Genomic DNA, 143,228 nt, shown 5'->3' on the forward strand with positions numbered 1-143,228 from the left:
CACACTCTCATGCACAAGAAAATGCCCTGAATTATGAATGTCTGCCATTTTACAATAACTATTCCTTGCTTTTAAAATGCAATCAGTTTCCTTGAAAATGCAATCAGTTAAATTTTTTTTAACCTTTTTTTTTTTTTTTTTAACGGTGAGAAAATCCCCATTTTTAGTTGGTGGAAATTATTTGACTACATCAATGATTAATAGGTTTAATGTAATAGCTGCAATGGAAATTTAGAAAGCAAACAAGCCAAACAGAGCTGAATGGATTTGGTATAATGATTTCATTAGGGATTTTTAAAAGTTTGCTTTATACTTGCAGTTTGTTGTCAGAAAGAATTGGCTGAATTCAGTCAAAATGGTTTGTTCTTTGTCTGTCCGTGGTCACCATAGCTACCATTTCAATCTGTTAACATATGTGGTATTATTTTGTTCCTTTCTCTTAAACTCTGTTCACAGATGCTGTCAAGATTTCCCTTTGTACATATCTGATCAGTTCATGCCAGCTTTGGCTCCGTGCCTTTCCAGGGGAGAGCCTCCACCAGCAGGACAAGGTGGTTCAGCCCTCGGCGCAGCAGTGGAGACAGGATTAGAAGCTGGGCTGGGGATGGCTCCCACTCTACAAGGCATGGGATCTGTGAGAAATACATTGGGAAGGCATTGTCAGAGGTGTGCCTTTTTCTGGAGAGGTGGGTATTGCCTGGATGTGCTCCTTGGCTGCCATAAATCAGTATAAATGCATTCATTTTAGTGGAGGTGTCGTGTCTGCCGGAGTCAGGCCCTGTGATGTTGCTCATTACACAGGTTTTGGGTAAGGAGCCAAGAGATGAAGGGAGGCACGGCTACAACATTTTAAATAAATAAGTAATAAGACTGTACAGCCTCTGTTCTTTTGCTTTTCCCAGTCTTAGAAAAGGTTCAAGTTGCCACTGAGGATAGAGGTATATCCACTCTGTGCTATGGAGGGGATTGGAATATTTAGTGGAGATCAGATTATCCACATTTTGCATTTTAATTGGCATTGAGTGAGGAAAAAAAATCAGGTTTCTCTATTGCTGAATGTGAAGGTGATTGAGATGGCTTCATTTTCTTTCCAGCTGTGAAGCAGACAGGTAAATATATTGATGTATGGATGCAGTACAGTTTACAGTGAAGCTGTAAGAGAAATCAGTCTGGAAAATACACAATTTCCTTTCCACAAAGCACTCACAGTAGAGAGTAAAGTTAAGGTGAGTCTGTATATTTACATTTTTAAGAGCATAAAAGCATTTGTTTAAAGCTCTGTGGCTCTGATTTTTCAGAGCCACTGAGCACCCTGCTCTCTGGTTTCTTTTAACTGGAGATGTAGGTTTTCAGCATTTCTGGCAGCCAGGCCCCCCTTACTAATGCCTGCAGAGAGTAGCTGGAGAAAGTGTGAGAAACATTATTGTAATGAGGGGCTAATTCTGCCTCTCCTTCCTGCCTCAGTGCAGATGAAAGAGTGCCTCCAAGTCGTGTTATGTGCACAGGAAAAGGGAATTCTGATTACTGGCTCTGGCTCCCCAGGGGCAGGGATGATCTCCTAGCACAACTCACAGTAAGTCACATCTGCATTTCCAGTATAAGGCCCCTTTTTAAGGACTCCTAGTTTAGCTATAAAAATTCACTTAGCATGCATGAATAGAAACCAAATTGACAAGATAGACCATAACTGCTCTGAAAGGGCCATTAGTTCCTGTCATATGAAAAATCCACATTTTTAAAAAGCAAGTATTATTCACATTTGCACAACAGGCTGTAACTGTTCCTTCTAAGTCATTACAGACTGTATAGAAATAATAATTTTCAAAATCACTATTGATACCACAGGCACAGAAACAGCGGGAGACAGATGCCTTTGCTTGATATTAATCCAGAGTCTTCCAGTGCCACTGAACAGGTTAGGATCAGTTTAAACCTTTGATTTGCACCCATGTAACTGAGAAGAGGAAGACCACAGAATAAAGATTTGGACTGATATCTGAGTTTGGTGCAACATTTCTGGTGTCATCAGAGGAATCCCAGAGGGGCAGTGGCTGTAAGAGGGTACCAATGAAAAACCATCCATCTCCTGTGCTCAATGCTGCTGGGCAGGGGAAATGAATCTGTATTTGGTGTGTTCCATGCTTAATAAGGGGAAAGCCTGGGGCAGATAGGAATGTAGCTTTTATTTGGTTTTTTTAAATTGTGATTTTAAGAGGTACTAGGTCATGGTTTTTAGAAAATTGTTTCTTTTGGTTCATGAATAGTGCCTCACTTGACATCAAACAGAGAGGTTCCACTGATTTTTTAAAATTTCTTTTCTGGGTTTTCATGTGTTGAGGGTTTTCTTTATACAAATACCAGTAAGGAACTAACCTGTATTTCTCTCTCCTTCCTCTGAGATCACTAGCATTTGACATTTCCAGATTATATTTAGGTTGAATGAAGAGAGAGTGTACAATCAAAAGCTGGCACTAGAGTCCTGTTGAGCTGTGCTGCCTTAGGGATGTGTTCACAGAAGCTGGGCCTGATCCTTCTGCTGGTTTCACAACAAAGGGAATTTTCAGAGACTTCAGCAGAGCAATGAATAAGATGATTTTCTTCACTTTCATATGCATGTATGGACATACCAACCTGTACATTTTTACTCTGTTACAACAGCTTGCTTGGACCTATGAAAACTATGAGTTCTGAAGGGAGTTTCAGATTAATTCTAATAGTTCTCTTTCCCCTGGGAATGCCAGTGCTCAGAGGCCCGGTAGGACAGCCCTGACTGCATTTCCCTAAAATCCCCTGTGTCATGGGAAGAGATTGGCTGAGTGGTGCAGTAAAGGGGGCTGTGTTGGCAGAAAGCCAATGCAGGGATTTTTTGGTATAGTTTCAGGAGTAAGCAGCTGCCTCTCAGCTGGACTTCTCGTCCCCATTGCTGGGATTACCAGGATAGCAGCAGGACACATGGAGGACTCCCAGGGAGGCAGGAGACCACCTGGCTGAGGGACTTTGCTATGCTCAGAGCCCTGGACACCAGCACCTCCATGGGAGGGTGCAGGGGGGGCTGCCTGACATGGGGCAAAGGGGGGACACCTCTCTCTGGGACACCTCTGTCTAGGACACCTCTCTGTGGGACACCTCTCTCTGGGCAGTCTTTTCTGCTCCCACCCTGGACTGCAATGACATGGAAAGCCACTGGAAAGCTGCCACCATGGAGGGGCTGGCATAGAGGAGTTTTCCTGCTGGATCCATGTGGTGTTTCTCATAGTTTGTTATCCTTAGCATAGCAGAGTCCTTCAAAGGTAACTCGTGCACAGTACTGCACGAGCTCCTGGGGAGAACTTCTTCCCTCACTCAATTAAAAAAAAAAAGAAAAAAAAAGGTTGATTTAAACCCTGAAATGCAAGGGATTGTATTCCTTGCAAAGCTCTTACAATGGCTATCTGCTGTTAAACCTCAATCCTTGTCCCACTAGGTCTTGAAACAGAGAGGTCTCCGAAGGGATTGTGTGCATTTCTTGTTCAAAATCTCCTGTGAGAAGAACTATGTTATTTGACTCTCAGACACCCTAAAAATGATGGCAGCTGTCCCCTGCAATTCCATCTCCCTTCACAGACTAGCACTGCTCACTGGCTGCCCCAGAGACAAGTGAAATGGAAGTCTATAAAAAGAGTGGCATATTCCCAGGTTAAGTGCTGTGTTAACTGCAATCATCCCTACGATTAAGTGGCTCCCTAAAAGGAAATTTTTTCCCCCATATGTTTTTTTAAGGAGTGATGAATCTCTTCACACAGTGTGTTTCTCATCAGATATGGAGATTAACTTAAGCACAGAACTGAGTGAAGCAAACTCATCAGCTGTCTGAAGCTTTCTACTCTGATTTTGCTGCATGCCTCATCCTCAGGGAGGGGAAGATGCCTGTCCCATCTCACTCAAGGTTTGTTTTTTGGGAGAAGGCTCCAGCTATGGAGGTGTTAATACCACCAGGGCCTGTCTCACCTCCCCTCACTGCTGTGATTTCCCATTTTCCTCCTGAGCTCTTCCCCAGGGCTGATGGGAGGTGCAGGATGGGGGACAGAGAGGGGCTGCCCGCTCTGGGTGCTGCCAGCCCAGGGTGCCCAGCCCTGGAGCACTGCTGGCTGAGCAGCTGAGGGGCAGCAGGGCTCCTCAACAGCTTCAGGTTTAATTCACTGAGAGGAGCTCCCAGGAGGAAAGGGAAGAAATTGAGTCAAGGAAACAGGGTGGCAGGGAAAGCTGTATGCCCCTGCCAAAAAGGAGCCAAAACTCTGCAAAGGGGGTGGTCACGGTAGCATGTACACATGGGTGACTCCTGTTCCCATCAGCTTCACAAGCTGTGAAATATCTCCTAGCACAAATGCTGAAAAACCCACTGGGCGCTGCGTGCATGCTTTGCTGGGGACAGACAGGGAGTTCTCTGCAGCTCTGCCCAGAAGTTGTCCTGTGCTCTCATCCCACCGCTCTCCTAGCATTGCCAGCCCCTGCCTGTGCAGGATTTCAGTCTCATCCTCTCCTTCCTCCCAGGTCATCCCTTAGTGACTCCCCTCTGGCCTGCTCCAGGCCAAGACAGTGTTTCCTCCTCAGCTGCAGTGGCTCCCCTGCTCCTGCCATGCTCGCCCTGCAGCTGCCAGCAGCCCTTTCCTGCCTCCCACTGCTGATCCAGCCCCAGCTCTGCACCCTCTCACTCCCACCACAGTTTCCCCCCTCGATTTTTTCCGCTGGCCTCCCACTCACTACAGGATATGAGCCATTCTCTCCAATGGGAAATAAAAGTTAGGATTAAAATTTACTGTATAATTCCTTCTCTAAAAGCAACTTTTAGGCTGAAAGGCTCCAAGGACAAACTTCCAAAGGCCCACAAGAGATTTCGGGAGAGATTTTAAAAGTCTTTTAGTCACATTAAAATGAAATTAGATTCCCCTTGGGTTTTTTTTTTCAGCAAAAGGAGGTGCTTTTGAAACTTGCATATCATGCCTGTTTATGTCTTTTAGGCATATAAATGCTTCCAGAGATTTGAGGGTTGAACACCCAAGTCCCCTTGAAACCTAAGAGAACCTGGCATCATCTCATGTGCATTCCTTCCAAATTCCAGCCAAAATTGTAGTCAAACTTGGAGCATCAAGTTCTAAACCAAGAGATAATAAACCCGATTTCCTCTCTGCATTTGCAGGCAGCTTAGCACCAGGGGAAAGAAAACAGCCCATAGTGTTGACTGTATAAACATCTTGTTCAAAGGGTAACATTTTCCTGATTAATAGCCTCTGAGTATTAAAAACAGTCAGTCTAGAGCATGATTAATTGTCCTTTTACTACTGGTAACCAGCTACATGTATATACATACATACATATATACTTGTGTAAACACACAGGAACATTCTCACTGGGGTAAGCATTTTTAGTGCATCTGTTTTCAAGGAAAATACATTGGGAAGGAGGTGAGAGAGCTGCTGCCTACAACTCCAGCCAATGGGAAGGGTTTTAACTCTCCTAACCCTTTGTTGCAAGAGCTAGCAGCCCCAAGGACACTCTTAAGCATTGCTGTCCTGGGAAAAGGCTTGAAACACTCACCTGGCCAGGAAGGAGGCCAAAAAAGAGGCAGAAGACACTCTTCTTTTCATCCAGGGAATAAAAGTTGCTCAGTTGTTGGGCATCCTGGCTGCATTTCTACTTCCATCTGTATTTTATTTCTGGGACTCACAGGGTTAATGACAATAAGAAAAGTTTTCCTTTAAAAATTGGCAAAGAGAGGCGCTTTCCCCTTAACAAAGAGAAACAAATTTCAAGAAATTTTTTAATATGACAGTCCTGGCTGGTCCAACCTGTTAGGCCACAGTATATGCATAACAGTGACACTGTCTTCATAAGGAAGAGACTTTTTTTTTCCACTCTTTTTCCTCTGTTAAACAGGTGAGCAGGTTAACCACTACATTACAGTATTGTCCAGAAGTTGCAGCCAAGCTCAGGTGCAAGGAAGATACAATCCCTGCTTTACATAACTGAGTCTGCTGCAGATCATACACGAAATTCCTCTTGAGGAGCCTGAGCAGGACATACAGGTGTGTGCAGTTATGTGTGGGATCCTGGCCTGATATGTCTAAATGAAGTTTTGATCCAGGTAAACAAGACCCTGTACCTGCCAGAGGCTCTCTTAGTGTTCAAAGGGTTTCCTCCTCATCTGTCTCACTTTGCAGAACTTAAAAATAATGAAGTGTTAACACAGGTTTTCTCCAGAGCAAGTGCTGTGAGACAGAGGATGATTTGTTGCTCTTTTGGCATTAGAGGCTGCATAAAGTGTATTCACTGTTGCTGCTAAAAAAACCCCCACAGTTCTGTACTTTGTGTACAGTGTCTGTGTACACATTGCCTACACTCTTCAGAGTTTTCTTTATGGCCAGGAAACAATTTTTCAAAGTTTCCTTCAAGAACAACACCAAAATCTGTTGTGCTGTTTTGGGACACTCCCAAAAATTCAGGCTTTTAGCTTAAGCATAAAGAAACCCAACACCACTGTTCAGAAAGCAGAAACAAACAGGAAGAATTTTCTCAATGGTTAGAAACAAAAAGCTCCATCAGTATCAGAGATGTTATATTCAGGGCTCATGAATTTCTGCAGAAAGGCTGGAAAATGAAGAGCAGCCCTGCTGTGGATGAAGAGGGTGTTGTTGGCCTGGGACAACAGCTGTGACAGGTGCAGACGGGCTGTGACGGTGACAACGCAGAGACTTCCTGCTCTGGGGACACACAGGGCACACACACACACACACAGGGCACACACACACATGCACAGGGCACACACACTCGCACAGGGCACACACACACAGGGCACACACACACACACAGGGCACACACACACATGCACAGGGCACACACACTTGCACAGGGCACACACACTTGCACAGGGCACAGACACACAGGGCACACACACACACACGCAGGGCACACACACACATGCACAGGGCACACACACTTGCACAGGGCACAGACACGCACAGGGCACAGACACACAGGGCACACACACAGAGCACACATACACACGACACACACAGGGCACACACACACACAGGGCACACACACACACACTTATGGCACACACACATGCACAGGGCACAGACAGGGCACACACACAAGTGCATGGGGCACATGCACACGGCACACACACAGGGCACACACATGCACAGGGCACACACACACACATGGCACACACACATGTACAGGGCACACACATGCACACGCACACACACACACACAGGGCAGACACACATGCACAGGGCACACACACACATGCCAGGGCACACACACTTGCACAGGGCACAGACACGCACAGGGCACAGACACACAGGGCACACACACAGAGCACACATACACACGACACACACAGGGCACACACAGAGGGCACACACACACACACACACACAGGGCACACACACACACTTATGGCACACACACATGCACAGGGCACAGACAGGGCACACACACAAGTGCATGGGGCACATGCACATGGCACACACACAGGGCACACACATGCACAGGGTACACACATGCATGCGCACACATGCACAGGGCACACACATGTACAGGGCACGCACACACATGGCACACACACATGCATGCACACACACACACATGGCACACACACATGCATGCACACACACACAGGGCACACACACACTTATGGCACACACACATGCACAGGGCACACACACACATAGGGCACACACACATGCACAGGGCACACACATGCCCACACACACACACACACACACACAAGGCACACACACACGCACGTGGCACACACACACACACACACATCCACGCACAGGGCACACACGCAGCCCTTGTCAGCCAGGGAGAGGCACGGAGCTGCTGCTGCTCCTGGGCAGCCGCTTATCGCCGGCTGGGGCCAAGGAGCAGCCTGGCAGGAGGGCAGGGGGGGGCAGAGCGTGCCCGGCTGGCCTGGGGCACGGCTCGGGCAGGGCTGGCATCCCCCAGGAGCTGGGGAGCAGGGAATGTGCTGCTCTCCCAGCCCGTGGGGCAGGATGGAGCTGCTGAGCCCGCTGCGGGAGGGCTGCGGCAGGCTCGGGACAGGCTCGGGACAGGCACACCGCGGAGAAGGGCCCGCAGTCTCAACAGTTCAAGTGAGGGAAATTGTGTTGTAAATAATTGAGATGACTGACTTAAGGTTTTAATCCTGGGGCCTAAGTGGGTAATGGCCACGAAGAGAGGAGGAGGGAGGGAGGAAGAGGAAGTGAAGGAAGACCAAAATTAGGCCCAGATTTGCAAAACTGTGCACACGTGTGTCTCAGCCTAAGCTGTACACAAGTTTCCAAATGTCATCTGTGGTCTCAGGTTCAAGTTCAAGTTCAGGTTCAGGTATGTTTCAGCTTAAGTCTTTGGTGAACTTCTTTTTTTCCCCCTTCAGTACTGGGACATTCAAAGCTCATTTTAAAATGAAAGATCAGATGTTCCCTTCCTGCCCTTGCATTTCTGGAGTAGAAATCCTCAAATACAGAGGAGAAGGATAATGAACACTCAGCCATGTTTGCATTCCTGTCTATCATGACAATGTATTCTCTACTACAGAACTAATACACTTTGCAGTGGGAAATATTGTGGCTGCCAGTGCTGGGGTTTAAGAGCATCACTAATTACTCCCCTAATTTAGAACTGGTATTTTCAAAGAATGTGGGATCTACAGCCAGCGTAATAAATTTTAGTTTTGTGAGCTAGAAAAAGTTCTTTTTATATACGTAGTTATTTTTATGTAGTGAAAATAAGCTTATTTTTTCAGTGGTAAATAACTGGGGTGAATAAATACTCACAGGTACAGCAAGTGTAAACAAAGGAAACTGACTGCATATCAGTATGTATACACAACACACATACCGAGAGAAGATGGGAAAGGAGATACTGTAAAGACCACAGTATGCTGAAGCAAACTACCACACACCTCAACAAGGTATTTCTTTTATTTTAATGGAGAAAAATAGTGCGTGAATACTAAGGACCCTTTCCATACTATTCCCTGGAAGTGAAATAATTTTGATAATCTTAAACACAAGATAGAGAAGGAATGGTAAGGCCAGGCTGGAGACGATGGCTCTCCCCCGGCAGCTTTTCCCCCCTCCCCCTGTGCAAATTCTCTTGGATTAAAATGGCAGAGGGAGGCAGGGAGTGGCTGGGGACAGTTTGGCTGATACGAGATAACCGCTGCTAGTCAAATGGCACTTTTAATTGCTCGGGCCAATAAAAAAAAAACTTGCTACAGAAGTTAATTTGAATGAAAATAGCAGACACACCCCACAAGCTGCTTTCCATGACCGTGCATTGTGCTGCCTCAGCCTGATGTACAGTTCGAGTCGCAAATAACAGCGTGCGGTCTGGACACCCTTCGGTTGCCCATTGTGGCCACGGCGGGGCCGGACGCCCCCTTTCCCCCCAGCAGTTCTCCCCCGCGCCGTGCGGGTTTTCCCGGCAGGAGCCTCGTGTGCCGAGGGACGGGAACGCGGCGCCGCCGCCGCTTTTGTTCCGCAGCTCGGCCCGCAGCCGGGTCACGGCGGGGAAGGCACGGAGCGTGGGACGCAGCCGCCCCCCGGGAGGGCTCGGGGCCGGCTCCGCCCCGGGGCCGCGTGGGGAGCGGGATCCGCTGGGAATGCGGGGCGCGGGACTCGCCGGGAACGGGGGAGCGGATCCGGCTCGGCACAAGGGGCCGAGGGGGAGCCACGGAGTTACTTGGGCGGACCCGGGGCGGCGCCCGGGGCGAGGGCGAAGGCGGTTCGTTGAGCACCGTGCGGTGCCCCCGGCGGGCGGCTCTGCCCCAGGGGCGGCTGGCAGCGCCCTGCTGACGGGGCAGCGCCGCGGACCCGTCCGTGCGGTGCCGCTCCCCGGCTGGCTGCCGCCGGTGCGCCAGCTCTCTCCGACCCCGGCGCTGTCCCGCACTCTCGGCGCCGCTTCGGTCGGGCTGCGCCCCTGCTCTCCTCAAAGCACTGCTGGCCGCCGGGCCCCCCGTCCCCTCGGGGGACTCTGGCCGCTGCTGCCGGCGGGAGCCGTCCCGGGCAGAGCAAGCACAGATCCCAACCCTGCCGGGCTCAGCTCCCCGCGGGCAACTGAGCTTTGTATGGAATCTCATTCAAACTACGCCGTAACCTTCCGCCACGGGGGAGGCGAGTGGGGGGGGGCAAAGTAGTCCCTCGCCACGCTCCTCCCGGGTCCGAGTTCCCGGCGGGGCGGCGGAACCGGGGCCGAGCAGGTGGAGCAGCCGGGGAGGGGCTCCCCGGCGGGGGGTGCGGCCCCGCCTCCCGCTCCGCTCCGCTCGCAGCCGAGGAGCGCGGAGCAGAGGTATCGCTGGGCGGAGAGATCGCGGAGAGATCGCGGATCCCGCACACACACGGCCCGCGATCCGCCTCCACCGCGCCCAGCGAACGGAAGCGCCGGGCCGCCGCGATGGACAGGCGGCGCCGGCCAATGGGCGGGCGGGATGGCCTCCCAAAATGTAGGTTTGGCCAATGGGAAGGGGCAGGAGCGGGGGGAGGCGGGGCTGGCCGCGGGCAGCAGCGCAGGTTGAGCGGAGTCCCAGCGCAGGGCTGGGATGAGCCTCAAAGTTCGGGGCGATCGCGGTGGGGGATGTAGCAGCGCCGCCACCGCCGCGCACCGGCCCGGCCCGCCCCGGCTCCCGCCCGCCCTTGGCGCCTCCCACAGCCCCCCCCCCCGCAGTTTTTAAACTCTGATCTTCTCCCCCCTCCCTTCCCTTCTTCTCCACACCCCCCCTCCCCTTCCTCCCCTAAATGCCAGCCATGATCGAGAAGGGCCCGGAGGTCTCGGGGAAACGGCGGGGCAGGAACCAGAACGCCGCCGGGGCGAATAATAACAACAACGGCGGCAGCAAAAGTTTATCCGCCGCCCCCAACGGCAACAGCAGCGTGAACTCCTGGGAGGAGGGGAGCTCGGGCTCGTCCAGCGATGAGGAGCACGGTGAGGAGCGGGTGCGGGGTGCGTTTTTTGGGGGGGGGCAGGTTCTAGGGGCCGCTCGGGCCCACGCGGGTAACGCTTCTCCCTCTGCCTCCCTCAGCTGGCGGCGGAATGAGGGTCGGGCCGCAGTACCAGGCGGTGGTCCCTGATTTCGACCCCGGTAAGTCTTTATTATCTTTTAAGGGGGGCAACTCCTCCCCCTCATCCAGCGCTTTGGACCCTCCGCCCCCCGATGAGTGGGGTACGACCCCCCCCAACCCCCTCCGCCCGGGTTCCGCTCATCGGGTCCAAAAATAATCTGCCCCTGATTGCACTCTGAAACAGCCAGAGCAAGAACAAGGACCCCCCTTCCTCCCCCCTTCCCAGCGCACACGGCTGATAAAAGAAGTCTCGATGCTTTCCAGAGGGCGCTTTGCAGGCAGGGAGGAACAGGGAAGCTGGCAGGGCTGGAGGAGGCAGGAGATGGCAGTTGGGTGGGTTTTTTTTTCTTCTTCTTCTTTCTTTCTTTTTCCATTTTTTCCCTTTTGTTCGGGTTTTTTTTGTTTGTTTTTCTTTCTTTCTTTTTTTTGTTCCGTCCTCTCATGAACTCGTGTTTCTGTGGTTTCAGTGATAGGGGTGGAACTAAAAGACATCAAGTTATAATTATAATTTTTTTCGAAGGTATTTAGAAGTGACTTAAGTCTGTGTTTTAATTTTCTCTCTCCCTAAGAAGCTGTTTGCCTCTGTCTTCCAAAAAAAAAATTGTTTCACGTTCCAGCTATTCTGCTTCGGTTCTTTGTAAGCTAATTTAAAGTGGTATGGAAGCAAATTTTGAGCAAACAAAGGAATTGGAGCTGTGCTGAAAGGCAGGTGCTGGAAGCACGGTGGTACTGATGTATCTCCGTGTATTGAAAGACAGGCTGTTGACCTCTTTAGTTTGAAATCCAAGCTTTTTTTCTTTTTTGGTATTGTTCCTTTGTAAGTGGAGGTTGTAGCTAGTGAAAGCCCTCCTTCTGTATGGAGATCCTAGCGTTTGGAGTTGTCCCTTTGCCCAGCCCAAACTTAATTGAATCCTCCGCACCTCTCACACTGAAACAAAAAGAATGGTGCGGAAAGCCACAGTGTCTCCTTATCGAATAATCCTGAGAGTTACTGTTGTGTGGACTCAGGAAAAAGATTTATCGTGGGTCATCCTCAGACTGTGCACTAATGCTGGATGCCTTTTTATTATTAAATATAAATGTCCGCTCCTAACTGTTAAGATCTCGGGTTGGGGGGGGAGGGCAAAGAGGATTTTTTTTTCATAAGTTCACTATCACTTCTATTCATTTACAGAATAATTTTTCCCCACTCCTTCTCCCCTTCGTTTTCCTGCCAAAATAAGATACAAGGGAGGTCCATTTCTTGGTTGATCAGGAGGAAAAAGGGGGCGGACAGGGGGGAGGAGGAGGAGGGAGGGGGAGGAAGGGGGAGCTGTGAGCTAGGCAGCAGTTGACACTGGTGTTCAGTCTGTAGGTCAAACGCAGCGTTTCTGTAGCACACAACGTGCATCACACCGACTTATCAGCCACCTATCACAACAGTACTTGGGCTTTATGGTCACCCTGGTGAATTATGCTCTTTTGAGCAATTCATTTATTGAACATAATAGGTGGAGGGGGAAAAATATTGTGAGCTGCTTCCTCTGTGTCGTGTACTTAGATGTACATTGTTCTGGTTTAAACTTACAGACATACAGTGACCTATGCAAAGGTTATTGCTTTCTGTGCTGTGTGGAGTGGAAGGGAGGGGGAAGAGTGTGATCTGAAGAAACAATTTTTTTTTTTCTGAGTAATCTGTACCTTAAGATGGGATCAGCAGGTGATTTTGTTTGAGTTCACAGTGTACAGCAAGCCCATAGTAGGCTCACCCAAAGTAAATGATCTGTCTTCTGATGACCTGAATGGACATCAGATCCTCCTTTAATGGCCTCTGGGTGGTTTTTTTCTGTTTCTGAAAAGTAAATCTTTTAGTTATGAAGTTTGGAGTGAACTTTTATCTGCTTGTATATGGAAGAGTTTGTTTCCTGTGTTGTGGAATAACCCAGGAATCATTTTGCAATGCCACGTTGTTGCCTGATTTTTGTCATCTCTTCTTGGTCCTAAAGGCTAAAAGCTACATAAAGTTCATTTGTTATGTTTCTTTTGTTTCCCTCTTTAAGAAAGAAAACCCTAAATAAGCCAAAAATGCTGCACTTATACCTTTTGAATAAAACTGTTAAATTGTCCTGTCTCGCTGGTAATGTCAGAAGTTAAATCTATGGAATAGTGTTATCAGAGTGCACAGACGCTGTGTCTGTTTCTCACTAAAAGTTTTAGTGATTGGCTGACCAAAAGATCCTAAAGCTTGAAAGTTATTTATTGTTGAGTTGTGGAGATTTTTTACCTTCTAGCTGGCTGGCAAAATGTGGGGTGCTGGTGTTGCTGTGTGTCTGAGGGGAAAATCACACAGACCAGGCCTTGTGTGTATTTCTTTTTTTAAACTTAATGTTCAGTTATACCTTTGGTTGAGGTATATCTGTAACTGCTTATTCTTACATCAGCATTTTACGTGGGAGTTCCTCTGTCCCCATGCAGAGGGGCAGAGAAAGCATTTCATTTTGTTTCACTTCTCAGCCACATGGGAGCTGCTGCAAAGAGCAGTGAAATTAGGAAAGCTTTGAAAGATCTGAAATCCTTTTCTGTGCAGCTGCAGGAGAAAAGAGAGCTAGAACAAGGCAGTGGTGGGATGTTAATCTCAGTATCATGAGTTAAATAGTCAGAGAAGAGCAAAAAACTATTGCATGGTGTGGTCTGTAAGTGAAGAGAGTGTTCTCAGTGGTTGCCTAAGTTTAGAAAGGGAAGGGACTTCATCATCTTCTCGTTGGCATGGGGAAGGATAGAAAGTTCTTGTCTCTCCCTTGCTTTACCAGAGTATGAGGAAAAGGGTTAACAAAGCTGCTGCTTTGCTTTTCCTTCATCCTTGAAAGAAAATGACAGTTTCAGAAACCAGAAAATGACAAGTTCACATTCTGAATTGAAATACCTTGGTGTAAGTGTAAGTTTAAAATATTCCTTGTGGCTAAAACTTGCTGTGGCGGTGGCCAAGGAAGGCCTGATGTGATTCTTTGACTGTAAAAATGCTTGTGGCTGGAATCCTCTGTAGGAGGTGGTTCTTACTCACAGTTCCTTTAGAAAGTCTCTTTACAGTGGCAAGGCCTATTCCATCAGCTGGCACAGCCTGTAGGTGCTTTGCCAAAGTTTATGTTGCCATCCTTTTGACCTATCCCAATCTTCCCATGTTCTGGGAAAGTATGTTGTCACTACATTGATCCTGCTTCTTTTATTATCTCAAAAACTTACAGCTTTATTATTGTTGGATAATAATCCAGTACTTACACCTTTATTGTTATTTGTATAATAAGAGTAGCTGTGCAGTAAAGGCATGGCTTTTGCAGAGGCAATGTGTGTATTAAACAAGCCAATTCAGCTTGGGAAAAGAATAGGTGAAACTTCTTGGGCTGAAAATCCCGTGCCAGAGCTCACTGGACTCAGTAAAACTTGCACTTCACCTGTGTTTCACTGTTCAGCCTTGAGTTCACAGGTGTGATGTGAAAAATTGCACAATTGCTATTGTGCCTGCTGTTTCTTCTCTTATTAGAGCTCAGAATCAATTATTTGCCAGCCCAAATTTCTGTGTGTTAAACAAAGGCTGATATTAGTAGGTCAGCGTTTCTTGTGAGTTCTGAAACAGACACGGAAGATTTTGAAGAGGCAAACTATTATGGTTCTTTTAATCCATACAAATGAAACCCACATGTCCTGTTAATGGAAAATCTCAGTGGAAGGAAACATTGCATATCCTAAAGCTAAATAAAAATCTTTCATATGGGGAAGCACTGATATTGTACTTGACTGTTTTATTTGTTGCTTATTAATTTATGCTATTGGAACACTGAAAATAGGAGGAAGAAAACATTAGTGAGCAGTTTAATGCAGCCAGTGAATTTCACTAATGATTAAAGCTTCCATCATTTTGAGGAGGGTTTAATAACTCCCTGAAGAGAACAGTTACTCCCAAATTTTGACTGGTATTGAAGGCAGATGAACTTTTTTTTTTGTCCTGTGTAGCATTACAACTTTACATTTCCTTATTTGTTGCAATGGCAGTAAAAATACAAGCCACATCTTGTATCTTTGGACATTAGTTGTGCTGGTCATCTTTGGAAAGCCGCTTTTGGGGCTCTTTCCAGTAGAAACAGATGAGGAAAAGCAGGTTTTACTCAACAGCACCTTGTGGAAATGCAAGTGTGGGATGTATGTCAGCTGTGAGACTTCAGTCCCTGGCTTGCAGTGTTGCTGTCTTCCCAGTTTTTTGGTTTTGTACTGTAACAGTGAAAATAGTGGAAGGAAATGCACCTGTAGTGCTTCCATCCCTCAGTTCAGAAAAGCCTGCTGGAAGGTGCTCAGTGCCAGAGTGTCAGTAATCCTTGAGGAGCCTGTTCTCTGGTCCACACTGTAGCTGCACCCTGTGCGCTCCTGCACCAACACTTGGTATTCCCAGAGTGACCAAGACTCTGTTGTTTCAGCACTGCCAAGAAATGAAGGGAAAAAAAGAAAGGAGCCAGCAACTTCTTTCACTATAGTGAGAAACCTTGTCAGTGTAGTTGTGTCTAAGAAGAATTAAAAAAAAACAACAAACAACCAAGATAGCCACTGCTGTCATATATCTGGAGTGCCTGATCACTGTGTGGAAGTGGTGGCATGGCCATGTCCTAGGGGAGGAAGCTAACACATCCATCCAACTCTGGCTGTTCAAATGTGCCTGCTCTCTGCCTATTTAGGTTCAAAGATTGAAAGTGTAATATTGGGACAGCCCCTGGGTGTCTGATTCCCCTAGAACTGTTGTATTTCTCTGATGGCTGTAAAGGCCATGTTTTATTAGGTTGTATCATCAGCTACTTCATGGGGTTCTGGGCAGAGGCACCTATTGACCTCCACAGCCAGGACTGTAACCTTTTAACAAGAGGTTATTATTATAAGCCCCTTATGACTTACACTTGACAAACTCAGCTCCCAGCCTACTTTTTCTGGTTCCTTCTTTGTAGCTAGTCCTGTGCCTTGCAGTCTTAGTAGTTTGCAAGTAGTGTGAGTACCCAGTGGGTGTGGAAAAAATGGTGTTTTGCTGAATGGACTCATCAGAAAAGGGATGAGAAAAAAAGATTTCTTTTTAGGTGAGACCTTGGGAGCTCCATCTAAGCAAGTGGAAAATTCAAAACCAAACTCCTGAAACTGGAAAGACTGGTATGCTGGAGAGCTATCTCATCTCTTGAAATGACTGTGCCTTAAACTCAGCAGGCAGGAACTCAGCACAACAGTCCCTTTGGAAAAGAAGGAAGAATTAAGAGGGTGTTTGATCTGATCAGAAATGCCAAACCATAATGTTCCAATGCCCAGGGTGTTTGGACTGACAGAGGCTGCCTGGTGTCTTGGTAAACCACACACACCTTGGGTCCTTCACTGTTGTTTGAGGAGATGTGCATCATGCCCAACAAGAGTGTGTTTTCAGAATTAGGTGGTGGAAAATTCAGGTACTGGAAAATTTAAACGCTGGTGGGAGAAGAGGAGCTTTTCCCCCTAGCTGTAGTGTGCTCAGTGCCATACTTCCTCATGGGCTATATTTGTCTTGCCCTCCTTCTCAGAGGTCACAGCCTCTGTGAATGTGCTGTAGTGCAGAGCAGATGAAAACGTCCTCAACCTCGAGCTGCTCCACCAGAAACTGTTGCCAAACTCTTGGGTTTTTATTTCAGCACTGCAGGAATTTAGGTACAGTCAGAGGGTCAGGGTGGTGTCCAGCTGCCCTGAGGAAGGGGGAAGGTGACTCCTGCAGTCTCCTTACTGGGCTGACAATTCTGCTGGTGTGTGGGAGATTCTGTCTCATCTTTTTCTGTCTGTGGTACATACTGCTGGTCCAATCTCCAGGGCAGGAAAGGCTGCAGTCCTGCTGCTACAGAGTGAAGCTGACTTGTAGATGCTGACACTTCAGCTTATCCTCTGTTTTTAAAACCCATCCTGGGGAAAAAGGTGAGTAGTGCTCAAGTTGGAAACTTTTTTATCCATACCTCTGGTACCTCAGCAGGAGTACAGCTGTTGATTTGGTGCCATATCTTTTCTACCTGTGGGCTGCTTGCTTGAGGGGAGGCTGTTTTTGAGTCTACATTGCCCAGAATCACCTTTCACCCAGCCTGTTCACTTGTCCTGTGGAGGGGTGCAGAGGCTCTAGAGGTGAGCACAGTTCCCACTCAGACATGTTTCAAGGCACGGCTTTGGAGCTTTCTCATTATTCAAGCAGCACTGAGAACATCCTTCTCAAACCTTAATGCCGTTGTAAACAAACAAATCTCGGTGTAGCCAAAGCCTGTGGCTTCCTTCCCTGCCTGGCACATGCAGTGTTTGCATGTGGAGGTAATAGCTGTCTCATGTACTGACAAATGTATTAATGGCTGCACTGGAATTAATACTAGATAGAGTGACTGCTTTGTTCTTCATAGCTGGTTCCTGCTGCTTAATGAGGTGCTCTTAAAACTCTTGTTTTCAGTCCTAGTTAGGTCTGTGACTTGGCCAAGTGAAGGCTTAGAGCTCCCTGTGATTAGTCATTATAATTAGCTCGGAAATCTTTGCCTCTGTGATCAAGGCACACTCTGTAATGCGGCTTACAGTGGGCTCTAGCCCTGTCACATACCTGCACAGGAGTGGGGATGACAGTGCTCTGCTGGACTTATGGATGTATTTAACTGTGTTGCAACTTCAGTATGCAATTCCTAAGATGTGCCAGGAAGGTAAATCTGAGGTAACTGCCTCCTCAGAAACTTGTGGTTAGTGCTAGTACCTGCTTCCCTCGGACAGGGCAATTTCTGGTTGTGATTCTGGTTCTGCTTGCCTTGCCCATGCCAAGTGTAAGGTAGGACTGAGACATGGTGACTAGCAGCTGAGTGTAGAGAGTAAATAAAACACAAGAACTTAGGGCTAGCTAGAGTATGCCCCTTTCCTTGGAAGTCTGTACCTCCTTCTGCCCTGGGTGACCTTGTCTTTTGAGCCTTAGGCTTGGCAGTGTAACAAGATGAGCAATTCCACATTAGGTGTTTAAACTTGAAAGAGCAGTTTGAAGTTCAGTTCTTGAAATACAAAGTTGATTTGTAAGCTAAACTTGATCTTAAAAAGCATTTTTTAAGGAATGCTTGATTAGGTGTCTGTTTCTTTAAAATTTCAAGGCTTTAATTTTTGTTCCATATGTGAGTTTTGATGACTTTGTGCTTTCTGAAAGTGCAAGAGGATGTGTTCAGCCTTAGTGAAGGCAGTGGAAGTTTCTCCAGCATACTGGAGAATTGGGATGCTTTTGTGCTCCTCACATTGTTTTGAAATGTAACTGATTGTGATGAGCAGTGGCTTTAAGTATTGTAGGTGTCAAACTCAGTAAATTTTCTGTATTCTCATGTAAGATTTTGGGATTAAACCAGACAGTTTTACCTACCTTTCCAAGTATCTTCAAAAATTCAGCTTTGTGCAGCAGCTTGCTCTTTTAACTTCGTAAAGGAAGTATTGGTAAATGTTGCCTCTCTGGGGGGAGGAGGCTGCAGTAGTGTGATAAAATTGCAAAAATCCCCTTTTGTGAAGCAATTCTGGTCTGTTCTCTCCCCCTCAGCCCTGTCCCTCTATTGTGCAGGTATGTTTAGGGGACATCAGTAGGGTCTCATAGGTACTCTGTGGTGTGACTAGGTGTGGCTCTGAAAAAATATCCCTGCCCTTTTAGGGGCAGGAGTTTAAGGTTGTGAGTTTTTGTCCTTGAAGTTATTTAACCTTTCTTGCTCCGTCCCCTAACTCTGTGCTCTGCACCTGGATGGATTTCACAAATAGTGACCTGAGAAGCTTGCTTTTGCAGTGCAGTGTCTAATTAGGGGAGTAGCCCCGTGGCTGTCTATTGCAGCTTTTCAGTTCTGCTCTCTGTAGGTGTCTGGGATAACCAGGGATAGCTGGTATCTGGTAGGTATCTGGGATAGCTCGTGCATATACTTTTAGATGACTGGATGTTTTATCAGGTTGGTTTATCAGGTTTTAGTTAATAGACAGACTTTGATTTGAAAGTTTGGTATTGACAATAATTACTAGTGTGCATGACCTTGAATTGGTGTCCTTCTAGACTTTGTAACCCTGATGTGAGAGCACAACATAACAAATGTGTAATTGCAGTTGTGGCTTCTGGGTTCAGAAATCTCTAAGGAGTTTGGATAAACAAGGCTTGCATGCAGAGGTACAGTGCCTGTTGGTCCCTGGAGAGGGTACAGAGAGATTCCAGTTCTACACAGGGCTTGGGGATGGATAAAGACTAAGAAAAACCTCCCTTGAGTAGGAAATCACCTTCTGTCTGGCAGAACTGAGTTGACAGGACTGGGAAGATTTGGTCTATGCAACAGGATTTTTTTTGTACCAGTTCTTTACATGCAGCTTGCATTGAAATGCAAGGAGTTTTCTTCTTTTTCCTCTGACTTCCCACCTTCTTTGGGTGTCTCACTCGTCCTCTGTTCTCATCAGTAACCCTGGTTTGAGTTTTGGCCCCATGTAAATGTGATGGGGGGATTTTTCTCCTCCCACCCTGTGCTGAGAGCCCACTGCCCCATGCAGCAGGTGCTGTTAGCTAGAGTTGTGCACAGTTCTGCATTTAGGCTGCTAACAGCTGTGTGAGAAGCTAAAAGTGTCACATCTGTAACTCAAGCTCTTTTGTTCTAAAGAATGTAAAATGTTCAGTGATAGCAGTGTGTGTGCATCTATTCCTTTGGCTGATGTCCCTCCATCCTTAGGAGGGAGCTGGTGTAGGTGCTTCTGGGAGGAGTAAAGGACTCTGAAGGCAGGCAGGCATACCAGGTGTAGCATTTGTACTTTCTCAGTATTGTTTTCTGTCTGGGAATCTTAAAGATGTCCCTCCTGGGACCCTTGTGCTGATTTGTGCAGCTGCTACCACACTGTTCATGACAGTAGCCATGGGAACACAAGTAGGATGATACAAGTTTAAAACTCTAACTTGTTGCTAGGCAGACCCTGCTCAATGTGTGGATTAAGTAGTCTTAAAAACAACAAAAAAAACCCACTCCAGATATTCTGCCACTTCTGTGGGGGAACATAACTGGGCTCACCCCTAACTTTGGGTCTTTGTTTAGGCTGGCAGAATGAAGCCAGTCCCAGAAGAGTCCCCTGACACCAGCCAGCCTTGGGGGAAACCCCTCTTTCACATCTGAATCATGAGTAGGTGGTGGCTGGGGGGGTGGCAGTTTCAGCAGGTAGGTTTTGACACAACCTTTTGTGAGAAAGCAAGTGCTGTGAAGTAAAGCCATGTGCCTCCCAATGCAAAACCTTTGTGCCACTCAGTCTAAAAGTTTTAGCCTGCATTAAAATAGGTACTGCTACAAGTGACATACACTCTAAACAAAGGTCATGGGCTTAAAATATCACAAGATCACTTTTAAACTCTGGCTGTAAAAATTAAAATTATGACTAAAGCAAGGTAAACACTTTCAAAAATTGAACTGCTTTTGCACACTGTTAGCATAGGTGCTCTGTGTGCTACATGATCAGATGTAGACCTTTTAACTTGTTAAGTTGTTCTGTCCCAAGCTTGTGTTTTGGCATTTTATGCTCAAGAAACAAGGACAGCCTGTTTCCTCAAGTTATTTTCGTTGTCAACGTGTGACAAAGGATGTGTGGCTCATTATGGGGCCCAGGGGGAACTGGAGACCCAAACTTTCAGAGGGGGATAGCCCCTGTATGCTACTTGAGGGCTGAGCTCCAGCATGTCTTTGTCCCTGCAGCTGTTGGCTTCCTGTATCACAGCAGTAATTAGTTAGGCTCTGGCCACTGGTTTAAATGGATCTTTTTTATTTTATAAGCATTTGCTCTGCAGTAACTGTCATTCCTGTTGGAATAAGGCCATTTATAGAGATGCTCCCAATTACCACCTGCTCTTTTTCTTTCTTTGCAAAATACACTCTTACCTAATTTAACCTCCCACAGCAATTGCTTTGAAGTTGTTTTCTCATTGCATCTTGGCTCACTGCTACACCTTTTCTTACTGACCACCCTAACAAACTGCAGTTGTCCTTGTTTGTCCTTCCATAAATTACCTGCTTCTGGGGAGGAAGCCTACCTGCTTAATTTGCCCCAAACACTTCTGTAGTCAACTCCTACAAGAAAAGATTTCTTTCCTTTAGTATGTCTCAGCCCTTTTTTTGTTTCCTGAGTGCTGTTTGTGGTGCTCCAACTTTCATTGGAGTTTTACTACAGTTTACAGATTCTCTCCACCTGCTTACTAACCCAGCCCTGCTTAGATTTCTGTGCTCTTCTCTGTGCTCCTGAGTCCTCTTTCTTGGTACTTTGTTCATCCAGGAGAGACAGCCGGGTCTGATCTTCATTGTAGTTGTGTTGTTCCCTCAGGCTGGAAGAAAGTGGCCATGATTTTTACTTTATTATCATTTTGCTCTGTAAGAGAGGAAAATATGTCAGAAATCTGTCCCTTAACCTCCTTTATAACTTGCATGCCTCTCTGGACATATTATCTGCCTGCTTTTCAAGCATTTGTGTAGCAGTGATGTTTCTGCCTTTTCAGGCTCCTTAAGGCTTTTGTTTCATCACTGAAGAATTTCTGCCTCAGCTTCTCCTGTGGAAGCCACTTGTTCTTGTAGGAGCAAATGTTCCCCCCCACTTTAGCTGGTGAAATGTTGTTCACTTTGGCCAATCGTGTCACTCTTCTGAACTGTTGGTGCTGTGAGCAGACAGGTGTGTGAGAAAGGTGAGAGAGCTGATCTTCCCTTCAGCCAGGGCTGCCCTGGGGCTGGCTCAGTGCTTGTCTGGAGCCTTGAGCTGGCCCTGCCTGCTGGGCACTGAGGCTGAGTTGCTGAGAGTAGCTCTGAAGTCTGAATTTGGAGGGAATTTGCCTGTTCTGTGAATAAAGCAAACCCTGGTGTTGCTGGCTGACTCCAATCTGCAGGCAGTGAGGACATGCAGGAATTTTCTCTTGGCTGTAGTGTCAGCCCCGGGCTCATCGCTGTGTGTGCTGAGGGGAGGCTCGGAGGGTACAGCTGGATCTCATCTGAACTTCTCAGCACCTCTCTTCTCCTGCTCAGCTTCATGCAAGTATCAGATAACTTGGGAGAGAAGCTTGCTGGTGGGAATGTGGTGGTGGAAGGATGATTTTTCAGAGCTGTCCTCTGGATTTCAGCCCAAGAGCTGAGTTGCTTGGCAGATCATTTCTTCCTGTGTGTACTGGCTCTGAGAAGTGGGTCTGCTCTCTGGGAAACTGCTGCATTGTGCTCTAGCTCTTCCTATATTTTGGATGGGTTTTTAGTCCTCTTGGTTTGGTTTTTAAGATGATTCTCCCCCAAGATTTGCCTGGGTTGTGAGTGCATGGGATCAGTTTCCTTTCTTGGGTAGTTTCAGGTGAAACAGCAAGCTGTCCTCCATACACAACTCAGGTGCAGTCCTTGTGGTGCAAACAGGGCAGGCACAAATCCAGCCATTCTGCCAGCAGGCTGAAAATTTGGCAAGGGTTTAGGAGTGTATTTGTAGATTTGGGTGAAAAATTACTTTTTCTACTGGAGCAGATGCAAAGATTATGGGAGTTGGGAGATCTTGCAGTTTTGGAGATCTGGTGCAGCTAGTGACTGGGGAACATCAGTGTACTGGTGCAGAGTGGAGATGGCAATCTGAAACTGACCACTGCTGGTTTGAAAGGATGGATGGAGATTGGGAAAACATTTATAAGTGCTAAAGCTGTTTAAAGTGTGTGTGTGAGTAGTTATGCTAGGCAGATTCATGTTGTTTATTGTACTCCTCTTGCTTAAGTTATTTTGAAGAATGGAGGAAAAATAAAGCCAGAACTTCTTGAACCCCTAATAATATTTTTAGAGATCATAAAAGCAAATAAATGAACTTTTGGAGAGCTAGACTTAGATGCAGTCCTTGTTGCTCAGACACTTGCTGGGCAGGGGAGTGTTTGATGCCCTTTTACCTGAGCTCTTGTCAAAGAGACTCTGGGAGCCCACACTGGGCTCCTCTTGGAGCAGCCACCTCCAGCTCAGTTTGGTGGACTGCTGTCCTGTCTGATTATCACTCACTCCACTGTGCTGCCCACAGCAATACCTCTGTAGCAGCAGCTGGAGAGGAGGAAACCACTGGGTGCAGGAGTGGTGCTTGTGCAATGATTTCAGTGTCTGCTGGGTGAGGGGGTATGAGGAGATGTGATGGGGTAGGAGACGTTGTTTGTGTATTAATATAGTGGATTTATTTCATGCAGCCAGGAGTGGGACAAAGCTTGGAGCAGGTGCACACCCAGAGCTTGCTTAAGTTGGATAGATGCCTGCTGAAATGTTTGTCAAACATGAGAATAAAAGGAAAAAAGTTGTATTTAACCTTTTTTTGTTGATGCATTTTTAGAATAGCTTATGTTTCTAAAGTCAGCAGCAGTTACAAGCAGGGTTTGAAAAATGGACTTGGCACTTGCAAGGCACAGTGGGAAGCACCTGTGCTGCAATATGCCCTGCAGCAGGAAGGGCTGCCAGGGTCGGGTGCTGCTGCTTACCCTGGTGCTTGTTGGCTCTTGCAGCAGGGCCCTCCTTGTGTGCCAGGATTGTCTTTGCACTCTTACTGCTGCTCTGCTCTTATTCATCAGTAGACATAATTTGGCTTGATATCTGTATTTCACTGCTGTAAAAGTGATTCTCAGCCTCTGGAGTAGAGAAGAATGAATCTAGTTGCTCTTAGCTCAGTTTTACCCCAGTAAAACTCTGGTATGCAGTTGAGGCACTGAAGCTGCATCCAAACCAAGGAAGACACTACTGCACTAATGTGCTAATTTTATACTCTTACTTGGCAGGTTGCCTTTGTAATCAAAGGGCTGGAAATTTTTCAGTTTGAACAAAATGTTCTAAGTAGCTGTGCTCTAGGTGGAAACAGATTTGATATGGGATACTGCCTTCAAAAGAAATCCATCTTTCCATATCTTTCTGGGCATATTCATTCTAACTAAAATTCACTTCTGTGACGAAGTGAAGCTGTAGCCAAGATCTGAGTAGGGCTTACCTCTGGAGTTTCCTTTGCAGAGGTGTATTTCATCAATCTCTGCATCTCATGGGAATGGAGGGAAAGGGATGTTTTCAGGAAGTACCTGGAAACTTTAGGAATGACAGTTGTAGTGAATTTCAGCAAAGCAATTCTACTGCATGTCACATTCTCCCTGTTTGATTAATAACTGTTGTATGGGCTTGGTGGAGAACTTAGTCAAAAACATTTTTAAACAAGTTTGAAGCAGAACATCCTGGTGAGTAGTATAGTCCCTGACACATGGAGATTATGCAGTAGGGAGTAAATACTTGATTCTCATCAATAATGTAAAACTAATTGAAAGCATATTTTGATGCCCTTGGGTTTTTTGCCCTTTGTTTTAGGGAATCAGCGACCACTGACTAGAGAACATATGTATCCAGGTTTACTTTATCCAGCAAAATGTCCACAAGAATAGAGCAATCACAGAGCAGTCACATATTTCTAAAGTGGTTTGAAATGTAATGCTAACTCAAAGGCCATGTTTATGTTACTGGAAAGCTTAAAACAAATGGCAGAATTGCTTTCAGGCTGTATGAAACGTGTCTTTCTGTTGCCTTTGATTTTTTTTTTTAAAGTTACGTCCAGTGTTCATGATTTTCATACAGAAATTTCAATACACTGTTTTATAATGAGCCTAAAATTTCTCCTCCTGCAATACTGTAATGAGAGCTGACTGCTAAACTTCATTGCTTTGAGTTTGAGATGAAACGAAACTCTGTGTGCCATATGTTAAAAGGACAAGCTGCCTTGACAACAACAGTGTGTTTTATCTTCTGCATTTTGGCAAGATTTTGTAGTCCTGGAGGGCAACTGTAGGGAGAGAGAAATGGTGAAGATTCAAGAATGATGTGAGAAGGACTTGTGAGGTCAGCAGAGCTGGAAATTTAAGTGTCTAAGATGGGAGGTGGGTAATAGAAAGAAGGAAGAAAACCAAGATCAGCTGGAAAGTGACACTGGGCAAAATATAAATTAAAAAATATCTCATGTTTTTAGTGTCCTCTTCTGAAGATACTTGGCTATTCTTTCTGTTGTTTTGTGATTTGATAGATTAAACACAGTTTTCAGTTCGGGTGAGTGCATATCCACTTTCCTGAACTTTGGAGAAGGTGGTCTTATTGAATTTCTGACATCAGAAGACAGCCCGGGCTAGTGGGGTGGTGCTAGAAGGGAAGCTACACTCATGGCAGTCTTGAACTAGCCAAAGGCTGCTGTCTGATGGCCTGAAACCTCCACATTGAGCTGAGCTTCTGCTTCTGCCTGCAGCAGCTCTTGTCTGTGTTAGAGGCTTACATACGTGGCTGGGAACTGCTCTGGCACCCTGAGCAAACAGGCAGGGATTGCCTGGTGATGGGAGAGCCAGGCCTGTCCTTGCTGTCTCTCCTCCCAGGCAAGGAGACCTGTGGCGTTCTCTGCTCACCTGCCCTCTGCCAGACCCGCAGCTGCTCTGCCCATTCAGCTTGTCTGCTATGACTTTGGTTTTACCCTTTCCAGAAGCAGTGTACTTAGAAGTTGAGGGCTTAAGTAGTGGGGTACATGTTGTGTTTGGCAGCTGCTGTTGTTGCTGTCACTTGTGATTTCCCGTGACCATCAGCAAAGTGGGATGTCCTCCACAGCGCTGTTTATGTGGCCCTGCTGTGCTGGGCTTGGTCACCATGGAGCTCATGACTTGCTTGCCACAGCCTGTGCAAAGGTGTGGGGGGGATTGCAGCTGTATGTTTCTGCTGTCCTGCCAGTGTATTTTACCCTCCTCCTGGTTGTCCTGCCTGTCCTTTGAAGCCAGGCAGTGTCCCTCTGTACTGCTGTCAGGGCACAGGGTCTGTGTGTGATTCCCTGGATTGTGGCAGGCTGCTGGAAGTGTGAGTGAGCCAAACGAACTGCTGGCTCCAGGGAATGTGCCCGAGCCAGGTGCAGGAAGAGCCAAACCCTGTAAGTCACCATGCAGGCCAGCCCTTGGCACAGCATTCAGCTGAGTAAAGTTGCAAGACATGTGCTTTGCAGGCTCTTGAGTGTGGGTTCAGCTCTGAGTGCATTTTCTAAAGTCTTGTTACTTCTGTTCAGGCTTGAGTTTTACAATAGAGGTCCTTTTCTTCCATCTCTGTGTTTACTCCATGTAAGTTCTTGGCTAAATATTTGTTTGGGTTAAGGAGCCCTTGCAGCTTTCTCTCTTTCCACCTCTAACCTCCCTTCTTTATAGATACAATGCTTTGTGGTGCTCAGGGATGAAGCAAGGTATCTTTTTTGGAGATACATTGGAAATATTTGGTGGAAATACTGTTTTCATCCTTATTTCTGGACCTCTAAGTGGCTGGGACAGGCCTTGTCTAACTCAGATTTTGTGAGTAATGTCAGTTCCTTCCGGAAAACAAGCAGTCAGTCACTTGTGCCCTGTCCCCATGGCACATGTTCAGACCAGGACCCTCCTTTGCCATTGGGGTGTCCTTTATGCAGCAGGTGGTCACTCTGGTGTGAATTTCATCAAGTGTTCTTCAATAAGAACAGGCACTTAGTGCCATTGCTATACGGGCATGAGACCCTGTTGTACTTGGATTTTGGTACAGTTACACCCTGTTGTTTCACAGATGCACTGGTGTCACACAGCTGTAGGATGACAAAGCTTTTCTTGTCAAAACAGATGTTTAAGTGGCTATTTAACATTGTAGTGAGCTACCTCCGTGCAACTACAGCTGAGTGGAGTAGGAGCATGGGCTAGCACTGAGGGAAGCAGTGGGAGTAATGCCTCCAAATGGCTATAAATAAATAGTCTTTGGTTGTGGCCAGGCACAGCTAGAGTGTTAGTGAAGCAAGGGAGAGGATGAAGTAATGATCCTGGACAGAGCCTGGGATGAGCTGGACAGGGGAAGCTGTCAGCACACCAAAAATGGCCCTTCTGTACAGATGTCTGACTAATTGGCAGTGATGGGGGAAAGCACACGTAGGATGCTGGGATGTGACACAAGCCTCTGGAGGGCTCTCGGGCACATCTGACCACTGCCAGTGACTTGACTGATGAGTGAAGCTGACTGATAGGTTCCTTCCAGGGTTTAGATGTGTAGGAACAAGAGGTGGGCAGTGGCAAGGGAAGAAAAATAACCTGTTCCCCTCTTTCAGTCATTTGGATTGTCAGAGTATGAGCTTGTGCTGGGATTGGGGAAGATAAATGCTCTTGCCTGCAGCATTTATGGCTCTTGGTGCTTCAGTCCACATACAGGAGCTTGGGACATTTGTGTGCCACAGGAGAAGTAGAAACTGTTCCTATTTCAGAGTACAGTTAATCTGCGTGGTAAGATGAGTAATTAGCACCTCTACTCTGCATGTATGTTCTCCACAGCTAAGCATTTATCAGGTTCTTAAGTTTTGCATTCTCTTAGCCCCCAGCTGGGTCATTGCTCTTTATACAATAGGAGGCTGGACTTGAATGAATAGGAAATCAGTTGGGAGGTGAGCCAGTGTGGTATACAGATAATGGTGGGATGGTGTTTCTTCCCCTTCCTCCTTTTGGCTCAGTGGTTTAAAACCTTGTTCTGAAAAAATATCCTCCAGTTGATTTTTCAGATGGGACAACAGACAAATCTTCCCTTAATAAGAGAAGGTAAACTTTGTTTAGAGTACTCTGCCCTGCAGCAAAGAACAGTGACATCTGAAAGTAAGTAAGAGGTGGTGGCAGGGAGAGCACTCCAAGAAGAGCTTGGTTTCATTAAGCAAAGTCACCTGAAATCCTGACACGTGAGAATCATTGCCACTTGGTGGAAATGATGACAGGTGTTTCACCATAGGAAACTCATTGCTTGACTTCCAGTGTGACCTTGGGCAGAAAGCTGAACCTTTTAGCTCTCTCCATTTTATGTTAAAACTACCTGTGTTGTTCAGTATGGGGATGAGAGTGGAATGGATAAATGTGTGTGAATGTAGAAACATCAGAGAAGAAAACAGCAGCCTGGGAAGGGTTTGTACCTTATGAGGCAGGGCTGGAATTCCCCATGTGATTTGGTGACAAGTAAGATGGGAAGAGGAGATGTCAGTGTTTGTGGTCTGTCATAGGAGCAGAACTGATGCATCTGAGATCTGGTCCGACCACAACAGACTAATTCACCTTCTGGAGGTAGAACAGGAAGAAATGTTCCTTTGTAATCCGTCTTCCAAAAGTCAGAAGTGTTTCTGGCTGCAGGCTAACTGAGGTGCACTAGCTAATTCCACTGTGAATTCCTCATGGAGACAGTGAGCTCCGTCTGCCTTTATTGCTAAGCAAAGCAGGTGCAGCAGTGCTTGGCTTGCCTGGCCACCTCTGGGAGGAGCCTGCATTTGTGCACTGGGCGAGAGGGAGAGATGTCTCTACCAGGGAAAGCAGAGGCTAAATTTACACATTTCCCCTTCAGGCTGCTTGGAAGGAAGAGAAATACATAAGCAGTTAATGTGTGTTGGGTTTAGCCTCTCTTGTGCCAGACCTGTTTTGTGCCTTATGAGAAGCCTTGACACGTCTCAAAAAGTTTAACTCCTTCCCTCTACCTGTAATGGAGTGATGAGGGACCAGGCTCCCTGCACTGTCCAGTGCTGCTCATGTATGGGCACATTTTTCTGGGTTAGCTTAACTTTGTAGTTCATGGTGCTGCCTCTCTTGCTTGCTCATGAGAGGAAAACTGCTCCCAGGGACCACTGAAGCTGGGGGAGTTCTCTGGTCTGACTGCTTTGGTGTTGTCCCTCTTTCTGAATGTCACTTCTGTGGGTGCAGCCTGGCATCGTAGAGCAGCCACAGCCCTGGAGCCAGGGGGTTTCACCAATTCAGGAGAAACCCTCTTACCCCTTACTTACACAAAGGTTTTGGAGGGTGTTTCTTGACAATTTATGTTCTATGCTTCTTGTTTGTGAAATAGTCACAGAAAAGGGTTTCTGAATACAAGGGACCAGAGAAGGCAGGGAAACTCTTCAGCTAAGTGTTCTGGCAGACTGGATTAAAGCAAGTGCCTAAAGCCCAGAATTTCCTGCACTCAAAGGCCTGATTTACTGCAAAGACTGAAGAAGGGAATGCCAAGTGATGCTAATAGAAGCATGTTCAGTTCTTCCAGATTTCTCTCTAGCTGCCTGCCTAAATAAACACCCTCTGCATCAGTCACACCGTTCATTGTCTCATGTCTCTGAGCTATGCTGATTTTCCCCATGATGTTGTAAAACAGGAAATGAATTCAGAACCTTCACTGAGTGACAGCTACAGAACTATCCCCTAGGAAGTGATGAGGGGACAGCTGGTCTACAGAGACACCGCAGCATTTGTCACTCGGCCATGTGCAAGGTAGCCAGAGCGTGCTGGGTGCCTGCCACGTTCATCAGGAGTCCTTGGTAGCGCATCTCAGGTTTGTTCAGCCCACTCTGTGCAAGGTGTGTCTGCACAGCACGCCTGTTATTTGCAAACTTCAACAGAACTCGTGTTCAGTTGGCTCTGGGAAGGGAGAGATTAAAAGCAGGTCCTGAATGTGTCTGCTGTGGTCCGTGAAAACCGCGGTCTATTGGATAGTGAAATTATCTTCCTGGGTTCAGTTATAATGGAGCCTTAGGGCATCCTGAGGGGAATAAGCTCTTGTTACTCTGATGCTGAAGCATAATTTAAGGAGGCCCCTCTCAGGGTTCAAGGCCTCCTGGTGACCTACTTTACCATGAAGAGATGCTGTCGTGACATGGACAAGCAGGAGCTGCTCCAAGGCTATGACCAATTACATCAGGCTGGAGTTTGACGTGTGTCCTGACAGATGGGCACACAGGTGAGCCAAGAAGAGGGCAAGAGGTCAGAGTAGCTAGAACAGCTTCTCCTAGATCCTGCAGCCAAGCAGACATTGTCCTAATCAGTACCTTGTGAGAATGGCTTGCAGAGAGAAGAATGAAACAAGCTCTGGCTCATCAACCTGCTTGCTAGTCTGCACCCAAGGGTTCTGGCAATTGTATTTCTGTAAGGTGCATTCCTAGCTATGCAGGGCATTTAGTATCAGACAGATTGGTCTGTAGCTGTTCCTTGGTTATCAGAGGACTTTTTGCAGGGTGTGTTTAGCATGGTAACAAAAAGTTATCCGTCCATCTAGTGACAAAAATCCCTGCCACTTATTCCTGGAAACTTGCTTTTGAGTTGTCAGAGTGTGAACACTGGTGGGCTGAGCAGCAAGTCTGAAGTGTGTTGTGCTGGCTTGGTCCCTGCTTGGCACAGGGTGTGCAGAGGATCCCGGATGGAGCCTCCGGGTGCAGGAGCAGTTGCTGGAAGTCTGGCTGCCTGCTGCTTGTGTCTTCTCAGCTCTGTGAAATTTTATGCTTTTAAGTGAATGATCTTTCTCAGTAATTGGTCTAGGGCCTTGGAAGAGAGAGGTGTGCAGCACCACGTTCTGCTGTAGAGATACTTGCAGGGAAGCAGGGAGCAATGTTGCTGGTATTTTGAGAGCAGTCCTTGAGGCACATCATTCTTAAGTGACACTGTGACTGATCCTGTCACCATGCAAAGGTCTTTCCTCATAGCTTTATCAATTACAGCTTTAAAAATTTTTGGAGTTACTGGCTGTGTGCAGGCTTGTGATGATGGGATACACTGTTAGTTTATATTGAGGTAGAGGTATGTGTCATCTGCTGGCAATCAGAAATCCCCCATGTAGGTGCTGTGTGACCAGCAAACCACACCCTTGTGCAGCAGAACTTGCTGGGAGGTGATTCACTCCAACTGTACAGAGCACAGCTCTGCCAGTAGAGCAGGGTACATAGTGGGAACGCTCCGGGGATGCTTTTGTACTTAACTGCTATGGAGTGAATCCATGAACTTCAGAGTGTAAATGCCATAACCCAGAGCCCAGCTAGGTCAGTGGAACAAGTCCCTGTGGGTTGGAGGACTGCAGGCTGGGCCTTGTATTGCCATTTATCCTCTTTCCAATTAATGATGTGAAAGAATTGTGGGTTTTTTCCCCTGTCTTACCACTTTCATGTAGCTAGTTTTAGTCCACGGTATTGTCTTATCCTATCACCTGTGATTCTCCGCAATCCTAAGTTGGCAGGAGATTTGATTGAAGCTTAGTGATATGTTAAAATGTTTTTTAGTAGTCTAAGAGCTTTTGTTATAAGAAGAAAAAGATTGCTAGAACTTAAATGTCATGTTTTCATTGCTTCAGTTTTTTGCTTCAATAGCAGATCTTTTTCAGGCAGTTCACCTGGTGTGCAGGTAAGACCGTTCTGAACTTTTCAGAATCACTTCTGCCCACTTGTCTCCCAAAGGTGTTCTGTACTTGGAACCACAGAGTGGCAGTGCCTGGTTGGAATAAACTGATGTTTATTCAGGCACATACAGAAGGATGGACCGGGGAAGCAGGGGAGGAGAGCTGTATCTGAAACTCCAAAGGCAGAGAGAGTCTCCTTTGTTATGACTGGTACCTAGTTCATTACTTTCTTACTTCTTTATAACTACTTTTGCCTGTGCATTAGGTTTTGAAATAGTGCTAGAAAAGCAGAGGCATAGATGCAGTTTCCTCTATTTTGAAGTCTTAACAGAGATAGATCATTAGCTTCTCTGTAACTAACTTATCACCCTGAACTACTGCTCTTTGTTCCTGGGTTTTCCAGAAGATCTTGCTGACTTGCATCAAAACAGGAAGTCTGCAATGCTGTAAATAACTGGGTGGCTCAGTCTGATTTTTTTCCATCCAACACTTTACCAGACAGAGTTAAATTCCTTTTCCATCAGTCATCCTGAGCTAGGGCTAGACTTTCTCTTGGCATATAATAATTTATCAAGTTTCATTATGGAGAAATACGGGATTTGAGGGAGGATGGGATGGGTCCTGCCTTGTCCTTCTGTTGTATTTTGGCAATATTCCCTCCAAAGATACCATATGTAAAGACATGGCAGAATGGCAGAGCATCTTTGGACTCAGCCTGCAGGTTGCTGTCTGTTTTAACCTGACTGTGGGAAAGGAAGGTTTAGTTCAGCAGCCTCTGAGGAGCACACCCAAAGGACACAGAGGATTTTCGCTTCCTGGTGAAGTTGTGCTGCTGAATTGATACAATCAAGCCAGTATAACCATGGAGCAATCTCCCTGCAGTGCTAGAGTGGGCATAATGTGGTGAGGCTCCTTTTCAAAATAACTGCTCAGTTTAACTTGCTCTCATCCCTGTGTGTGTACAGAGATTTGAGTTATGTCATAACTGTCCTAGCTTGGCTTAGAGCTGCAGGTAAGTTAAATGTACTCTGCAGTGAGACTCCTGGGTGTAAGAAAGAACTTCATGCACTCCTGTTGGTAGCTCAGGCATATGGGTATCACTGTCGTGCTGTATTCTTGTAGTAGTTCAAGTAAAGCTGTAGCTGTGTAGCACATCTCTGGCTGCAAATCTGCATGTGCTTCTAACTCTTGGACTATACTAGAAATCTTCTCCTGTGAGAGCTGAACTAGGCTGTGAATTTAATCTGTGGTAGCTAAGGCTCTATAACCCTTACAGAGGAAGTCCAGTCACTTTGGAATAGCTTGCTTTTGTCTTCCTTTTCCTTTCCTTATGGGGCCTCTTATGTAGAAGGGACTTTTGTGAAACCTTAAGTAATATTTGGGTAGCTGTGGACTTTGCTAGGTAGTCAAGGCTTCTTATTTCCTACTAGACTCCTTTCTGAGGCTGTGAGGCCAAAGACACCTTTCTTTTGTCTGGCTGGAGTAATGGTTTTTGGTTTTGTTCTACCCTCTCTGGCCAGGAGCCATTTTATGATATGTGGGTCCCTAGAAAGGCCTTTGTCTGAAGCAGAAGGGAGAAGGGACAAAGCTTCCAGGAGACTTGCCCAGTTAACTGGCCTGACCATGGTGTCTGCTCTCATTAGCATTGGAACCAGATATGCAACTGCTGGTGATGTCTGTACTGGAAAAATTAGACATAACTGGGGATGTGACCTCAAAGTGCAATAGCACTCCTGCAGGACTCTACCTTTTTGTTTGTTTTTCCTTTCACCTCAGACAAGACATTTTTGTACTTGAGTTTACTGTGGAAGTTGTTCTTCAGCAGGCACACTGATCTGCCTGTGTTGGTGAGCTGTTAACAGTGGGTGATTCATCCTTTGGGTGTGATGGATGCTGTGGCCACCAGGAGGTAACTGGGATTGACTTTCTGTGGTCTTCTCACTTTGAACTGCATCGTGAGAAATCCCCCCAGGATCGGTCCTTGCCTGGCTGTGGAAGTGCAGGAATTCTTTTTGCCCTGGAGTGTGGAATGTCCTGATCATGGCCCTTAGGCTTTCTAGCCCTCTGCAAAGTGCTGAGTATCATCAGTGTTGAAGGCAGGAGCAAATTGAGGCACTGAGGTAAAATGACTTACTTCTGCTCCAGGGAACAAAACATGGTTTTCCAATAGCATCCTAGTCCCATGCTCAGTCACTTCCTATGGTAGTCAGAAATAAATACATTTTTATACAGCTTTTTCTTCAGAACTGCACTGCATAAGCATTCTAGCAGGTGATCTAAGCTTTTGTTGTAGTGCTGCTTCAGAGGAGAAAACATGGGGCTTCTGGCCACAAAGCGACTTAGCAGGGTAGGTCTTCATGAATCAGTAATGAAATGCAGAGAGTCCCATTCCAAGGATCAGATCTTTTAGGCCTAGGAGAAGAAAATAATAATACCCTTGGGTTCAATGTTTGTTTTAATAAATGAATAAAATGGTTTTATGGGTGTCTTACAAACTCTGGGCTCAAAGTCAGAAGGTCAGACTAACACATATCCTTATAACTGGAAGTAAAAGACACCTAGGGCTGATTAATGGATGATGGCATTGTGTTTCATGAAGGCCAGATACTTCTCTGGGCAAGATTCAGTACATGAAATACCTCTTAATCTCAATGGAAAAGTCATGGATGTTATGTACTTGATGTGAGGACTCGACAGGGAAGGAGAGTAATTTATAAGCTCTGAGTCCACTTCCCTCTCACCATGCCAATTGTGGAAAAATCAGAAGAGATACTCTTGAGATATATTTAAGATTAAAAGTGAAAAGCTTTAAATGGAAATGACTGTTGAAATTAAGTTATTCAGAATGGTTTCTGTCACTAATGAATTTGAAGGTATGTATCATTTAAAAAAAATTGGTACATATGAATTTAATTAGTGATAACATGGGATCAGATTTACTTTTTGTCCTTGATGTTTTTATGTCACAATGAAGGATGCTTCCATGCAGACGGGGATGTTGTGCTTGTTTCTTTATGTTTGCATTATGACACTAGGTCTTTATTTATGTACCATTTCAGAGCCCCCAGGATATTTAACCTTCTGTTTGAGTTAACAATATTGATACTTCCTATTTCTGACACTTTTCGTCCCTCCTTTGTCTCATTTTAGAGATTCACCAACTGGCAACAAATACATTTATTACTGCAGTGTGCTGTGATGTTCTGGTCTCACCTTTGAACAGTGACAAATGTACCCTGTATTAAAGAGCTTTATTTGAAAGCATACCTGGTGGAAATTTGTAAGCTAACTCAAATAAGCATGACATGTTTCTCATTCCTAAACGAGACAGTGAAGTTCCAACTTCTTACAGCTGACTCCTTTGAAAACTTCTGGGAAAGGTAGAAAGAAAAAAGTAGTTTTCACTCCCTGTGTTTCCAAACTTCCAGAAATAATTAGAAATAATTACACCTCTGGAAGACACATGAGGGGAACAAGACTGATTGTCTTTACATGATGACGTAAGGAGACAGCACATGCCCAAACCATTCCTTCTATCCTCTAGGTGTGTACATTGTTCTGCCAGAATTTTCGTGGCTGGGGAAGTTCCCCTTTCAGATCACAAATGCTACTTTTAGTGGCAGTGCTGAGAATGACGCTGAAATCACCCAAATGAAGGAAATGGGAGGAACAAGGGAACCTCATAAGGTTTTTTAATAACAGCAGAAGTGGTAGGAATGTGCTGTAGTTTCAAGACTTTTATGCAGGAGAGCCAAGAAGCCTGGACGATTGTTAGGATAGCTAACTGGCAAAACTAGGGAGGATAATTGCTGCTTCTATTAAAAAAAAAAAAAAAAGGTAGTTCATCCCCTTGTGGCAAGGTTTTAGTGGCCAAAATTGATGGTTTTGTAGGAACAGCAGAGGAATTGCTTCTGAAAGCACAAAAATCTGCTTTCCTAGTGGTATTGGTAGCACGCCCTTGGCTGATACAATTAACTGAGTTCTCTGTTTTGGAAGGTGCCAGCATCACAGGGCGCAGTTGGACATGACAGATCATAAACTTGATGAGGGAGCAACAACTGCCCACCCAACACGTGTGCACTGGGCAGTATTTTGTGGGGAGATGGCCGTAAGAGACAAATTTTTACATTTTGTCCCTACACACCGTGCCTGGTGTGTTTCCTGTGCCTTTTGTCTGTGCCCTGCTCCTGCAGGGGAAATGTTCCCTTGCAGGGGGATGAGCAAAGGCACGGTGCCCTTGCCTTGCACAGAGCCTGAGCTGCAGGGCACTCGCTGAGCTGCTGCCACATGACCTCCAGTTTAGGGATTGAGAAGCAGAGGAGAACCTTTGTGAAAGCTTTAAATTTTCAGTACCATCAAGTGAGCAAAGTGGGGCTTGGTGAAAAAATGTGTAGTTCCTGTGTTCCTGCAGACATTGGGACTTGAGCAGGGCTCTCTCTGCTCGTGGTTAGGCTGCAAGGGAGGGGAGGCTGCATCGTGAGTCAGTGTCAGACGGAAACAAGTTTTCAACCTTGCCGACTCTGCACAGAAAGAACTGTTCAAGGGCAGTAAGCCAGGGATGTGGAAACTGTGCTCTGGTGTCATCTTTCCTAGAAATTGCTGCAGAGTTCTCTGGTGGAGATAGCACTGATATTTAAACAAACTGTGTAAAAGGGAGTGTAGTGTTCTTGGTGTACTGCTCTAGTCAAGGGAGGAAGGGCTCTCAAACGGAGTCCAGGAATCTTACAAGACATTGCTTAATTATCACTCCTTTTTCTTGTGCAGGAATAACTTAAAACCTGCTCTCCCAGGCTCTGTGCTAGTCTCATGTGACTCTTCTGCATACTGACGGGGTAGTTGCATAAGGAGCTGCTGAGGTTGTCAGGGGACATGCCAGGGCTCTGGGACTTGTTAAACTGTTCTTGCACTGATCATGTCTTTTGATGAACCTGTTCGTGCACGTAGTCAAACTGTTGTGTCTAGGGGAGGGGGAGTGAGGATGGGGGAAGAAGGAGAAACAGAAGATTTTCGGAGGGGACTGCAGATTTAGACCAAACTCAGCAGCAACAAACATCTAAACTCTCCTGCGTGTAAGCTGATGCCTCTGGTTCAGGACAGCATCAGATGCAGTGGGATTGTCCTGTTCTGCAAGTCTGGAACAGCTGGCAGTGGACCTGGAACACTGCTATGAGAAAGTGGTTTTTTATGGAGTGTTGTAAGCAGCTTTCTTCTGTCTTTCTCTGTGGGGGCAGGGAAACAGGCAAGGCCCAGCTGTCAGCAGTTTGGCAGTCTGAGGTACTGTGCCGAAGGTGGTTACAGCTCTCAGACTGTTGTTGTTGGGACTGTTTTTCTGGAGGCCATGTGAATTGATCAAGCATGTGCCTTACCAGCCTGGATACCTGTTCAGGGACCTGTGATAATCATGACCTGGAGGAAAAGAATATCCTGTATTTCTGGGAATTGTCAGGGGTTTTTCTGTCTCCCTGCCTTATGCCAATGATCTTGCAAGCATTACTGGTGTTCAGGCCTTGCTGGAGCAGAAATGCTTGTGTTTGAGTCTTATGTAATATAGAGAGTGTGTGTGTGTATATACATATATACATATATCTATAAAACACACATATATATGGTGTTTGAGTCTTATGTAATATATTTCTAATATACCAGAAAAAATATCTGGGTGCAAAGATCTAGCATTCAGCTGCTGAGAAAACTTAGACCATGTTCCTACTGAATGATGATGATGATGGTATATGTCTTGGGCTTCAAGGAATCCCATTTCCCTGCTCCTTCTGTGTCTTGCACAGAGCACCTGTGGTATCTTCTCCTGCAGGAAGCTTCCACAGCTGTTGCAGGATAGTGGAGAGCTGTCTGTGGGGGTGTGGGAGGGTGATCATGTCAGTGTTGCAGCTGGATGCCCTCATGCAGCAGTGGAGGTGTAGGAAGTGTTAACAAGGGCATGTTTGGAGTCTTGCATTTGGGGCCAGTACAGCCAGGCAGTGCCTTCTGTGGGCATCATTTGGGTGGGATCTTTGGAACAAGCAGAGGAAGATGTTCTTGTTGTTCTGCTCAGTAAAAGCATGCTGCAGAAATCTGGCACAGGATAAGAGCTTTAGTTGTTTTGTTTGGTGAAGCTGGTTTACTCTCGAGTATTTTTTACAGGCTATGGGCTCTTCCACCTTTGCTGTTGTATATTCAGGCTAGGTATTAGTAATTATACCAAGAATCACTGCCAGTATCATAAATATCTGACTACAAATAGCTTTGTTGTTAGAAAGTCAGACCAATCGGAGTCTTTAGGGAGCTGAGGCTCTCAGCAGGGTCCCTGGCCATGCTAACAAGTGTTGGTGTAATGTGTGCAAAGCTTTTGCTGAGGGGTTGTGCATGTGCAAGGGGGGAGGTGGGGCTGAAGGATTTTCTGAGGTAGAAGGAAGAGTAGAAGTATGTGGAACCAAGGTACCCTGAATTATTTTGACACTTATTCTTGCCTTTCAACATAGATATAACTGGACTTGTAGCAATTTGTATGTGAGTGGTGGCACAGAGCAGAAGACTAAAGACTTTCAAATGCACAGGGTTGCAACAGTACCTGCAGCTCCTGGTCACAGATCAGAGCTCAGCTGAACTAAGAATAGAGGTTGCTACAACCTGTTTCATGGTACCTGTTCCTGTAGTCTGTTCTTTAAAGTATTTTATTGAAAGAGCAGCCTGTGAAAATCCAGATGTCAGGGAAAATGGTCATCTTTCAGTAAAAGCAATAAATAGTGTGGGAAAGTTACAGAGAAAATGCAGGCCAGGACAGAAGTGAAGAGGACACAGCTCTTCTGCTGTGGAGTATAGAGGTGTCTCAGAATGCTTGGCAGAGCCCCTTGCTACAGGTAAATGATATGTATTCACTGGCCTGTCTTGTCTTGTAGTTTTGACAGTCTGCTTTCTTCTCTGGTGCCAGCGTGTCTCAGCTTTTCTGTGCTCCAGCCTGCATATGCACCTGTACGGTTGTTGTGTTCTCAAAGATGCTCTGCAGACTTTTTCCCCCTTTGAAGACCCAGCAATCTTAGCATGGTTTAGCTTCTCAGTCTCTAGTAACTCTAAATACTGGCCCTCCCCTGAGGCTCTCTGTCCTCTTTATGTCCCTGCGTGTTTTGTTTCCCTTGCTGCCTTGTTCTTGTTGCTGCGCTTTTTTTTTTAACTTCTGCATTCATGTGTACAAGCCCCATTAAGCACTTCTGTACAAGCTGGGGGGAGCTGAGGTTGCGATTTGAAGCAAACTGGTGGCAGAACAAGGAAGTGCTTTGGGTCACTGATGCTCAGAAGGTGTTAATACAGAGTCTGTTCCAGGGACCAGGGTGGTAGCACTGAAGGTGGGAGGACAGGGACAATTGCTTAAAGAGTCTTTAGGTGTCTAGAGCTCAATATGGTGCAGTATGGAGAGTCACTGCTTGCTTTTGTGGAGTTATCCAGTATTCACTGGGTGAAGCAAATGACCTGGGAAGCCACACTGAGTTTATTGAGAGCAGTGTGGGGCAGCATAACTGATGTGCAGGGAGGCACATCTGTATTCCTGTCAAACAGCTGCTAGGGGATGGCCACTACTTTTTTGCTGCTGTTGCTTTTTCCATTCTCTAATTTGTGGAAAGGGAAAATAAGACCTCCGGGCTCTTAACATATGCAGTGACGATCTGGTTGCTTTCACGATGATGATGGTTTTTGGAAGAAAAAGAGAGAGGGGTTATTTTGGCCTAGAGGGGTTATTTTGGCCTGAACATACATTATGCCTAAAAGATATTCCAAATTGGGGAAAACAAGAATTTTCAGCCTCAATAGAGAAGCCTTTATGTGCTGAATAGGATCTCACTCCTCTGATCGGAAAGACTAATGGCCCCGAACACAGTAAAATTAAGTTAATTTTGTAGCTGTGTGTGCTGTGCTGCAGCGTGCGAGCGACGTGCTCTGGCTCAGGTGAGTGCTGTGCAAACCCTTCCTCTGCCTCCAGTGCCAAGCCGGGTTCCTCCCTCAGCTCTCCACCAAACCACACTCGGCTCCTTCCAGCACCGTCCTGGCTCCTCAGTTTATCTGCACTGCCAGCCTGGCATTCCGCGGGCTTCTCCTTATCTGCCTGGCCTCGCTGTTCCCTTTGTGCTCGCTTCCTGCTGGCCGTGGCTGGGGAAGGAGCCTGCCTCTCCCCTTCCCCCGTCCGCCTCCTGGCTGCCGAGGCTTTCCCAGCCCTCTCCCCCGTCTCCTGCTGCTTCTGGGCTCTTTGTGTGCGCTCTGCTCCTGATGCTCGCTCACCACGTGGTGGCTGCGTTTGAGAGCCTGTAGGGCCCTGCGCCTGAAACTTGTGTGCTCTTTGTTAGGCAGGGTGGGGAAGGGGATCCCGTGTTATTTCACTGCCGGTTTGCCTTTCCCTGGAGCGACTGAGCAGAAAGCCACGAGCTTTTCTGCAGGCTGCCCCGAGTGCTGCGGGCCTCTTCTCCGTGTTCACCTCCGGGCTTGTGTCCCGATTGATTTCTTTGTAAATATGCTGTGGTATGCAAATGCTGGCGCTGCAGAAGGAGCGTTTGTAATCCTAAAGCACAGGCAGCTCAGGGAAATCCAGTAGAGCTCTGACCCTGTCTTTGCAGAGCTCTGCCCCTGTTTTGTTCCTCTGGGCTGTGAATGTACTTGCTGCTGCTTAATGCCCAGAGCCTGTATCTTCCAGGGCTTGGCTCACTGTTACTTGGCACCTTTTAGGATCAGCTAGGTTCAGCACGAAGTGGGAAACCTGCAGAGTGAGTGCAAGGCAGTGCTTGGTGTGCAGCTGTGATGGATTGCTTAGCCTCTCCTGTTATCACACGGCGTTCTTGCTCTGATTATTAATGTAGATGCAGGACAAACTAGTTCTGAGATTCTTTGAAGGCAGGAGAAGGAGAGAAACCAGATAAGTTGTTTTGGATAGTCTTTTAGTAAAAGTTGAATGTTAAAACCAGGATGCCATGGTTGTTAGCTATGTTTTAATTATAGTCAGTACTGCGCCTCTGAGTTTGGCAGAAATGGGGAAAAAACAAACTAACTTGTGAAATCTGTTGGAAAATTGTGATCTGGGAGCCGCCTGCATTTCAAGGGCATGTTAAATCTGACTTCGTGTTTTTGGGTGTGAATATTATCCTTACAGCACCCTGTGGAGGTGGGCCCCGTGCAGACAAAAGGAGAGGGACTGTCTGTACCTTGGGGAGCTTGTGGGCTAATGAATGCACCAGTCATCTCTGAGGAGAGCTGGAAGCAGACTGAGTTTTCAAGATCTGGTTTGAAATATCACAAATGTGTTATCTGTGGGTCCCTATTTGATTTCAGCATTTCTGAGAGTGGGGTGATGAGGGAGGATGAGCCACAGTTAGGGCTCTTTATGGGGTTGGGGAAACCTCGCTCAGCCTCTGCAAGCCCGGCAGTCAGCTTTGCGTGTGTGTGTGTTGATAAAAGCTCTCATCTGCTGTAGGGGTGCTGTGAGGATAAGGACCTGGAAGAGTGTCATGGATGGGGGTGAGAGGAGGATATGCAACTGTCACAGACGTTTAGAAGTCGGATTTGTGTGGGTTAAACTGGGCATGCTCGCAGCCTCTTGATTGCAGTTGCACACCACACCGTGCATGACTCAGTGCTGGGTGGGATTTGATGTATAAGCTTCTTGTGTGCTGGCGTTGGCCCGAGGACAGGTATCTGTTTCTGGAGGTGGCTGTGTTGGGAGAGGACACGGTGTCCCCTTTTCAGAGGCTGCTGTCTCCACAGCTCTGCCAGCCAGGCCGCCTCTATCAAACCAGCTTTGGGTAGAAATGGGATAGTTTAGGTGGCTTCAGCACAGAGGTGAGGCCTCTCCTGGGCAGGCTGGCAGGGCCTGGTTCTGCTGCTCTTGGAGGGCACTGCCTCCATCAGGGAGGTGGTGGTGGTGCCTTCCTTGGTGGATTTCCAGCCTACTCAGAGCCCTCAGCTGAGTCTGGAAGATGTGTTTGCTGCTGTTGTGTGATGGGTTTTCCTGCTTGTGGCCTTGAGAAATGTTGGTGTTTGACCCAGGTTTTAAAGAATAATAATGTGACAAACCTTTACTGTCTTGGAGAGCTGACTGTGCTTGATTGGTTGATTGGACTGTGTAAAAATATTTGGTATTGTAAGAGCAGAGTAACATGGAATTTCTCTCTCAGTTGTCCTTTTGGGTTGACTCTAGTCTGGATGCAGACATGAGTATGTCCTGTCTGCTTGTCCTTCACTGTACTTCTTGCCAAGCAGTAGCATGTGTGCCCAGCAACCTTATTTTGTAAGCCATTGAGAATAGCTGGTCATTAGCTTTTTAAACGTATTCTGATCTCCTGAGGTGTGGGGTGAGGAGGAGAGGTGCCCACATCCCATACTCTTTGGAGACTAGGTTCTAGTTAGTCAGATCTGTTCCTGACTGTCATCCTGGCAAGGTTTTTGGAAGTGGAAAAAAAACAAAAACCAGTCACTCTGTTCACCAAGAATCTACATTTTATGTCATTGGTGCTTCCTAGCCACTTGTTGCTTCCACTAATCAGTTTAAGCTATCTGAAAAGAAGGCTGTTGTGAACTTTTGATGGGTGGGAAGGGGTGTTGCTAAAAATACGAAAAAGTACTTTGTGCTTAGTGAGCACTTGAGACTTTTTTAGTTTCTTCTTGCATAGGGCAATAGAAATAGGCCAGCTGGTTCTTAACGTGTGGGAAAGATGAGTAAAATGCAGCCTGTGTGTCTTGCCATGGAATGGAAAAGGGTGGCCTGAGCTGAGGAATGGGGACTACTTGAATGGGTGGTCTAGGCAGCATTGCTGTTTAGCAGGAAAGGGAAGAGGGGGAGATGCAAGGTCTGAGAAACTTTTCTCTTGTCTTCTTGCTCCTTGTGTCACTTTTCCTGGGGAAAGAAGCCTTGGGAAGCCAAGGGTGTCCTGTGCCTGAGGGTGGAGGGGAGTCGCTCTTGCACTTGTCACTCTCCAAATAAAGTAACACTTGTGTATTCCTCATTTCAAATTATGTATCTTGTTATTTCTGTTTCCCACCTTATTTTTACTACTAGCAGCTGGATTGTCCTCTTGTCAGAAAACAGTGTGTGAATGGGAGGAGGGGGCAGCAGGGGGGAGGGAGTGTGGGCATCTGCTGAATGGAGGGAATGGGCGCCGTGTTCAGTCCTGTGACAGGTGGCACTTGTTATGTGCTAACTAATATTGAGGGGGAGGGTAGGGTGGAACAGCCCTTAACTGTGTGTGTACAGTAGTGATCTCTAAACTGCCCTTAACTGTTTGTACAGCAGTGGTCTTCAAATCTGGTATTGCCTTTCCAGATAAAGATCTTGGTAGACAGTGTTTTTTTTCATCAACTCAATGGTAATAATGGAAAAGCAAGTATATTGTTAAAAGCTGTTGAGAAAGCATCTGAGAACAAAATAACACCTCATTATGGCATGTTTTATAAATCCTGTGTTGTACCTTCTCTTTGAACACTGTGTACAGTTCTGGTTGTGTCCCATTCCCATCCCTCCCCCATGTGTACATGCTGCTGAGAGCTGTAAGATAACTAAAGTACAGGAATTGTTCTTGTTTCCCATCTCCATACGAGGGAGAAGCAGAAAAGCCTGGACTGCCTCTCTTGGAAAGCAGACGACTGAGAATGTGTAGTAGGAGATCTGTAAAACAGCAAGAGGCACGAATGAGGTGAACAGGGTGCAGTTATTCTCTGCTTCTCATAAGGCAGGAAATGGGGCCACCAAATGAAATGACTGGGTAGCAGCTTTAGAGTAGAGAAGGGAGTGTGTGCATGGGCTTTCTTTGTTCTCCTTCAGACAACAAACATATAATTAAATTGAAGCACTCTGCCACAGGATGTTGTAGATGCCAAAATTATAAATGGGTTCAAAAAGGATTAGTCTATTTGATGGACTTTTTTTTTTTTTTTTTTTTTTTTTTTCTCCCTCCTTCCATGAAGGGCCATTAAATCCAGTGATGCAGATACAGTACCAGCTCAGGAAGTCTCTCTGCTGGTCCTGGTCTTGTTATTCCTAAGTGCTGCCTGTGAATAATGGGCAGGACTGCCCCAAGCAGCTGCTCTTGTTCTTAAGGGAACACAACAGAGGACCCTGTTCAGTGGGTGGGAAGAGCTGAGGGCTAGCTTAGTAAAGAATTGGGAGGCTGTATGAATGTGGAGCTGTGCATGTAGGAGTTGCTGATTGTCAAAGATCAGGGGAGGCAGCAGAATCAAGATCTGTGATGGAGAGAGAGGGTTTGTTTGCCTTATCTTTGCTTCCTCATGAGTAGATTCTTTGGCTTCAAATAGATTCAGCAGTGTCTCTGTTTGCCAGCAGCACAGGACCTAGCACTTGAGGAAACTGCTGTGTTATTGTTGTTCCTTTTCTGTGTATTAAATTCAGTATGTGGATCTTAACTTGTGTGCATGTAGGCATTCCTGTGTAACTTTTTGGTCACCTGAATGAGACTGGGAGGGGAATAGTGTGGAAGGGAAAAAAGGAAGGAAAGAAAGAAAGAAAGAAGTGTCATCTTGTTGGGTCAGTGTTGGGGAGAACAGAAGCTGTGGAGCAGGGAGAAGTGTGCATGGGAGGGCAGGTGAGCCTCATCAGCTCAGTGTCACACGAGTGCTGCAGGCTTTGGCTTTGTTCTGGTTGCTGCTTTCTGGCTGTGCATTCAGGATTGCTGTGGTATAGTTAGCAGCTGTCCTCCTTAAAAAAAAAAAGTGGATGGTGTTTTTAAAAGGCTTGCAAGAGATGTCTGATAAAATCTTGGTCAAATGTGCATTTTCTGTCCTCTTAATTTTATACTTTCTCTTTAAAAAAACCCTAACCCTTTCAGGTTTCAGTACAAAAGCCCAGCCATGTCTAGACAAAAGCCCGTTGTGATTAGCAGAGGTGTGCTGCTCAATGCTAAGCATGTGCAGGGCTATATTCATGCTCCTGGTGGGGTAATGTGCTTCCTGCTCGTGTGTGGATTGCAGGGCTTACGTTTGCAGAACTCACTGAAGAGCTCAGGTTGGAATTGTATGGGTGTAGAAAATGTTGCACACTTAAAGTGCATATTGAAAGGCTGTTTGCTTGTATAGTTATTCAGACCTCATCTATGGCTGCACATTGGTGCCACCTGCTTGCAGGAGAGAATGAGCAGACTCGTGTTATTCAAGAAGAAAATACAAGGCAAGGCCTCAACATCTGTTCTGGCTTTATTGTTCGGTCTGGCCTGGGCTGTGGGCAGAATGTAGGGCACAGCTTTTGTGTTACAGCTGGGTGTTAAACTGGAAAGGCATCTTGGGTCAGATGTGTTCTTAAAAGGTTTAAAAATAATAATATAAAGATGCAGAGTTTAAACTTAGAATGGGTTGAACTTGATTACTTTAGAGAAAAGGCAACTATTGCCATCTATGCTTTTTCTCATTTTCTCTTTCAGTTCTTCTAATGGTAATAATTTTTATCACTGCAAAGTGACCTTTGTAATCATTGCTGGGTGATTAATCTTTAACTGGGTAATTTTTAAAGCAATATTTTGCTCACAGTTGTAACATGATACTGTGGAGTTTTGTAGCACAGCACCTACAGTCATTTTGAGGCAGTAATGCTCTTCACTCCATGTTTCCAGTGCTGCTGCTCTGTATAGAAACCCAAATAGTTGCTTTTGTTTCCCTAGGCAGATACAAAAATGCCCTCAGAACTTTATTTGCATATAGATTATAGTGCCAGCCGGGTGTAGTCATGTATAGGAAGAGCTAACTGCTGCTTCATTTATAGCTTTTTAATTAAAAAATGTTTCTCAGTTTGCAGGATTCCAGTTCTGTTTCATTTAATGCTGCTATAGTCTGTTCAGTGATGGTATTTCTATGAAGTACCAGCTGCTATGACTAGGCAGTCCTTGGAAAACAGGAATGAAAGGGGATCACAAGCATTATCTGCTGACTCAGGGAGAAGTCACATGCAGGAGGAAGTGGAGATGAGCAGCAAAGTTCTTCAAATGTCTTTGAGTTGCTGCTTGGGACACCAGTGCCAGTAGTGGGGAAGGAAGGTGGAAAAAGCTTTTCCTCTGACTCTGAATTTTGTTTGAATTCTCTTGTGTCACATAGGTGTTGTGCTGTTGTACCACAGCTGTGCATTTACAATTACACCGTAAGCTTGAGTAATACCAGTGAACCCATAAGAGAATTTTTTTTGTTCTGGGAGCCTGTGCCTCCCTTGTCTTATTTTGTTTAACAGCCATCATGGGTACTGTAAACAGGGAATTTTACACTATGCAATAAATTTAAGTTCTGCATTGATAAAGAAAATGCAGAGTTGGGAATGGAAGCACTTGTTTAATCTCACTTCACTAGAAGTAAATACATTAGACTTGATCCAAAACTGCTTTAAGAAGCATTCAGCAGCTAAGTTATTGTATGGCAGCTCCAGCTCTTCCAAACAATAAAAGCATCTATTCACCTTTGGATATTACACAATGCATGTTTTATATATAATGCTCAGGGTTGCATATTAAAAGGAAGAGGTATTTCTTACACTTTCTTTTAAGATCTGCACTGTGTGATTTAAAAACGAGTTAGTATCAGCTGGGGGAGATCAGTAAGTGCTGTTAGTAAAGGAATAGCTTTTTTAGGTGGGAATCTTGCCATCCTTCACCTTGAGTATTTCAGTTGTTGTATAATCTTTATTAACTTCATGAAAGACGTTGTTCAGATCTGGAAGTATATTCTTACCTGTTGTTTTGCAAAAGATCAGTGCCTGAAGAATTGCCTGTAGTTTTATGGCAAGTGCTTTTAAACTTTGGTTTAAGGCTCCTGTTTGCTTCCCAGAGAAGGTACAGGAAGATGTGTTTGTATCCAGCACCTGACTGTGGACCTACTCTTCTGAGTTACCTTATTCTAAATAACAGAAGCAGCTGACTAGAGCAGGGTCGCACTCTCCATGGTGTGTGTTGTAGTGCCCTCACACAGTCATGTGTTACTGTGCTTTGCTTTGAAATCCAGAGGGTTTCAATAGCTCTGAAATGCCTTGTGCAAACAGCAACAGCAAAAACATCAGAGATTACTGAGAGGGTTATGGAGAAGGAAAAATGCTGGAGGCATCCTGCCCAAGCCTCACTTCGACTTGGGCAGGATGCAACTAGGAGCAAAATGTGTCTTGTCATCTGCAGGAGGGGAGTATCCTTTCTCCAGGGTGTCAGTCCAGGTGTCCAGAGGAAATGTAAAGCTCCTGAATGGCTCACAGCTGTGCCTGGATCATGCAGCATCCTTGGGGAGAGCTGTGAGACGGAGCAGGTCCCTCAAGTGCAGGAACTCGAGTGGGAGCTGGCACTGCTGCCTTGCTCAGAAGCAAAATAACAGATGACAGAGTGCTTGGTGGCTCTTTGAGAGGCCTCTGCTCCTACTGAGTTTATTCTGGCATGTTTCTTCTCTAACTTGGGGAAGAAAAATAAAATGTGATGTGTCAGGCTGGAGCTGGTCAGTGCTGGGCTCCTGCTTTCAGGCAGTGTTTTGCCTTCATGCACTCTCCTTGTGAATGGTGTCCATTCCACCCGTGGGCCTAAGGTGGTTTTAAGCTGGTGCTGTGGGTGAGGGAGGTATCCTGACTGTCTCTGCTTCCTTACTCTTCTTCTTGTCTCTAAATATATGTGGTAGAAATCCAGGAACTGGTATGGAGTTGAAGCTAATAGCTTTTTTTGTTGGATTACTTTTATATTTTTAAAGCTCAGGTATATGCCCTGCTTTGGTTTGTCAAGTAGATGGTGGAAGGGGAAACAATACTCTTTTGCAGTGGTGCTCTTGAACCTTCTGATTATTTCCTTCTGATTCCACTTTTTCCATGGCTAACTTGAAATTTGGGAGGGGTCAGAAGGACAGGGGAGGATACTCTCTGACCTGTAGGGGGGACTTGATGGATGTACATTGCTACAGTGACTTCTGGTAGTTCCTTTGGTAGTTTGGAGAAATCCCCGTTTTCCTTTTCCTAGCAGATGTCCTGGCTTGACAGCTCATGGGTAGAGGTGAGGAGAGCCTTAGCTGCTGTGGATCAGGGTTCCAAATCTTGCAGTGTGCTGCTCTTGCATGCCCAGGTGCATTATTAGCTCAGGGAGCCCCCAGGGATGGAGAGCCTCAGTCTTTGGGTAGAAGTGATGGGAAATAAAGGGGCTGTGTCATCTCTCTCCTGTGCAAATCAAGGTATTTTTGCACACTGGTTTTGAGATGTGCCCTCACAGCTCCGGGGGAGGGGAACTCCAAACCCCCTCCACAACATTTTAGAATAATAGTGATATATATGTCTTCTGCTCTGCTTCATTTCCTCCCTTCCACAGTAGAACTTTTTGGGCTTGTGCAGTAAACCACATCTGTAAAATGGGACAAACTTTTAAAATACCATTTTCTTCTCAAAGTGAATTTTAGGCTGGATTGGTTCTCTCCTGAGTTTTAGTGTATAGTCTGTAGAGTAGGGTTATATTCTAGTGGTAAGAAAAGAGAGAGATATGGTAACTGCTGTGGAAAAAGCAACATGATACTGTGCCTGGTTGGGGCTGCATTCTCTGCCTGGGTAAAGGCATTGGAAGTTTGCATTCCCTGTGAATTCTGATAGTGGAACAAAATTTAGGGGGTGCTGGTTGTAGTAGGAGGTTTTCCTCTTGGAGGAAGCAACCATGATTCCTGACAGGCTTGGGACAAATGGGAAAGCCAACAGTGGGAAAGTGATTACAGAGTTTTGGCTCCCACAGCCACTGACATGGAGCTAATGGCTGTGGCAGAGACTTTACAAATACCTGGTGGGTAGCTAGATGAAAGTGTAGGATGACCTGAAATGTCAGATCTTCTTGTCTGCCACTATACAGCTTCTCTAAGCACAGGTTGCACTGGTTCAACTGCGGTTGCTTAAACAAGCAAACCTCATTGATCTCAAATTGATCTGTTCTCCTAAAAAAAGAATAACCCTTGCCCTTCTTACGTGGCTATTTTTACATGAAATATGCAACAGATTAAATTGAATTACCTTTACAGCTTTATCACTGAAGTGCAGAGTGTCAGAATTCATCCTGATAGTCCTTGTTCAGAAGCATGGGACAGTGTTGGTGAGCATTGCAGCTGTGCTTGGAATGGTGCTATAAAGGGATGGAACAGCCACTCTGCTCTCAGGCCCCTCTTCTGCTCTCGTGGCTGATGCTCTGAAGCAGTCATTTTGTTTCAATGTGATTCCAAATTCTGAGCAAGCTCTTAAGCTTTTTGTTGGTACATCATGCAGTAAGAGTACTTATGCTGTGTATATTTGTGGTGGGGTCAGCATTGTTCTGGAAGAAAGCCTGTCATGTCTGCCTTGCATATAAGGCACAGTAAATGTGGGGCTGTGGGCTTGAGAAGGGGTGCTGGGGAGGATGTGGTGCCAGAAGGTGAAGGACCTGGCAAGCATCTTGGAATGTAGGGAGGGAGAATCAGCCTTTATGGATGCTTGAGGAGCACCCCACTCCCATCTTTCTATGTGTGTTAGCCTTTAGGTGCTTCTGTCCTTTGCAGAAAAGCGTGAGTTTCAGCATAACCTTACTGTGTGCCTTGGACTGTCAAGGAATGAGGCCCGAGGGTGGATAGGTGTGGGCTTGGGTGGAGAGGTGGAGCAGGGGACAAGTTGCAGGAACACTGGAGGTGCGGCTCCACACCCTTTGATGAGCCCAGTGTAACTTGGCTGGTTGGTGCTACAGAGGGGCAGGAGAGAGGAACTGACACTGGGCTGTGGGAATTGGGCAAATGGGGATCCTGAGGGTGGCATGAAGCCCAGCCTCTGCAGGCACCTCTGTGTGTGGTGCCCAGGGAGGGAATGCCTGGCTGGAAGGAGGTAGCTCCTTAACCCAAGGCAGAGGGGGTTCCTGTTGCAGAGCTGTGGAGCAGCATGAGGAGCGTGTTTGGCCACGCTGCTTTTGGGTGCCATGAGGTCCTGCAGCACCTCCCTGCACTGGATATCACCTGGAAGGGCTGTGGGGCTCCCTCTGTAATGTCCCAAAGCCGAACCTGGGGTTTTAACCATGGGAGGTAAAACTTCACCCAACCCACTGTGGCTGAGCTGAGCTAATGGAGCGCTGCTCCTGACAGGGCAGCTGGGCTGGGATGTGCACCTCATGTGTCCCAGGGCAGAAGAGGTTCAGACTGCTAAACTGGGAGAAAACTTTCCTTTTCCTGGCTGAGGTGGGTTCTCTGCTAAAAGCATGCTGCCACTGCCTGGTGTCACTCCTCACTTGGCAGTGTTTGGGCATCAGGCTCCTGAGCTGCAGTGGGTACTGGGGGTGTGTTGGGATTGGGATGGAAGTGTTTAAATTCATGGACGCCTGACTGATGATTGCTGTCTTTGAGTATTTTTATGGGATAAGAGTGTGCTTTTCAGTGTAAGTTAAAGTAAGGAGAGAGACTTTTTACTCTTCTGTTCTATGGAACCCCATGTTAGACTTAGTAGAACAGGCTGTCCTGGAAAAGGAGACTGAAGAGAAAAATTTGATAAAGGGGAGGCTTAGGGTTGACTCTTTCTTTGCATTCCAGCCTAGACTTGAAATGAGGAAGAAGGTAAAATTTAATGCCAAATGTTTCAAGACTTGTAATTTTAATTTCAGACACTCTTTGTGTTCTGTGTCTGGTCTTCACCTCCCATCTCTTGCCAACAGAGGATGTTGTCTCTTCTCACTCCTTTTTATTTTTGCCTAGTTAGAAAGTAATGAACATGCAGAGCGTGCAAAATACCTTGTATGTGCAGTTGCTAACCACCCTAAAACAACGTGAAACCTTCCCAAACCTTCCCAAAAACCTGAAAGATAATCATGGTGTCTGTTGTGAAAGAAACCTGGTAGTTCAGTGTAGATATGTTGCTGACAGGTGGTTATTTTTAATACGTGCTATTTGTACTTTAAATTTAATGTTAAAATATTTTTGTCATCTGAATCCTGACTGTTCTTAGCTGAGCAGATTTCAGGTTAAAAACAGTGGTGAAACCATGAGTGTTCACAGTACTGTAACTTTGTGTTACTAGATCTTTTCTGACCTGTTTGAATGCATCATGCAGTGGTGGTTATATGTCTAATTGCACAGCACAGAGAAAATAGCATTGTGTTGAAATATTGCATAAAACTTGAGCGTTATGTGGCATTTTGTAGTGGAAATAGCACTGCAGGTACTCATTTATAACAAGATTTGCAAGTTTCTCTCTGCCAGGGCGGGTGGTTGGGCTGGCTGTGTGTGTGCTGACTCAAAGGAGGGAGTTGCTTTTTTTCCTCTTCTCATCCTCTTCCTCCTCCTCCTCTTTTGACTGCTTGTGACCGAACATCATCCGAATTGACAAGAGCTTGCCCTTGAAATATACCTTAGTCTGAAGTTGCTTTTACAAACTGTGTGCAGCTGTAGATCTTGCCTTGAGACTTTCAGAGCTCTCCTGCCAGCCAGGTGTTAAGCTGGTTAAAACCAGACTTGTCTGAGTGTGGGTTTGTGTCTCAGTGTGGGTGTGGATGCATTTGGATTTCTCTGGAGCAGCTGAGACTGGGACCTGCTTGTGACCTGAGGGACCCAGTGTCACCTGGGTGGGCATTCCTGATTGTATAGGGCATGGAGGCACAGGGGGGCTGCTGGGACAGTGCAGGAGGTGCTCAGAAGTGTGGTGTGGGAGGTTTTATGCATGTGCCTACCCTGAAGGGTTAATCTGTCTGCACTCTGCAGTCTCATGATGTCCAGAGCTTGGAGCCTGCTGCCTGAGCCTAGCTCCTCCCTTTTTCATTTAATGATGGCTGGAAGAAAAATAATCAAGTGTGCTGGAAGAGAAACATTAATTAACTTTTAATTTAGATCTAACGCATGCTGCTTAGTGTGCTGCATGAGAGTGTGCAATATCTGTCATGTTATATAGAGGCTGATGCATTGAAGAAACAAGGAAAAGCCTCAGGTCTGAATGGGAAGATGGGGTTTTAACTCTGTGGATGGGTTTTATATCTTGATTAAAAGTTGCAGATGTGTGATAAGTCGTTTTTGTATCCATTTTGCATCTGAAATTACTTTCTCTGTAACTTGGTTTGTGTCTGTTTTCTCTTAAGCCAAACTTGCAAGGCGAAGTCAGGAGAGAGAGAATCTCGGCATGCTGGTCTGGTCACCTAACCAGAATCTGTCTGAAGCAAAATGTAAGTCTCTTCTACTACTTTTATTCCCTTCTTTCCTTACATGTATCACTTGAAGAATGCAAAGTTGCCACTTTTGGTAGAGAGCTTATGTCTGTGACCTTTCCATTATGAATTAAAATTAATTTGAAAAAAGGAAAGCCTACAAAGCAATCCCCAGATGATCTTTGTTCTCCACTGGGCAGTTGCTCAGTGTCAAATCCACGGGGACAGGGAAAGCAAGAGAAATGTGACAAACATTATTCCATGGCATGAATTTTTTAAGCTACTCATCTGCAGACCTACACAATTTTTATATATATATATATATATATATATATATATATATATATTTTTTTTTTTTTTTTTTTTTTTTTTTTTTTTTTTTGCTGTTGGTGCTGTAGAAGACCACAAAAATAAAGGGGGAGAGCAAAATGAAAAGTGCTTGGGGCTGGGGGGTCCGGGAAATATTTGATAATTAGTAGTACCTTTTCCTCCACAAAGACAAATCCACATCTGGAGCCCATGGAGGTTTTACATTCCAGAACAATTGCAGTGCCTTGCAGGTCCACGTGAGGGCAATTACCAGCGCTCTGTGTGTGTCTGGGAACAAGTCTCAGTGCTGCTGCCAGATGGCAGAGCCAGTGTTTGAAAGGCTTGTCTAGCTACAGTTCTCCTCATGAATAAGTAGGGCTCCTTGATTAAAGGGCTGCTGTTTGAATGCAGTAACTAAACCTAAGCGCTTTGGGGGGAGGGAGCTGAAAAGAGCTTATTTTGACTTTGTGCTTATACCTTGGGTTTTTTTTGGTTTTTTTATCCTTTCTGATTTTGGGGGCCAGGAATGAGAATCATGCATTCCTGTTCCTCTGCAGTTCTTGTGGTGGCACTATTAAAATCAGGTGGATACCTGATTTTCCTGTAGACCCAAGGCCTGGGATGCATGCTAAGGCACATGTGAAGATGTAGTGGCATTTGCAAATTAAGGCAGCAGAAACTCTGCAGCAACTGGCTCTGTCATGAAGGGCCTGTGCTCTGCCCTGGGGCGTTTGTTCACTGAGCAAGTTACCCCTTAAGTTACAGAACGACGATGGTGTTGATCTGCAGATAAAAAAGGCTTTGCAAGGATCATGTTTGCCTTCTCTCCTTGTCTGCTCCCTGCTGGCTATTGGATGCTGAAATAAATAAGACTGATGAGGAGAGGAATGTATTTGACAGTTATTAGAAACCTCTTAAGAGGTATAACAGCTAGAAATAGTTGCCACCACCCAGAAGAGTGACTGTTCATGGGCTGTCTGACACAGGATTCCTGTAGCTGCCTTCTCAAGTCTGAATGTCTTTTGAATCTCAGCTCAGCTTTGGAACCTTTAACTCCTGCCTGATAGGAAACTGATTTCTTGAAGAGGGAAAATAGAGTGGAGGAAGAAAAGGAGGAATTGAGTAAAATAATTCTCAACTGAGTGTTCTGCGGTAATTGGCACAGAAATATACTCAGAGAGCCTAGAGGGGATATAGTATCTGCTAAGAAGATGTCATTAACATAAAGGGTAATTTAAAAAGTAGTTTGACATTGATCAATAAAAACTAGGTGGCAGTTATCTTTTAGTACAGTGAAAGAGTTGGGGAAAACAATGTGAATATAAGATGGGGGCTAGAATGAGTTTCTCAAAATTTTGAATATTTTAGTAAGAGTGTAAGACTCACTAGTGAGTTCACCTTCCAAAAGAGATACAGCAAAAAAATAGTAATACTCATTTGGAGTTTGGGGAAGTGAAGTATGAGGTTAGTGCACCATACATGGCACAAAAAATACCTCCCAGGTGCCTATTTGATACAGAGGGATGGAGTTAGGAAATTAGGTATCTAGTAATAGTAAAAATCCAAAGGAGCATTGTGAGAGTGGCTGAGGGGACCTTGGGGTGGCAGATGGGAAGAGGGCAGCTGTGCAGGGAATGAGAGAACAGGGTGGGGGCTGGTTGGTCATAGCTTTGTTTTGTGTCAATCTGAGCTGATCCTTTTGAAAGGAATCAGGTATTCCTGTCTCTACCTGGCACTTGTTAAAAATGAGCTGTGAAAAACAAACGCTGCTGAAGGTAGGAGCTTTTGTTTTTTTGAAACTAAAAATGGATTGATTGGTAGAAATAAGTTTATTGCTCTAATGTATTCAAGAGAGCTGTTAGGCACTGATTGCATGAGAGCCTGATTCCCTTCCTTGCAAAGGATGGGAACTTCCTCCAAAACACCAGTACTCTGCAATGGCTGTAGAGCACTTACTAAATGTGTCACAAGCAGAGTTCTCTAATCTGCTTTTTGGTTTATGGTGAAATAACATCAGGAGCCAGGAGGTCTCTCCAGTGTCCCTCAAGTTCACTGACAAGTCTTGGCATCGTTATAGTGAATCCGAATTAAATGTCATCCAGGGGGATGTGTGAGAGGACTGATGATGATCAGCATTTCCATCAGTGATGTGGGAATTGATATGGAATTGTGGATGAGCCTGTAGACTGACAGGATGGTAAATAAAATTAATGCTACTGACAGTCTTGTGGAGTGCTTTGGGTCTTTTCCTCACTTGGCCTGCTGCCAGTGCAATGGGCTCTTAATGACCAACTGCAGGGTTGTGAATCTCAGTACTGAAATCTCTGGCTTTCTACATCCAGCCTGGGGGTTGGAAGGAAATGGCTTAGAGAGCAGTCTTGGGGAAACAGTGGGCAGGTAATTCAGCAAAGCTTCCCAGTGTCCTGCTTGACCCAGAAGATGGTGTGGGTGTGATGAGTGAGGTAGTCACTGAACAGTTAGCTGCCTCTCCACCCAGCAGCATTCAGGGGAATGAACCTTGCCTTTAGTGTTTAAAAACTGAGAAAAGGGTGGAGACAGGAGCTGCTGGAACAATTTGGAAACAGAAGCTGAAGCAAACTCCATCTGTTTAGCTTACTGAAAAGAGATTGAAAGGGGACTATTGTCAATTATTCTCTCAAAGAGAAATTTTGACATAATACGAGACACACATAATACAAATAGATGGCTGCAAAATAAGCCCACACAGTCTGAAATGAAATGTCCAAGTGTGTGGAGGTTTTTTTTGGAGATTGACTACTGGAAGTTATCCAGGGAAGTGATGAATTCTTGTATTTCTTGATGCCTTTTTAAACCATGGATTTTTGTGATGCATTATCTTTGGTGGGGGAGATCATTCATTGGCAATGTGAAATTGCAAGTGGAAGGAGTTCTCCTGTGGTCTCCAGGAGGTTGGTGTAGCCCCTTGGGCTGTACATTGGTGAGTGCCAGCTAACACATCCATTTCAATGCTGCTTCTCAGGCTGAAGTGTGGGTGAACAAATCCTTCCAATCAGCACCCATTGGTACCTGTGGTTTCTTTTGTTTGTACTCCAAAGCCTTGAATCCATCCTGTGCCTGAGAATCACAGAGCTCTTCTCTGTTCCTGTGGCTGAGGCTCTGCAAGAAGATGGAAGCAGCACAATCAGCTCTTTCTCAGAGTGAGCTGTAGCTCTTGTGAGCAGGAGAGTTCTGTGCAATCAGTGGAACTTGTGCAACCCACCCTTGTTAAAGGGGAATCTGTGCTAAAAAACACTGAGCAGATCTGTGACAGTGCTCAGAGCAGTGCACCTGATGGGTTTGGCAGTGGGCTGGCTAAACTGTTGGAGGTTGTGGGAGGGTCTCCTGTAAGCTGCTGAAATGAATCCCAGCAAGACCAGTGTATCAGCCAAGACCTGGTGGATGTCTGCACACCTGATGCTCCAGGCTCTCACAATTAGTTAAAAGCTTGTTGGGGAAGCTCCCTGTGTGCTGGAGAAATGTTTTCATTACACTGGAGAAACCTTTTGCCTGGATGTCATGAAATGATGGATGTATTAAGAGAACATGAAAGCAAAAGTATGTGTTGGTATATTGCTGATTTTTTTTTTAATCCTCTGCCTTGCTAACCATTAATCCTGGGTACAAACCACTTACTGCCTTGCCCATATTAGTACCAAAGTTGAATGCTGCCAACATGGTCCATATCTGCTGCCAGACCTGTGCCTTTGAGGGGTCACTTGCATAGCAGTGCCACCATAGTAGTCACAAAGGTAGCCCAAAACTAGAAGTTTGTCCTTTCTCTTTTGAAGATAAAAGAAAGAAATGTCACTACACAGGAACTGAACATTTGGACTTAAAATAACTGCTCCCCTTCTAGTTCTGCTCCAAATACCCTGTGCTGTGGCTGGGTCACACCTCTCACAAAGAGCTTGCTGTCCAAGTGAGACTCCCAAGAGGCTCTGTGGCCTTGGTGCCATGGAGGGCAGCTGTTCTGGCTGTGCTGGGACTCTGTCACAGAGGGTGGGGAAGGACACAGCAGGAAGAATGATGCCTTGAGCAAGGTGACATTGAGGAGCAGGAACAGCTAGGTGGAAGACAGGCATCTGCTCTCTTGGAGTGGCACGTGGTGAAGGAGGAGGGGAGATAGTGAAAAATGCATTGTAATGATGCTGTGGAAACCCTGCACAGGATCGAGCTGGGCCAGCATGAAGCTATTAATAAAACAGCAGTGTCTCTCTCTGTGCCAAGCACACCAGTGAGTGGAACCAAATAAATGACTTTGGGTTGGTTTAGAAGTGAGCAAGTGTTGGCATGCAGCAGCTGCCCAGGAGTGAGGCATGGAAACCAGGAGAGAGGCTAGGATGTGATTATTGCTTTTATGCATCTGCAGTTCAGAGGTGCACACAAGAAAAGAAGATGTATTGTTTTGCTAGTGATAAGCTCTGCTTTGAAACTAATTTTTTGTCTCTCTTCTTGACAGAATGAATGTGCTGCTAGATGGGAGTTTTGTTTTCTCACTGATATCTTGGTGGATATCTCCAGTGGATTTACAGTTTATGGGGTGTCATGAGCAGGCAAGCACTGTTCCTAATACCTGTGGGACACTGGGTCATGGATGGCAGCTGGATCTTCTGGTCTTGCAGTGCTGCTTCCATTTAACCTGATGGCTGATTGGCATTGCCAACTTCAGCATTCACCAGTCCCTTCCTCTGTTATCCTGTGGCATCTCCTCTTTTGAGGCTGCAGCTGGCTCCCTGCTTTACATTATGCCTGCCTTGATGCACCTTGGGGGAATTCACACATCGCCCTTCCCTCTGTGGGGGGGAAATAGAACCACCAGGGGACACGGGGACAGAGAAATGCCAGAATTAGGTGAAACAGCTGAGTGCTCCGATGTCCTCCCAATGTGCCTGGCCACACCCTGTGGCTGGGGGGAAAGGGAGCAGTCCCTAAATGTGCTGCAAAACCTGATGCTGGGAAGGCAGTAATGTGCCAGCTGAGGCTCTGATGGAGGAAGAAGTGCTGGTTGCTATGGTTACTAAAGATATTAACCCTGTGGTGTTTGGATGGGCAAGGTTTAGTTAGCTGTGCCACAGGCTGGGTAACTGTTTGGGAGTGTGTGGTGCTCCACCCTAAGAAGTTACAAGTTGGTATTCAGGATCTGAAAAGCCCATGTCCCAGCAACATTTTTAAGTGTGTCCTGGTCCTTAGTGTGTCAGTAGCCTTCTTAGGGTGCAAGTGAATTTTGGTAGCATTTCTCTGTTGTGATGGTGAACGTCAGAATTTCTGGAGGCAGGTTGCAGGTTTAAGTGGCCAGAGTCTGTCTCTAGCTTTAGTTCAAGGATTAATCTTTGCATAAAATGGGCTCTGGATAACTAGTTTTTCTTCCAAAGAGAATGTTGAGCAAGCTTTGGGAATCTGTTTTGTCTATTCTCTAATTTAAAAAGACTTATCAGAATAAAGAACATGAAAATGTCTTCTACGGTTTACTGCATGTGTCTGGTCATGATTTGTGTAGCTGGTCTCTGTTTTCAGTGTGTATCTGGCCATAGCTGTTTTAGGAAGAGCTAATGTTTGGACATAGCCTTTCCCCTTGGCTTACTTATTTTGCCCTGTGAGTTCTGTGAACATGTGACTCTGTCACATCGTCATTATCTCTCATTTTCCATGGGGTGTAGAGTGCAATAAATAAATATGAGCAGAAAACCACAAATGGGAGAGTGTAGACTGGGGAAAGTGCTGATCTTAAAATCTCCCTTTTAGAAAATAAAGCCCCTATTTACAGGATGTATTTAAAATGGAAGGGAATATTGCTTCAGGGATATTTGAGAGCCACATCCTCCCCAGCACACAGGCGCCCTTCCTCAGGCAGCAGCAGTGAGGCAGAGGATATGTCTTGTATCAGAAAAGCTGTTCTTAAATCCCTCCTCTCCATCATTCCCTAATCAAGGTCCTTGAAACAGTTGAAATTGTTGTTTTATTTTGAATCCACTCTCCGATCTGTCCTCTGTCGTGACCTGGTTTGTGACTCCACAAAAGGTTGTGTTGGTGCTCAGTGAAAGTGCAGCTACCTTGGCCAGGGATGGGAGAGTAGGAGCTGCTTGGGCTGTGCAACCAGAGAGAAAAAAGTGTTGTTGAACTCTCAGCTGAGGCTATAGTTGGGGTTTTTTTTGCAGTTGGCTGAGGGCTGTGGGAGGTTGTGGAGGAAGATGTATGTGTATTGTGCTTCTGTTTTGGGATTTTTCTGCTTGTTTGTGTCCAAGCTTTTACTTATTGAGGTGTTGATTTCCTTGTTTTTTTGGTAGTAGTATGTATGAGTACTGAAAAAAGAGCTGCTAGGTCTCTAAGGGGTAGACTTCAGGAGCTGTGATTGTCTCCTGAAGGTACATGCTGACCTTTTGTTGCTCAAGTAAAGATGGCAAAAAAATCCAAACTTAGGTTTGTGCTGTTTGTGTGTGCTCCTTACCTAGAAATATCAGTTTGTTGTCTGTCCCAGTGGCAGCAAAAAGGATTAATGTAGAAGCAGAATTGGGTTTATGTTTATCCCTAATCCAAATTTCATATCATGCACTGAACCTGGCAGCTGTGAAGCTTGGATGTAAATACAGTAGCTGAAGAATGCATTTCCATGAATTCAGAAATGAAAGAATTAGTGTTTAATTTAAGGTTCGGCTTGAATTTAGCTGTAGAAATAATAAAAATGAATAATATAAAATAGAAATACAGTAGAAATAGTATAAATGTCATGACCACTCTTCCCAGCAGCTGCAGTCACTGCACTTCAGAAAATGCTCAAAAGACAAAGGTGAAGGAATGCAATTTTTAGTTTTAACTAAGGCAACTTTTTATGCTTATAGTAGCATATTATGAATAGCAAAAAGATGATAACCAGCATTCAAAGGCTGTGAGTGTATCCCTGAAATGGCTGAGTTGCCTCTAACTTAGCTGCAGTTTCCCCTTTGTTTGTCATCTGCTGTGCTAGCTGCTGTTGCAGCTCTGTGTGGAAATCTCAGAGCAGTTCTTTCATCATTATTGCTGCAGGTTGATGTATCTGCATCCTGAATGCATATTTAAATTAAGATGAATGTTTAACCCTTTCACAGTAGTGGAGTCAGGAAAGCAATTTAGTTTGAGAGAACTAGGATGCTTATTTGGATGGATTGCAACAAAGGTACAGTGGATTATGTTGTTGTGGTTTGTTTTGTTGTTTGGTTTGGTTTTTGGTTTTTTTTTTTCCCAAAGCCCACAAACAAAAAAAAAGCCTGAAGAAGAGAATATGTTGGAGACTATCCAAGAAAAGGATGTCTTATCTAAGGTAGCTGTGTTTTCCTGGAGGAATTGTTGCTGCTGTGCTGGGAGGGGGAGGCAGTCACCAGTTTCTTCATGTGCCTTGTTCTCTCCTGCCACCTGTTAGTGCCTCCTTTTCCCTGCAGTGTGATCCAGGCCTGCTCTGATCGTGTCAGGCTGACCCAGTTTGAAATGCTGCTGCTGCTGCTGCGGGATCGAGCCAGTGCTGGGCTCCGGGGAAGCTTTTCCTGAGAGAAGTTTAGAGGACAGGATGGCGTGGATGTAATGGAGTGATGATGGCTGTGTTCAGAGTTAGCTGGCAGTGAGCCTTGATCTGAAATTCGTTTGGGAGCAGCCTTAGCCAGCCTGATGGGCGCTGTGTGAGTTGTAGGACCAGTATGACGAGAAGGAGGAGCTGCAGCTGCTTCACCCTGCCTGGCCCTGCCCTGGGACGGGCTGAGTGTGCCCCAGTCCTGCTGGGAATGGCAGGCTTGGGGCATTGCAGAGGACTGGGTTGTTTTGTCTGGTCTCTTACAGTAGCCGTGAGCAAAAATTAGAAAGAGTCAGAAAACTGAGGGTAACTTTCTATGTTTTTTTTTTTTTAATTTTTTTCCTTAGAGCAAAGTTAGTCAGTGAATGCGTGTTCATAGGTATGTGATGGAAGCTGTGCACAGGCAGGGAGGAGCTCTTGTGGGAAATGTCTTCATGGAGGAATGCTTGAGGAGGTCATAGCCCTAACAGCTTGCTGTGATGAGTTCATGTGCTGCCAAGTGTGACCTTTACAGACCTGCTAGTGCAGGAGGCAAAGCAGCTTGGCTTTCTCCAGGACATGTGCCAGAGCTTCCCTCATCGTTATGTGTTTGCTGTGGCATCATTTGCTCTAATTAGGAACCACTCCTACTACTTAATTTTCCTGTACTCTTACTTTTGCACTCTACCTTAAATTACTTCCCTGTTCATGTGCTTCTTGTGCAGGTTCAAATTGTGGTAGGGTTGTAGTGAATTTTCTAGCATTGCAAGCATTAGTGGTAATATAAATACATACTAACTTCTCAGTAAGGACTGGGTTTCTAACTCCTGACTAAAACCGTGGTAACCCACCACTCGTATTCCAGGGTCTATTTAGTAACATTGATTTATCATAGGCTTTTCCACAGAGTGTCTTAGGGTCAGCCTTGAGGGCTGAGAGCCTGCATGTAATCCAAGTTTCAGCATGTGCTCCATGAATCTGTAACTCAATTTTTTCTAAAACAACTTAATTTGGCAGTATTTTATTACCTTAATATCCCTCAGCATAACACTACTGCTTTGGTTTAGAGGCTACTGTAAAGATTATGTCATTCAAGGTCTGGCTGTGGAACTTTGCTGTCTTTCTGCATGGACTTCTCAGAGAGGTCAGACACAGCTTTACACCTCTTCTGCTTCTAAGCCTATAGGAAGTAGATAAATGCAAGAAGGGATGCACTGAATGTTAGTGTCTCCCAAAGGCTGACCTGTCTGTGCTGGGGTGATGCACATCTGCTGAGGGCAGCAACTGTGTGACTCAGACTTGTCTCCTTCCTCTTGCTGACTGCTGGCTTGCCTGATGCTTCCTTTCTGCCCAAGTGGCATCCCTCAAGGAGGTAGCCATGGGACAAATTGATCATTTCTTTTGCTTTTGTGTCCAATATAAAGGGAGGCAGCGTGGCTTCTTCCTTTCTTGTCACAGGCCTTATTATCAGTAACAATAATAATGAGCTGTAATTTAACCTGATGGCTGTTCTGCTCCTGCATGCCCCTTGTGCATGTTCCCTCATGCTGCACAAAGACCCTGTGTTGTGGGGAAGTGGAGTTACACATGCTCTTTAGGAAGCCTGGCTCTGATACAGGGCTTTCATTAGTCTGCATTCCTCCAACAGAGAATATAACAGTTCTCGTTTTTAGGAGCTTTCAAAATCTCTTTGAGGTTGGAAAATTGACCTTGTGGAAGGTTTCACTCTCTTTAGAGTGTTTTCAGTCTGGATATTCCTTGGTGGCTTCTGAAGCTGGTTGGCAGCAGGTTGCTCAATGAAGTTTTATAGTATTCCTGCTGACTGTTTTGCAAACCAGGAATTTCAATGTATAAAGCATGACGTGGATGAAGAGCTGAGAATGTTCCTAGGCAGGGTTCTGAAACCTTGTATGGAATTGCTAGTAACCTGACTCTGTGGCCTCCCATACTGATTGTGTCATTAGTGTGTGTCAGACTGGTGTGGTGTTTGTTGGGGTGTTTGTTTGTTTTCAAATTAGCAAATATGGCTTTTGGAAAGCATTCACTGGATCAGGCATTCTCAAGGAGTGAACATGATAATTTCTATGCAAAAATCTGTGCAAAGGAGTTACTTCTAACCCACGTTAGAATCCCCTGCACTGAACAATGATTATTTTTTATTTAATAATCTACCTCTTGCCACAACTGTATTGATAATTCTCAAGTTGCTACTTGAGTTGCTTGGGTGTGTTGCTGCCTGTAGTTGAAGTGTATAATCCTAGCTGTGACCTCCCAGTGGAGTGAACTCAAGCCAAAGTTTGACAGCAGAATAAATCTGGCTTTAGAGCTTCTCAGACTGAATTGAGAGCACTGTACTGAATAATGCAAAGAGCTATTCTGCCATAAACTCACTTTGTTGTTTCAGTGTTTTCTGTATGCATTTATCCTGTCTGTGACTTCTCATACATGGGAATGAATGTTTGCTCCCTGCCAGAAGCTCATGTGTTCTGTTTTTCACATGGGCTTTAAACCCAATACCAATTGCTCTGATAATTACATTTAATACAGTCCAGTGTCTGTGTCTGATTTAGGATCAGGCTTGCAGTGCTAAATGATAGCCATGTTCAGGTTTTGTATGGTCACAGTTTAGGTCCCATGGTTATCTCATTTGGCTCTTCCTGTTCTGTGCTAGGTCCCAAAGACAATATTTCCTCTTTGTTACTGCCCTGTCAGATCTCTCTCATCCTTTTCTGTAGCACATCTGGCAACATCTGGGTTCATGGTACCCAGGGCTCTGTAGATATTTAAACCTGTGTCATCCCTCCAGTAAAGTGGTGTTGATTTGCTATGACAAACTATGCTAAAGCTAAGTCATTTGCTATGGCAGACTATGCTAAAGCTAACTCATTTGCTATAGCAGAGCAAAGTTCTGGCTGTAGGTTGAATGTGATGGATGTGTAAGAAGCAGTCTTTTTCCCCAGAGGATCCTCTGTGCATGTCCTTACCGTGGGATCCACGTGGCCCTTCTGAAGGAGAGAGCAGCAGCAGAGAGCATCACCCATCTGGCTTTCCTTCTGGCAATCCTCATTAACACACTGCCCTGTGTGCATGCTGTCTTTAGAGACTTTTCATGGTGTGATGGTGTCAGCAGAGGGTGCAGCTTCAGGAAGGAACATCCATTGGTAAAGGCTTTAAAAGTTACGTGTGTACTAACAAAAGGCCTTCCTTGGTAAAGAGTTTAAATAGTTTTGGCAGGCCACAAAAATGATGCTAATTAGTCAGTTCATAGTGTCTGTAGTACAGCTTTCTAGCTGGTGTAGCAAAATCTAAAGGCAGATGAGTGGTGTCTTAAACATCATTGAGGTTTCAGCTTTGAACTTGTCTTTAGGTGCAGGCCATGCAAAGAGCAGTATTAAAAATAATAAAAAAGGAGATAGGAAATACAGTGTTTCTTTTTATTTATTAGTGAGCACTGCTTGGGGACTGATTGCCTTTGTGTGACAAAGGAAAATCTCGGTAGGTATTAGGGTTTAAAGTGATAAATCTCCCAGCAGTGGGGCACTCTATTTTATTCCTTTATTTATTCCTTTATTTCAGGCTGCAGTTTCTATGCTCCAGGTGTGGTTCTGTGAACAGATTTTTCCTCACCAGTGCAAGTTTATGTCGACCTGTTCCTACCTGCCTGATTATCCCTGCCGCTGTACTGTGCTGGGGCAAGGAATGAGTCTCACTTTTGGCTTGAGTCAGTCTCGTTCCTTGCTGAAACTAGGAGGGCTCATCATTTCTCAGGCTTGTGCAACCTCCCAATAAAAGAGATTTTTATATGCTACACAGCCATATAAAACTTCTATGAGTAGCTTTCAGCTTTGGTGGTGGTCAGTGCCTTGAGTGGCTGCAGAGCTGGCACAGGACAAAGGGGCAGCCTGTGTGGGTAGGGCTGGTGACAGGACAGTCCAGGACTGCTCCTCCTGGGAGGTCAGAGCATCTCCATACTGCCAGCCACCACTCAGTGCTTGTATGCCTTTAACTGCATGCTTGGGGAGGAAACTGATGTGCTGGGAAAGAGCTTTTGGGTGGCACAGTGTGCCAGTGTGGGTCCCTGGGATTCCAGGCCTGTGCTCACAAGTGGAAGGAGGTGGATGGAAGATGGGACTGCTTAGTCTGGTCCTACGGCCCTAGGAGACTTCTAATGCACTGGTACCCTGTGACCCTTGGTACAGAAGTAAAATCTGAGCAACAGGGGGTGGGTGGTTGATAGATTCTGTGGAGTCCCATGACTCAAGTCACCATGTCCTGCTCCAGCATATTTTCTCTTGGGCCTATCCAAGTAAGCTTCTCCAGGTAAGGGGTAACCTTTCCTTTGCCTTGCAGTTGCATCCAGACTTTATCTTCATCTGCTGCAGATGCAGTGGAGTTGAAGCCCAAATCCTCTTGTGCCTTCAGTTGTGTGAAGAGGTTTTTAAGTAGCCTTTGTGTCTGTGTAACTAGCACTCTCTGTTCCTAGAAAAGGTGTTAAAGGAGGCTGTGTGCCTGCCCAGGTGGGTCAGCACAGGACACAAAACACCTCTGTGCTCTGTCTCCCTCTCTTCTCCTGCCTGTTACATCACATCTTACCAAGAAGAGAAAGTAGCTTTTCCGAGGCATAAGAACCTTTTGAATAGAAGCTCAGAATAATTAAGGTTAGAACGACCTCTGAGATCAGGTGGAGTTTAGTTTCATTTAAGTGATTTTGTTCGGGATTTTCGCCTGCCTCCCCCGTTTCCAGTTGCAGCTAACTTAAGGGAGCAGGTGGAGCAGGCTGCTGTGCTTTTGGCAGCGTTCTGTGCCGAGCTGGGACCACGAGGTGGCAGGAGCGTTCCACGGGTGCCATTGCCGGGGCAATGCAGCTGCTCGCGTTCATCGGCGAGGCGAAAACTGCTCCGTTGTTTGCGTACCGTCATAATTGTGTTTTGGAATTTGGAAAAGTTTCACGTGTGTACATGTTCTTATTTTCTTTATATAGTATAGATTTATTTTGGGTCTTGACTATCTCTTTTTTTTTTTCTTTTATTTCATTTTTTCCCCTATTCTCAGGGGAGATGGAGGGGAGGGAAAGATGTATGGCAACATCCAGAATTCCTTGCAGGTTCCAGCATTGATCAAACCCTGTGAAGCACATTACTGAGGCTGCAAAGGATGCTGCTTTTGTCCTCATTTCACCCTCTTCTGCCAGGGTATTGCATCACGTAATATGCAAAGTGTGCAGAGCTCCTGCAGTACCCTAGTAATAGGGGTGAACTGAGGTTGCAGCAACAGCTCTACCTCTGCATTCCTGTTGCTTTCTATAGGCTTTAGCACACTCACTCGTGCTGCAAACCTGCCTTGGAGTCATTGCCTCTGCTGAACACAATGTGATTCTTGTGGGGTCATTGACAAGCAGTTTGGGTGGGGGGAGAAATTCTCCAGAAGGACTCACTCAGAGATTGAAATGTGATCAAATGGTGATAAGGGGAGTCATTCTTTTCAGGCATTTCTCTTTTCACAGTTCTCCCACCCTCCTGAAACGTCTCAATTCACTGTTCCAGGATATTGGACTGAAAATCAGCAATGCAGTTGTTTGCTCTTTTTCCTCCTTCCCTGTGTCAGCCAAGAGGTTCCTCTTTCTTTTGCCTCTGGTGAGGAATTTTTGCAGGGAGGTGAGTTAGCAAAAGGCAAATCTTTTTGACAAAGCTGGCTGGGAGCAAGAAAACAATTCAGGGAGTTAAGGGCACCATTTTGGTCAAACTCCCCTCTCTAGAGGGCAGGAAACATCTTTCTGTGCTTCCTTTGCCACTCCCTTCCATTTCCCTTACCTCTTTGGCTGTCTTAGTGCTACACCCAGGGTCCTTCAGTTACCTCTTATCTGGGAGATGTCTTTTAGCATCTGAGCACTCTGTGCCCCTCTTTGCTGGTGACAGTGTGTATGTGAGGCTCTGTTCCCTTTGCGTCCCTGCCTTTTGTGCTACTCCTGCTTTCCTGAGCATGACTGGCTGTAGGAAGGGGCTCTTTGGGCCAATGCTCACTCCATTTTGGGTGTGGGGTGGACAGAGGGATCCTGCTCACCCCAACACAGCTAAAATGCACATAAGAGAAGAAATGTAGCCAAGTAGGTGAAGAAATACATTTTATGGTTCTCTTCTCTGTCCGTCCCCCCATCTGGTTTCTAGTAGCAACAAGAGCATTCAGAGGAGCAATGCATCTCCTGTCACACAACTGTCTCTATTCAAGTTTCATTGTGTTTTTGGCCTGGTCTGTGTTGAAATATCTTTCTGGTGTAAGGAAATGAGTTGGATGGGAGGTGAGGATGCTCTTACCTGCCCTGTTCAGGAAAAAGTTATGCTGGTAAGAAGAGTGCTTGGTGGTGTATTTTATGCTGGGGGAAATGGGCTGGGATTGCTCTGCTGCTCTTGCTTGTTCTCTTCTGGAAAGCAGCTCAGAGCTGTGCTGGCAAGCTGTCTCTGTGGTGTAAGCAGGGCTCTGCCCCAGGCTCCTGTGATGTCTAATCAGATTGCTGGGTTACACACCGAGCGTGACTGAATGAATGCCACTGAAACACAGCGAGCACAATTCCACTTGCCCGCTGCCCTGTGCTTACTGGAGGTGCAGAGGGAAGGCAGGGATGGAACAGGACACTTCTTTATCTGGTGTGGCATGTGAAGCATTGAGCTTGTGGCAATTCCAGGCTTTACTGGTATGGGAGACTAAAGGGATCCTGTGACTCAGCTGGTGCCGTGCTCTTCCTTGCCTACTTCATATGGAGGGGGAAGGTAAAGAAAGAGCGATCGGAAGGATTGCTCAAGGGACTGTCATTCCTCTGGTGCCAGCATCAGAGCGAGTGAGCTCACAATTAGCCAAGAAATGACGAGCAGGAGGGGCAGTAAGCAGGCAGGAAACAAGCCAAGATGACAGCGTGGTGGTGTACTCCTTGTCTGTCCTTCGCCCACAGATGCTCTTTTAGTGTTTAGCAGTACTACTGCTGTGTGCTCACGGTCAGTTTACTGCCTTATTGCCTTTTTCTTATTCTTCTTTTCTCTTTCTCCACTGTAACAATGAGATATAATACTGTGGTGTTACAGAGCCTACCATGACTGTAAAAGCATCTTTTCCTGAAAGCTTACTTTCATATTGTCTAGTCACTCACAATCTACTGTTTGACTCAGTGGTGTATTGCCTTGTTGGAAGGGAAATTATATTGATATGTGGGGACCTTGCTAATATTGTTGCTTAGTTAGGAGAGAAAAGGCTGTAATGATTTTTTGGGGAGCAAGTGTGTTTTCGTTACTTAACATCAGGCATAAGAAGGATAATATGCTGGAAAGGAGAACTGACCTCATCTCTTCTCTGTATGTATTAAAGGATCAGATGCTGAAGTCAAATGAGGAGCTGTAGATCTTTGCACAGTGAAAGCAGGGTAGTTAATGCAGTAGTACTTAGCATTCAGGAGCTTAATTCAGCCTTGGACTTGAGAGAATTCAGCTCCTTTCCCTCCTCCTTCCTTCATGTCCTCCTTAAACAAAATATATAACACTGCATGTGCAATACTTACTTTTTAAGGAAGCAGAGAGCATTTAGCTGAACTACAGGGAAATGCTGCATGTAGGGTTTCCTGGCAGCCTTTGCTCTTGATGTGGTTTTGTAACTCTGGAGGCACCTGAAGTTGCTGTTCTGTCCCCCATCCTGCTGAGGTTCCCTGCCCCACTGGGCACGTGGAGGGAAGGGATGGTGTGTATATGAGGCAATTCCCTTCTCTGTCCCTGTTTACCCTGTATGTCTCTTCTGGATCATGTTCTCTGCTTGTGATGTGGTTTTGCAAGTTGGTTTTTTTTTTTTCTGTGGTGAAGCTGATTTTCAGGGTTTGTACTGGGCATTGGTAGCCCTCAGGATGTTCTATTAGACAATGCAGCAGATTCAGCCTAGGAAGTTGGTCATTGTCCCAAGCACCTCCACTGCCTTTGCAACTATTTTATTATGTTTCCCTTGTGCAAGAAAAGGTTGTTTGCAAGAATGGATGATTTTCATCCCAGTTCAACGTGGTTCTTAGAAATAATTTGTTGACTTAGAGAAACAGATGTGTTTGTGTTGTAGTAATGCAAATGAATGGTTGTGGCTAGACCTTTTTCCAACAGGCTAATAAAAAAAACATTTACTGAGTGGATCTAAAACATGGAGCAATGTACAGGTTTGTCAGCAACTCCTGTAGGGAGTTGCCATGGTGTGCAGGTGGGAGCCTGGAAGGACAAGAACCTCATGGAATGTCCTTGCTAATGTGGAGCAGTGCCTGTGTTTATAGCATGCTCTTCTCCTGGCACAACATGTGGCTGTATTAATATTCTCATGGACTTTTGTAGGGCACGTAACAAGTCCCTCTTTTCCAACATATTTTTGTAAAAAGTAATGCAAAGTTTTTGTACTTTTCATGTGAAGGTCTGTGATTTCTATCCCATGTCATATTGGCTAGTCTAAACATGGGATGTCTATTTTAAGTACCTAGATCTAAATTCTTATTATTAATGACAAGTTGAAAATAAGAGGCTGCTGCTCTCCTGCTGTGTGTTTTCTGATTTATCCTTTCTGTTTTCCCAGTACCTTTTGAGCTTATAGCTTACTTAATAAGCTGAAGGAATAGTTGAGGACTGTCCCAGCTTGATGGAAAAGCTTTAAAGAATACTATGTTCTTCTATAAAAGTGTTCATAAAGATAGAAAATAGGCAAGAAGCACATTTGAGGTCCAGACTGTGGGAAATGTGGCTTCCTTAGCTGCAGAGTGCACAGAACCATTTCCTTGCTGTGTATGCTCTCCGTGAGTCTGGTGCTCAGCACTGTAACTTGCTTTCATCCTTCCCTGGGTATCTGTAGAAAAAGAAGGGGGAATGATTTTTGAGTTCATTGCTATATGACTCATTGTGAAGTCTAATTTTTGTATAAGGATGAAAACTTTGGCTGTGTGTATCAGTTTTAGGTGAGGGTACTACTAGCATCTTGTTGGGGACTGTACAGGCAACCAGGATGCTTCTGGCATCTTCCACTCCTCTAGGTGAAGCAGGAGTCTCATCTTTTAGATGAAGTTTTTATTTTCAAGGGTGTTACTATCATTACAATGTGATTAATAATGATCAGACACAAGGGCACAGACTTCACAACACCACCACTGCTACTAACTTTGATCCATTCCTCTCAAATAGGTGCTGTTGGACATAATGTGGGCTCAGTCACTCTGAGTGAAGCCATTGGTTTAGTCCCATCTAAACACAATATAACTTCCCAGTGCACATTCACATTGTAAAGAATAAAAGCTCATGGGGCATAATGATACAAGAGTGTGGGGTTTGGTCTGAGATAAAAATTGCTGAGAGTTAAGAAATGAAAAATTTACCAAGATATCTGCAGTGGTTGTGCAACACTAGGATTCAGGCCGTATTGGAAGGTATGGATTGTGTCTGGGGATGTTTTTCCTTAAGAAAACAACTAATTTGGGTCTATTAAAAAAATCACCACCAACCAACCAATAAAAAACCCACCACAAAATGAACACTCACCCCAAAAAGCAGCTGACACAGTCATGTCTACAGTTTTGATGAACAAGTTCTGAAATACTATAGGCTGTGTTCCAGAAGTACTGGGACTGGATTGGATATCATGGATCATTTAGGCTTAAGGAGAATACATAGTTTGTCTGGTGGCTTGTTTTTCTTACATTTTCTTCTGTTCCTGAATTGTTGGAAACAGTAGCTGTTCATGAGAGTTCTCTGTGGAGGGCTGAAGTCAGAGCTGCAGATCTGGGTTTTAGATTGGGAAAGAAAAGGGGAGATGAGATCATTATATGAAATGCACTTACACCTTCTCTTTGTTTTTCAGTGGATGAATATATTGCCATTGCTAAAGAGAAGCATGGATACAATATGGAGCAGGTAATAACCCTTTGAGTACTTTATTTTAAAATATTGTTCAGCAAGTATTCAAACATGACTTCAAGCAACTGCCTAGAAGTGCTTCTTTCTTTCTGTATCTTCTGTTTTCTCCTCTACTACTTGTACTACTTCTCTACTACTACTACTCCCAAAACTGACTGTCCCTAACAGTAGCCTGTACTCTGTGGATACAGAGTTTACCCCTAGTTTTACATCAAGAGTCAAAAGAAGAAAAACAAAACCATTATCATTTCTAATGGAGTCTGGCCATGAGTATTATGCTTCCTCTGGTGACTGCTTCTTGAGCACTTTCAGACCCCCTAAACAATGTTAAAAAGATTGGCTTATCTTTGGACAGCTGCCTGATTGCACTGCAGTTTCCAGCTGACTGCTCTGTCTCTGCTTCATGGATGTCTTGCCAGTTATTAATGAGCTATTGAACCATCATGTGCTTTTCTGAGGCAAACTGATACCCACAGTTATTTACCTTAAAACTGTGCTGCAAATCATTTTGCATTTCACAGATGAGCACCTTGCGTGTCAGTGAAGTAAACAGGGGATGACTTTGCCAGTGGCCACTGCCTTAGCCATGACCTGTAACCTAGGGCTGGAAATCCTGGTGTGAGGAGCAGACCTCTCCTTTGTTCCCTGTGGTCTAGGATTGTGTACTAATCTTTCCTGTGTTAACTGACAATGATTTCAAAACTTGCTGGGGAGATGAGTAGATTTGTGCCTGGGAAACTTTTCTGAATTCTGTGGAGTTTCCTCATGCACTCATGCTTGCTCGGAAAGGGAAGGCAGGGAATCTCACAACTCAGTGTATTGGCAAATCACATACTGTCTCTACAAGTACAAAAACCTGAAAGTTTATGAAATTGTTCAGGCGGAGGCTGTGAGCATAGAAACAAATACTTGGGATGGGAAAGGGCTTCTATGTAAATGATTCTGCTGTCATCCTTGAGTCAGACTTTCAGTGGCTGATATTCATGCTCAGAAATACTTCTTGCTGAACAAGAACACTGAAGTTGAGATAGCCAGCAAAATTTCTGGCAAAACCAGGAATCATCAAGCTTGATAATTGTAGTTTCTGAGAGCAGAAAACAGCAATCAAGTGAACGTGAAGACATCAAAAGGCTGTGAACTTAAAATGAAAATAAATATGGTAACTCCCTTCAGCTGATATTGGTATACCCTAGTATTGGTTATTGTGGATAACATTTGCCAAGAGAGATGGTCTTGGAATAGTAAAAATGGGTTTCATTATTTTAATGGAGAGTGTTGTTTGGAAAGGAAAGACTGATACAGAAGACTGATGAAAATGAAGCTTGTGATTAAAAAAAAAAAAACCCACCGAATTCTTGTGGTTTGAAAAACTTAAATTTAGCTAACAGAGATTTGCATTAATTTTAATGTTGAAAATACAGACCTCCCACTCATTCCTTTGAGTCTTTTTCTCCATTTTTCTCTCCCCCTCTGTGTACAGAAGTTGCATGACTTGCCACATCAGAGCGTAAAGTGACTGAGCAGCTTGTGAAAGTGTCCCTGCTCCTAAAAATTTTCTCATTCCTTCTGTAGCACTCTCACATAATACTCTGGAGTTAAACATGTTTGCCATGTCCTTTGGGATTTCCTAGAGAGCTGTGCTAGGCATTTTCAGGAAATAACTGGAGAGGATCTAGGTTTTGTTGCTCTGGAAGGCGCACATTCATTTTGTACTACAGGGACAAGTGTCAAGGCTTTCAAATCAGGATGATTATTTGTGTCACCAAGGGAAATCCTGCCTTCAGCAGGTATCATCAGCGTTGCTGTTGGCTGAGTAACTGGACAAGCTGATACAGACTCCCTGGAAGCCAGTAAAAGCTCACTTTAGCAATTGGCCACTGTCTGTGGGCTCTGCTGGCCAAGGCAGCCCTGTCCCACACGTGCATTCCCTGACAGCCAGTCGCTTTGCTCCTCTATCCAGGGGGCTTGGCTGACAGTCATCTACAGAGATTGCCTTTTTTCCACCTGTGCCCACTGCCCAAAACATCTCTTTAAAGGCTGAGATGTGCCAGTGTGCTGCAGGGGGTGGGAGCTGCTGGCAGGGTGCTGGGGTGTGTGCTGGCTGGTGCTGCTCTGCCCAGCAGGTTCCTGTCCAGCTGCCCGATCTGTGCCAGCCCAGCTCCCATCCCTGTCCTTTCACTCCCCTTGCCCATGGCTCAGTGCCCTGCTCTTGGCTCTGCTGCTGGTGGATCATGGCTGGAGGCTCAGGGCTGTGCTGCTGGGAGTCCCTGCAGCCTGGCCAGGCAAAGGGCAGGCTCCCCACAGGCCAGTGAGCTCTGGCAGGGCAGGAACTACAGCTGTGGGTTGTTGTGCTGTGCTGTAGTAGTGTCAGACTTCTAGAAGCCCCACAGTAAGTCTGGCTGTGACCTGGCCTTCCCTGCCAGCCTTTGTCAGACACCCTGGGACAAAGGAGCCTGGGAAGGCCCTGTGCTCACCTGTCTAAGAGTGCAGAGTTCTTCCAGGGCAGCACAGGTGGGAGATGAATACTGATCTCCTCTTAAACAAGCCTATAAGGAAAATCTTCTTGTTTACCTCTTGCTTTATATAAGCAGCTCTTCCCTCAGTCCTCACTAACACCTCAGTGCTATTTAATGCTACCCTGCCCTCCCAAAATGTCTAACTCCTTGTTTATCCCTTGTTTCCTCATAGGGGTGTCGGGTAGATCTCATATTTGAAGGTGAATGAAGTTGTCAGGGGAGAGGAAACTCAGTCCTTCAATAACTACTTGTTCTGCATGGTGGCAGAAGGGAGGAGAGGGTGTCTGGGCGGCACTGAGAGTCCAGTAGGATCTGGACAAGATCTTGGATAACACTAACATTTATATGCATGCTCTCTGCAGTATCTCAGGGGTGTGAGATCCCATAAAGGAACTACTTTTTTGCATAGCAAAGTAATGGGGAAACCCCGATTTTGGAGGGATTTTGTAACGCTGGGCAGCCAGGGTGAAACTACTAGCTAAGGGTAACTATGGCTGTGAAACCTGAGCTGAGTTTGCATATGATGAGAGGGTTACTCTTACGTTTTACTCAGCATGTTAGGGGTTGTTTTCACTTCACAGCAATTGTGAAAGGCTGGTTTTTAGCTCTGCAGAGTCAGGCCTTCCCAAAATGACTTGCAGTGTTTGCCGGCATGCCAGAGGTAGTGTTGTGTCATAACACACAGGGGCTCTGGAGCCCTAGGAGAGGGGGGCTGTGCACGAGTGTCTCAGAGACAGCAGAAGGGGAAGGGTTGGCAGGTGGTGAAGCACAGCACAGGCACTTTGGAACTGAGAAGCAGAGACTGCAACAGCAAAATGAGGTCTCTCATTTTGGTCTCTCATTTTGTTCCCTTGTTCTCACAAGGGAACAAAAGAGCAGCCCCCAGAATGTGTGAGATTTATTCCTCCTTTGGGCTAGGGACTTCTTAGCAGCAAGTCAAGGTGATGCATGTTCTCTGCCTTTCCTTCTTCCAGTTCTTGTTTCATTCTCTTCTCTTTTCCTGTTCCTCCTCAGAAAGAACTCCATAAATAATTATAAAAAACCCCTGTCAAAGAAACCATCTTTCTAATTGCCAGGAAATGGAGTCCAGCACTGGAAAGAAGCTGCCTCCAGTCTTTTTTAGGTAGACTTCCCAAGCCTTTGCTCTTATCTGTGCATACCATGATCAGTAAAGTTGAAGTAATTGCTTAAGTTTTTTCTCCCACCTTTCTGTTGCTAATCTTTTATTACATGATGATCTATGTGGTTTTGATAAACTTTGGTCTGGTCTTCACAGCCTAGGACTCCAGGTTTCTTGCACTCAGAAATTATGTCTAATGTGTTGCCGGAGAAAAATGTCATAGCTCTCCCTTTCCATTTTCCAGTAGTGTTTCTTTTGATTACAATTGTCACCTTGGTGTCTGTGTTATTTCTAGGCTCTCGGGATGCTGTTTTGGCACAAGCACAACATTGAGAAGTCTTTGGCAGATCTGCCAAACTTTACTCCATTCCCAGATGAATGGACAGTGGAAGACAAGGTCTTGTTTGAACAGGCCTTCAGTTTCCATGGGAAAACCTTTCACAGGATCCAGCAGATGGTAAGTGGTGTTGCAGGAGTGGGAAAGCAGAACAGACTGTTGTCTTCAGTGTTGTTTGTGGTGAATGTGTGTCTGATGCTCTTGAGAGAGAGCAGGCCAAAGGGGATGAGAGGGAGAATGCTACCATGAATAGAAAGAAACATTATTATTCCCGGAGTCCCTGTAGAAGTGTTTTCCTGAAGTGCTTTACTGGTTCAGGATAAACTATGACTGTGATTTTTTTTTTTTTTTTTGTTGTTGTTGGAAATTACAGTTTTCAGCCCCCTTGTGTGCTCTGGTAGTGTTTGTCTCAGCTGGAGATCAGGCATGGTCTGTAGACATGCCCACACATATGCAGTAAAGATCATCTCTGTGCAAAGTTGATTTCCTTTCTTATAGCCTGATTTTTAGGAATTAATTTTATTGAGTGATGAAGTCTGTGCTTAATGTGATTTGGGACTGTCAGCAGATGCTGTGATGGAGGTTTATACATCCTTGCAAGCTTCAGTCCTTTGCTTTAGGTTGGTAATGATGCTGTTTTAAATGTATGATTGAAAACTTCAGGGATAGATTTCTGCCTGAAAGGGAGGGACTAGGGAATGTGCAGTTTTCTTTTGAAAGAGGGAGAGGATGGGTTGTAAAAATTTTTATTAATTGTATCTTGAGAGTGTCTTCAAGTGGTTCATCACCTGGGTGGGAACTAGACTTTGTTCTTTGCTCTCCTTCAGTAAAGTAGCCTCTTGAGTGTTCCAGCAGGACCCAGTTCCACTGTCTGTGACCCTTTGAAGTGAGCCTAGGCTGTTGCAGAGTGTTGAGCCTCTTTAAAGTACATGTGACACAGGTCTGTATTGCTGATCCTGCTGAAAAGCAAAAGGTGACTTGCCTTCCAAGGTTGAAGGTCCCTTTTCAAAAGGATGGCAGAAAGAGGCTTGTTTTCATCATGTCTTCCTTCATGTTCCTTGTCATTCACTGACATTCATTTCCAAATGTTCTTGGAGTCCTAGGGTCTCCCATTCCCTTGGGTCAGGTGGTGGAACTGTTGAAGAGTGGAGCTGCTTTAATCCTGAGTTCTTCTGTAGGAGGGAAAATAGGGCAGGGGAATGTCCTGGGGGAAAAGGGAACATAAAGCCCACCCTGTTGGTTGGTTAACTGCCAAAGCAAGAAATTCTCAATTTGGTTTATGTGCAGAAGCATGGCTCTGTCCCTGAGTGAAGTGCATTCCAATGCAGGGATGCCAAGCTCCTGCACTGTTCCCTAGGTAATGATATTTTTTTACTGTTACTCCCAGGAAAGTGATTCTGCATGAAAGGAATTAAATGGCATGAAGCTTTGTGTTTAGCAGGGGACAGGAATCAATGGCTCAGGAGCATGTTAGTTGTTAGTTTATAGATGCTGCCCCATCAGCACCCCTACAGATTGGAACTGAGGGGAGAAATCTCCAAAGCCAGAGAATGAAAGGCAACTTACATTATTTATCAGAGCTGGTTCTGATATTTTGGCACTCTTAGTACAGGTTTATAGCCAAGTGGATGTTTGTCATGGACAGCCTTGTCCCTGATTTGGTTCTGTGGAACTCTTTAATTTCAGAACACCAGCCTGTTGCATGGCTGTTGGCAACACAGTATTGACTTAGCACCTGTGCTTTGCCAGGTGGATTTCTGCCTGTGTGCAGCTGTGAGCCAGAGTGGGAGTGCTGGTGTGATCTGTTATTAGAACCTAAAGTCAGTCTGCAGTTTGAGAACCAGGCTTGTCTCAGGTGAAGTCTTAAACTGCAGTGTTTGAGTGAAAGAGATCTGGCTCTTGCTCAGAGTTTTGTTTCCCTCCTCACCTGCTCTGCCCTTCAAACTGAATCAGATACTTAAGTAAAACATGTTTTATTCATCAGAAAAGACTGGACTTTCACCTTTCAAAAGTCCTGTGTAAGAGCATCCCTGTAAAGTGCCTCAAAAGTAGAGAATTTGTCTTAATGTAGTTCTGTGCTTTTTGGAGGCAGACTTTTCATTCTTAGTTACAAGGTAATGGCATTTGTGTAAGAGGACAAAAAAAAATTTCCATTTTCCTGTGCTCTCAGTTCACCATACAGTAGCATTTCACCTTTTGAAAATATCCTTTGTTGAGACGTTTGAATAGACTTTGTCATGTGAGTGGTGTGAATAAACCTATTTAACCAAACATCAAAGATATGCTTGAGATGTTTGCAATTCAGCAGTTTCTGTGATTGTTTACATGTGTCTGTGTTGGCTTTAAAACTGTCTGTTTTAGGTCTGTTCTGGCTTTAAAACTGTTACCTCACTTCTGAGGCCTCATTTCAGATTTGCTCTTGCTGTGTTCTCCTGTTCTGGAGGGAACCAGTTGCTTGACTGGAGAGTGGAAGCTTGCTGAGATACTCTTTGGAGACCTTGATATCCTAAACAGTAGGCACTAACCTGAAATGTTCCCCATAGATCATTTTTGGAAAGGCTGCAGAACTGCCTTGCTTGAGCCTTTGAGAGAATCCAATATCAAGAGGTCAGATGTTCCTTGGAAAAACAGACCAATTGTATGTGAACTTCTGGGGATACTTTACATACAAACATATAAAAGAATGCATGTTTAATTTACAGCTTCCTGACAAATCAATAGCCAGCCTGGTGAAATTTTACTACTCCTGGAAGAAGACAAGGACTAAAACCAGTGTGATGGACCGTCATGCTCGTAAGCAGAAAAGGGAACGTGAGGAAAGGTAGGTTTGCAAGCAGAAAGGTCATGTATGTATTGCACACACTGATTTCTTTAGTCTGTCCCAGAAATTCCTGCTAGCTTGCAAGAAACCAGATACAGGATTTTCCCCAAAATGTTTCCTGGTACCACACCTTTCTCCACCCCTCTTCCCTGCTATGTTTTGCTTTGCTTAAAGCCAGAAGGCACTTGGCAGTAAGCTGTGTTCCCTTTCTGACACTGCAATTCCTGATTGCCCTCCAGTGCACTGGTTACAGTCCCACCATTCTAGAACTTTTTCTGTGATACTGCTTGAGGGTTGGGAAATTGAGATTAAATCTGTTTACAATCTGATTGGCACTGTTGTCAGCAGAACCAGAAAAGCTGATAAGCTGATAAGCAGGACAGTAAAAGGAATTAATGAAAGAGCTGAAATCTGCCTTTATTTCCTCCACGTGATGCTCAGCAGAGTGAGAACGTGCACCTGCTACAGGAAACAGGCTCCAGTGCAGGAGCCCTCTGAGCCTGTGCCTGTACACACACAGACCCTTCCTCTCCTGCATCTTAGAAAACTGACCAAGAAAAGACTGCCAGGCCAAGCTCTGTTTCCTGAGAAGGATGAAGTTAAGGCTCTGATTTTGAGTGACTGAGAAGAGGGTAGCACAGGGGAGCTTAGGATGAGCTCTCTGGCTGAGCTGTTCCAGGGAGTGGTGCTGGGTGCTTTGGCTTTTGGGTGAGGCTGGTGGTGTTCAGGAGGTCATTAGACACTGAAATTTAGCAAATGAGCTTGAGTCATGCCTTTTCTGCAAGCTCACTCTCCTGGATACCCAGGCAAGCCCTTGAAGGTAGGTCAGCAGTGTAAGTATCTGTACAGTTACTGTCACTTGGTGACTTCACCTAGTTCTGGAGCTGAAAGAGCCTCAGAAATGCAGAGGTTTCAGGTGACTGTGGCAAAAACAACCACTCTGAACAGCAGCAACTCCAGCTTCTTGATGCAGGTACCTTCTCAACCTGCTCTAAAATGCAGTGAATGTATTTGCAAACCAGACTTGAAGTGTGCCTGCCTTTGGAAGACTTCTGACATAATGGGGCAAAATTCTGCAAACACCTTTCCCCTCAGAGGAGTTGCATTTCCCAGCTGGCTGTTTGCTGGCTCCACTGCATGTGAGCAACTCTTGTTTGGGAAGGGGGAAGAAATGTGTTTCTAGGGTTGAGCTGTGCTGCACCAATGACTCACTCAACCTCTCCCATCTCTCCTTTAGGTCAGCAATACTTGCTTAGCAGGCATGGCCAGGAGAATACTGACAGCCAACTTGTCCAGTATTTGGTTGGCTTTCTTTGACCTGAGTCTCTTTTTCCATTATTTTCTCTTCTCTGCACAGACTGTCTATTTTTCTGCTCCCCATCCTGGTTGTTGGGGCTTTTTGTTTGTTTAGTTTTTCAGCTTTCTCACTAAGTTATTGATTGGGGGGGATTTTTTGTATGGAGTATGTGTTTGTCTTGCAGTTTAAGGTCTTTTGATACTCATCTCTCTTTTTGTTCTGTGCTCACAAATGAAATTACTGGAATTTAGAAATATACCTCTCGGTACCTATGGCTGTTTGCTAGGAAAAGTAGCACCTCAGGCCATCTGGTGAATGGGAAAGAACTGTATGGGCTGCCATGTGCTGTAATTTTGTAACCTTTGAGGAAGGCAGCTGGATTGGGAATGCTTAACTTGGTTTACATCTGCAGGAAGCTAAGCACCAAGCTTAGCTTGATGTTTGATTTCTGTTCTTCCCCTCCATTATGTAAAATAGTCAAACCCCTGCACCCTCAAAGGATTTGTCAGTGCAGCCATGCAGGGTGTGGGATCCACTCTGGGTGAGTTTAGGGTGCCTGGATTTTCAGGTTGCACTGTGCCATTTGGTGTTGGCAGAACTTCAAAAGTGTTCTTTGGTTATGGCAAATTCTGTGTCTGCAGAAATGAGGAGGTGGGCTTCAATTCAGCTCATGGCTAGGGGACTTGCTAGAATACAAGAACAAACTATCAGCACAGCAAAGACTTGTGAAAAGGCTGAAATCTGAACCTAGCTGAGAACACAGGAAGTTATTTTAGAGATGGGGTTAGGAGAAGAGGCAGTCTGAGGTACCTCACTCCAATACCTCTATATCCCTTTTGTGGCTAGGCAGGGAAATTCCCCAACCCCCTCAGATTGCCACTAACACAGCTCTCAGTGCATTTGGGACCAAGTATTCAGCACCTGTTCCCATACAAATGTGATGGACTTTGTGTGTGCGGCTCTGGGAGGGGCTGCTTGGGAGTGGATTCCCTGGAATCATCATTACCCAAACTAAATTGTGAATCAGCTGCTGAGCCAGGTGGCTTGGGAGAGCAGGAGTGGTTTGTACAAGTGCCTGCTCTTGTGGAGAAGGATGGCAGCCCATTCCCCCTTGGGATGTGGCTGCAGCAGGGACGTGTCCAGGTGAGAGCTGATGCCACAGCCAAGCTCAGCAGCACGTGCTGTGCCTGCTGCTCCCTGCGAGCACAGCCCTGCCCTGCCCTGGAGCTGGGACATATCTGCACCAGCTGATGCTCCTCAGCACAGACTGTGAAGTTTGATATGACAAAATAGGCTTTTTTTTTTTGATTAATAAAGATGCTTTGATTACATCAGCTTATTTCTTCTGTTTCTGGGCATCATTTCAAATGGACAATGCAATTTACTTTGGTTGTGTACAGTAGAAAAATTCTAAATCATGAAAACACATTTGATTTGATGTCTGATTAAAATTCCACCTAAAGCAGACTGGACAGGGGTGCCAAGGTTGCTTTCAATATGGCCTCAATTTCATGCCTATTATTACTCTGTAACTGATAACATCTTTTTCTTTTCCGGGGAGAATAAAATGTGAGGCTGTCACTGAAAAAAAAAAAAGAAAAGAAAAACCAAGCATTTTTTATGCTTGTTCTTGAGGGAGTTCATCTTCTGCATCTCTGTTTTGCTAAATATTAAGGAATTGTATGGAATCTGTGTTTTAGCTACTTGCTGTATTTTTAAGTCTTTCTTTCTGTCTCAGTTTGCCTAAAGTAAAAATGCTTGGTGTCCCATGTTCTTTCAAAGATAACTTGTGGAATTAATTTCATGTCTCTTGCCTTCATTTGCGTAGATTTATTTTGCCTAAGTACACTGCTGAGAAGTGTCCCTGTATGCACTATCCTCAGAATTAAGAATTTATTGACTTGAACTGATACCAAATAAAATCAACACCAACTCCCCAAAAACCCCACATCCTGGGAAGAAAACTAGGAAAGGCTTTTGGGCTTGCTGTGGCATTCATGCTTTTGTTTTAGAATGCTGTTTATAGAAAAAGAGAGCCTCACAAACTAATACAGTACTGTCTGCTTTTGTCTTCCAGTGAGGATGAAATGGAAGAAGCAAATGGAAATAACCCTATTGACATTGAAGTTGAACAAAACAAGGAGAGCAAAAAGGAGGTATAATTCTGTTTCTTACTCCTGTACAAATGAAAGTGTTTATTTACTAGCTACTTCGTGACAGTATCTAATTTTCTTCAGTACTTTGTCTAGTTGTCATACAAGAAAAGAATTGTCTTCAGAATTATTCTTAGATCAAGATAAGTATAGATAAAGAAGTTGTTATGGATAGAGCTGGGAAAATTTAACACTTCACCATCCCATGCTAATGTACTATGTGATTGTTTCCAGTCCCTTTTATCTTCTCTCTGTGTTAGCTTAAACCACCCTCAGTGGTTTAAATCAACCTAACTGCATGGAGATGGAGTAGAAGCACATCCTCCTATGGAGATGGCTTGGTGGAGGGGGGATCCATCCTTTTGTTCTAGGTAGACCAACAGAAGAATGTTTATATACATGTTAGACTCTAAGGTACATTCCTGATGTATTGAAATCCCCAGCAATCCTTGTCACTTCACCAGCACCAGGATTGCAGCTGTATTGGTGAAAAGTAAAGGAGAAAGCTTTTGTGCCTAGTTAATTTTGTCTGGCAGGGTGACCTTAACCTGTTGTCACATCAGCTCAAAATGTAGTACTTGTGTTTCACTTCAAGTACTTCATTTTCTGTGGGCATAGAGTTCTGGATGAAAATAGCTACACAAATACAACAGTTATAAAAACCCAGCCTGTGATGCCCTGCAGGAGATCATATACTTCATCTCCATGTGCCTAACCTGCAGGTTACCTGTTACTAAATAAAAACACCTTGTTCAGCAGCAGTGTGGGTTGAATGTATGAGTTACAGGAAGATGATTAAGACTTTCTTTCCTTGAAGTTAGCTCCCTTTCCTGGTTTCTTCTAGCCTGATTTCTCTCCCAGTCTTGCTCTCCTGGTCATTCTATTTCTTAATTTTTTTAAAGGTTATATTTAGGGAAAACCCTCTCGATGTATTTATAAAGACATGATCCCACACAGTCAACAAAAGGTTCCAGAGTAATGGTTTTGTCAGTCACTCTCAGTGAGATTAATTCCTCCAACAAATAATTTTGCATGGAAATAACTGAAAAATCACCACATTCCCATCTGCTCTTCACCCACGTGAGAGTGCTCTCTAGACTTTCCAGGAAAGTTTTGCTGTTGTTTCCACTGATGGAACCAGCATGTTCCTGATGTCTTCCTGGAGGCAGAGTGGATGTGAAGCCATTTGTATTAATCCTTACAAGAAACTGAGTTCTCAGAAGCCTCAGCAACACTCAGGAAGGGTTCTCACTTGGCTGAGTTCCAGCAGTGTACTGTAACTCTATAGTGTTTTGTAAATAATGCTATTGTCTCATTTCCCATTATTTTAATGAATTTACAGTTAAGATTTTTCCGTAAGCTCTTCAAAAGCTTTCATCTGTAAAAGAACTCTGTTCAACCCCCTTTATTATTTCCCAACCAATGCTGACATGTCCTGAACTTGCTGCAGAAGAGAGAAGGATAGTTCTTCTCCTGCTTGGCTGCATGTAAGGCCAAAACAGATCAGATGTCTGGTTTGGACAGCTACCATCAAGATATTTTTGCAGAAAATGTTAGTGTGGGAGGAGGCTTTGTGCCCTCCTTGTAACACTGGTACAGGCCATGGCACTCAAACCAATCTGAAACTCATGCAGTGCATTGAGTCTGGCTGTGTGTGCCATGGCAGCCTTGTGGGGACTCTTCAGGACAGGGATTGTCCTGAAAATGGAGCTGACAGCCTTCATAGCCTGTTCAGAGTTCAGCTGTGCTTGTTCAGTCTGGAGAGGAAGAGTCTCAGAGGTGACCTCTATCACTCTCTGCAGCTGCCTGGAAGGAGGCTGTAGCAAGGTGGAGGTTGGTCTCTTCTCCCAGGCATCCAGGGGCACAATGAGAGAAAATGTCCTCAGGGGGATTCAGGTTGGACATTAGGAAGAATTTTTTTCACTGAAAGGGTTGTCAAGCACTGGAATGGGCTGCCTGGGAACATGGCAGAGTCACCATCCCTGGAGGTGTTCAAGAAATGACTGGACATGGCACTTAGTGCTGTGGTTTGGTTGACAAGTGTTCAGTCAAAGGTTGGACTCCATGATCTTGGAGATCTTCTCCAACTTAAGGATTCAGTGATTCTGATCCTACAGTACCTGAATTTAGGGCTTATTGAAATGCCTTGAGAGACAGAGCAGGTAACCAGGAGGGGACAAGTTTGTCCTTGGTCATTAGGTTTCTTTAGTGATGTGGTCAGACATGCAGGGGCTGTGGTGTGCCAGCAGCCCAGGACTCTTACTGTAAGGAACCTCCCTGTCCCAGATCTGCAGAGATGGTTTTTTCAGCTCTGAGACCTGTTGGTTGCTATCTGACTTACCCAGTAATACTGGGATTTCTCAGAGTATCTGAAATCTTTCATCTGTTTCGTCTTTTGAGGATCATTGGAAGAAGAATGTTCTTTTTTTAAATTTAATTGTTAGTGCAACTGTTTGGATTTCCTTGCATAGTGACTGTAATACTGAGGTCATGACCTAGACCTGCTTCCTTTGTATCTTCCTTGTTCCTGGAAGTGCCTCCTCCTTCATGCTCTGTTTTTATGCAGTTTAAGATACCTTTATCTTCTTTTTACACAGTGAAATCTGAGGAAGGGAACATTGTATTAAGGAGTTTGTAAGACTGAAGTGCACTGGATAGCAGTGGCAATATCTAAATAAACAAGAGTACTGCTAAATCCCTTCTAAATCCCTGCATTTTAATTCTCTCTGGTTTTCAAAAATTGGTTTAATTCTCAAGAGAAATGTGTATGGCCAGGAATGAAGAGTTTCCAGGACAGACTAGATGTTCCAATTTTTGCTGGGGCCTAGAGGCATTTGGAGCTGTCAAAAATTGTTCTGCTGGAGCTCTGGTTCTTGTCTGCAACACAAAAGAGCTTTGTATTTTTTGAACTGTGTAAAACAGTAATTTGAAACTGCTTTCATTTTTCTTTAATGTTGAAGGTTCTGGGATGTTTGCACTGCAGGCATTGCCTGTTGGTCAGCAGACAGGCTGAACCTGCAGTGAGGCATTGCTGTGTAGTCCTGGGAAGCAGTGTATGTAGATGAAATATGAGTGGATCTGAAATGTCTATCCGTGCTGAATAATTTACCTGGCTCAGTTATCAAAGTGCTCCCTTCTGAAGCAGAGGGCAGAGCTTACTTCACTTGTTCATAGCCAAGCCAGTCTGGTTTCTCCTGTTCACCACCTGCCTTCCTGTCTGCAGAGAGACATAGGGGTATCCCTCCTGCAATGGCCAGAGTTACCTCTTGCCTCTGGGCTTGCCCTAGGCATTAGATCTCATGGAATACTGTGCACCAATGGATGGAAGAAAAAGGTTGAGAGCAGGCAACTGTCCACACTGCTGCTGCTGCTGCTGCTGTGGGGCTCTGGCCATTGTGCCCATGAGGAGGGTGAAAGATTTTATTCATGGCAGCTGTGCTGGAGTCCTTTGGGAGTCAGAACTTCATACTTGGGTTTGGTGCTCAGCTTCATGTGGTTTCAAAGGCAAGCATTCACTGCTAATGGGCAAATGCCACAAACTGTGTAGAAACTGCATGTAGCTGCAAATTAGGAGGAAAACAATAGCACCAAGTGAAGCCAATGCGTTTAAAGCTTGCAGTGATCAAGCAGAGGATTCACATGTAATGCCTCCCCTCTGCTTTTTCTCTCCTTGCCACCCCTCTGTTCTGTGTTCTTGGCCAGGCTCCAGTCACTGGGTAAAAAATCTTAGGTATGACTTGATTGTTGGGTGTAACTTCAGGAAGAAATGTTTTTGCTGTCTTAGAATCAGCTTTGCTCTTGAAGGATCTGTAGTAAGTGTCCTGGCTAATCTACCTGTCTTTGCTTTAGATATAAAGGATAAAAATAGGAAGTGCTTTGTGAAATACTCCTTTTTCAAAAAAAGACTTAACATTTATTTTAGGTAAAACTGCACCATTTTGATGGAACAGTTGATATTCAAGTGCTATGCAAGAAGACCTGGCTTCCAAGAAATGGTGTAACAGTCTAAGAATTAGACTGTTGTCACCTCACTCCTTTATCCTTTGCCTTTAAATAAATTTGATTTATTCCTTCCTGTCTCTGTCAGGTAATAAAACAACTCTCAGTAAAGTGTTTTAGTTATGTTCTTTCTGTTTCCACACTTCACTTTGTTTCCTTCTTGGTGGTGTGTCCAGATCTGATGATGAAAACAAGAAGAAGGGTTTTGGAGGTTTGAGAATAACCAGAACATTTAATAAATGCAAAATTGGGCATCTATCTCCAGAAATGAGAATGGGCAGAGAAGGCAACCACAGTATCTCTGTAAACACTGAAAGCTGCTAAAGGAAAGGAGAAATTTGTATAAGACTGTTTGTATGACATGCCACTGAAAGCAAAAATGTCCTCCTGTCTGCATACTGACATTGTTGTTCTCCAGCCTTTGATGTGGCTAAAAATCAGTCACAGAATGGTTCGAGCTGGAAGGCATCTCTAAAGATACTTGGTTTTGTAAAATGACTGACTGCTGTTTGCCAGGTGCCACCTGCTGAAACTGTCCCTCAGGTGAAGAAGGAGAAGCACAGTACACAGGCCAAGAACAGGGCAAAGAGGAAACCTCCCAAAGGAATGTTCCTTTCCCAGGAAGATGTGGAGGCTGTTTCTGCCAATGCCACAGCTGCTACCACTGTACTCAGACAACTGGACATGGAGTTGGTCTCAATCAAGCGGCAGGTACGAGTGGGATGGCACAGGAGTCACTGCTGGGTTTGCTGGCACTGCCTGGTGCAGCATGCAAAGCTGGCAGAAACTTGGAGCTTGGCAGTGATGATGCACAATGCTACATGCCTTAATTGACAAGCTACTGTCCTTGTGCTCTGAATGCAGCTCTGGGTTTTACATCTCTTAGGTTTTAGTTCCGTGGGCAAGCCTACTTTTGACCTGAAGTAAAACAAGGGAAAGTTCATAGCAGGGACTCAAAGGAACATTTGTTGGCCCCTAGATTTTCTTGCAGTTCAGAATTCCTTTACAGTTTTAATTGTGACTTTCCTCAGGTGGCATTGGTTTCAGCAGTATGCAATTTCCAACTGCAGCAGCTCTTTTCTTTGCCTTTTCACGTGGTACTTTCAGAAGCTGCAGATTTGTTTGGCTTAGTCTTTCCTAGACAGGTATCATACAGATTGCTTATGTACCTTTTGCTTCCCTGATGGATCTGCCTTTTAAACAAATGTTTTTCAAATATCTGTGAGTAAATACAGGTTTGCTACATGAGTTTATTGCCTAGATCTGAGTATTTTGCTGTTTCTAAAGCAGAGATCTGTCTCAAGCTCTTTATTGAAGTTAATAGAATTGGTATTTTGGCCTGAAGCCTTTTTCCTGGCACTCTGGGAGAAGCTGAACTCTTTAGCAGTCTTTGATTCATTACTTGCTGCAGATGGGTTTGGTCTTCTTATGCTGGGCTTTATACAGACTTGGAAGTTGGGACAGTTCTTGCTCCAAATAACTTGTAGACAGCAGAGAATAAATTAAATGGGATCTCCTGATTTGCCAGCTGCTCCTGCTGTACATTATTCCAATATAGCAAACTTTCTTTTTGGAAAGGACAGGCTGTGACAAAAACTGGAAGGCTGAGCTTTTGAGGTTCCTGCCAAGGCTGCTGGAAAAGGGCTTGTCCAAAGATTTTTTTTTTTAATTCTTCTTAAAGGGATGAAACTTTCTTTTCAGATTCAGAATATCAAACAGACAAACAGCGCGCTCAAAGAAAAGCTTGAAGGTGGTATAGAACAATACAGACTTCCAGAGGTGAGATAATTTTCTGACCTTTGTTAATTGTGAAGATAAATGCTAACGATATACTTTGACTAACAGTGAATTCCTTGTTGCACTTTTGAGAGGTTTTTATGAGCTCAGATACAAGTGAAAGTATATAAATGAAGTTACCTAATTTTTGTTGCTGTTCGTGTCTAGGTCGTCCAGAAATTTAATGCACGTTGGACCACAGATGAGCAGCTTCTTGCTGTACAAGGTATGGCACTGCAAGTTTATTTGTACTTCAGTTGTTGGTAGTCAAAACCCTGGTTCATTTCAGAGCTGAGTTTCTCTTCAGAAGGTAAGGAGGGATGGACACTGCCATGTACTAATGCCCAAAGAATGTATTTGAACAGGGATACAATATTCCTCCTTCCCCTCCCTGAGCAACATAAATGGCATCATGTGAATGTTGGGACATAGTGTCTGCCTGTCCAAGCTTTCAGAAAGTGAAACTCAGCTGGAGTCACTGCTGTCATCTTTGTCTGTGTAACTTTTCAAGCAGTACAGGCAGATTTAAACAGGCCTTGTACATTTGATTCCACCCATCTTTTACTACACCTCTGTTCTCTTCTCCAGCACTGGTTTTAACTGTGTCTCTTTCCCAGTTTAGACTTTTTTTTTATTCTGCATTAATCTGAAGAAGGTTTGAAATGTTGACAGAACTTCAGCTTTGGATCTTTATGCTGTGACTTGAGCCTGATTTGTGGTCTTTATGGAAATAACACACTTCTTTTGTTTTTCTGTTTGTTGCTTTTAGCAATCAGGAAATACGGCCGAGACTTTCAGGCAATCTCTGATGTGATTGGAAACAAATCTGTGGTGCAAGTGAAAAACTTTTTTGTAAATTATCGACGTCGTTTCAACATAGATGAAGTCCTACAGGAGTGGGAGGCAGAGCATGGCAAAGAGGAGACAAATGGAACCAATAGCCAGAAGCCTGTAAAATCTCCTGATAATTCCACTAAGATGTCTGAAGAGGAAGATGAGGTAAATCCAATTTAAAAGTCACATCAAATTCCCAATCTGAGCTCAGTTCAGATAGATGTGTGTGTGTGTGTATTTATATATGTAGTTTTTGCAAAAGTCATTTTTGTCAATTTTCAGTCAGTGCATATTTTACTTCATCTGGGTATACAATTCCAGTACTGATTTGGGGGATTGGGAGATCCAGGCTTGTATGAAAGTGGAAGGAGAATGTTAAGTTTGCAGCCCTCTGACAGTATGTGTATCTCATCAGAACATAGATGTTTTAATACCTCTTTCTGCTGAAACCCCATGCATCTTTATTTTGGATTTTTTCCCTGCACTCAGTTCTCCCAGCTCTTCTAGGTTTGGCTAGGTTTGATCATAGAATCTTCTGAGCCAAAGCTTGCTCTTTAATTTTTGGTGAGTGGTTTCACTCAAATGAAAGGAAGAAAGCGATAAGCAATGTGAGTGCATGGAACTTCACTCTGGAGTTGCCTAAAGGCAAAGTTTCCTTAAGTTTACAGCTGTTTCTGTAAAGGCAGATTTTAGGAACAGCCTGTTCTTGATGGAGGTTCAGAGTTAACACTTTTCCAAAGGCCATGTAAGTTTGAAATTAACAAAGAGGCTGTAGGATGTTTAAGTATGGAAGTTAGTTACAAAAATTCAGTATTAACAACAAAGGTTAATGCTTAGTCTTGTAGAAGAAAACCATGGTAGAGGTTTGTGTGTTAAAAAGTCTGATCAAGGACTTCCTTTGGCCTAATTTAAAAGACAAGTTGGTGACAAAACTGTGCATTGTAAATGCAAGCACAGTCAACAGCATAAGGCAAATTTTGGTTGAGCATGGGGTAAAGACTTCTCAGTGTGCTGTATATTTTTGTTGTTCTGATTAGGGCTGCATCACTTGGACATTCATTGTCCTTCAGACATTTAAAAAGCAGAACTTCACTGCTTCACAAAACCTAATAACATGCAATTCAAAGTTGCTTATATTTGGGAACTAAGTCCAAAGGTATGACAAATGGACAAAACCAAACTCAGAACATTTCACTGGTGTGTGTGAGTGAAACTGTTCCATTCTTCCAGAATTGAGAGATGGAGCAAACCAGCATTGGTGCTAGTACATAGTCACCAATTTGAAAGATACGTGGCTCTTGCTACTGTCTTTTCCTGTGTCCTGTAGAATTATATGTTGATAATGCAGAGCTTTTCTTCTCTGGGCCCTCTGGGATTCTTCCTAGCTTCAGATACATCCTTGCTTCTGAAAGCTGAGGTCAAAAAAGGGGAATCTCACTTGACATAGGGAAGCAAGGGCTTCAGCAGGAGCTGGAGTGGGCTGATGTGGCCAGGTGGGTGGATACTGGAGCAATGAGGATCCCAGATGAGTTGGGAGAGTGGAGGCATGACAGCAAGGTCTGGTAAAATGACTACTAAAGCAACAGTTGTGATCCTCAGATTGGTGATGGAAGGTGCCCACTCTGGAGCAGACCAGGTGCTGAGTGGTGGGAACCAGATCAAAAGAAGCTGTGACTTTGGAGCTGCTGCTTTCAGAGGTGGCAAAGCAAAGTGCTGACTGGGTGTCTGGCTCAGTGGTTCTGGGGCCAAGGTGAAACATCACCGGGGTTGGGACACAAGTGACCTGCATGGGCTGGGAGAGGATTCCTGGTCCCTCCTTGTGCAGTGCTGCATGGCTGGTGCCTGCTCTTGAGGGCACTGGGACAGGCAGTGTCTGGTCAAGTCAGGTGGATTCAGCAGTAGCCAGAAGGCTCTGCTGGCCTAACACTGAAATCCCTTGGGTGATTTCTTCCCTGGCATGCCTTGGCTGTCTGGCCAACAGCCTCCTGAAAGGTTCATCAGACTTGTGAGGGCTTTGGGCTTTGCCATAGCAAGCAGCCATAGTTCCTTTTATTTGCAAGGGGGGAGGTGAGGCTGCTGGTTTTAAAGCAGCCTCAACTCTAGTCTTAATTTGTATGTGTTCAGATTCCCAACAACAAATCCCAGTGAAAGCTGTTGGAATTCCCCCCACGTGGCAGGGTTGTATGTTTTGTCACTGTCAGTACCATAGATTTGGGCTGAAATTTGCAGATGCTAGAAAGCCTATGTGTATTCATTTTAAACTAAATGTCTGCTTTTTCTCTCCCCTTCCCTCCAGGCTACTTCTGTTCTTGATGTCAGATATGCATCTGCTTCGTGAGAAGGTGCTGTAGCCTAGAACAATTTGTGTTGACTACTGTGTTATCCAGGATATCAGGTATTAGCAAACCTCAGACAGCCATCTGCATCATATCTGTGGACAAGCAGCTATTACCAAAAAAAGGCAAACGCTTCCAGTCCTGTGCTACATCTGCCTTAATCTCCCCTCATTCCTCCATACTGCCTCCACTTTCTTTCAAAAGCACCCAGGTAGCTCAGCTCTCCATTTCACCAACGTCATGCTTAAGCATGGGGACTTCTAAAACCAGTAACACCTGTCTATAAATTTTGACCAACCTGCAAAACAAGGAGCTCCTTAGCAGCCCCACAGTAACTCTACACGTTAGGAGTTCTTATAACACTTGGTCCTTAGGGTATAAGTATGTATTGCTGCATGGCCTCGTGGTCTCCGCTTCCTGTGTATTCTTACGATGACACTATGATTAGTGAGCTTTCTATAAAGGAGGGGCCTGTGCACACGCCAGCCGTGGCAGGTTTGTTCTGCAGTGACAGGACATGTTAGCAAGCAATCATGCATAATGCAAAGTGATAGGAAACGTTATCTCTAAGGTTTGGTCAGTCCAAGGTTGTAGATGTAACTCATTACACTTCTGGTTTGTGCAATTTTTTCCACTGTATTTGTGTGTTCTTGCTTCATAGAAAGCTCCCTAATTGAGCATTTTATTCCTGTATATTTTAATGGCTTTTATTTAGTGCAAAAGGGAATACTTAACCTGAAACTGTTTGATACGCTATTTAACCCCTGGCATTCAGCATTTGCATTGTAACTTGTTAAGTGAGTGCTACACAACTTTCTTTTTCCTGATCCTCTGTGGGATTAAGTCAAAACAACTTTCTCTGGTGCCTCTCCTTTTGGGGAATATGTGCCTTTTTGCATTTGGCTACCATAGATCACTTTCTGTCCCAGTGTCTCATTCCTCTTCAGAGCGCTGTTTGCCAAAGACATCAAACTGCTTCTCCCACTGGAAGTCTGGATGAGGGTTGGAGCACAAAATTCAACCTTCAGGAGTTTTTGGATTCTTGCAAGTGTAATGGAGAAGAACTGGGTTAATTTTCATTGGCCATTTTAACCCTTCTGAAGCACACATCGCTTTCATGTTCTGAACCAAAATATGCAATTTAAAATCTAAGAGGTGCTTTTCCAAATACTTGGTGCATGCAGCTTTCAAATCCCAGCCCTCTGCTCGGATGGCCCATGCTGTGGCCTGTCTAGCTGGCTTGAACTGGAGCTATTCTTGCAAGTCCCATGGGAGGACTTTGCACCTTGAACAGGGTGGTTGCTGACTGCTGAGCAGACAGTGTCCAGGGAAGCTAGAAGCAGCAGTATTACTTCTTATCCAGTGGAAAGCTGCAAAATAACACTAGTCACAAAGCATTTAAAAATGGTTAATTTAATGATGTTGGAAGAAACCACCAGGTGTCTTTGCAGGTGGAGAAAAGGACCTTCCTTGCCTCTCTTCCTCTACAGAGGATTGAAGCCAAGATGGCACACAGTGATGTACAGCACCATTCTTACACAACTTGAAATGAGCTAGCCTGTGGCCTGGCCTGCAGCTGAGGTTGATGGAGCTCAGGGCCAGGCCCTGGACTTGGTGCTGAGGTTTGGCTGCTGGGCTGTGCTGTGTGCTGTGATGGCTCTTCCCTCTGTACCTGAGCAGGGCAGGCTGATGCCAGCTGGGCAGCAGAGCTGGCTCTGGCACCTCGTGCGGTGTGGTCACAGCCCCAGGAAAGGCAGGGGAGGTGGCCTGTTGTGGCACTGAGGTTGGTCTTAGCCTTGGAGGAAAGTTCCATGTCAGAAACTGGGCAGCAACACACAGGCACAGTGCAGGTAGGGATTTCCTAGGGCAGGTTAGAGTGTGGAGCCCCAAAAGGGCCCTTTGAGCCGCTTGGCAGCTGTTTCTGAGCAGTTCCATTCTAGTAGCTCCAGAGAGATCCTCTGAGGTGATGGGAGGCTGGAAGGGAGCTATTCCCTATCCTCTGTATTGCCTAGCTGCTGCTGTGAACTGGCAGCTCTGGTGGCTCAAATGTTCCTTCAGACCTGTGCCAGTTGGAGCTGGGAGTCTTGTGGGAAGGAATGCTAGGAGTTAGCCAGTGTGAATTAGGAATAAAGACCGGGCAAATAGCACTGTGAATCCAGTTACAGTTGTGGTGTAAAGCAATGCTGCTCTTTAGAAACACTCTAGTATTGAATATTGAACCTCCTGCTGGTACCAATGTGTGCAGACAGGTCCTCACCGGTGTGGGAGCTTGCATCCCAGCTTGGGGAGCTCATCAGGACAGGCTTCTGCTGGAGACTTAGGTACCTGTGAGGACTCTTATTGGTTTTTTGCCCTCAAATCTGTCCATCTTATCAGAAAAGTTGTGTTTTGGCTTCATCCCCATGGGGTAGGGGGAAACATGTATCATTTGTGATATTAGGAAGAAAAAAGTTGTTTAATTATTTTTCAGTTTACTGCTATCTTATTGTAGTTGATACATGCAATATAATAGCACTGTATTTTAAACGTTTAGTTTTTTACATTCTCTTGAACTATGTTTTTAAATGCGATAAAATCATTTTAGCTTTTGAAATGGTTTGACCTTGTTTAGGTGAAGACCCTCTTTTTCTTTTGTTAAATGGGTCAAGCATTAGATACATCAACTGGTTGCATTCTGACTAGAAGGGTCCACAAAGATAACTGCATAAAATAAGAATATTCACTTAAATTTTGTTTCTTAAACTATCGATGTGAATGTCATAATTATATATATTTTGTGGAAAATGGGAAATTATTTCTCCTAAGTATAAGTTATTGTGCAAAATATGGTATCGTTAAAGAAAATGATAGTTTAAGTTTTAGTTTTAGAAATCTTAAAGATATAAAAGTGTATTGCATATGCATAAACAAATTTCATTTGTTCTATTTAATTTTTATGTAGTTGTGTAAAGTGCTAGGTAACTTCTTTTTTCACTTATCCATTAAAACAACCTTGTTACTTGAATATTCGTGTTTAACTGGTTTGAAACAGTGATCAATTTTTGTAATATAATCTTATAACCAAGGGAAAAAAATACATGCCTCAGTTGTGCTTAACAGTAAAGCAACAATGTACAATCAGATGCTTAAGACCGTAGTAGCCATACCTGGTAGTGCAACCACAATGGTTGTGTCTCAATATATTTAATACCTGTGGGGATAATGGTTTCTTAATATATTTTTACAAGTTTGCAACCAGGAAGACCCCATAAATATCCACTAGAACACTTTTTTAATAGTTAAAATAAGAGTGAAACTCTTACTCTCTTAAAGCAATGTCCTGACAAACATTTTTCTTTCCTGTACAAATACATCAGAAACATTATGTATTAAAATATGCTCATTGTCACTTTAAATTTCAGTTTTTAGTCTATGAATTCGCTAATATGCTGTTGGTATTCTTGCACACCAAATATGAGCCAAACAGTGCATTACACTAACTTGATCACTGGATTTGTGAACAAAAATCTCCAAGTCAATGAAATGCAAAAATATCATAGGAGATTTTTTTTGATAATGCATTTATTTTTCAAATTGGTATGAATTTGTACATAGCCCATTCAGCGACGAGTGGGCTGATATTTTCCAAAAAAAAAGGAGAAAAAATATTTTATTAGCTCCAGCTTGTCTTCAGTAAGTCAAAATCTAGTGATCTTGTGCAATGCCCCTAAAGCAAACACTTTCTGCCACTCCCTGGATTAATGCAGCTTTTCCTGTTGATAGTAAAGCACAATTGCAGTGAAAGTTACAGTTCAGAAGATGGAAGGTCAGTATAGTCTATGCATGTTGTATAATAATGAGTGTTTACATTCATATTCTCCTAAAATAAAATTTATACTGGAGTGTATAGTATTCCATTATGTAGATTTTATCAATTTTGTTAACTGCTTATAGATTGCTTAAAAGAAGTTTTTTCAAGATTTTAAAAGATGTATAAGGTTAAGTTTGCAAATATAATGGAAATGCTGTATAGCTTTTGAAGTGATGAAATACTTGTTGGGATTTTAAAGAAAGTATGTTGTAATAATGCTGTTGTAAGTAATATTTTAAATGTCTTTTTTGCCTGTTTTCTATTATTCAGCACACTTACTGTGATGAATGTTCATAGCATTATAAAATTGCTTAGCCACTGAAAAGTAACATTTGGTTTTGGATTATTTTACTGTATGAGGAATTATAGTGGGGTAAATTCCTTTGTGAAATTCTACATAATTCATTTTTCTATGATTTCCAATGTTTGCTGACATCAAATAAAATTTTTTCAAGCCATTGATGTAATAAAATATGTAGTAAAATGTTATTGATGTAAAATGTGGTTCTGATGTGTAACTGACCCCCTACCTTTCAGATTTTGGTCAGGAGATACAAAAGGGGTTTTTCCTTTCCTGCCTGTGTCATCGCTCAGATAAGGAGAACCTGAAGAATAAACTGCTGCCTCTTTGCTTCTGTACAAAGCACTTGGCTGTACAAGTTAACAAGATTGTCATCTTTCCCATGAAATACACACATTTCAATACATAGAAAAAGCAACACTTGCCCTCAAAGCTCAGCGGTGTGCAATGTTGCTATTGAAGATGCTCAGAAGGGTAGGAAATTTTGCACCTTGGAATTTTCATAAGACCATGTGTTTTGACTTCACATGCTGGAGTGCTGCTGAGCACACTAAACACAGCAGCACAGAGAGGATTTGAAAGTGCTTTGAGCAGATTTCCCAGCAGTGCTCTGGGAGCCCAGGGTTAGCCCAGGACAGGAGACACGAAGTTCTGTGCTTTGCTCATGTGTGTTACAGACAGCAGAACTCCTGCAGCAGGACACTGATGGTTTCCAGCTCTGCAGCCTATGGAGGGCAGAAATTAGTCATGCATTTCTATATTGTAAAGCAAAGTGGTAGGGATGGAGACTGATTTGGGGTTTTGGAAGCACAAGCAGCATTTTTGAGAGCTGAGGGTGTTTCCTTACTGGAAAGCATTCCTTGTAATTTTCCTGCTGGTAGAGAATATGGTACCAATGTTGTAAGGTAGCAATTTGCTTTCTTAGGGGAGTTACTTAACTCCAAGCACTTAAATCTTCAATACAAACCAGCCTTTCTTCCCCATGTGCCCCCAAACCCCAAAGTAAAACAAAGAGAAACAAATAAAAAGGAAGGACCTTCCTTTCAATCAGGCAGCACAAAAAGGTGAGGAAATGGGGACTTCCCCTGCATGAACACATAGTCTAAAAGCAAAGGTAAAGTAGGGATAATGCCACTGGTTTTGGGAGCACAGGTGATGTACCTGTGCCTGGTAATGGTAGGTGTTTGTAAATGGGAATGCAGTGTTGAATTAATGCTGTATTACAGCCTGTCCTACATAAACAAACTGGAATCTGAACATAGTGGCACCAAGCACTTCTCCCTTAGAGCAGGAGCCTTGTAGGTACAAGCTGGAGTTCAGGCTGAAAGGGAAGAGTTCACTCTTGGTGCTACTAAATGTACCAAGATCTTAATATGATCCCCAAGTATCAGCTTTATGAAGTAACAGTATAAACCTGAATTTAATTTCATAAACCATCTTCCAGTCTGAAAGATGCAGACTGATGTTTGAGAGAGAAAACCAAGTATCAAACCTATTATTCACTTCTAAAGCATGCTCTGACTCAGTCACCAAAATAGCCTTTGAAATAGTAAAAGCAAATGTAATTTCTGGTCATGCTTCTAATAAACAGTCAACAAAATGTATTTGTACAAACAAAATCAAACAAAAACATTTCTGCAAAGAGGCTGCTGAGAGTGGTCGAGAAATTGTTTTCTTTTGTTGCAGAAGAACTAAGGAGGAATCAGTGTAAAAATTTTATGGGAACAAAGTTTCTAAGGTTATCAAGAAGGGAATTATTGAGGACAAAGTTTCTAGGGTTATCAAGAAGAGAATTATTGAGGACACTAGAGTCGAGGAGATCTGAACTTTGATAGATGGAGCAATCATCTGGAAGTTTCCCCTGCTGAAAGGGGAGAAGTTTGTATGGAGGAAGGCTGCAGCCTAGCCTAACAAGGGCACCAAAGGGCAGGATTTTCTGATTTGGGTAAAAACATTGATCAGGTAAGGAGTTCACAGTGGGCAGATCAGGAAATGGGAGTCGGGTCATGCTGACTGATATGTTTGTATCTGGAGCCAAGGGTGAGGGAGAAGTGAGCTGTTTGTTCTGATTCTGGATGTGTTCTTCATTTTCATGAAGGTATTTTGCAACAGGAGCAGGTGTGTGGAATGATGGCAATAAAATGTGAAGTGGGAGATGCTTTTCCCTCTCTGCACACTTTGGGGGCACAGACCCAATGTGTCTGACATGTAATGTGTGAGACCATGGCTAAGCAAGATGTGGATTTCCTTTTGAAATGGAAGATGAGACTGTGTGTGTGACAAAACTGAGCTGATTTCTATTAGAAAAAGATGAATAGGAGATCTCAGCAGCTGCAGACTTCTTGATACTGCCTTGTGTATTCAAGGTTTAGAATAAGACACAATGGAAAGTGAATTAATGAAATAGAAGAATGGGTGCAGTGGGTTTGCCAGAGATCCACGTGTGCCTGATTAGTCTATGGCGAGGTGCAGGATTCATCAGTGGATAAGGATATCACTGCCTGAGCTCACTGCCCAGAACCCCTTAGAGAGAAATAAGCTTTTCCAGGGTATAATTAATTTAATCCTAAATTAGATGTTGAAAACTGATCTAATGTATTACATCCTGAAAGTGCTTATTCCCTTCCTTATTGTAGATCAAGGTAGAGCCTAGGGCTCTGTCTCTGATGTGGGAGCTGGCCATTAACCACGCTGGTGCCATGGCTGCCTGGGCTTAACCCAGGAGGGGACAAGGACTTGGACCCCTCGCTGCAGTGGTGGGCACTGTGCTTGGAGCTGGACAAAGAAATGTTGATGCCTCATACCAATATTTGGAAAGGTCCTCTGGGGTATTGTGTTCTTGACACAAGATACAGTGGGGAATCTGGGATGGTTGGAAACTTCTGGAGCTTCTAGACAAGTATGTGCTCAAAATCCCAGATTTTTGTTGCTTGTTGGAATTTGCCTCTGATCACAGAACTAGCTCCCCAGTGGCTTGGAACCTTGTAAGTACTCTGTAAAAGTAGATTTATTGTGTGGGGAAGCCCACTGGGCTGAATTTCAATTCCTTTGAGCCCTGTATCCCATCTCTCTTGAAGGGACAGCTCAGGTAAGAAGTGTCCTGTGAAGAAGTGTCACTAATGCTGAAAATGTTATAATGGTAATTTTCTACTATGTTTAGCCTTTCCAGGACAACTTTAGGGGCAGCTTTTCTAATACCAAAAGTAGCTTTGTGTCTCTTACCAATATGCTGTGCTGTTAATGCTCCCAAAAAATAAATTAAAACCAACTATTAATAAACCAAACCCAAAAGCAGTCAATTGGATGTTCTCCTTTAAGCTAATTCCCTTTTGCTGCGTGACTTCTTCTCCCCCCTGTGTGGTCAAGTCTCACTGGCACAAATATTCTGAGAAGATAACTTTTAAGCTTAAACAAATTATCCTTTAAAAGTATTTGTATAAAGATTTCAGTTTCTGCAATTAATCAGGGGAGGCCGTGGGTTCAGCGCCGTGCTTTGCTCGGGAAGCAAACAATACCCTGTGCCTGTGCTCCATCACAGGCAGCCTCTTGCTTTGACTTTCAATGAGTGACCCAGAACCACTGTGGGATTTAGCAGCAGAAAAATAATTTAAGAGAACTGTTCCATGCACACAGGGAAGATAAACTAGTCAAGCAATTTGTTATGAACAATGCCTTTAGCCCAAGGCATGGATGGATAACTTCTCTTCCTCACGGTTTTATTTTAGTGCATTGTTAGCAATGAGTGCTGGGATCTGCCAGGCCTCCAGATTTGTGGTTCAGCATTCAGTGTCAAGAAAAAAGATCATAATAAATATCAACTGACTTACATCTTCTCTTCCCTCAAATGTGCACTGCCTAGGGCCTCCAGAATGAGAAATACACCAACTCCTCTTCTGCCAGCCTGGCTCTCAAGGTGCAGAGAAAATCTCTTACAATAAGAGGAGAAAACCTGATTTTTTGTGTGTGTGTGTGTAGATGTGTATATGTATATATAAAAGTAACCTATGACTCCCTAACTTCTGTTGGATTTCCCAAGGTATTTTTTTGTATTAATGCTTTAAACTATAAGTCCCCTAAAATGAGGGAGTGTAGCCCCTGCTGTAGACATAAAAAAAATAGGGAGCCTAATCCAAACTTTGTTAGGTGCATTTACAAAGTCTGCAGGGAGAGTTGGGTCAGGTGGATAGTAAATAACTTCATAATGTTAGAGCAAATGCAGTTTTAAATTATTACCTGCCAGCCTCTCATTAGGTGTGGGTCAGGCAGAAACCTGACAAGGATGTGCTTTGCTAATGAGGGGATGTGTTGGTGCTCTGGGGAGCAGCAAGGCTTCAGCAATGCTTTATTGACTGGAGAGAATGTCCAGCTCCTCAAATGGCTTCCTGCTTAGTTGGGGGGCCTGTTTGCTTGAGGACACAGAGCAGGGAATTCTGTTGCTTTCATGAAACATCTTCCTTTTCACTTTGTCCACTGGAGATGGTAATTCCATGGATTGAACTGCATGATCTCAAGGATTTCACTAGTAATTGTACTAACAAGAGGGCAGTGAATGTGGTCCAGTTTTTCATCCTTCTGCAATATTTTGCTTCTGTTGTGAAAAGAAAAAGTTATCTGTACAATGAAGCTAAGAGGGTGTTTGTGATTTTTGTTGCTGTTCTTGCATTTAAAGATTGCCATAAAGCAGTGGAATCATCTCTTTTTCTTGTAAAGGTGTGGTTTTTTTCATTTAGTAACTCAGTTTTGTTTCTACAGCGTCCTGGGATGGAGAGGTCACAGTGCTGTATAAATGAAAGCTGAGTAATTGAGATGGTTTTCAATGTTTTTACATTTTACTAAAAAGTTAAATGTTTACTTAATGGCCTGTAAACCCTCAGGAGAATATGTCTTTGTTTAAAAATTCAGAACCTGCTAAAGGCTTCAAACAACTGCTGGTTGCTTGGGGGGACTCAGAGCATTGCTGAGAGTTGCTAACATGCTCATGGAGGTGGAGCAAAACTATAATTGTGGCTAATTCTGCCAAACCTAAGGCAAGGTTAACTCATGTGTGAGCTAGGACATGTCCTTCCCATGGATTAGTCCTAGAATAATGACCAGTTAGGGCTGGCATTGCCAGCCTGTGGGTGTTTGGGAGGTAAAACCTTTAGCTGATGTTTCACAGTAATAGAAAAGTACTTAAGGAAGAGACAATTCCTAATCCTTGTGGTACATGGCTACCAAAAGCCCCAGAGATGTCATTATAGGCAGTCTGATCAAGCAAGGTGTTGTCAAAGAGGTTTGTGCTGGATCTTGTCTAATAGCAGAGGGTTGTTTTTGGCTGGTGTAAGACAAGCCCCATGAAAAGCCAGTGCTGGTGGGAAGGGGCTGACCTGAGCTGCATGTCCCTGCTGGAGGAACATCACAGGCTGAGGTGGTGCAGCAGCCTGGAGGAGCTGGATGCAAGAGCCTTCTAGAGAGATGTCAGTGTGGACTTGCTCTCTGGAGGCTGAAGGTCTCTGACACTGGAAGGATGTTGCCCTTGGGGTTGGCTTGCTCCTTGGCAAGGATGGAATTTTTAGCAGGTTTTTCTGGAAACTCCTAACCAGGCATAATCAAAGCACAGAGTGAAGTTGGAGAGCACATGAAGAATGTCTTGGTATTATACACATCAACAAGGTTGCTGGGCTGTGCTCCAGCTGCAGATTAGCGTGGGTGTCTAGAAATCAACAGAAGGTGCCTGGAACCTGTGCTGGGAGCAGTGGAAACCCCACTGCAGTCTGTGGGGGAGTTTGGGCTTGGGACTGCTGCCATGATCCTGTCTCTAAGGCCATTCCTGAGTAATGGATGAAAAGTTTGGGTTGTTTTCCCTGCTGAGTCTGGCTGCACATCACAAGTTCCCTTTTTTTCACGGCAGCCTTTTATAGCAGGTTGTTCTCCTAGAATAGCTGGAGCTTTGGAGAACAGTGTCCAAATCTCTTCAGTGTGTGACTGTTTTGTTCTAAATGAGTTGTTTTGCAGGCAGACCCCCAAGGGCCACTTGCCTGGGTGGCTTTAGCTTGGCTTGGTTTATTTTTTGTATACTAATTACTCCTTTGAGATTCACTTTGTGATTTCTGTTCATCTGTTTAGGTGTCTCAGATGAGAAGACAAAGTAACATGTCATTTAAGTAAATTAGTATGTGAAAACTGTGTCCTAAAGTGTTTGATTAATGCCCACAGAAGCCTTTGGAAGCCATGTGTTTGTGGCTGGAAGCTGGGCAGTGTGTGCAGGCTGCTGTCTTAAATAGCAACTGCAGCAGGACTAGGGAAGAAACTGTCAACCCTACAGGAGGAAGGGGCATGGATGTGTCCTTGCATTTCCTCTGCACTCCTTTTGCCCCCCATTATGAGGAGGCCTTCCATATAGGAAGCTTGGCATAAATCTGCATTACTCTGGCCATTCAAAGCTACTGAAGTCTGCTGGCAAAAAAGTCCACCTCTTGTCCAGTGGTGAGGCTGAGGCTGCAGAGGGCGATGGCAGGAATGGTGAGGGGCCCCAGGGAGGTGGTGTGAGTCCTTGGGGAAGGAAAGGGGGCACTGAGTCCTTGGGCATGGAAAGGAGGCACTGAGTCCTTGGGGAAGGAAAGGGGGCACTGAGTCCTTGGGGAAGGAAAGGGGGCACTGAGTCCTTGGGGATGGAAAGGAGACACTGAGTCCTTGGGGAAGGAAAGGGGGCACTGAGTGTAGGCTGTGCCCCGGGAGCAGCTTGGAGCCCTGGACTGAATTTTTGCAGGAGATGGTTTTTTGGCCAGGGAGGGTGAATAGGTGGATGCTTCAACCCAGGCTGTGTGGTAGGCTGGAAATCAGCTCTTGACAAAGTCCTGGAAATGAGGCAGCAAAGGGAATTAATCATTAGCAGAGCTGAGCAACAGATGTGCCACATTCTTCATTGCTGTGAAACTTTGAGTTTGGTTATCTTTGTGCAGAAACTCTCTCTCAACAGCCTGTGTTGAGTGCAGGAGTGCCAGGTGGCACCTCCAGCCTGCACCTAGCCAGAGTCAGCAAAGCTCTGAGGAGGCAGGGGTGGGGAAGGTGCTCCCAGTGGCCCTGGAAAGGGATTAATCTCGTCAGATGACAGCCTAAGCAATGCCTGTTCTGAAGAATTGGGGACTGTTTCAATACGTTATGGATTGCTAATGATTTGTTTGGGGGATTTCTCTGAAAAAAAGTCCAGATGAATATAACTTGAAGGAGAGGCATAAGCTGTGCTGGGATGCATGAAGGACCCACATGTCTCGTGATAAATGATCAAGTGGGATGACTTCTTGTAGGTTTGGAAGGCTGGGGACCAAGGAGTGGGGTTCTGAACATGCAGCTGCCTTCACATGTAACATGGTGGGTTGCAGGTGTTGGATGCCAGCCCAGCGTGCCCAGCTGGGGACAGAGGGTCCCAAAGCAGGGCCCCAATTGCCCAGGTCAGCAGAGGGAGCGGGTGGTGCACGTGGAGCACGAGTTTGGCATTTGGTGCTGAGTGAGGAGTGTTTGGCATTTAGCACCTGAGTGATTTACCCTGGTATTTACCCCAAAGGCTCCATCCAGCCTGCCAGCCCAAGTGGGGCTGTTGTCTTTGGGAGGAGATGCCTCAGGTGGATGGGCCATCTGTACAGGCAATTGTGGGAGCTTGCTCTAATTATGCCTGTCTCCCCTTTCCTCTCCCACAGATTTCAGAGCTCCCATCAGGTGAGGAATGCCAATTTATTCCTAATAGCATCTGCTTGATGTGGCTGTTTCCACGGCCTTTATCATATCTCTGTGCTTCCAGAGCATCAGCTCTGTCACACCTGTAATTTATTCTCAAGCTGTAACAACGTAGCTCTTGGAATTATGCCCAGGTTTGACTTCAAGCAATGATGAATTCACAAGGTCCCTAAGCAAGTGGCTTCAATTTTGTTACCTTTGCTGCCTTAATTTGCCCAGCATCTTTTTTGTTTTCTACTTAGCATATCTCATTGCATCGCCTTCTGCCAGGTTAAAAACAGTGATCAGCCACTTCTTCCCAGCCTGCTGCTGGTAAATGAGGGGGCAGCTACCCCTCAGTCTTATTTTGGATAAACCAAGTATTGTGAGTTTGCTGCTGCTCTCATTAGAAGGAGGGTTTTATGGAATTTAAATGTCCTCCACATAAACTCATGGTATTTGGCACTGGTGACCTGCAGAGGTGGATCTCCCTTCTCCTGTGTTTCCTGGAATGAATTATCAGACAGGCAGGTTACTGGCTGCAAACAGTTCCCTGGTTCCTGTTTCATGGCTCCATTGAAGATGCTCTGGAAGTCAGGAAATCCATTTAACCCAGTCCATGGTTTCTTCATCCCAAAAGGTGATTTCCTCTCTTTGTGTTCATCCTCGTGCATCAGCCACAGCTTGCTTGGAAATAATTGTGAGGCTGCTTTGCCTCTTTGAGGAGCCCAGGCAGAGCCCTCCTCCTGTGTGACAGAGGATGCTGGGTGCAGGGAGTGATTAAATGTTTGCCTAGCAAGTGGAGCAGCGTGTTTGGCTGCCTGGAGGAAAAGCAGGCTTGTGGGACTTGAGCTAAGCTCATTCATTTTCTGATCCCTGAACTAATCTAAATGAAAAAATGAAATACAAAATGAGAGCCGTTCTGCAATCTCTGCAACTCTGCCTCTAATTGGCAAAGGCCAGGCAAGGCCCCAGGTGTTGCTGAGGAAAGAACAACGTGGTTTCCTTGGGGGGCCTGGGGGGCACCAGGATCTGAAGGCAAAGCCCAGGGGGCAGGGAGGTGGATGGAGGCTCCTCTGGGAGGGGCAGGGGCTTGGTGAGCCAGGAGTGCCACCTCTTCCTGCAGCAAGGAGCTTTCTAGGTGTCACCTTCCACTCCAGACACAGCTCACAGCTCTGCACTCCCTGTGGTGCCTCCTGTGCCACCTCTCTGCTGCCGCAGGGAGGGGTGGGGACGTGGTTTGCCAGTGGAGGAGCTTCACGGGCATGGCAGGCAGGTCTGCTCCCATGTTTAACTCATCATCTTGCTCCTTCTACCCTGTTTATCTCTGGTATTCACATGATGCAAGTTCAATAAAAAAAAAGGGGGAGGTGAGTTATTCACACCCAGGAGAAGGAATCATGGACCCTCCCTCTGGGGTCTTGTCAGCAAATATGGAGCATGGCCAGGGATAAATTACAAAGAGCCCCTGGGTCAGCAATTTTCCTGTTGGGCAGGAAATGGCAGCCCCAGAAGTGTCATGCTAAGGACACTTGTCAGTGTGTAGGAGCTGGCAGCACAAAACCAAACACGGTGCTAAACTGCTCACAAATCTTACTCCAACCAAGGGGTCCCTTGGGTTCCAGCTCAAGCCAAGTGCCTCTGTATGAAATGGGAAAAGGGCAGTGGGATGTTCTGTTCCCCTTGGAAGTGGCTGCTGGTTCTGGGTTGAGCTTTTCTAAAGGTGATTCTCTACCCAGAGAGGATGGCATTCAAATCTCCTCCTGTACCTAAGTTGAGGAAAGCATCTCCAGCATCTGAAATAATGAAAAATTGGAATAATGAAATAATGCTCTGGGATCTGTGAAAGAGGCTAGAGGAAAGACAAAGGCAACTGCTGAAATTGCCTCCCACTAATGCAGTATTTCACCCACTGGGTTAGGAGGAATGATTATGGAGATACTTGGTAGTGACCAAGTGGGATTTATTGGAGTCAGCCAGCTGCCATTTGTCAGCAATGGAGAAAAATTCTGTGCTGTGCTGGGAGAGGAATTTGCAAAGCCCAGTACAAAATGAGTAATAAGGGTAAATCAATTGGAGATGCACTGTGCTTTTCCTGGGAATGGCAGAGTGAGCAGCACAGCATTCAGCTCAATTGGGAGTGTTAGATAAAATGCTGCATTTCATATGGAGGCATTTACTGGTATTTCTTTATTTTTAGAAACTCTGTTGGCTTTTGTAATCGTGCTTCATTTTTGGTATGGCAGCAGTATTGTTGGGAAGAGAAATGGTGCAGGTGTTGGGTTTCTTCCTGAGTGCTGTCCCTCCCCATGTTTCTCCAGGTCTTGGGGGGAACTGGAGCCAAGCCCTGCCCAATCCAGTGCAGCCCAGTTGGTTTGAGCAGGGTGAGCTGCTGCTGCCATGGTGGGAGCCTCCTGCAGATTCCTTTGAGCAGTCACTCTGGGGACAGGCCCCCCTTGCCCTGTAAGCCCCAGGCCTCTGCTTCCTGCAGGGAAAGGTCAGGGTCCCCTTTCCCCCGAGCCTGTCCCTTCAGCTTCAGCCAGAGTTTCTCCCTGTGCCTCCCGGGACAGGCCCACAGGTGCTGAGCTCTCTCACCAAACCCCTAAAACATCGGGTGCTTGCAGGCTCACAGGGAGCCTGCTCCAAGCAGGAGAACCTCTCCAGTGCTGTATTGCAGCTGCCTTTACAGTGGGTTGGAAAAGTGAAGCCTTCCAGTTGCTCTCCAGGAGTCACTGGTGTCCTTTCTCGTGACCCTGGGTCACTGTGGCACAGAAGGGACACCTGGCACAAGGAGGGTGGCCTTCCTTCCCCATGCTTCTGGGAGATGGGTTAAAATGATGCTTGGGGTTGGTTTTTTATTTTTTTCCCTCTAACAGAGAACTGTAATTAAATGTCTCTTTCCTTAATGTCTCCTATGGTAATTGGAGACAACTTATTAAAGGCTCCATGGCTGCTCCTGCTGCAGTGCTGCTGCCTCTGCCCAGCACCCCGAACAAGGTCAGGGGTCTGTGTGTGATGCTGCACTGATACACTCTGAGATGTGACTCTGGCTTTAATAACCCACTTCTCAGCAGGTAGCTGGGACCTGTGAACTCCCAAAGGAGGCCTTTATTGGTTTTTTTTTTTTAAGAGATGTTCCCTGAAATAGAGGAATGAGATGAATACCATATTTCTCTGTTACAGTTTTTAAAGAGGAAGGGTAAGCCATTGAAAATACTACTCATGGTTTTCCCAGTCAATGCTCAGGCGTGCTGATGGGATGGACCAAAAGAGAAGCTTTCTTCAGTGAAACAGTGCTGCTCAGTAGGAAATTTCCTGTATGAAAACCTCCCCAAGTAAGGGCAGGAACACAGAGATTAAGTGTCAACATGAAGCTTCAGTTGTAGAAAGTAAAATAAATGACAGCTCTGAGGAGAAAATGAGATGTAATTCAGCATGCTTTAGCATGCACACTCTGCTAGGACTTCCAGCACTCAATCAGACTTCCTATCCTTTGAAAAAATAAAAAACTGCAGTCAATTAAAAATAAAATTGTCCCATGTGGATGAGTTCAAATGACTAGGCTGGTTTTTTTAAATGTTTACTTCATGTGCTTACACTAATTGAAATGCTAGTTATATTGAATGAGTCTTTAAAAATGCCCTGGCCTCACTATATCCCAGCAAATGTCACAGGGAAAAGCATATTTAATTATAGCCTGCTTCAGGAAAAAAAAAATCAAGAGTAAATTAATACTAATGTCTGTTTGAAAAATATAATAAATGTTAGACTAGGTGAGGAAGCATGAACAATCATCTGCAGCTTTACAGGATACTGCTTTTGCAAATTCATGGAAAATTAAAACCCATTAGCATCTTGAGTCCTTTGCAGAGGAGCCTGAGCAGGAGTTGCTGGCTGGTGGCTGCTGTGTGCCCTGGGCTGGGTACCTGAGCCCTGCTCCTGAGCAGGTGAGGGAAGGTTGGATGTGTGCTGTCATCCTGCTCTGGGGGGCAGGGACCTGGTGGGTGCCAGGACTCACCAGCCTGGAGCAGCATCCCTGAGCCAGGGTGGGACAGGGGATCTGATCCGGGGGGTTTAAATCTCTGTGAGAGGGGAGGCTGAAGGTCACGCGTGGCCCTTGGCCATCAGGAACACAAATTTGTTCCCTTTGCGAAAGCCAAAGCAATAAAACACACTGGAAGAGCCATCCCAGAAAGGCTGCCAGCCCTGAGATGAGTTTGTACAGAAGCTGATGTGTAGCCAGGGTGTGAGGGCTCTCACTGCCATCAGCAGATGTTGGTGGCTGCCACTCTAAGAATGAGCTCAGCTGTAAATCAGTTCTTCTACCTCTGCAGGATTATTTTCTCTTTCTGTAGTTTTCACTGTGCTCAGAGCAGCATCAAATTCTTCTCCATCACCCTCTCCCTTCTCCATTCTTTCTTGTGCCTCTGCCAGAGGCTAAAAATTCCTGGTTTCCAAACGTGAGCATCAGGCCTGCAGCAGAGCCTGAGGTCTCAGAGCTCTGGGTGCAGAGGAGCCACGGGAGAGCCCCAGGATGTGCTGGGTGCCCTGGGAGCAGCCTGCTGCCCCTGCAGGGAGCTGGGATGGAGCCACAGGGCTGGCTGGGAGTGCCCAGCCCTGGCTGCTCCACAGGCTGTGTGTGGGAGGAGGGGGACGCTGCCTGACTGGAATAATGACTTGGATGCATCTCACAGTGTAGGAGATAAATCTAAAAGAATCCTCCTGCCAGCTGAAGGAAGGCATCTTCTGCTTGTCTCTGGCTGCAGACCCGAGCTGTTCCCAAAACTGCCCTGGCTGGGCTGCTCTGGGACACTGCAGCTCAGCCCCACTGTCCGGAGGGACAGACGGACAGACTTGCAGGGAACAAGCAATGCAGCAGGACCTGGCTGTTCTCAGGGCTGGCCTCCTCGCCCCTGTGCTGCCCTCAGTGCCTTTGCAGGTGCCACAGCCTGGCCAGCCCCACTCTCCATCCCAGGGAGCCAGAGCTGCCCTTTCCCCTGTTCCTGCATGAGCCTGACCTGGGTTTGCTGCTCTCTCACTCCCTGGCCCCTCTGGTGATCCCTTCAGAGGGGGTGGGATTGCCCCCAGCACACAGAGCAACACCTCAGAACACATTTCTGTGCTGCTCTGGGACAGCAGGCATTGCTTCCCTTGAGGTAGATAAGCTGAGATCCCAAACTGAGCCAAATTGCTTTGGGCTCAGAGGGTTTTATTCATAATAATTCCCCTCCTGGAACAATTGAAGTTGTAACAGACGAGCTGAGCTTTGTTTATCTGTTGTTTCCATGGCTGTTCTGCTGTGACTGGCACACACACTTTCGACACATGGTTACTGTTTTGTAATCTTTAATCACACTATTTTGGGATGTTAAGGACAATGATCCAAAATCAATATATATGTTTTCCCAGAATAAGCAAGTCTTTGCCAGCCTTGGCCTGTGAATCTGGCTTCCTCCAGCATGTTCAGAAACACTAGGTTAAGTTTTTCTTTTCTTTTTCATTTTACTTTAGAGGTATTTCTTTCTGCATTGTCTTTACCTGCTACTGGGAATTGGGCTGTTATGTTGTTTTTTTCCCTTGTTTGGTTCTGCTTCTCTTTATTTTTTCTCTGCAAGCTCCTGTACTGTGATAGGAAATTTTCTTCAGTTAGATGAGATGAATCCCGTCCTGGTTTCAGATGATGGTGACCAATTGCATATCACTCATGTGATCAACCCATGTTTACCTGTGTTGTAAAGCCTCCCTTTTGATTTGATGAAGAGAAATACCCTCTTCTGGGACACAACTCCTGCTCTCCTAGGTTAGATCTCTAAACTAGGTGAGCTGAAAGGCATTTCAGCAGGGTCTTTTCCACTTTGGTGTCCCTGACAGCCCTTATCACCTACTGTTAAACCAGGCATTTCAGTATACTGAGTTGGATGTAAATCTCCCATCTCAGACCTGAGAAGTTTCTGTCTTTATATGAGAGTGATGTCCCTCCAACATTTTTCTGTGAGACTGCAGTGTTCTCTTTCTTTTTCAGTGTCACCTAATTACCAGCTCTTCCCATTTAGCTGTAGACTATTGAGCAAGACTAATCTTTTTTGACTGTGAAAAATTATATTTGTTTTAGAGCCATGCTTTGCTTGTCTTCCTTTTGAGCATGTCTTCATAAAAAGAAAATCTTGCATGAGCTTTTATTGATGGTATTTCTGGTGCTGGGCACCTTCCTGTCTCTTATTTTCCAAATTCTTACAGACAAGACACAAGTGTTATAATCCATTATTTAATTTCATATCTCATTTCTCCTTTGCTCCTGTCAGTTTTATCCATTTGATTCCCTGTGCTCTCAAAGCTCCATGAGCCTGTGGGTAATTTCCCTGCAGGAAAGGCAAGGAACAAGGTTTTTTTGAAGAAAAGCAGTGATTTTAGTAAGTCCCAATGCCTTGGCCTTTCCTAGAGCATTGAATTTTGCAGCCATAATAATTTACATCAGTGATGTCAATCCTGCCTGCACATCTGGTGTGGCTTTCCCTGAATTGTCCCACCCTGCAGCATGGGATTAACTAATGCACTGGCTCTGGGAGAGCAGGTGAGGCTGTGCCCTCCTGAGATATTTGGGTGTTTGAGAATACCAGAAGATTGCCTTTGACTCAGGAAGCTCAGCCCCAGCTCTGTGTGTTCAGAAATGCAGGCACGCTGCTGTTCTGCACCCATCCTTACCTGGCCAGCTGCAAACAACAAACCCTGTGGTGGCTGCTGTCTGTCTTTCTTCCTGGATGATTTCTGAGGGCTGCCCAGATGGGAATACAGGGATTCAAGCCTGCAGCTGGATCCTCTGCTATACCAACCCCTGAAATGACAAATGAAGCTTTCAGGAACAGGTACAGTGTAAGTCCAGAGCTGCCACAGAGCGTTTTGTGTACACACTGTTCCCCTGCCTGCTTGCCCTCGTGCCTTATGATGCTTTTTGTTCCCCTCCCCTGTTATGTGCAGTGAAAAAATGGCTCATTCTGAGCATTTGAACTGAGAGTTGCAGCCCTCCTAATCCACAGCAAAGAGAGGCTGTAATATTTATTAGTCTGTCAATAAGGATTGCCTGAAGAGGGAAAAAAGGAGGTCTGAAATACAAACACAGAAAACAAACAACATATATATAGCTGACATATATTCCTCACAAATGAGCAGAGGAAGGAAACTGGTGTGTCCATGCTGTAGAAATGAGCTGCTACAGTGAAAGCAAGAGGAACATTATCACCTAAACCGTCACAAAAACTGCAAATCGACATTTTCCTGAGCTGAGCTACTATAAAAGAGGCACCTCTGCATTCAATTTCTAAATTAATTTGTGTAAAAGCAAAAACCCCAACCAACCCCAACCCACACATGCCAAAACCCTGAGAGATATCCAGCCAGCTCCTGTTCCTGTTGCAGTGGGGATCATTGCTAATTTTTCTGTAGAATGACTCAGTGCCAGACTCTTATCCTGATGCTTTTCACTTGGGCTGGAAATGTCCTGCAGCTCCTTCCTTCCCCTCTTCCCTCCCCAGCCCATGATTGATTGTTCAACGTCCTGGGAAATGGAACAGAAGGCATCAGCTAAAGGGAAAACAGCAATTCCTTGTGATGCCAGAGACAAGGTCATGGAGGCATCAGCTGCCAGGCATTTCTGCATGTTTGCTAGCAACAAATTTGGTTTGTTGGTGGCTGCAGGTTGGATTAGTGCCGAGTCCTGTGCTGCATAAGCACCATGGATAAGGTCAGGGGTTTCTGGTGAGCATTTAATGAAAGAATTTCTTGCACTAAGCTGAACCTGAGAGTATTTTCTCACTGTGCCATAGTGAAACAGAGTGGGAATGAAGGACACAGGTACCAATCACTGTGAATGTGATTTGACTTGGAGCATGGTGTGACTCTAGAGCAGGGGGTGATGGGGTGAGCAGAGCTTGGCAGGGAGAGCTGTGGGTGCAAGCACAGCTGGACAGAGGGAAGGGCCCTGTGCACCCATGGGGGACTCACAGATCACATCAAAGCTCAGGCAGCCTCAGAGCTCTGCTCCAGTGATCCAGCCAAGGGCTGTCCTCTGCCCCATGGGCATCTGCTGGCAGTGCCCAAATCCAACCCCATCCAGACAGATGGGGGCTCTGGGACTGGGGAGGAAAAAGCTGAGGGCAAATGAAGTGCAGAGATTGGGGAGCAGCCTTGGTGAGAGCTGAGGATCCTTGCCTGAGAGAATCAGCTTGGATCAGGGCTGGGAGCTTCAAATGCCAGAGCCTGAATCCACTGGCTTTGGTAGGAGCCACGGGTGGGTTCAGATCGAGGAGCGAGGAGGAAGAAAACAGCAGGAAAAGATTAGGGGAGGAATGAACGTGATAAAAGCCTGAACAGAAAGCAAAGCAGAAGGAAGATCTTGCCTCTCCACAGCCCTGCTGGTGCAGCTCTCCCCCTGGCTGTGGCCACACTCAGCTTGCTGTGCCAGGGTGGCTGTGGCTGCCTTTGCTCAGCACTGACAGCTGGGTGCTGTTGGGCACACAAGAGAACTCAGCATTTCTTGAGTGGTAAAACAGAAAATGAGAACATTACATGGGGTTTTTGGTTTTTTTGGAGTCAAGTTACAGCCCCAGCCTGGAGGTCTTGGGCCTGGCAGGTGGCTGCTCCTTGTGACAGTGTTGTGCTCAGAAGAGCATCTCAAGCTCCTGCAGGCACAGAGCTCCAGGTGTAGCTCCCTAAACTGACCTGCTGCCTGTAACTTGAACATCCCAAGCTGGGATCTCATCAGGCAGCTGTGCTGGCTCTGACAGGCAGAGCTCACAGCCCTCACAGTGCTCTGCTTTGCACTGGCAGCTGCATGGTGTTGATGACAGCAGCCCAGTGTCCTTGTGTCCTTCTGGCATTCCTTCTCCCACCAAAGGACATGGCAGTGGGCAAGATCCTGGGAGGGGACACAACCAGGCCAGCTGACCCAAATCAGCCAAAGGGATGTTCCACACTGTAAGATGCCAGCTCAGAGATATAAGCTAAGGGAGAGAGGAGAGAGCGGGGGTTCCAATGAGTTTCATTTCAGTGAGTTTTCAGTGTTTGCCTTCCAGAAGAACTGTTTTGTGTGCTGATTCCTGCTTCCCGGGAAGTGTCTGAACATCACAGCTGATGGGGAGTACACCCTGACCTTTTTCCTCTTCAGCTCTTGCAGGCACAGATCTCCACTTGTTTCTTTTTGCTGTGATAAAACTGCCTTATCTCACCCTGCTGGTCATTCTCCATCTTATTCTGTCCCCTGTCCCAGTGGCAAAGGGAGTGATAGAGTGACTGAGTGGGCACCCAGCCAGGGTCAGCCTACAGCAGGTAACCCTCCCTGCCCTCTGGAACAGCCTCCAGGAGCCAGCCAGGGACCAGAGGCATTAACCCCACCCTGTTCAGTGTCCCTTTGCAAAGGGAGTCACAGAGGCTGCACAAAACAACCTCAGCCACAGGGCTTTGGCTGTGACTGGTGTTGGTCACTGGTGCCAGAGAGTGACCTCCTGGCTGGGGTGAGCAGTGGGGAGAGCAGGGCACAGGGCTCTGCAGGTGCTGAGCTCTTTGGGAGGCTCTGAGTCTCCTGTCTCTGCTCCTGGGCAGCCTGGCAGGGTGCAGGACAGCCCACAGCACACAGGGATCCACAGAACAGAGGGCTCTTGCCTGGGCCTGGCCTTTGCAGGGAATGAAAAAATGGGAACTTTAAGGGAACTGCTACCCTGTTCCATCCATTCATTATTTGGGTACAAATAAGGAATGTCCCTTCTTTGCCCATAGAATGGACAGAGTTCTGTAGTTATAGCCACAGCTCTACCTGCTGTCATGGAGGAGTGTGGGACAGGGTCTCTGGCTTGTTTTACAGGAGCATGAAGTCACTTTCACACAATAAAGGCACTTGTGTGCAAACAGCAAGTGCCACCACTGCATCTGCACTGGCACATCATCAGGGCACTCTTTGCTTATTTGGGTTCTCCAAACTCTGCTCTCAGTGGAGGAGAATGCAGGTGGTGGGAAAGGAAAATGAGATTCTTACTGTCTGTGAGCTTGAAATGCATAATAGGAATACTGGGTTCTCCCCCCTGCCCCACCTCCCCACATCTACACTCAATTTCAGCTGAGCCACTCTTTGGTTTTGTGTGTCTGTAGAGCATCTGTAACTTCTGGAGAGCTCTTTTCCCCTGCATGGGCAGCAGAAGTTGGGAGTGATTTGAAGCAAGGCAGGCCATGGGTGAAATGCCAAGGCCTGAGCTGAGTGCGTTTCATTTGGGCGTCTTTCACTTCTCAGTTCTGGACCAGCAGCCAACTGTGACTGGGGTTCCAGAGAAGCAGCTGCAGACACGCAGCCATGGCAGGCAGCCTCCCCTGCCATGGGAGCACATGGTCCCAGCAAACACATCTAATAACTCCACATCTTTAGGGTGCAGTGATCCAAGGCACTCTCAATTCAGGCCAGGAAGGAATCCCTTGTCTTCCATTACTGTCTGCAGCCCTGGAGATGGCTGTGGATGTTTTTAGCCTGGATGTGTTGCTGCACTGTGTGTGATGCCATCTAACTCACAAGTAGCAATCAACCTGAGCTGCCTAATTCATCAGCCGAAGTCATTAGTTTCCTTCGTTTTTAAGCTATTATGCTGACAGCTTTTAGAGGGAAGTTTCAATTCTGCTCTAGCTAACCAGAAAAGGCTTCATTTTGTTTTTCCTGAGGTAGGGGGATGATTTTGTTTTCTTTCATAGAAGAGTTATCTCCTCGTTTTTAGGTACGCTCACAGGAAATTAAAAAAAAAAAAAAAGAGCACAGCAAAAGGTGGCAGAGCTGTTTTCTGCTGAGATTTGGGGAGTGCTGGGAAGTAGGGAGGGATGGAGATGCCAGGAAAGGCAAAGGCAGGGGTGAGGGTGAGGAGGTCATGGAGTGGTGGGACATGGAGTGGTGGGACAGGGCTGGGAAACAGCCTGGGCAGGAGGAGGAGGCAAAACAGAAATGTGACATGTCCTGAGGGTCACCGTGTGATATTTAGAAAGCAAAGGATTTATTTAAGCAGCTTGCAGACAAAAAGCAAGCAGGTAAAGCTGCCTGAGGACAGAAAAACAACCATCCTACTCCTCTATTTTTGCTAAGGGGGAACAACGTGTGTGCTGAAGCCCTGCAGGCTGGAAAGGTGGCATGTTATGTTTAAGACCAGAGGTAACTTCATTAGAGCTGTTATATTTAGCCTGTCTTATAAAGACTATTATTTCTATGGAATATTACATAGAAACTGTTACTATGTACAACACAGTAGAAAAATGTGGTTTCTGTCCCACAGAGCTCACAATCTGCCTCTGCAAATTAACTCTGCCCAAAAAGGTTAAATGGCAAGAGGTAGAATATTTGAATCTGTGAATTATCACGTGAGCTCAGAGAGGGGAGTAGGTCTAGGTGAGAGACTGTCTGTCCTGGTGTCCCTCTGTCCTGGTGCCCCTCTGAGATGGTGCAGGTTCCCAAGGAGCAGAGGGTGACAGCTTTACACAGAAACAGAGCAGATTTGGGCTAAGGGTGAGAGAGACCAGCTCTGCTCCAGCTTTGATGACATTTTCAGATATTGACTGAGATTAAATTCCAGCCTGCCTGGATTTTATGGATGTCACCAGTGGCAAACATGGGAACAGGGCCCTCAGAGAGAACACAGCATCTCTACCCTCAGAGATGTACAAAGCCCATTTGAGCAACCTGCCCTGTCTGACCCTGGCAGGCGTGCAGGGAGGTCAGAGGGTTAATTGTGAGAAGCACTGCCTTTGAAACTGGCACTGAAACTCGAAGCTAAGCTCTCTGTTCCCTAGGGAAGGCGTGCAGCTGCTGCTTCCCCTCACAGCTCTGCCCTGCACCCCAGGGATGCCCCAGAGCCCCCTCCATCCAAACACCAGCTCCTCTCTCCCCAGAGATGGCCTCAAGGTGTGGGAGGGGAGAGCTTCAGGCTCAGGATGGGACAGAGAGAGCCCTCAGTGAGCTGCCCTGCAGGGGCTGGGTGTCCTTGAGGAGGGGGAGGCACTGAAGCATCCATCCATGGATCCATGGAAGGATGGTTCCATCCATCCATCCATCCATCCATCCATCCATCCATCCATCCATCCTTCATCCATCTTCCATCCATCCATCCATCCATCCATCCTTCCTTCCTTCCTTCCTTCCTTCCATCCATCCATCCATCCATCCATCCTCCATCCATCCATCCATCCATCCATCCATCCATCCATCCATCCATTCATCCATCCATCCATCCATCCATCCTTCATCCATCCTTCCATCCATCCATCCATCCATCCATCCATCCATCCATCCATCCATCCATCCATCCACTGCCTTCTGGGCTGTCCCCATCCAGAGAGAGGCCTTTGCTGGTAGCAGCCCAAGCCCTTGGGAGGTTCTCTGAGGAGCAGAGCCCTGGGCAGGGGCTCAGGGGGTCACTTTGCACCCACCCTGGCTTTGAGCACGAGCTGCCTCTGTGGTTCATGCAGAAAGCAGTGCTGGGGAAAGCCCCTGCGGCAGGGCCTGGCTGTGGGTGGATTGCTTGTGAGAAGCAAGCAAGCATCACCTGGAGGGGAGCCAGACAGCTGTGAGCTGTGGCAGCACCCTGCTCTGCTCGCTGGAGGAAGGCTGGGTGCCCTCAGTCTTCCTCATCTCCTGTGGGAGCTGCACCTGAGCCCCACCAGCCCCCTGAGGGGTGTGCAGGCTGCTGTGGTGTTTATTAAGGAGGCTTTTGGGAAGCCCTCAGGGGCTGTGCTCTGGGTCACAGAAGTGGCTCCCATCACTCAGCTGGGACGAGGTGAGCTGGAGGAGGCCTCAGTGCCTTTTTGGCAGCACATTGCTGCTCAGTGAGGCACTGGGTGGGCAGGAGCCATTCAAGGTGTCAGGTGGTGGCAAGGAGCAAAGAAAAACTGCAGGGAAATTATTAACCTTGGCTATAAATACTCTGTTAAATTGCCATAAACTGCATGCAGTGGTAGCTTAAGATGTTGCAAACAAATGGTCACTCACTCAAGTCCTGAGCAGAGCTTCTAAACCACAATTAACATAAATATGCTCTACTTCATGAAACCAGAGTTTTGTTCTATTGTTTTCTATTCAGAGCAGTATTACAATGCTGGAATGTGTCTCAACAGCCTTTTAGCCCTTGCCCATAAAAAAAGCAAATGTTTTCAGCAAGACAGAGCAGCTGCCTGGCTGTGTCCCCAGCAGACCCTGAATGCTGGAGAGGAAACCTCCTCCCCTGGCAGCACACCTCTCCATGAGGTGGTTTCACACCATGCTTGCTGAAAGGAAGAGCTTTGGAGAATCACTTGCACTTTGTTTTCCATCTGGGCCATCATGGTACTGCTGAACCTGATGAGAGGTGAGGCAGAGGAGGAAAGCTGGTCAGGAGAGGCTCAGGGATTTATTCCTCGTGGGATTGCACCTGGTGTCAAAGCAGCAGCACATCAAGCTGCCTCTGGTGATAGGTGCATCCAGCAGTGGGAGATGCCAGGCATTTCTCAGCTGGTAGCCTCAAGTTCTGGGTGACTGGTTTTGTTACCCCTCTCAAAAAATCTTTTTTCTCCCCTAAAATCAATCATGTTTTGGTCATTGGGAGCTGGAACATGCTACAGACCACTACAATTCTCTGCTTCCTTCAGCTTAACTTTGAGTTTTCTGTTTCCCTGCTCTCCTAAACAGCCAGCAGAATGTAGGTCTGAAGCAGGGACATTACACAGAGACCTCCTCAGCCTCAGATTCCCTTGTGTATTTATTCAGCCCATGTTTGGTGTGCAATATGAGTGAGCAACCTGCTGGGCACCTTTACTGAGAGGAACCTTCTCCAATGATTTCCAGCAAGTCTCTGAGGGCACCCAAGTTTGACGAGGTCTTGACTGATGTGTGCTAATGCTTTGTTAGCCGGCAGCTCTGCGTGGAGAAGCACCTCATCCTGAAAATGATTGTTTTAATTTCATTCTAAAGGTAGAGGATATTAGAACCCAAAGTCTTAATGGCTGATGATAAAATATGGAATAGCAACTCCCCATTCCATTTGTTGTTGTCTCTTTCTTCCGTAAATCAATATAATTGAATTTCTCCCAACTTGCCCAGCCTTGCACGCAGCCATGTGCAATCACAGGGGACACTGCACAAAGATGAATAAGCACAAAGCTGCTCTAAATCAGCCAAGCACCCAGTGGCCTCTCTCAGAGATTGGTTTTGCAGCACGCTCACGTTCTCCCGAGCCGGCCCGGCTCTGTCCTGGGGGGAAGGCTCCTTTCCCTGCAGCAGCTGGGACTTTCTGCAGTATTTAGAAGTAGCATATGGAATTCTCATTGCCAGGAATGTCTGAGTCTCAAGAGTGGATGTGCCTCTGCTGAAAAGGCTTTTCACTGTCAGTGAATTGATTCCCAAGTGAAGCTTGTCTCTGCCTCAGTTTCCCGAGTTGTGTGACTTCACCAGCCACCTGGTTTCCCACCTGACTCTCTTAATTTCTTTCCCTTCCCGTTCCTCGTTTTGTAAAATTAATGTTGTGGAAACCCCAGGTTCTAAGGTCCTTTCTGCTGCTCCTGCTACAGAGCTGGCACATCTGCATCTCCCCTTCCCTCTCCCTGCCTCTCTCCAGGGCAGAGCCGGGTGATGGATCTCACAGGGCCTCCCCTCCCTGCCGATCTCAGAGCTCACCAGGAGTGGCTGCCAGCCCCTTTTACAGAGAGGGGAAACTGAGGCAGGGAGCCAGGAGCCTTGCACAGGATCATCTGGAGGCAAAGGTGCTGCTGGAAGCAGAGCTTCTGTTCCTGAGCTGTAGGTCTGTGCTCTCACCTCTGCCAGCGCTTGCTGGGGTGTGTGATACCCACCCTGGGGCAGGCTGGAGAGGGATGGAGCAGGAGCTCACCCTGAGCTCACCCTGAGCACGGGAATCCTCAGAGGCAGGGATGGAGCAGGAGCTCACCCTGGGCATGGGAAGTCCTGGGGGCAGGGATGGAGCAGGAGCTCATCCTGAGCACAGGAAGCCCTGGGGGCAGGGATGGAGCAGGATCTCACCCTGGGCTCACCCTGAGCTCACCCTGGGCATGGGAAGCTCTGGAGGCAGGGATGGAGCAGGAGCTCTCCCTGAGCTCACCCTGGCCTCCTCCAGCCCTCGCTGCAGACCCGGCTGCCTCCCCTGTCCCAGGGAGAATTCAGGGTTTGTGCTTCACCGCGCTCATTTGTGATTGCCCCGAGGCTCTCGAGGGGAGCCCGCAGGAAGCAAACAGCTCTTGAGGGCTGGGAATTCCCCAAAGGGGTCCGGAGCCATGAGCTAAAACGCGGGGTTTCACTTTCCATGCTGCGCTCACTGCAGGGCCGACGGTCTGTGCCCGTCCCTCCCGATCCTGCCCATCGGGACAGCACACACCTCCTTGAACAGCAGCAGCTGGGACACCGAGCCAGCCCTGTGAGCCGTCCTGAGCTGCTGTGCAAATCCCGGGGTCTGGAGCGGTGCTGTGTGCTCAGGCACTGCGAACCCTTCAGAGCATCTCTGACACGCAGCCTCTCACTAAGCCTCATCCTCAGCGCCAGCAGGGACAGACAGACAGACAGACAGGCAGACAGGCGAGCCCCCTGCACTGCTGCGTGCCCAGGGATGCTGCTGCCTCCCGATGCTGCTGCAATTGCAATGGGCACATCTGCAGCTGGAATGCATTACAGCCAGAGCCTGGGAAGGGGATTTCTGCTGCCCACCCCATGCAGGAGGGCTTTAGTCCCTCAGCAGCCCAGGGTGAGGAGCACAGGCGCTATTCCGGGCTGGCTGCAGGCACGCTAGTACACTTATCAGTCATTAAGCTCCTCCCCCATCGCCAAGAAACCCCCTAAAAATCCCAAACCACCATAAAAATGTGTTGGCAGAATGGGAGCGAGTCATGCAGTGCTATTTGGAAAACACAATCTTGTTTTCAAAATAGATTAATGATGGGTTTGGTGCCGGGGAGTCTGCCCTCCCCAGCCCCCCCTTGGAAGAGCATTGCAGGCAGGTCTGCAGTCCAGCAGAAGAACTTCCTAAAAAATAAATACAAGACTGGCTAATAATAACAGTGCCACTGCTGGTGCTACTAATAGTGTGCTTCTGGCTGGCAAGGTCTGTGCCTTTACAGGCTGCTCTGAATGAGGGCAGCCCGGGATGGGGAGGTGACAAGCCCAATTCACTGGGATCCACCTGGCAGGAGCACTGGTGGCACCTGATGGAAATTTAATAGTGAGGTTAAATGGCTGCCTCACAGACCCAACACAGTCCGTGCTGCTCTGAGCACGAGATAATTTGTCCATTTTTGAGGCTTTTCCCACTTGTCTTACTGGAGGCCAGGCTCTGGCCTTACCCCCACAGAGCCAGACCAGCTGGAAGTGTTATGAGATCCAGCAGATAATGGAGATAGAAGTGATGGAAAACGCCTATGCACTAGGCAGCTTTTTACCTGCTAGGGCTTGTTTGGGGTAAGGGGAGCAGAGGAGTCGTTGGGTACATTTATCTGACAGATATTCACTTTTGCAGATGACCAGCCCCTGCACCTAGACAACTTTTCCTTTTGCTGGTAGTCTGGTCTGGCTGTCCTGGTAAAACCCCAGCAGTGCTGCTCTAGCCCCTACCCAAATTACAGAATCATGGAATGGCTTGGGGTGGAGGGGACCTTAAAGGCCACATTTCCAGGTTTCTCAAAGCCCCATCCAACCTGAGCTTCAACAGCTCCAGGGCTGGAGCAGCCCCAGCTTCTCTGGGTACCCTGTGCAAGTGCCTCACCTCCCTCACAGTGAAGAATTTCCTCCCAACACCTGATGTAAACCTCTCCCCTTTCAGTCTGAAGTGTTTTTCTCTGGCAGAATGAATTGTGGCACGCTCTGCCACGAGCCCAGGTGCTGCTGGGGAGGGCTGGGGCTGTGCCTGGCCATGCAGGATTGCAGCAGCTCTCCCTGGGCACGCAGGGCCCAGCGGGGCTGGGGGATTGCAGTCACACGCTGCTACTGCAGGGCTGGAGGAGAATTAGTAAAATTTGCTGCAGGATTCCCACACCCTTGCAGCAGAGACTGGCACTGCATCCCGAGGGCCTCTGATTCAGCTCTTTCTCCCCTTGGTCTCGGCTGCTAGCACTGTTTTTTATCAGATACTACGGACTATAAAGTGATTTTCCTAAAAGCTGCTATTCAGAGCAATTCCCCCCCCCCTCCCCCACCCCATGCTATTATTTAATGAAATCAATACACAATGTTGTTACATGTTATGTTGTTTGTAAGCTATAAGCTTTCAAGCTAGGAATTGGAACAACATTATTCAAAGCCTTTTCAATTTGCTGTGCCTGCCAACTTATATGTTGATTGTGGCATTTTGTCCAAATAGCATCAACTTGCTAAATGGCAGTAAGAAATTTAGGTATGTTAACAAGAAGGATTAGAGTCTGTCATGAGGATTCACCTGCATGCCAGCAGAGATGTCACTTCCCACACTTTGTTTTTCCTACCTGTTCCCCAGTTTGCTTGCATGCATGTGTGGCACAGGCTCCTTCCAGGCACTGTCAGGCTGCACCATGTGCTGGCTGCTGAAAGGAAAGCCAAGGAGTGAGCCTGCAGAGGCTCTGCAAGTTGCATCCAGGCTGTGCCAAGCCTCCCTGAGCTCTGTGCTCTGCCAAAGCACCGTGAGAGAAGCTGAAACACCCAGGGGAGCCCACCTGGGTCACTGCAGCAAGCTGGACTATGGCTGCTGCTGAAGCAGCCCCTGAGCTTCCCCTTTCTGAGCTTTTTTAAGCTGTAATTTTAAAGTTGCATTAGTGCAGAGTCCAGAACGGAACTTCTTTCCTTTTTTTTTCACAGGCACAGGTAGGGGGGCAAATGTTATTGATGAAATAGCCCCAACCCCCATGAAGCTCCCTGCTCATTACAGTGGCAGGGCTGCAGCCACGCTGGCTCAGTGCTTTAGCAGTGCCCCACAGACCCAGCTCTCCGGGCCAACACGGTATCTCCCCTTGCACAGAGATCATTCACAGCTTTCCCCTTTGAAACAAAGCCTTTGTAGTCAGATCACATCTGAGGAGATGGTTAGGGGCTCAGTGAGGTGATGAGTGAATGGATTGTGTTGCAGCAGACAGCCCACACCTCCCACAGACCCTTTGGGCTTGTTTGCATCAGACATTTTATCTACGCGAGGAGATAGCAGAGCTTCCCTCCCCTTCCTGGGCAGACCCAAAACTGCGTGAGTGGTGGTGGGGGAAAATGGGGCCAGGGAAGGGGCACAGAGGAGATGGATGCTATCAGGGGTGCAATGGCCTGTCCTGCTGTTTTGCCAGTGCTGTTATGCTGGTTGGCTTTCCACTCTTCTGTTGCCAGAAAATATCTGTGCTGGCAAATGTCCCAGTGCTGATGCAGTTGTATCACTTGAAAAGGACTTTGCTGGCATTGTTTTCTATCTCTTAAGAGCCAGTGTGAGATATTCCAGCTGAAGGAGGTTGCAATGAGCTGCCTTTCCTTAAGGGTGTTTGCTGAGAGGTGTGACCCATATCTGGGGAAGGTGGGGATGCTCAGGAAGGAAAAGATATCCTTGTGAAAACATGAATCAGCCAGCCACTTGCAAATTCATCTGCATTTCTGATACTGAAACAAAAAATGAGGAAACAAGCCTCAGGTTTTTGGGGTGCTCTCCTGTGTGCCTTTTGAACCTCTGCTCTTACTGTGAGAGCCAGAAAACTGAAAAGAGGAAAGGGGAGCAGTTTTATATTCTTGAGAACCACTAAGCCACAGAGACCAAGGGCTTTATCAGAGGATCTCTAGGAGGCCCTGTGGTGGTGGTTTGAAGCCTGAATGGACCTCCCCAGGCTTTGCAGGATGTTACTTCTTGTGCAGCAGTGAATGGGAGCCCCTGGCAGTGAATTGTCCCCCTGGTGTTAGTGGGCCAGCAGGGAAAACCCAGAGATGAATTCATGCCCACAGAGAGATGTCCCAGAGAGGTCTGTGACACACACTTCGCTGTGCTCTTGTTCAGCACATGGGAAAACTTCCCACCATGAAAGGTCCAGGTGTTACATGTCCTGCTGCCCTGCCCTCAGCTCTCACACAGGACCAGAGGTTGCAGGAAAGGTGTTTGTGACTCAGGCTAAATGGCCACTATGCAAGTGATGCTTTGTGCTCATATTATCACTCTGTCCCCTTCAGGTTTTTAACTTGTTTGACCAAATGATACAAAATTTCGGGGACCTCAGAAATACCAAGCTCCCTAAGTTCCATGAGCATGGAGACCTGTTACCATTCCTAACACAGGGAAGGAACAGCAACTCATCTTTCTCTGGGTATCTGGTAAGAACTGAGCTTCACCTTTAAGATGTTTTTTGTAGAAAATGAAACTTTTTGCTGTACACAGTATTTCTCGTTGCTTTGATTGATGGCACTTGTCTGTTTCACTGTGCGAAGATTCCAAGCAGGGCTCCATGACACTGAGGTTTGTTTAAAGCCCAGGGGCAGGGCAGCCTTTCCATCCGTGTTGGACCTGGTCATGCCATGGTGCTCTGGGGGGAGAGGCATGAACAGGGGAGCAGCTCCCCTCAGATGTTCCCCAGGGATAAACCTTGTAGCACAGCCTGGAGATGCTGGCCAGCAGTGATGGCCTGGAACAGGAGCAATCAGGTGATACAGACCAAGACAGCCCTGGAAATCATCAGGGTGGTTTGGCTGCCTGTGCCAAAACCCAGCACAGTGAGTTCAGAGAGACCCCTGCCTGAAGCTGACCTGGGCCTGCCTGGTTGTTTGGGGTGTAAGTCTACTGGGGAGAAAGGCAGCAACAACCTGAACATGCCTGGGGAAGGATGCTAACAAAGTCAAATTTGGATGATGATGGATTAGTAGAAAGGGATGTGATGATGGGCTGTGATTTCTCTCCTGAATTTGGGAAGAATAACTGGGTGAGGGAGCTTTAGACGCTGCTGATGGCAACGTTCCAGAATACCTCAGGATTGTGCTCAAAGCCTGGGTTTGTGCTGCTGCTGTAAACCAGTGTGGGAACTGACGTGGATTTGCTGGTGCTGGTGGTGCTCAGCAGGTATTTCAGGGCTGTGATATGAGAGAGGCAGGGCAGGCAGGGCTGGGTGTCACTCAGACACACTGCTGGCATGGAGGGGACATGCCTCCGGGGCTTACGGGGCTGGCACGGCTGCTGCAGCATCAGCTGCTGACTGAATCACAGGGTCCAGGCCTGGGAGGGGTTTCTGAAATCCATCTGCCTGCCAACAGTGACCCCAAACAGCAGCAGTGCTGGGGAGAGTCCTTTCTTCATGACAAGATGATCACAAGGTGTTCTGAGTCCCTCTGCCACTGGTACCATGACAAAAACCCGGCCCCAGGCTCTCTCAGTTGTGAGACCTCTGCAGACTTTAGAACCTGTTTCTGTGTCAGGACCCAGGACATCCCCCTGGCTGTCCTGAGCAGCCAAGACCCCTGCCAGGGGGCTCAGAGACCCTGGCACAGAGCCCAAGACCCCTGTGGTTTTGATTATGACCCATGGAGCAAATTACCAACCTTATATGAAGATCAGTAAGCCACAACAGTTTAAGTAGAATAATAGTGAAGTTATCACGGGGTGAAAAAGTAGATTTTTGGGGTTTCTAGAATGAGGGTTCAGGGGGCAAGATGGAGGGATCTGGGCATGTCCAGCCTTTCTCCCTCTTCTTCTTGCCGTCCATCTTCTGCTGTGATGTTGGCACTTTTAGATTGGTTTAGAGTAGAAGCTCACTGTCTAACATAGGTGATAGGTATTGGAAAGTAACTGTAAATATTGTACATGGAGTTTTTAGTATAAAGACATACCACCGCCCTGGGGACAGGCAGAGTGCCTCTGTCTGTCCTACTGAGCAGACTTTGGTAGGACAGGAGAAAGAATTTTATAGATAAGATGCAATAAACAACCTTGAGAGCGAGAGATGAAGAGCCCTGACTCTTTTCTTCAAGCACCAGGCTGGGAAAAGAGACTTTCCCACTTTTCTTGGGGTCACTGAGCAGTGAGAGACCCCGACATTTCTGATCTGGCTCAGCCATCCATGTGTTCAGCACCTGGCAATTGCTTCCATTTGGAGCAAGGTCTGAGCTGGACTGTTCCAGAGCACGTGTGCCTGCATGGGTGAGTGTAGCCCTGTGTGCTGCAGAGCACTGATGCAGCCTCTGAGACAGAACTCACTGCTCTTGTTGCTTCAGGATACACAGGCAAGAGGGGCCAAGCCCAGGCTGTTAAGAAATGTCACCAAATCACAGAGTGGAACAAAGGAAAGGCTTATCCTGAGGACACTGGCACAGGCAGCCCCCCAAGCATGGGTGTTACTCCTCCACAGGGTTTCACCCAAACCAAAGGGACCCATTTCTTTTCAGGCACTGAAATCAATTAAAAATAAGCAAATAGAAAAAGATATGAAGGTGCTTTTTACACTGGAACTTTAAAGCAAGGAAGAAAATCCCTCCATTCAAAAAACGAATCCAGACACAATTCCCAAGGTGGGAGTTACAACAGAAGCTATTTTCCTTCAGTAACATTCACGGCACAATTCCCTTTATTGCAGTGTAATGGCCACAGCACACAGTGCACTGCCACAAATGACTTAGCTCAGACAGAAATAAAACTTGTATTCTGAATGTCTTTTAAAGTCATCTGTTGGTTCTGTGCCATCTCCTTTCTTATTTCATCTCCTGCTTTACCTACAGGAAGAAGAAAGGGACCCCACTCAATGAGCAGGGGTGTGTGTACCTGTGTTCAGTGAGAAATCCCCATTCATAGAGACAAGACTCTGACCCCCAGCAAAGACTGGCAGCCTTTGCTAGTGATGAAAGGATGTTTCCAGTCTCAGCATCACACTGCCTTTACTCAAAATAATTAAAATGTCTCTATTTTTATTGTGTATTCACTGGATAGGTTTGACCACATCCACTGTATAATCGGTTTTGCTGCTACTTTCATGTAAAATCAGCTATTTTTTCCCCCTCATAGTTCTGTGTAGATCTTTTCTAAAGTAAGAAGGAAGCCCAAAAGGCAACTGCAGTTATATATCCAGAATAGCATGCAGTGGAGAGAAAAGGGCCAGGTGTAGCACATGAAACTGTCTGCATTTTCTACCACAATCCCAACACTAGGCTGAAAATATCCCATGGCATTTACAAGCATCTTAAAATAAATGGAAAACCCCACAACATGAAGATTTTCTTGCCTTTGTTCAGACTCATGTCAGTTCAGAAAAACTGCATATTCATGCTATTCATGCTAATTATTATTCCTGAAACAAAACCCACATAGGACAATGTTGGGAATATTTGTTTCTTTTCTTTGGGATGTCTTTTGTGGTGAGCATTGTGTTTGCCACTACAACACATTTTTCCATTTGATTTCATGTCGTTTTACAAGTCATACAAAAAAAAAGAAAAAAAATCCAACCCAAAACAAAATAAACCCAACCAAATCAAAAACCTCCCCCAGAAACCCCAAAAACTTTTGATTGATAGCTTAGCACAAATCCCTACTTCCTTCTACACTATTTTTCACAGTACAAATGATATGCACAGCTCATCCACTGGTGCAGCCCTGCAGCTTGAAAGGTGTTTGCTGTATTATCTCACTTAGATAATTATGTAGGCACTGGTGAACATCACTTTGAAACAGTCAATAGAGTAAGGTGAAAACCTGAATTATCTTTGTTTTCACACATTTTGGAAGGCTGATAGAAAACTCAAGCAGCAGCACCAAGAGGAGCATTGTACGTGCACATTTAGCTGTGAAGAGTTGCCTCAGCTCAGCTCTGTGGAGCCCACAGGAGCAGTTATGAGACCAGATGTTTTTCTCATTCATTAAACATGCTGGCCAGCATGTAATTCTGAGCAGAAAAATGCTGGGATTGCTGGAGATACAAGACCTCTTTGTGATGTGAGCTCTGGTTTTACACCTGATCCTGCTGTGTGCAAGGGCTGCCCAGTTGCACATGGGGGATGTAAGCTGGAAATAAACCCCAAATCAAGGCACAACTGCACACACCTGCCAGCCCCCAGGAGAAAGGGTGAATTTCTGGTCCCTCTGAATCTGGTAAGAGTGTGCTCATTAACTTCAGTGTGCTTTACTTTGCCTGTCTGGTTGTTTGGCTCCAAACTCCACATTTTTTCTGTCTTGAGCAAAAAGAGTGTTCCTGCAGCTGTTGGTAGTAATAAGTCTCTTCAAATCAGTCACCAGGGAAGAACTTCACTCATTTGTACAAACAAAGCCAATGTAATGCAGGGATGTCAAAAAGCAACCATGGCTGGCACCTGCAGGGAGGCTGAAAAAGTCAATTCAGGATGACTTCAGAGCTGCAGTTCTGTATTGACTTCCAGAGAGTCTTCCCTGCATGGGAATGGTGGGGTTTAGCCAGGAAAATGCTGGAGCCAGCTAGAGGAAAATGCAGTTACAGGTGATGATTATAGATAAGGAGTGTATCTCAGGACCCCATGGCTTTCTGCTCCAGCCCAGAGGAGTTGTTTAGACTGGAAAGCAAGCAGCATGTGGAGTAAGACAGTGCTTTAAACTTCAATTTTCTTTTAAAGGTGGCCAATTGTAACACTTCATAGAGATGCCACAACATCTGTAGCTGTGTTTGGTTGGTTGCGGGGTTCTTTTGGTTTTGGTTTTGTTTTGTTTTATATTTTTCCCCCAAGGGTGAATTTTATTTTTCTTGGAACAATTGAGTTTGGTAGCTTTCTAAGGAAATTAAGCCCAGATATTTTTTCTGCACTTTTGAATGGTAGCTAAACTAATGTTGCTGGCACTGTGAGGGCTGCTGCTGAGTCAAAGGACAGCAAAGGTTCCTGTGCTTGCCAGCAAAGCTCCCTCTGGGCTGAGTCTGGCTTGGCAAAGAGGGTTCCATGGGGCCCTATATATTTTTATGTATACCTGTACATATCTATAGCTATCTCTCTATATCTATTAATGTAGTCTTGTGTGTGTGTATACCTATGGGAAGACAGGAGTTTTTAAAAACAAAAAGCTCTCAAGGAAATTAGCCACTTACTGAGTCACAATGGGCTCTGCTCATGCAGAAACATTTTCATTTAAAAATATTTGTGTTATTTAGAACAAATATTTCCTATGAGATCCAGATTCAGAAGGATTCTCTCAATTTTTAGGAGTGTGGAGGGCATGGAAGGTGAGGTTAAGTTATCAGAAGCATCAACAACACAATATATGAGCATTGCACTGAGTATTTCAAGAGTGGATTGAATTTTTTGCTGGGTTCATGCCTTGCTGAACTGTTTTCACTGGTACCATGATGAAAACCTGCCCTTCTGCCCATATTTTGAATATGGAACAGAAAGAGCTCTGAGCGTTTCTTGTCAATAAGGATGAATTCTGGGATGTGAACAGGGAATTTTTCCTAGTACATGATGTACGAGGCAAGAGGCAATTAGTTTATCAGCTTTGTGCACTTTGACCCTTTTACACACACTAAGTGGTTTGATGGTAGTTTGAGGAAAGCATTAGGATCATCTGTTAGTCAGATTTCAAGTTAATTAACCAGCCAATCTGCTCACACTGGAAGGGGCTTGTGTATGATTATGAGTCACCCAGTTGGGTAACTGATATTTGTTTATTTTTAGGCAGACTATGAGGCACCCAGACACTATGGCAATGGGTTCCAGATCAGTACTTTAAATATATGAAATATACTGGTGATTTGGACCTTGCAGATGAGAGGAGTGTCTGCTTTCTCACAACCTCTCCCTTTGTGGAAGATGAGGTCACGCTCATCACATGAAGACAAATTCCTTATCCTAAGTATAGTTAAGGCTCATTCCTGAAATATACAGAAAGCATTATTTTGGGATGGATCTGTATGTACTCTTTCAGTCCTTGGTAGTCCCTGTGTTTCTAAATGAAAGAGTTGGTCTTACCTGTGTAATTGTATAAAACTGTGCGGCGCTGCATTAATAGCATCCAAATTTTTGGTGCTTTGGGCCTTTATTCTTGAAATGTGGTGCTCAAAGTGTGGGTCCATGAAAGTGTGAGAGGTTGGCAAAAGCGAGGCAAAGAAAGTACAGTGGGATTTGGGAACAGAGGGGGGGTCTCGGGTACCATTGAGACAAATTGCCTGCCTTTGGAGGTGATCACACTCCATTAATGAATCCATCAAACTCCTTTCCACACTAAATTAGGATCCTGTCCCACCCCACAGCCACCAGCTTCTCGCTGCCACCTTAAAGGGATTTGTGGCCAGCTCAGACCCACATATGTTCTTGTGCCAATGCTGACTTTCCTTCAGCAGCTTTTCCTATAGGGCACATCCCCATTTCTTTTGTCAAGGACAGGAGGAAATTTTTTCTTGTCTGCATTTCTGCATGAGGAATTTGGAAACAGAAGGAAGGCTTTGTCTAATAAGGACTTTTCTAGGGGCTGGTGCCTCCCCCTCAAAAGGAGTGAGTACTTTTCTTCGTTTCACTTTCCGTTCCTCAACTTTTGCCTCCTCCATAAAGGTGACACGGGATTCATGGAATGTTACTTGCTTTTGGTTCTGGGGAAAGCATGGCATAGGGGGACATCAACGTCACCCATTCCTCTGCAGAAGTGACTTTGGACCGAGCAGGATGACAGGAAGAAAGAGTGAAATGAGACCTGGCAGCTTGTTCACATTGCTAGAGACCATGAGTCCCAAACATTTATCTGTGGACGTGAGATATGGAGCATTAATTAAACTGTGTAAACAACCATTTATTCATTCTTACTCTATAGCCTGGTGAAAAATTACATGCTGGGAATTAGGTATCCTTCTGGAAAAGTGTAATTTTTATAAGAATTACATTAAGCAAAGAGTTTACTTAATTTAGAATTGTCCTTTTGTGTATTTATATCTTAATATTGTATTTTTAACATTGTTTTTGTTTAGTTTATTTTGTGTAAGTAGTCACTTAATTAGCAATGACTTCATTTAAGTATTACAAAGATGATTTCCATATTTTATTAGTATTTGTTTTAGCACTGTAACTACATAAGCACAGTCTTCTCTTCAGTTTCCACATGGAAACAGCTGCATTTTCATTTTCCTGAAATGGGTTCTTTTAGGATCTTTCCTTGAAATTATTTTGCTCTATACATTTCATATTTCTGCAATGAAATTTAATGAGTTTTCCTTATAACAGTTTCCAGTGCAATGGTCCTGCAGCATCATTATTCTGGTAAATGCAATGAGGAGAGGAGAGGAGACTTTTACACAAACTCTTTCTATATTGTGGTTGCAAGAGGATTTGAAGGAAAATTTTGATAATTATGGTGAAATTAAAGCGAGGTGATATTGTGCATGATTTCAGACTCTGAGGGACCTTCTCACAGCGGTTTCACCCCAGCTGCTGGTGGCATGGAGCCACATGAAGGTGGTTTAGTGCTGGAAAGGGGTTTTCTGTGAGCCATGAGGGCCTGGCAATGTCAGTGGGGTGGGAGAAACCTTCTGGCTCCGGCTCGAGCCAGCAGCACACATCTCATGCTATTACAAACAGCCAATTAAATCAGCAGTGCTCTAATAAACAATTTAAAAATATCAGACGCAGCAAAACAAACCTGGGGGTGACAGAAAACAGTGTTGTTTTTAGAGGTGGCAGAGAACAGAATATCCTTTTATTGGAAACACTACATGTCCAGGAGGAAAGCTGCTCCTTTGCCGTGTCTCAGCTTCCCCAGACACTGCTCACACAGTCTCAGGCAGTGCTGGCCTGTGGAAACCCATGTGCCAATTTGTGTTTGTAGAAGCACGGGCTTCCCAGCTCTCCCAGGGATATTCTGTCACCTAAATAAAAATTCCTCTCGCAATTCTTGCATGTGAAGGCTAAAAAGATTTGGCAATAACCCAAGAAATGCGTAATTTAGATAGAGAAAAAGAAGGGCTTTTAGTGACCCACAAGCAGCTGTTCATTTTGAGTGTTAGTGGCACACATCATGCCTGGGCCTTGCCTTGTGATCTGTTTTTTAGCTGATGACCAAGAAGTAGGTAGCTGCCATGCTTTCCACCTTGGGAGCTGCAGCTCTGGGCTGGGTTTGGCCCCTGATGTGTGAGAAAGGACTTCAGGTTGTGTTGATGCTTGAGCAGTTTGAAAACATGCTGATGACTCCTTATTTAATAAAGGAATGGGCCAGCCCTCACTGCAACATCCTGAACATCCCAAATACAGCACAGTGTGAAATAATTTCCCCAAAGTAGCCTTCTGAAGTTAAGATGCAGGTAAGTCCACCTGAGGGGTAAGAAGTGAACAGAATTAAAGTGGGTATTTCCATGGAAGAGCAAGAAATGAACTAAAAAGGGCTGGTGTCTTTCTGTGAGTGTTGGCATTGAATTCCAGGGATCACCTCTGGGAGCTTGGGGAGAATCTAGAGAGACCAGTACATACACTTTAGTCTCTAGATAACTTTTGTCACTGTCATATTTTCTGGAAAAATCCCTTCGCCAAGATTTCTCTCCTGGGAAGCTGAGAAGCCTCAGAGAAAAAGGAAAACATCATTATCTCATTTGCTTCTCCTGTGTTTTGCTGCTTTGGAATGTGGTTTGGAGATTGTTCATCCAACAAGGCAGTTGTTTCATTGGCTCCATGTGAATTGCTTTTACTTATTGGCCAATCGGGGACCAAGCTGTGTTGGACTCTGAGGAGAAAGTCAAAATTTTTCTTTAGTATCTTTTAGCTGTCTGTATCCTTTCTGTATTCTTTAGTATAGTCCAGTATAGTATGCTTTAATATAATATAGTATCATAAAATAATAAATTAGCCTTCTAAGAACATGGAGTCATATTCATCATTCCTCTCTTCGTTGGGGGACCTCAGAAAATGCAACAACTTTGATTTAATCCTTGGACTTTACACTTTGAAAAAAATACAATAAAAAGTATTTTAGGTGATGATTTAGTTTTATCAAGGACTACTGGTTCAGTTCTTGGGCTGGTGTGGTCCTTGCCCACCTCTGCTCCTCAGCTTTACCAGTCCTTCAGCTCTGAGGCACCTCTTGGAGCAACGGCCAGGTTATTACAAAAATGATGGATCCAAAGCAAAACAAAGACCTGGCTGACTCATGAAAATTCAGTGGGGGCAAATGTCTGTTGAGCTCTGTTTCAGCTCTGTTAGCATAAAGTTAGGATGTATACAATGTCCTGGAGGATCAGTCCTTTGGGTGGCTCCATGCAGGTGTGTCACTGAGTGCTGCAGAAAGCCTGTCTGCTTTTCTTTGCTCCCGACCCTTCTGCCCCACAGCCCCAGCACCATCTCCCGCTGTCAGCTGCCTACCTGGACACTGGGCCCTGCTCAGACACCCCTGTCCACCTGGGGAGGTGTTTTAATCCTTCTTCCTTCACAGGAAAGAGGCAAAAGTACAATAAAAATCAAATCTCTTCACTGGGGCCTGGGCAAATATTCGACTCGCTGGCCTCTGCAGGTTATTTTTGTTTAATAAAATGCAGCAGAGGAAGATTTCTCAGGAGACTCTCTGCTTCACTCCATACTGCAGGGTCAATATTTTAACAACTTATTTTTCCTTGCATGTGTACTCTGAGAGTGTTTGTGCTGGGATGGCTGAGGTGGGATTGACACCACTGAAATGCAGGGAGAGAGAATTAGCAGCTGTGACCCTCAGCCTATCATACAAAACCACCATGAACAAAATGCCCCAAACACAGCCATGGCAGTGGGAACTTTCTTGGGTGCTTCTAAATGCAGCAGTTTTGCAACATTTAATTATAGCAGAACTAACTGTAGTTGAATAAAGAGAGATGAAAACGTGAAAATCAACAGATATAAGGTATTTGGGGTTACCCAGGGCTGAACTCAGTCCCTCCACAAGATTTTTTTAAAAAACAAAATGAATGAAATTATTAAAAACCCACAGAACTGATTAGCACAAAAGGCCTGTTGTCACGGATTCAGGGTTCTGTGGATTCATATGGCAAACTAAGAGGTCATTAATAAAGGCTAAATAATGAGAGAGTGAAATTTCTGCCCATGTTCGGCTTGCAGTGGGCACCAGGTGAAGTAAACATTTCTGGGGGAGTTGTTAACTCTCAGGTCTGCCCTGCCCAAACATTTCTCAAACCACAGAAACATCTAAGCCATTAAAATGGCTGTAATCTACTTCATCTTAGAAAAGTTATATAGTTAGGGGAATTGAAGGAAAGGATCTAGCCAATATCTTCATTGTTGGGTTTCGGTTTCTTATTTTCTTTCTTCCCTCTCCCTGTTTCCTCTTCTCTGTCTGCTTGTGCCCCTATTTCAGAGAGTGGATTAGGCAGCCAAGATTGCATTTTTGTTAGAGTGCTGCAAGGGGGCTCAGGAAGGCTGAGCAGTGCCCTGATATGTACCAATCATCAGGGCACTGCTCAGATACCAATGCTGGTACCAATAATCTCAGAGGAAATGGTGAGAGTGTGGAGAGTGTGAGCTGTGCCCTTCCTTTCACAATGAGATGGAGGGGAAGAGTCAGCACCACAACAGCTGCTCTCTTTTCTGTTTCTGCACCTCTTCCCTCCTGCCCTCCATTTCTGTGTTCATCTTTTATTTTAGCTCTGGAGAAACAAAGGAGAACAACATCTCCTGTGGCCCATTTAAAATAACCTTTTCCCTTTTTGCCAAAATGGACAGTTGTTGTCACCTCTGGTACCTTACAAGAGCCAGCAGAGAGTGACTTTCCCTGGGAGTAGGTCATCCTGTAAGCAGGAAAAATAATGAAGCCTGTTTCTCTGCAGATCTATGTTCCTATCATGGAAAGGGCAGTATTGACTTTTAAGTTAATTATACTCAAATCTACTGTTATCTCTGCATAAAGCATAAAGCATGTCATGCCCTGCAACTTCCATGTTCTTCAGCCACTCTGCCTTCCTGACCTCCCCACGGCTGCTCTGCTGCCTTCAGCCTTTCATCCTCCTTTCCATCTTCTCTGCACTTTACAGCCTCTGTGTTTTTCTGCTGCTCCAGGTTTCTCTTGAGATTGTCTTGTCATTTCCTCCTGCTTTTTAACCCATCCCTTCCCCTGATTTGAACCTTCTCTTTGAGGGGCTGTGTGAGCTGCTGCTGTCAGCATAAATAACAGCAGGGCTGTGGTTGAGCAGTGACAACTCCCAGCACTTGGGGACCTCCAGGGAAACAGGGTAATGCCTCACCCCACTCCTCCACAATCAGTGAGCTCTCAAGGTCTCTCACATCCCATTAACCACAACACCCTCCAGAACTTGCTGTGCTCCAGAGATGGGGCCCACCAACAGCCCATCTCCACTGTTGACCATCCATCCAGTGGCCAAAATCCAGCCAGGGAATGTCCTTTTCCTGCTGCTGGCACTGTCCAGCTCTTTCCCGCAGCTCTAGGCAGCACAGGGCTCACCCCAGGGCTCCACAGCAGGGACAGTTCCTAACATTGGTACCAGGGCTTGCATGGCACAGCAGCTAAAGGTGGAAGAACTGAGCCACAGCTGCTCCCTGGTATTCAATCAGCCCTTTGTACTGTGCTGTGCACTTCCTCAGTGGCTGCTATCTCTTATTATACATTTTTAATTGATTAATTTTTCATCCTTATCCTAAGGTCGCATGTTCATGGCAGTCATTGTCAGCACCCCGTGTTCATTTCATGTAAAGCTATATTTAGACATTTCCTGGATGACATATCCCTAATCTACAGTATCCTTTTATGGCTCGTATTAAGTCAGACTTCAGACCTTTAGGCCAGGCTTGGTTAGTCCCTGACTGGACCACAGGGTGGGCTGCTCAGGAGAAGCTTGTTGGTCCCAGCAGTGTGACACAGTTACACAGCTACATGAGGCTTCCTGCCTTTTTCACACTGTTTTTGGCATTTCAATATCCTGCCCTATTCCCCTCCTATTCCTGTGCCTGCCCATGGCATGCTGCCCAAGGGGGCTGTGAGGATCCTGTCTGGCCTTTCCCTGAGCAGCACCACAGGGGCTGCTGTGGATGGTGTTGGTGGATGCACTGCTGTACTCACCATGGCACTGTGCTTCCCCTTTGCTTTGCCCTTACAACATTCCACACATAATTCACCCCTGACACCCCACTCCCTCCCCCCGCCTTAAAGGATTTTAAAGCAAAGTGATATTCTAGAAATAGGGTGACAGGAGCAAAATCATTAGAGGTCAGCTTGGGAAAGTCCAAACCATGATCTCTGCTTCCTGGCCACTATTTTTCATAAATCCTGTAAAAATTAATTTAGGCTTGAAGGACTGTACTTTCTATTAAGTGCTCTTGAAATTGGCTAATGGGGGAAAGAAGCTTGAAGGGTGAGAGATGTGCATTTCCCAGCTGATCTCATAAGCTTTATTTCTATAGGAAATCAGTATAAAATGCGAAAGGGAGCAAGTCACGTTAAAATAACAGTTGTACTTGATCCTTCACGTATCTGATGCTTTTAATACTTTCTCTCCCTTCCAATACATCGAGAGGGGCACTCAGGGCTGAGATGCTGTGCCTGAAGCCTCAGACTTGATTTGCCAAGCTGAAGTTGAGTTAGCACATTGGAGCCTCTGGGGCTGTGCCCTGCATCAGAAGCAGCACGGCTCGTTCTGGTCCCCAGCCCTGCTCCTGTCACTCGCTGCTCTACGCGATGGGGGGTGACACGTGCAGGGAAACAGAGCCTCTTCCAGAATGTGTGGAAAGGTAGGTTTGACATAAGATTAAATCAATAAGGGGAAGATGGATGAGCATTCATTACCTATATTACAGAGGAGACTGTTTTAAGAGAAGGGAAAGTTTACCTTAGGACATTGGCTCCCCTCCCCTTTGTTGTACAGCTGCTTGTCTGTCAGTCCTCTGGCTGTCATGGTTGGGAGTGTATGTTTCAAGGTGAACTGTTGCTTATTTCAGTTTGCCTTAAAATGTTGCTTGGCAAAGCGAGGTAGTTCAGGAGATGATTGATGAGCAATGAGACAAGCACGCAGCAGGGACAGGCTGGACAGCTGGGATGACTTCAGCCTCAGTCCAGAGCTGATCCTATCATTTAAAGGGCAGGATTGGGTCAAAAGGAAAAGGGATGCTAAAGGAAGAAGAATGAATAAGGGAGAGAAAGGGAGAGTTTCAAAGGCTGTGATACAGTAGTCACCATAGTGATGATGAGGGAGGGAGGCAGAAGAGAGGCCAAAGTCAGTTGACAGTGAAGACATTCATGGTTTAAAAGGCAGCCTGCTGCCTTTGTGCATGTCTGGGAACCCTAAAGACTGGGCAGGCTCCACCTGGCATCTCCAAGCCTTTCTGCTGCTATTGGTTTAATTCTGTAAAGATTAATTTCAAGCTATTGTTTGGATCATCATTTAAGAGTTTCAATTAACTTTAGTTAAAGAATATTCTCTTTTGATACAAGTGACTCTTGGCTAAACTTGACCAACTTTGTGGTGAGATTGGTACAGGGAAAAAATTCCTTGTGGCCTCCTTCCTGTCTTTTAGTGGTGACTTTGAGTTGCTAATGCATTTTCTTGCTGTGAAGATGGATTGCCCTACTGATGGGGTAATTAGAACACTGAAGGGTGGATTGCTCTACTGATGGGGTAATTTGAACATGGCTGCACACCAGCCCCAGGAGGATCTGCAGGTCTGTGGCAGACCCCTTGCCCGCTCAGTGCATGGAAATGACAAGGTAACATCAGAAGAAGATCCCAAAACCACTATACTGAGATGCCACTTACCAAAACTAGGAGGCACTGAACAGAGGAGACATCCTTGGATATATATTACCACTCTAGAAGAAACTGCCTCAGTTTAAGACATGATCACCCCTTCAGCTGTTTGAGCTGGTCAGGTCCCTGCCCGGGGTTGCCATTGTCACACCCCAGCAGCTCACCTGAGCCCTCCTCACCTGCCCCAGGCAATGTCAGACCAGCCCACCTCTGAGCAGGCCAGTCATGGCAACTCTGCCAGCCCTGCTGAGGGAGAGCAGCAGTTTCAGGCCAGCAGTTGTAGCTGGAGGACAAGGACATTCCTGACACTGCCACAGTTACATTTGAAAGGGGCCACCTGACCAAAGCTCTAAATCCATCCCTTCTCACGGGAGAGCCATCTCACTGCACAGCACCAGGCAGTGCCTGTCTCCTTTCAGAATTCAAACTGCAGCTTGGTGTCTGAAACTCTGCTTTGTTGTGTTGTTAGGCTGTTGTTTGTGCTGTTTGTGTGTCAGCTGCTGGAGATGACACAAGAGGCAGGGGCTGGAGCACTTGACAAAGAGATCCATTCACCTCCTGTCGATCAGCAGAGCGCTGGGGCAGAGCTGGAACTGCGCTGCAAGGGAAGATCCTGAAGGCCTTTCTGAGCTCTTATCTGTTGCATGAACTAATTAGAGATTCTTGAGGGACAACAAAGGGGAGAATAATTGTTCCAGATATTACAGTACCTATCTCTGAGTCTCAGCATCCCAGGCCATCCCTACTAATTTAGCTAGTCATGCCAGGACTTGTTCAGTCTTTGTCTTCTCAGAGCTTTATTCCAGACAGCAGGGTTTCTCTGAACTGTGGGGAACGAGACACACATAAGATAAGATTAGAGACAAAAATCAGTCTTATTCCAGTTATTACTGGAATACTCCAAGGGCACAAGAATTTGACACTGGTTATTAGGTGTGTTATTGCTATCCCTTTGAAGGCTTCAGGTTGTGCTGTATTTAGTGGGACCCTTTTACTTGCATCTGGGTCTTTAAATGCTAAAATCATCTGGTGTTGTCTTTTTTTCTCTCTTTCTTTAGAAATTAAGTGAATTTTAGATCTTCAAACCTGTTTTCCTTTACTTTCTTCAACGAGAAAAGGCTTTTGACTATGCCATGATAAGTCTGGGGATTTTTGTATTTTTTTTGCCTAATTTTTAAGGGTATAGAATGGACTGAGTCTGGATTTACTTCCTGTTCAATAAATACCCTCACCAGAATATTCCCATTTCATTTGGGCTGTAAAACCAAGCCTACTGTTGCAGCAAAAATTGTGTCAAGCCAAATTATCCCCATTCCTTTGCTCTCTTCAGAAGATCACAGCATTTTAAAATTCTTGATTCTTGAACTCTGCAGTTCTAGACAGATTTCAGGCTTCTTGGACCCTCCTATAAATATCTTAAAACGTGCAGGTGAAGTGCGCTGCATGATGGACAATGAAACTGTGAACTTGAATCAACAAACATACTGTCCCTTGCTCCTGCATGGTTTTTTATCATGTTTCAACACTTTGTGTTTTTTGTAGTTTTCATGCACCAACAAAGGTTTGGTTTGCATGGTTGGATTGGTTTGGTTTGCATGGATGGTTTGGATTGCAGCATGGCTGTCTCCAATAATCCACCCCTGGGTGTTTCTTTTGGCAAAGGTGTCACAAGGAGAGCTGGGGTGGGGCACAGGCTTAGAGGTGACAGAGATATAAAGGGGAAGGGAAATTGTACAAGTGCAAGGGAGAAAAAACAGGAATGAACATGATTAAAAGATGGCTGATCTTTGGTGCAAAGGTGTTGACAGTGTACAAAGAGGCCAGATTAGATGGAAAATCAAGAGCTGGAAGTTATAATGAGAGAGACATTTGGATGAGGATGGGATCCCTGAGAAATGGAGAGTGAAGTTAAAACAACAGGGAAAATGAGCAGCATGAGAGGAAGTAAGGTGCCTTTTAGGGGATGCCCATCAAGATGTGCCCCCATCAGAGCATGGAAAAGCATCCAGGTTGCTGAGCCTCACTGTTCTGCTGTGGTGAAACAGCAGAGATGCTGGGGTGGCAGGAGAGGAGCTCTTCCTCCAGAGCACCAGCATTGCAGCTCTGTGAGCAGCTCTCTCTTAGGTCAAGGAGTAGAAGTCTGTGGAGTGGATGTAAAGAGTCTCCTCTATCTGAGCATGAGAATATGAATTACTCTGGATGACACAATTAAAAAAAGAAGAAAAAAAGAAAAAGAAAAAAACAGTCATCACTCTCCTTGCCCTCAACCCAAAATAGAAATCCACATGAACAAGTTGACAATGAGGTTGAAGTTCAGGTGATTCAGAAATTCAGATGACTCAGAAACATGTCAGAGTAAAGACAGTGTTATGATGCAGTTCTTAGTGGGATACTATTCTTTCCAAAGATCTTGAATTTCTTTGATCTACAACATGGACAGAGGACCCCTCAGTAATTTTGTTTTATCTGCAGCATTTAATGTGTGGTGCTCTGCATATTTATTTTGTGTTAACCAGGTTTGTTTGAAAAGCCATCTGTTTCCTCCTAAGTAAGAGTGCTATATATTTGTTTTTCTCTGGTACATACTTTTCCCTGCCCTTTGAATCCCAGCTGGATGGTTCTCTTAGGCAGTAAACAGGATTTTAAAAGAGGGTTTGAGGGATAGGTGCTCTTGGCTTTGGAGGATTTGAGAGTAACCATATATGCCCTCTATTCCCCTTGCTTTTTGTCAGTGATGTGCTAGCTCAGGTCCTAAAATTTTCTCTCTGGTACTCATCACTGCTGCTGTTGAGGGCTTCACAAACACTCAATTGATCTTCATATCAGCCTGGCAAGGGTTTCACTTTGCTCTGTTATTTTTGGGAGAAGTTAGGTGGGGTTTTAGAAATAAATTTCATTATCCATCTTTCAACTTTGATTATAGGGTGCATCTATCCAAGCAAAGACTTTGCCAACAGCATTCTGGTAGCAAAATGGATAATACCTTCTGGTTATAAATTAGAGGACTGCAAGTAGGACTCCTGGATAGTGTTTCTTCTGCAGGCTGCATGCTTTCCCCTTCTCATTGAAGGTGTTTGAAGCACAGCATGTTAAACTCTGCAATCCTGGATTCCTTACTAGCTGAGTGTGCAAATCCCCACTTTTCATCTATTTTCTACAGGGCTTGGTTTCTGTAGCACCAAGTTCCTCTTTAAGGATAAAGTGAAATACAGATCTGGAAGGCAGGAGTCCCTCTTGCTGCATGCTTCATATCCAAATCTCTTACTCAGAGAGGCAGCAGATCCTCTAGAAAAAATATGATTGCATCATTAAGGGCTTCAGAATACACATTCAGAAGCAGGGCAGAAGGGATATCAGACAAGCTGAAGTTGCACACACAGGCTTAATATTAGTGCTTCCTCAGTCCCCCAGTCACATTGCTGTTACTAGATTTAGATATAAGTGGTGGAAGTAGAAATGGGATGACAAATACACTTAGCAGAACTGATATCAATTCACTGCAAAATATATAAGTTGTGAACAATAAAGTGAGATTATTTTTGCAGGATTTACTCTGAGTTTACCCTAGTGTAACCCAGAGCAGACTGTGGTCCGGTAGGTATGAGAGAAGTGAGACTTTAAAGAAATAAATCTCACCTATTTCAAGTTTTATTAGCTTCTATTTCCATTGTGCCTTTCAATTTTTATATTGTCATATACTGGAGCTTGCCTAGATGAAATCTTTAGTCTTCATTGTGTTACAGAGTTTTTGTAAAGGGTAGATGATGTTTTTGAAAAGCTGAGAATAGACAATACATGTAATTGTTTATAGTGAAGTTACTCTTGGCTCAATTTAGCCTTTAGCGTGACAAAGAATTTTATCCAAGAGCATAATGAATCTATATGGTATTGCCAAGCTGAATAATATAAAAATAATGAGTCAGATCTTTTAAAAAAAGTAGGAAAGGGACTTCTAGTTATAATGTTTAGGAGAGAATATATGTTCAATTAATTTTGCTTTGCCTTCTGATTCCTCAGCCTTTGCAGTATGCTCAGTTTATATTTTTATGCTTCTGTCTATAACCATGAGAGCAGGAAAATTACTGCCTTTTTGTTTAAATGAAAGAAAAATGGGAGTTTTTACATAATCACGTCATTCCAAGGGATGGTACTTTGAGGAAAAAGCCCCAAATATCACAAAACTTACAATAAACTTACAATAAAGATTGTAAGAATTGGCAATTTGTAGTTCCTCAGATGTGTTTGAGGTTTAGAAATGCCCTTGTTATAAATAAAGAACTTCCTGAGGTCGATAAAAGATGCAAAGCTATATTTTAGCAGCAATGCCATTGGAAATAACTTCTCTTTCTGCAGGGCAAGATGCAGATTGCCACCTTCTCTCTCCCCAGCCACTGAAATGGGAGGCCCAGCTAATGAAAAATAGTTCTGTTCTCAGCTGAGTTTACAGAGTTACCACAGTATGGATTGGGAGTAACTCCAAGAAAGTGAATGCAAACACCACCAGTGAGAGCTTTCCACTTTGGACCTCAGACCAGAATAAGATCAGGGTTTCCTGATACCCTGGGGAAGCTGGAGGAGGGAGGGACAATGGGTTTTGGCTTTATGGCTGTGCAGTATCTTAAACAGCCCAGGAGAGGTTTGGAGCCTCTTTCTGCTCTGGATTATGTTGTTGTCAGACTGCAGCAATGGCACAAAGACAAATTAGCATTCCCCAGGTAAGAACGAGGCCAAAGAAGAATTTGCTTTTTGTGTCTTTTGATTCAGTGCAAAGATGACATAAGACTTTGTGCATTTTAATTTGCATCTGTCTGCAACAGAGGAGCATTTAATTCAGGATGTGAAAGCATTTTTCCTAGCAGCTGGAGCAGACACTGAGGACTGAACTCAGGAAAGTAGCACAGGATCAGAAAAAGGCTCTTATCTCTCTGGGATACAAACTAGGAAGGACGAAAACCAGAAGGACCTGGGAACTGCTGTGGTGTGACCCAGGGAATGGTGAAGTCCCATTGTCCCAGCTCCCTAAGGCTCCTGAGAGTTCAGCTATTCTGTTTGAGGCTGAACACAGCAGCTCCTTGTCCTCAAACCCACTGACAACATTTGCCTGCTATTATTAAAGTGAGAGGGTTGTCCTTAGAATATTCTGGGGCTCCTTCAGCTCCATCTGCTAAAATTACAAGAGTGCCTGGGCTTGCCTGCAGTTTGACAACAGGTTCTGTTCTATTATTATCTGTTCTTACAAACAAATAAATGCAAAATTCATTTTGGTTTGAAAAGAACCCTTGTTTTCTACACTGGCAGCAGATTACTAAGTTTGTCCTGTAAGCTGAGCTCTCCTTAAATCTTCTGCTGCTCCAAGAAGGGTTCTTTGGGGAGCTGCAGCCTAAGGAACCTCTCTGAGTTTCAAGGGCAGCTAGAGCAAAGTGTCACCCCCTCTGCCCATTTGTCAGCAGGGAGATGCCTGTGACTGAGACACATCCCATGGCCCCTGCTGGGAGAAGGAGCTCATTTATTTACTGAGGAAAATCTTCCAGCCACTTTTGTGGGTTCACTCCTTTCCAATCATCTGAAGGCTCCAAGGGAAGTTTTCTAATCCTCCTAGCTCAGACCTGTGCAGAATCTTAGCTGGTATTTCACCACTTCCACCACAGGTTTTTCAGCATTGGAAGAGCAGGAAGGGATCCTTCTCTGGGGGACATGGCTCTTGTGTGGGCTGGTGCCAACAGAACTTGGCTCTTATCCCCCAGTACCAAAAGAGCAGCCTCTGCAGTGGGATTGTAGAAGATTATTTCCAGTGAAACATCCAACAGGTGCACCCAACGATCTGAATAGTCCCTCCTGATTAAGAAACTCAAAATAGTTCCCTTAGCAGGGCAGCTCTCTTCCCAATGCTGCACATGAAATACTTCCAGCTCTTGAATCATTGCTGCCTCATGCTAATCATTGGAACTGGGTTCTCTCTAGCTCTTGTTAATTACTGTCTAGCTTATATATAACCCCCTCATATTGCAATCACAGAGATAGTAAAGATTACGCAAATGCTGATTAGGCCGTAATGTGCCTTGCAGAGCATTCATCATAACCAGTAAGAAGGGAGAAGAAGGCAAGCTTGATTCATAGAGGCTAGGCTGAAATTGTCCTGAGAGCATTTGGATTTTACTTTTTTTACTTGAAAACTGAGCATATTTGATATAGAGAATGCTGGAACTCAGCAAGGAAAATATTTGAATATAATCATGCTTCCCTGAAGATCCATTTAAAACTAGATACCTGCCCTTGGGTTTTAACAATGCAGTACGTGGGGGTTGCTAAGACAGCCAGTTGTTTTCATCCCAAGACAGCCACTCTCTTCCCAATACCACCTGGAGCATTTTTAGTCATTTTGTTCATATGCACAGGTTGGAAACCTCCCCAACCCCTGAGATAAAAAATTATAGAAGAAAGTGAAATCATTCTAAATATCACCCAGTGAATATGCTGATGTCTCCTAACTCTCAAGACCCAGGTGGATAAATAGAATCCAGCTCAGAGGTGTCTTCAGACCAACAGCTGGATAATTATTGCTTCTCTAGTTACCTCATTTTATGCATGCTGTCATGAGACAGAATGAATAGTACCTGGGAAACTGTAAATCTGAATTACCATTTTCCTATTCAAGGTGAGAAAATTGCTAAGAACAGTGGGGGAAACTGTGGACTCACAAGAGGCAGATCAACAAGGGACTACAGGCTTTGAGGTAAAAGCCAGAGAGAAGGACTTTCTGCTGTCCTACAGGTGGGCACATCTTGAATCCCACATGTGGATCCACTAGAGGGCTGGATGGATGCTAAGACAAACGAAACCACTGTGACCAGAGAAGTGTTTTCCTCTATGCTTCTAGAACAACTGCTCTTTATATGGTGATTCTCCTGACTGGATTCTCTTCAGGAATCTGCCAGGGCAGCACACACAGAGGTTCCATCTTGTGTAATCTCTTCAGTACTGAAGTCTGGCTGGTCTGCCTGGGTCAGGCTTCATGTGAATTCAGGACAGAATACTTCAGGCTTTGGAAATACACCTTTTATAGCCAGTTTACTTCAACAAAAGAACATCCAGAGGCTCAAACAACCTTTCAGAATACTCTGAAATATCCCTTTAGAACTACCTAGAGCATTGTCAATAAAAGGGAGGGTGAAAAATCCTCTCAGACCTGTTCTGATGCTCTGACAGCACTGGGGGTAAGGCACACAGCTAAGCTGGCAGCCAGGAAAATTATGATACAGTGACCACATCCCAAACATCTCAAATGTTCAAATTATTCCTAAGCCTGATTCTCACAGGTTGTTTGGTGTTCCCATGACTACATGCAGAAAAGGTGAAAGCAAAAGTAGTTACATCACTCTGAAGAAAGAACTACTATTGATTACTGAAGAGCCTGCAACAATTTCTACAGTAATGAAAGACTCTCAGAAAATATCCCCACCTGCTCTTTCTGACAATGTTAGGTAAGGCTTTTTCTCTGGTATGATTAGATTCTGAGACTCTTGATGGACAAAAGATCCTAGGATAACCTAAAGATGTTTCATCCAGAAAATGAGGGCATCTGAATAAATCAATACAGCTGTTATATTCATGTCAGCCTTTTACTTTGCTAGGTTTCAACAGAATCCTTGCAGTTGCTAGTTACAAACTAGCATAATAACTGACACTTCATGTCTGGAGAAATCTTTTGGACCAATTCCTTCTTCCTGATAAAGCTTCTTTGTGCTGCTCTGAAGGCACAAAGCAGCCTTTAAGATGCTTTTATCAGTTGTATCCAGATTCAGCTGTCACAGGGAAATCTCCATATGGTGGGGAGCTGATCTTGCTGAGTTTGCACTCTTCCCACCACGGCTCTGATTTTGCAGCCATACTGAGAGGCAGAGGCAAGGCTGAGGTATTGCTGTGCCCCAGTAACTCCCTGCTGGGGAGCTGTGTCTTGTCTCTTTTTCCAGGCACAGCTTTGGATTCACGTGAACCACTTTGGCCTCTGTGGGAACCCACTGACATGCCCTCCAAAAGTTCATTTGACTCCAAAGTCAGTTTGGCATGGGTACAATGGTAATCTTGATAATAGGGGAGCCTGGGGACCTCAATGCATTTTTAATAGTCTCAAAAACAGAGTAAGAAGGACCTAAGATTACTGAGATACAGTTGTGTTATGCCATACTAATATTCCTTGTCAAGTAGCTCTATAAGTTGACTTGGGAATGAAAGGAAAGGAAAGGAAAGGAAAGGAAAGGAAAGGAAAGGAAAGGAAAGGAAAGGAAAATGTTACATAGCAAATGCAGAAAGGCACATATAACTTACTTCTGGAAGAGCTGGGAAATGTTTCACCTTGAATGCTTGTCATTTGGAAAACCATCACTTTTTAGGAAATTAAAGTAAAAATCATAACTTGGGCTGGGGGAATTTTTTTCCCCTAAACAAATGGGCTATCACATTAGACATTATTGCCTTGGAGCAGTTGAAATAAACCCTGAGGAACCCCTACCTCATGTATGGGATGCAACAAATGAATGTGTATTCCCACGATACAGGTCCTCTTGGGCATTGCTTCAGCAATAAAAAAGAATATAAATTTAATGATTTTATTATTCTGTTAATGAGCATCTTCAATCCAGAGCAAACAATGAGGAAGCTGCAAGTCAAGAAACTGCTTCAGTGCCAGAAATGTAGAAACTCCTGCTCCTGCTAAGTGTTGCTCAGATCCACAATAGATATTGATTAGAAAGAAAATCATAACCACCTTCTGCAGAAACTGTGGAGAAGCCATGTGAAGCACACAAACCACGACATTTAAGAGTTAGCATTCCACACAGAAGCAGTGCCAAATTGCACCTGAAACAGCAGGGTTAATAAGGAGGTACTGTACCATTCCAAACTACAAATGTTCATCTGAATGACTGTTAATTGCAATAAGCAAATTCACACAAGAAACAATGGTTTGCTGCCCTCTTTCTCTCTCCTTCTCTCAGGTTTGCTTCCAGAATTAAAAATAACCTGTTGATGCCACCTCTGGGAAGAAGGACTGGGACTGATCCCCCCTCTACCAACACATAATGGCCATTTTGTTTAGGAGATCTCAGAGCAATAACTTTTCTGCATCCCCACTCATCAAGAGTCACCAAACCCTTTTTGGTAAGAGGTAATAAAATTAAGAGCTGCAGTAAAAAAAAGGCTAAACCTCTCAAGCACAACATCAGAGAAGACTATAACCAGTAGCCATGCAACATGATATTTACCAAAGAGATCTCCCAGAAGATTCTGAGAAGGTGGCAAGGGGAACACAGGGCACTTCTTTGCCAGGCTCACCTGAGGGAAAAGGTTTTGTGGTGACACAAATCTGGCAATCACAGCATGCCTGTGAGCAAGATCCACCACAAACCACCTGATGACTTAATGTCACCAGCCCTTTCTACATCCTGTCTCTGACTAATTTCCAGTGCCTCAGAGGCAGTTGAAAAAAACCTCACAAGCCAAATGTAGATGGGGCAGAGGACCAGAAGTAGGCCTGGAACTCAGGAATGATTACAGCACAATGTCAAAGATCAGCAGCTCAGCTGCCTTCACATCCCCTTTGGACACAACAAAGCATCATGCCCTGATTTAAACCATGTAGGTGTTTGTTCCTGGAGTACTGTTTGTTTGCTCTTGGAATGGTTAGAAAGCTTTTCAATCTAAGTATACTCATGACCAATTTATTACCATGCATCACCATTTTAACATTCATTTAAATGATACTCTTTCCTTGATATTTCCTGCCTGAATCACACTATTTTGGCTTAATTTGGCTAGCTGAGGAAGCTAAGTCTGCTTGCTTGCAGCTCCCATTCAAGAACAGATACTCTGCTCCTTGCCACTCCAGTATTCCTCTTCTGCACCTGTGGCAACCTGAGTCAATCTTTTCTGACCCTAAGTCACCAGAACTGGATGCAATTTTCCAAGCAAGGTTCCTCAGCTCTGCTGTGTAAAGCCTTATTAATACTTCCCTCTCTCTACTAAAAATACCATGCTTTGTGCATCATGGATTCAAGTGAGTCTTTTCCATACCATTCTGCTGGCAGCTCACAGTTGTTTTCTCATGGAGGAACTCACCCTCATAGTAAGGTCAGAGCAGCAGACCCAAGGCTACCAGCATCACCACCCTCCTTCTTTCACTATCCTGTTTTAGGCACAGGGTATTGCTTCTAGCCTTTTTAACCTTGAATGAATCCTTGCTTTGGCAATTGTTATTTGCTGCTTCTCCCAATATCTCTAAGTAAAAATCATCATTGGGTTCATCCATCATGTCAGCCTCAGGAACTTTCCCCATTCCTTTAAGTTTGCTGTTCTGCAATCCCAAGTCTTAGCCAAATATCTGCATTTGTCCCTCTTGTAGTTTAACTTCAGCTGGATTAGTTTGT

General features: G+C 45.3%; 1 protein-coding gene across 1 annotated transcript; it reads left to right on the forward strand.

The window, feature by feature from the left end:
* The first annotated feature begins 10,724 nt into the window (after positions 1–10,724).
* On the forward strand, positions 10,725–92,655 carry RCOR1 (REST corepressor 1). Its single transcript, XM_054286789.1, has 12 exons — positions 10,725–10,974; positions 11,072–11,131; positions 51,328–51,411; positions 69,092–69,144; positions 73,079–73,240; positions 75,823–75,941; positions 79,316–79,394; positions 83,907–84,101; positions 85,092–85,169; positions 85,335–85,392; positions 85,936–86,165; positions 88,297–92,655. Exons 1-12 carry the CDS (start codon positions 10,788–10,790, stop codon positions 88,336–88,338), a joined length of 1,347 nt encoding a protein of 448 aa, XP_054142764.1. The 5' UTR covers positions 10,725–10,787; the 3' UTR covers positions 88,339–92,655.
* Positions 92,656–143,228: the final 50,573 nt, after the last annotated feature.

The sequence above is a fragment of the Melozone crissalis genome, unplaced genomic scaffold, assembly GCF_028551555.1.
Source record: "Melozone crissalis strain CALT ecotype California unplaced genomic scaffold, PUWL_Pcris_2 ptg000056l_1, whole genome shotgun sequence".
NCBI classification, from domain to species: Eukaryota; Metazoa; Chordata; class Aves; order Passeriformes; family Passerellidae; genus Melozone; species Melozone crissalis.

Coding starts and splice junctions, on each gene's coding strand:
- RCOR1 (XM_054286789.1), top strand. CDS start 10,788: ATGCCAGCCATGATCGAGAAGGGCCCGGAGGTCTCGGGGAAACGGCGG. Junction 85,170..85,334: donor AACAATACAGACTTCCAGAG/GTGAGATAATTT, acceptor GTTCGTGTCTAG/GTCGTCCAGAAATTTAATGC. Junction 85,393..85,935: donor GCAGCTTCTTGCTGTACAAG/GTATGGCACTGC, acceptor TGTTGCTTTTAG/CAATCAGGAAATACGGCCGA.